This window comes from Lampris incognitus, chromosome 10 (genome assembly GCF_029633865.1).
Source record: "Lampris incognitus isolate fLamInc1 chromosome 10, fLamInc1.hap2, whole genome shotgun sequence".
NCBI lineage: Eukaryota > Metazoa > Chordata > Actinopteri > Lampriformes > Lampridae > Lampris > Lampris incognitus.
The window spans coordinates 17,460,320-17,604,498 of NC_079220.1; the positions used below are offsets into that span (position 1 = coordinate 17,460,320).

The following is a 144,179-nucleotide window of genomic DNA, read 5'->3' on the forward strand; positions in this document are numbered from 1 at the left end:
TTATCCGCACTGCAGTGCCGAGCGAGAAGGGATGATGTCAACCTCGTCCATCCCAGACCAGGAACTAACTCACCGTTGTTAGACGGTAGATACATACAACCCCCCGTCCTTTGACATCCACTAAACGGACGCAGCGAAGACATGCTACGTGTGCGTGTGTGGCTGAATCGTTATGGGAAATACCATAAATGTTGGTATTCATAGCAAAGTCCAGCATCCTGCCTGCTGTGATACTGTGTGCGTGTGGCAACGTCCAACACGATGTTAACCGTCTGAATCACCGTGCAACTTCACGTCCTACTCACCAGGTGACTTTGGTCGGGGATGGGCGACAGAAACGGCTGGCTGGTTTAGTGGTGGGGGGGCTTTTCTACCTCCCTATCATTCCGTTGTCCCCGTTGGGATTTTGTCGCTACGCTTTAAAACAACTCTTCGGCGGACCAATCGGGTTCTAGTCGAAAATCTGGGTTACTCGACGCTCCCATTAAAAGTTAAAACGAAAGAAAGAAAGAAAAGAAATGCTAACAAGATGCGATGCTCCGGCTGTGTCCGCTCTCCCCGCACCGCTGATGGATCTCAGGGCTCGGCGGACCGCTTCCTGTCCGTCTGAGCTCTCGTACCGGCTCCTGCCTGTTCCGCCGGCTCTCCGTACCAGATCAAGCCGGTATTCACACCCTGCGGGTGGGAGGAGTGTGTGTGTGTGTGTGTGTGTGTGTGTGTGTGTGTGTGTGTGTGTGTGTGTGTGTGTGTGTGTGCGTGTGTGTGTGTGTGTGTGTTGGGGGGGAGGGAGGCTGGGGGCGGTGGTCCACATCCGTGTCTCGGTTCCGTGTCTGTTTTCTCTATTTTTTTACTCCACCATCCTTTACCTCAGGACAACGTTACAACGTATTTACGTGCATCTGAGAGTTAATACTACACAAGCAAGGATCTAGAGGGCGCTAAGGAAGAAAAAAGAAGCAAGTGTTGGACGGGATGAAACTGGTTTATTCCGGTCTGCGTTAGTTAGTTAACAGGTGATGATTAGCGAGTAGCAGTATGGTTTCATGCCATGAAAGAGCACCACAGACAGGATGTTCGCTTTGAGAATGTTGATGGGGAAGTATAGAGAAGGCCAGAAAGAGTTACATTGTGTCTCTGTGGATTTAGAGAAAGCATACGACAGGGTGCCGAGAGAGGAGGTGTGGTATTGTATGAGGAAGTCGGGAGTTGCAGAGAAGCATGTAGGAGTGGTGCAGGATATGTATGAGGGAAGTGTGACAATGGTGAGGTGTGCGGCTGGAATGACAGATGGGTTCAAGGTGGAGGTGGGATTACATCAAGGATCGGCTCTGAGCCCTTTCTTGTTTGTAATGGTGATGGACAGGTTGACGGACGAGATCAAGCAGGAGTCTCCGTGGACTATGGTGTTCGCAGATTACAATGTGATCTGTAGTGAGAGTAGGGAGCAGGTTGAGGAGAGCCTGGAGAGGTGGAGGTATGCACTGGAGAGAAGAGGAATGAAAGTCAGTAGGAGCAAGACGGAATACCTATGCGTGAATGAGAGAGAGGACAGGGGACTGGTGAGGATGCAAGGAGTAGAGGTAACGAAGGTGGATGAGTTTAAATACTTGGGGTCAGCTGTACAACGTAACGGCGAGTGCGGAAGAGAGGTGAAGAAGAGAGTGCAGGCAGGGTGGAGTGGGTGGAGAAGAGTGTCAGGAGTGATTTGCGACAGAAGGGTACCAGCAAGAGTTAAAGGGAATGTTTACAAGACGGTTGTGATACCAGCTATGTTATATGGTTTGGAGACAGTGGCACTGATGAAAAGACAGGAGGCGGAGCTGGAGGTGGCAGAGTTGAAGATTAAAAGATTTTCATTGGGAGTGATGAAGAAGGACAGGATTAGGAACGAGTATATTAGAGGGACCGCTCAGGTTGGACGGTTTGGAGACAAAGCAAGAGAGGTAAGATTGAGATGGCTTGGACATGTGTGGAGGAGAGATACTGGGTATATTGGGAGAAGGATGCTGAATATGGAGCTGCCAGGGAAGAGGAAAAGAGGAGGGCGAAAGAGGAGGTTTATGGATGTGGTGAGGGAGGACATGCAGGTGGCTGGTGTGACAGAGGAAGGTGCAGAGGACAGGAAGAGATGGAAACGGATGATCCGCTGGGCGTCCCCCAACGGAAGCAGCCGAAAGTAGTAGTAGATGGAAGAAAGATTCTTAAGTCCCAAAATATCACGTTCACTTATTTTTTAGTAAAATGCTTTTATGTTTTCTTTTGTGTTAGAACCTGAATGCTTTTATTGAGATTTTAGTGAATTTGAACTTCTTGAAGCATGAAATACATGTGTAGCTTCTGCACATTGAGCTCAGAGCTCATTGGCTTAATGGAGGACTGCAGGGATTTAGGGGGCATAAATCTGTTTGATCACAAATGTAATAATATGCACATCAGGAGAACACTTACATCAGACGGAAGCTGTGTTCCTAAAGCACTCTGTATTTGGAAGCTACCTTTCGCAGTGTCTGTCAGTGAAAATATACAGTCTGAGTCTAACAAGTTCTTCATACTCAATAAAGTCAAAGAAATTCCCTTGAAGATACTACATAAACATTACCCATGTAACACATTTTTATTCAAATTTGTTCATTCTGTAACACAGAAGAAGAAACTCTTACATTTATTCTTTAATTGTCCTTATTCCTGTAAGCTATGGACAGATATTGCATTCTCATTTTTGCTACATTTAACAAACTGCTTAGTATAAAGGAGGTGTGGTCTTGTTCCTTGATTGCAATACTGGCTCGTCTCCTGTAGATAACGCTCTCAACATTACGTGTTTGTTTGGTAAATTGCACGTTCACAAATCCAAGGTGATGGGCCCCAAGCCCAATATTCGCTTATTTTACATCGATCTAATATTGGTTTTCAAGTCCCTTACCCAAATAACTTCTAACATAAAGGCAATGAAAACATCTCTCGTCTTGGAAAAAATATTAAGCACATTAGATAAACGAACAGCGTAGTTTTACTCCGTGGCTCTTATCATCATCGTCTGATCATCAGCCTCATAAGTTTATTTTTGTATCAACTTTTCCTTGTTTATTTATCAATTTTATTCCTTTTATTTTCAGTTTTGCATTGTATTATATTTAGACAATAATTATTATTTTTTATGTTTTGACTCTCCCCTGTACTGCAGTTCTGACATTGTATTGTTGCAATATATAAAACAATTGTACATGATAAAAAAAGAAATATATTCCACAAAAAAATACTTCCGGATCGTTAGCGATCGCACTGCGCATGTGCAGAAGCACACACACACACACACACATACACACACGCACACGCACGCACACACACACACACACCCACACACTCACACACACACCGTCACCCCGGACGCACCCGGGACACACAGGAAGGCTCCAGCAAGGCTGGATCGGGGCAGCAGGTCGTCGGGGAGCGCGGCCGGAAACGACGCTCAGCGTGCGCTTACAGGCAGAGCGAGAGCCTCGGAACGGACGTTCAGTATCGCGAGAGCGGCTTTCAGCGCGCGTGTCCCCGCTAGTGCGCCCCTGTGATGGAGGGGCAAAGACAGCAAATAGACGAAGATGACCCTGTTATCGACGACAGAGCACATGTAGAATTTGAATAAAATTAAGTGGTAAAAATGTTTTCTTTGCAAAGTGTTTTCCCACCCCAACACCCGATTTATTAAAAATAAAACCCGTAACTTTGTGTTCCCTAGCGTTGACAGAGCAATTTGAATGGGATGGCTATCAACCCAGCCATCATTAAGGGGTATTATTTAGTAAATTAATGCAAGTCACTCAGATACAATAGGATAAGACGGTGTTGGAGTCACAGGTTACTTGACATTTGGCGAAACTATCAGTTTAGGCTGTTACATTATTAAGCAAAAAATAAAAAAAATCAGCAAGCCAATCATGTAATAAGTGGTCGATAATGTAAAAACTATCATTGTTAAAACATCTTTTAAAGTATTGGATTCACGATTCTATTATTGGCTTTTTATTGTTTTGCCATTCTTCATTGTATTTGATTGTATTGCATCATCTGCAAGTATTACATTATCAGCTTTAACACACATGATTTGTTTGTTCATTTTATTCATTACTGCTAAATAATTCAGGTCCTTACCTGTCGAGCGTGCAACTCTTCAGGGCTGCTGTAACGAAGTGGCGGACACTCGGTAGGAGTAAACGGCTCTCCTTATCTCCAGGGTGCAGGCTGATCTAATGGGCTGTCTGTGAGACTATAAAATGGGGTCATAAGGTCTTGAAAATTACAAGAATGAAAACTGTACTGCATGTTGGCCGTCAGTCAAGCCAGCTGTGTCATGGAGTTTTGACCAATTGGAGGAGCTGGAATGCCTCTCCAAGTCCAACGAGCCCCTCTGCATAGCAAATACTCTCAACTGCTTGTACTGTGATCCATGATACAGCTTTATTTTGCCCTTTTTTAAGTCAGTGCTGAATGAAGTCTAGGGACAACTCACTTAGGCTGCTCGAGCTGTTTGGACAGTCTAATTAGTCAAGGAGCAATAGATTGATAGACACGCCATGATAAAAATGTAAGTCCTCAAGGAGCGTTATGATGGATATATCAGACCTCAACCTTTTTGAGACCAGTCGAGTAAAGTTGAGCCTCTCCAGCGCAGGCTGGGCACTATTTGCTGGTGATGAGTGAATGGCTCCATTTCTATATTGATTGAACTATGGGGGTGTCCTGCTGGTTCAGTGGGTTGACTACACGATGTATAGGTTTAGGCCTGATTGCAGTACCCTGGGTTCACATCTGACCCCTGGACCTATGCTGCATGTCGCCCCCTCCTCTCTTCACCTTGTTTTTCCCATCTATCTCTGCTGTCCTGTCAGATAAAATCTTAAAAAGGCCAAAAATATTTTGGAATACTATTAAGACCTTGGCAAAGATGTCAAAAATGTCTAGTCTCATCTAAACCTGCACTTCTGCTGTCAACAAAATAGTGCGGCTCTGGCTTATCAACATGGCACCTAGTCCCTGCAGGGGACTTGCATTTCAAAAGCTATGGATTTCTGGAGAGAGCAAAGTCATTCAGGGACACCCAAATATATCCACTCAAATATGTGCCTGTGGCTGCTGTTCCCATACAGTCAAGTGAATGGTGAGAATGAAACAGAAGCAGAATCTACGATCCTTTAACAGATGATGATCAAAACCCCAATAACATCTCTTTTTTTGGACCTTTGAGGCTTGCTGTAACTGATCTTTTAATTACTTAGATAACCTATCAGCATTGATACAGACAGACAGACAGACATACAGACAGACAGCACTAACAATTGTCAACAGGACTGTCAATGCTGGTTCTTTGGCACCCAACAGATCCATTATTAATGACATTGGCTGCTGTGTTTATCCTGCTAGCAAAAAAGAAGTGCACATAGATTAAAGTTGAAAGTATGCGTGTCAAGTCAAGTCAGTTTTATTTGTATAGCCCAATATCACAAATTACAAATTTGCCTCAAGGGGCTTTACAGCAACACAACATTCTGTCCTTAGACCCCCGCATCGGATAAGGAACAACTCCCTAAAAAAAAAAAAAAGTGAAAAAAAAAAGAAAGAAAGAAAAATAGGAAGAAACCTCAGGGAGAGCAACAGAGGAGGGATCTCTCTCCCAAGATGGACAGCGTGCAATGGATGTTGTGTTTACACAATTTACACAATACAACATTGAAAGAGGGTAACAGAATTATAATGAAATTTATAAAATGTATGAAGAATATGATGAGGAGGATGCCAAGCCGTGTCCAGACGCCACCGGAACAGCCCAGGACCCAAACCATGTGACCAGCAGCATCATGTTAAAAAAAAAAAATTATATATATATATATATATATATATATATATATATATATATATATATGTGTGTGTGTGTGTGTGCGTGTGGATTTATAAGATATATAAAAAGAAAATGTGATGAGGGGAATGCCAAGCAGTGTCCAGGTGGCGATCACAGTCACCACAGAGACCTGGGAGGAGGACCGACCGCACGTGCACACAAGGGGTACACATGACACCATTCACATACAGAAAAAGAGAAAGTAGAAGACATCATTCAGAGAGAGAAAAGACATGTGAGACAAGAGAACAGTTTGCAATAGTCATTAGTCATAATCAATTAGTCATAAACTTGTCTATAAGTTTATACTGGATACTTCAGGCTTCATCTCCACATTGGCGCCATGAGAATTCAATGGGTTTTGAGGGTTAACACACATTTAATCTGTTTATGTGATGGGCTAACAGCCATTTAGTGATATTAACAAGGGGTAATTTATTAGCTATTCATAGCTATTTTTATTTTAACCTTTAATAATAATAATAATGAATTAAATTTATATAGTGCTTTATCTATATAAATGGAATCCACGTGTTGTAGTCCATGGGCCAGAGCCCAAAATTTCCTATTTCGGTACAATCAAGGTGGCAAAACTTACTTATAATTTTTGAAAGGATCCATGTCTGTAGATGATATTTTGGTATGATAACCATTCCTGAGTGGCAGCTGTATCACAGTTATCAGCTCATGAAGTTAACCACCCCCTAAAGTAAATTGCATTTTAGACGCTGGTGCATATCCTGGTTTAGCCTCATGGTCAGGACATTTTTCAATGTTCTATAATATTGTCTTTGGTATCATTTTAAAGGGGACCTTCTTAGCTTTCATTCAAGCCCTGTTGTGGATATTTCTCACAAATATAGAGGTCACTTGAGCTCTTCAACCCGTCAATAACACACATCTTTCTGCAATGTTCCCCTAAACTATATACTTTCTTTTAGCCCTGTGGCATCTAGGAATATCAGGGACACAAAACACAAAAACTGGAATACTCACAGGACTGTAAAGATTCAGGAAATGTATCATATACCCATACTATTTCATTGTGTGAGGTGATTGTGAACCTTAAATTAGAAGGGCATTATTACTAAGAAACTAACTAGACCAAAGCCAGTTAGTCCATGGGTCAGACCAGATATCGATATCACCCAAGGTGACACAACTTCACTGGTGCCATTTTATTTGGTACACTAACAGAAGTAAAATAATACATGATAACCTTTCCAAATGAGCAGCTATTTCATTTTTCTTTCAGGAAACCTGTTTCTGTGCCTCTCACGATTGTGTATTTGCCCAGATTTTTACAAATATAGCATTTCAACACCCCTGGTACTGATTAGCCTAGCTTAAACTCTGGGACAGTTCTTAGTTGGCCAACAACCAAGGATAACCAGTACTGTGTACTTCCATTCATTGTGCTAAGCTAGGCTAACGTGCAGCCAGATAGCTTTCTACTAAACACATATAGGGGAAACTGGTATCTATCTTCTTGTCTCACTCTGGAGAAGATTGTAAGCTAATTTCCCATAATGTTAGCATGTTCTTTTGATGTATATGTTAATATGATTAGTTAAAGTGGCTACGAGGAACTTTCATCTTGTGTTGATTTTAGCGGCCTCATGTGGACAAAATACAGCTGTTGCATAGCAACTAGGTAATGTATCTATTTGTGGCTATGTAAGATAAATAATGGTAATATGACGCTGGTGAAGCAAAGTAAACTTTGTTTTAGTAGTGTTCATACACCTAAGTTACATGTATTTGTTTGTATGTGGCAGGTGAAAACTGACTGAATATGGCCACTGGTGAACAAGCAAGTTTTTACCCAATACCAAAGCGCCCACGGGTGGAGTGCATTATCCACTGTTCTGATGATACAGATAAGCTGGTTTCACTACAAAGTGTCGACTCATGGAGAACTCTGCTCAGGGCAGCTCAGATACGAAATCATGCACCAGTTTTGAAACTGGCAAAAGACATTCCTGAGGGACAGATTCCAGCAATCTACTATCACAGAAAGTGTCGCAGTATCTTCACTATGAAGCAAATTCTTGATGGCCTCCTTGCAAAAGAAAAGAAAAGTTGTGTCTCTGCTGAAGAGAAAATCTAAGAGAGTAGCTCGACATGCTCCAAGTACATCTAGGACTTATGATGCAGAGTGCATATTTTGTCAGAAAAACAGCAAATATTCCAAGAGACAGAATACGAGAGAAGTACTGGTGCAGTGTCGAGAACTGCGAGCTGATGCAAAGATCAGGAGTGCAGCCACAAAGAAAAGGGACAGCAGAATCCTTGCCATTGTGAGTAGAGACCTTGTAGCAGCTGAAGGGCACTACCACAGGTCATGCTATAGACTTTACACCAAAGAAGAGGTTTCCAAAGGAGAGGTTGCCAGCAATGAAGATGATGATGCTGCAGCCCAGTATGAAGCTGCTGTGAATGAGGCATACAATGAGCTGTTCCTCTTCATCAGGATGGAGCTTTTTGGCAATCCTCACGTGATGACAATGACTGATCTCTCTTCTAGACTGGTAGCTTCAATGAACTCCCAAGGCATTGCCCAAGTCAAGGAATCAACCAAGAAGCACATAAGGCGAAACCTGGAGAGTGAGTTTGCTGGAGCCTTGCAGATATTCCCTGATGAGAAAGGAAAATTCCTCCTCTATCCCGATAACTTGTCCATGAGGGAACTTGCCAAAGAAAATCAGTCTCTCAAAAGGGAGCTGCAGACCCTGAAAAGTGTCAGTGCACAAGATGTTATAGCCAAAGCAGCCATCAAATTGAGAGCAGACATTAAAAGTCAAGATGTTCCTCAAACCTGGCCGCCTGAAGTAAAACCAGAAGCAGAATGTCCTACCGTTCCAGAGTCGCTCATTATCTTCCTGTACTCTCTACTCACAGGCTCAAATGATCCTGATCATGCATCCCAGAGAGTGCAGTGCCTTCTGCAGTCATTTGGCCATGACATAGTATATGCAGTGACATGTGGAAATACCAAGCCTTCCAAGCACATTGTTCTGCCATTCAGTGTCAAATCGTTGACAGGAAATGTAGAGTTGATAAACATCCTCAACCGACTTGGTCACAGTGTGTCCTATTCACAGATGGAAGAGATCAACACTGCCCTGTGTCTCCAGAAACTCTCATCATCAGGGAGTGGCATTGCCCTTCCAGCTAACATCCATCCTGGCATATTCACAACTTAACCCTGGGACAATATCGACCGTCTTGAAGAAACTGTCAGTGGTGAGGGAACATCTCACAGAGTCAATGGGATTGCTGTGCAAGCAAAGCCAGTCAACCCACTTCCTGTCCAACCCATGCCCACTGTTCCCAAAACAAAAAAGAGAAGCATTGATGGACCCCCACCAATGTTACCAACTTACAATGCTGGACAACGGGTAGGGCCACCACAAAGCAAAAAGTCAGATGCCGATACTGCAGCCAATACTAAGCTTGCCAGAGAGAAAAACCTTCTTTGGGTCCTAGCACGCATGTCACAACAAGAAGAACAGTCAGTCAGCAGCTGGACAGGCTTCAACATCCTGACTCGAGGAGAGATGACGGTCATCCCCGACAATATAGGCTATCTGCCTACCATCAATGCTCCAGCGACACAAATGTCTACTGTCAACGAGGTGCTTAACCAGTCACTGAGCATCATGCAGTGCTTAGGCCTGAGGAAGATTGTCTGTGTCTTTGACCAAGCCCTGTATGCGAAGGCTGTCGAGATCACATGGAAACACCATGACAAGTTCCATGATATCATCGTTAGGCTTGGGGTATTCCACACCATCTGCACACTGCTGGCAATAATAGGAAAGCTTTTCCAAGATGCTGGACTCAAAGACCTCTGCATTGAGTCTGGCATGATTGCAGAAGGCTCAATTGCTGGTGTTATGGATGGCCGCAAGTACAACAGGGCAGTGCGACTACACAAGCTCCTGTATGAGGCTCTCATGCGACTGACCTTGAATGGTTTCCTGTCCTGGTTGGAAGAAACTCACAGGAATGACATGGTTCACCCGAATGAGACACTGAAGACCATTGACAGCCTTGGGAAAGAAGTCTCACAACATGCTTTGAAGGAGGTCCTCAAGAACAGCTCTTGTACACGCATCATGGATCTATTTGAAGTCTACCGTGAGTTCCTTAGAGGTGGAAACGGCAGCCTCTCGAACTTCTGGATGTCCTATTTGGACATGGTTGAAATCTTGTTGGGGCTCATCCGAGCATCCAGAGAGGGAGACTGGATGCTACACTTGGCTAGCATTCGAGCAATGATCCCATGGTGCTTTGCTTATGACAGGATGAATTATGCACGCTACCTCCCCTACTACTACGCCCAGATGTCTGAGCTGCCCATCACACACCCAGATGTGTACACAGAATTCATGGAAGGAGGCTTCTCAGTCCAACTGGGCTCCACCAATCCCTTTGGCCGAATCCCTGTTGACCAAGCTATAGAAGAAACGGTGAACAAAGACACCCAAACAGCTGGAGGGACAAAGGGATTCAGCTTGAAGCCAGGAGCTGTGACCAAATATTATCTCACAGCTGAGTATAGAAGCATGTACCTCAGACAGCTGAGAGACCTGACAGGTCAAGGCAGGTGCAAATGGTCTCATCCAGATCTACAGAGTCCAAGGATCAAGAGAGATGAAGCAGATGTCCAGTCTGTCATGGACCTTATGGAGAATAACTGGCTCAATCCTATGTCCCCTGATGAGATTGATTTGGTTAGCCTCTCCACTGGCAACATGGCTCCACCTGATGTGACCATAGATCTCTTGAGAGCTCTTGAGAAAGGAGAAGAGGCCTACCAAGCATTCCAGCAAACAAGGTTAGATGCAGACCCACCACCTGTGAAATTCCACGACAAGATGACCAAGCAAAGTCTGAAAACATTCTCCAATGTCAGCACAAAACAAGCTCATGGGAAGAAAGCACAGGATGTGGTTCTGAAGGCAGATAGAAACCTTTTCAGTCACATGATCCTGGTGGCTGAAAGCAGGAAGGTGAATCTGAAGGATGTCCTTGCCTACCCATTGGGCCCACTACCATGGGCACTGGCAAATGCTGATGGGTCCTTACGAAAAACAAACAAGGCTGCACTTGCCAGAGAGCTTGAAAAGAATGTATCTCCTGCAGAAGACATCCCAATCCCATCTACTTCCATCATTGATGGGATGAGCCTGGTCCAAAAAATGAATGGCAACAACAAAACCTTTGCACAGGTGGCAGAGTCAGCCTTGACCCAGGTCCTCCATGAGGGAGCACAGAGTGGGAGGATTGATGTTGTTTTTGATGTCTATCACCAGACTTCGATCAAAGATGCTGAACGACTGAACCGGGGTGGAGACATCACTCACCAGTACAAGAATCTTGCAGGGGGACACGAAGTCCAGCAGTGGAGAAAATTTCTGTGCAGTTCCTCCAACAAGACCAGTCTCATCAAGTTTCTGGTGGAAGAGTGGAAACTCCCACGATACAGAGCTATGCTGCATGGCAAGGTGTTGTACATGACCTGTGAGGAAACCTGCTACAAGTTGACAGAAGATGGGTGTGAGGAAGCAGCAGAACTGCACTCCACACATGAAGAAGCTGACACCCGTCTGCTCCTGCATGCATTGCATGCAGCAAATGCGGGCTCAAAGTCAGTTATCATCACAGCTGAGGACACTGATGTCATGGTGCTTTGTCTTGGCTTCCAGAAGGACATCACCTGTCCCATCTACCAGAAGTGTGGGACTCAGAACCGCACACGGTTTGTCGACATCACCAAACTGGCAAGTTCACTTGGAGACAGCATCTGTGACAGCCTAATTGGCTTACATGCCTTCACAGGCTGTGACACTGTCAGTGCATTCGCTGGTCGAGGGAAGCTGAATGCCCTGAAGATAGTGAGAAAGCACACTTCCTGCCAAGAGACTTTTAGTCAACTGGGACAGACATGGAATGTGAGTGATGAGCTGTTCCAGAAAATTGAGCAGTTCACCTGTCGGATGTATGTTGCTAATAGCAGCACTGCTGAGGTGAACAAACTGCGTTACCAGCTCTTCTGCACCAAAAGGGGAGAGGTTGAGTCCAGCCAGCTGCCACCATGTAGAGACTGTCTCTTTATGCATGTTCAACGAGCCAACTATCAGGCAGCAATATGGAAGTGCTGTCTGCAGGCTAACCCTGTGGTGCCAAGCCCTACTGAGTATGGATGGACAGACGATGAAGGCAAGCTGGCCATTTACTGGATGCGCTCCCCACCTGCACCAGATGTGGTCTTGGAAATGCTAACATGCAAGTGTGTGCATTCATGCAAAATGCCAAGCTGCATGTGCCTGTCAAATGGACTTCCATGCACAGACATGTGCAGGTTACAGACCTGCAGTAACCAAAAACAGCAGGATGGTCCAGAACTGGACTTTGAACTTGGGGAGTCAGATAATGAGAGAAACGAGCAGTTTGATGAATGACAGTGTGATGATTCTGATGGTATTACTGTGGTAGTAGTCTATTGATGCACAGGATGTTGATTCTGGACTTGGTTACCCAGAGCTTGATAACAATAATGTAACCATATTCACATATACCCATTACCCTACCCATTACCATTACATATACCCACTAATGATATGGGATTACATGTATCATTGACTAAGTATATGTAAATGTCAGTGTTGTTTAAAATATTAAAATAGTTCATTACCTCACTATGGTATTCCTTTTTATCATGTATTTTGATTGTGTATTTAAACAAATGTATAGAGACCAGTTTGTGACCTAACTGGCTTTGGTCTAGTTCTCATTTAAGGCTCACAATCACCTCACACAATGAAATAGTATGGGTATTTTATACATTTCCTGAATCTTTACAGTCCTGTGAGTATTCCAGTTTTTGTGTTTTGTGTCCCTGATATTCCTAGATGCCACAGGGCTAAAAGAAAGTATATAGTTTAGGGGAAAATTGCAGAAAGATGTGTGTTATTGACGGGTTGAAGAGCTCAAGTGACCTCTATATTTGTGAGAAATATCCACAACAGGGCTTGAATGAAAGCTAAGAAGGTCCCCTTTAAAATGATACCAAAGACAATATTATAGAACATTGAAAAATGTCCTGACCATGAGGCTAAACCAGGATATGCACCAGCGTCTAAAATGCAATTTACTTTAGGGGGTGGTTAACTTCATGAGCTGAAAACTGTGATACAGCTGCCACTCAGGAATGGTTATCATACCAAAATATCATCTACAGACATGGATCCTTTCAAAAATTATAAGTAAGTTTTGCCACCTTGAGTGTACGCCCGTACACTCAAGGTGCAAGATATATCTTGGCCCATGGACTATTGGTGAAAATATACAACATAGTCCAGTTTTCTCACTAGGGACCTTCTTTTTTGTGAGAATTTATACTGATGCACGTGGATTAGGAAAATTCATGTCACTTTTAGAAAAAAACATATAATGCCATAATGATAACTTTTTTTTTATCTTCCTATGGCCCCCAATTAGGTTGGTACTGGCCCAACAGCCTATTCCAGCAATGAATTTGTATTTCTATTCTAAGTACAGCAGCAGTGGCATGACAGTTTGTGCAGAGCCCCAATTTAAACAAACTTTTTAGCAAATCTGTAGGCCTTAACTTTGCTTGACTTTTTGAGAATGAAATACGCTGCAGTTTTTAATGCTGCCATTTTAGTTTAAACATAGTTATGATGTTGTTTTCCTTGGGTTCGAGTGTGGTTTATACTACGGTAGTTGAGTTTTTAGTCTTCTGGTCAGTTTGACTGATAGTGTGACAATTATTTACTTAGAATAGAGTATTAAATATTTTCTAAAATGATCCGCTATGTTGATGATATGATATATCTTGACATTTTAACTGACCTTTGAGCTGGGTTGCTCACCAAGACCTATAGACCTGGTTCACTTTTCATCATGTTGTACATCGACTGTTGTTGTCACAATGATGTAACTTCAGTCCAAAGTCCAAGGGCTTGTAATAAAGATATGTTGTACTCCTTGCAAAAAGTATTTGCTTCATGGGCTGCTTAGTGTAAAGCATGCCATTTAAATGTATAGGCATGAGTATGAATAATGCAGTTGCCCTGTGGTTTCAGTAGTTATAAGGAGTTTCTGTGTGAGCATGGAGCTCTTTTCTCTCTGTTACGTCTGTGAAGTGTTCATATTTTGGGCGGCACAGTGGCACAGTGGTTAGCACTGTCACCTCACAGCAAGAAGGTCCTGGGTTCGAAGTCCGGGGTTGTCCAACCTTGGGGTCATCCCAGGTCGTCCTCTGTGTGGAGTTTGCATGTTCTCCCCATGTCTGTGGTGGGTTTTCTCCGGGTGCTTTGGTTTTCCCCCACCATCAAAAAGACGCAGAGCGTAATTTCCCGGGGATCATTAAAGTATATCAAAATCAAAAATAGAAAAAAAATATTATTACTGTATTACTGAGATAGATACCAGGTATTAAGTATATTCCTCCAACAGCTCCCAGAGAAGCTTGTAGTCAAAATATTACATCATTGCTGTTCAACAATAAAGCTATAAATGATGGGTAATAGAAGGCTAACTGGGGTTAATGTGACGTAGTAAAAGTCAGATGTCTGAATATTATCTTTTCTAAGACGCCCAGGTTACATAAGAAGCAAATCTGTGTCATAGACCTGGTATAGCTTCTACATGCTACAGCCTCCTGGAGGTTTGTTGTCCCAGTGCTTCAGACCCTGTGATAAAATGGCAGTTTGCACAAGAGAGAAACAAGGTTGCTAATCTCCTAATGGGCGGATAAAATCCTGGGAAGCGTTGCTCTTAAGGTACCAGGTGTGGACCCCTCAGATTGACCCTGAGGGCCGAGCGGTTCTGCAGTTAACCCATCAGGAAATTGGCTCTATTCCGATTCTGTCTCGTTCATCCACATCTCTCTGTGGCATGCAAAGCACCATTAAAAACCGAAGAAGTTATTTTCAGCTATTGGTTTGTCCGTGTGCCTTATATGCTGTGAAAATGTCATTCTTGGGCCATTTTATTTTTTCCATACAGCCCTTTTGATGTTGCAATATAACAGTTTTGGTTCCAAATGGGAAACCTTGTGATGAAACAGACTTCTTGGTTAGCTTCAGATTAATAGTTATACACCTCGCATAACAGAAGTACACAGAGATCATAAATGAACTGCAAATCTCTCTGAAAGGTTATGCAATTCGCACTAGCCTGACAGCTGAGCTGCAGGTACCATGATCAAGAAGCTGGTCCAAAGTTCAACCAATGGCAAGTTCCCCTTTTCTTTAGCAAGGATATCTATTATTTTTCGATAACTCCCTCACAATTAATCCCAATGTCTTTTTCATGACTGAAATGCAAATAGCTTTAGGGTTGGTGAGAACTGAAGCCTGAGTAGAAACCTTGCTGTACTTCCCAGAGACTCTTTTTCTTGAATACACCAAGGTTCTCCTGAGATACCATCATGGTTTCACTGTTGTAATAATAAACTGACAGCAGTACCGGGTGCAGAGTGCTGTTGGAAAACTCTATTCAGCCCCAGCGGAGTCAACGCCTCTGTAGAATAACTGAAATTCACTGATCCATTCATTTTTCTTTAGGGAAATATTTTCTCTAGTTCTTTAGAAATAACATAACAAAACAATTTGACTCATAGAATTTACATCATTTTTTCCTTCAGAGATATTTTTTTCCCTATGGTTTCTCAGAAAAACAGACTGAATGTTTCTGTGAGAGAAACTCTACAGGATACTATGTAAGTGTTTTTGGGGCAGTTAAACTTGTATCACGACCCTGAGGTCGTATGAACATTTTTTTAATGTACTTGTGAATGCTTAAATCTCCTGTGCATGTGTTTGTGGTTCTCTTTCACAGCATTCCTTTCGACGTGTTACTATGGGATACCAGCCCCGATTGGCTGGTAGTCATGACGTCTGCGTCAGGGCCCTGCGCGTCATATCCCCCCTTTCTCGCCTCTTCTCGCTTCAGAAGCGGGCTACTGTAAACTACTAATAAGACACGTTAGCCCTAGCTATCTAACGGGTCTGACCCTTTAGCCGAGCGGTTAGCGACGTCGCCTTGTGGTGCAGTATATCCCGTATCGAATCCCGCACCGGGCAAGAAAATAACCGGTTACACTACTAAAAAAAAAACAAAAAAACAAAAAAAAAAACTCTTCTCTCATCTGTTATCTAAACTGACTACTGTCCTCAGACCGGAGCCAACACCTCCGTCGCTGGACGCTAGCCGCTGAGATACCGGTATGACTGCCTTCACCATAGGTTGTTTTTTTTTACGCTGGCCTGTCCCCAAACAGCGGAGTATTACTGCTTCTACAAGCTAGCTAGCACGTTAACTTTGCTACTCCGAGCAAGCTAACTCGCGGTCACCTCACCGGTTGCCCACCGTTGGAGCTAGCTAACGAGATTATCGCTCCAGACAATCATTTTAAATGGATACGGCTGCCAAGCTGCTTCCCACCTTTAAGCAAGGTGATTCCGCCCACCTGTGCACCTGCGGAAACAAAACGTCTAGCAAAGACACACACCATGTTGTTGTGTTGCTAAGGGACCACTCGAAGACACGTCTGTTAGCATATGCTTCTTTACTTGAACAGCTCACGTCACACTCCTCCCCTCTTACAGTCACTTACATCCTATCTTGTCCTCTAGCTCCGCCTACTGTCCTCCAACAGCATCAACTCAAGACATCACACAGGTCTGCTCCGCGTGTCTCGGACCCGGTCGCTGCTCCACCCCCTCTGCCGATTCTCCTCCACCGATATGCGTAGAGTCGCCAGCCGCTTCTTTTCACCTGACAGTGAGGAGTCTCACCAGGGGGACAGGCCCCCCGACCGATCAGAGGAGGCGCTGGTGCAGCGACCAGGACATATACCCACATCCGGCTTCCCACCCGCTGTAGGGACGCCCGACCAAGCTGGAGGTTAACACGGGGATTCGAACCGACGATCCCCGTGTTGTGTTGGTAGGCAGCGGAATAGACCGCTACGCTACCCGGACGCCTCACACGTGGCTTCTGATAACAGTTTGATTCTCTTCTGTTATCAGGCTTTTACAAAGAATTTGATTCTGTTGAATCTGAGTGTCTTTGCAAAACAATTGGCTTTAGTGACAGCATGTGCCAATGGGAATTGTTCTGTCAAACTGAAAGTTCCTGTCCCCCCCACCCCCAAAGATTCCATTTGCATTGCAGGGTTTGACAAGATTGCCCTGTTTCTGAATTCTTGCAAAGCTAGCTCCAAAATGTGGCTATTGCAGCTGGCTTGGGTTTACTAGCAGGACTGCTATCTAGCCATTAATGCAAGTGCTATACAGGGCGATTCTGTAGCAGATTCAGTAATGTCTGCAAGTCCAGTGCCAGGTGATGCAACACTGCGTCTTTGACAGTCTACACCCAGTGGTTGGTTTTAGTGAAGGCCCGCCTCTGTACGTTTTCAGTAAATGCATGGGTTGTGTGTGCTGTGTGTTGGAGAGCTTGCGTCACAGGGTGGCACCATTATCTTCACTTACCAGCAAACATAATGGTACCACTGTTACATGTTTGTATGAGAAGCCTTTGGCCTTGAATGGAAACTTTTTATTTACTGCAGCTGTATGCTACACATTTCTTAAGTCATTTCGCTCAATGTGTAGTTATTGTGATGATAATATGACAAACATATTATTTTGTGATTTAATGTTTTCTAATTACTGCTACACCTGGTGTCTTAGAGAACAGTTTGTATGGAGCTGAAATTGACATATCTTACAGGCACAACGCATTATGGGCATTTGTGTCACTCTGGTAACATCGGCTGCATATTGAAAAATTCTTGCAATTTTTTTTTTTTGTGTCCAGATGAACTGATTCAACTTTCTGTGATTTCCTTACCCGGATTATTGAGCATACATAAAGACATCTTGCAAATGTAGTATGCATTTGAACAAATCTCATGTATACAGAATCAGTGTACTACCCAGGGTAAATGCACTACATGCCCATGCCTCAGCATCATTAGTGTCAGTATGTTGTTTCAAACACAGCCTGGCTCTGAAATTTGTGCGTCAGCACCACGATGCTGCAGGACTGTCTGTTTTATAGAGGCTGTTGGGATCTGAGAATAGAGAACTGGGCTGTAATGCAGCCCCCATTTCAATGAGACTCTACCTTTTAAAACTGAAACTGCATGAACCGTCTCAAATCCAGAGTACAAAAATTGTGTGCTTAAGATGAGTTGTTTTTGAGAATAAACCTTTTCCCAGTTTTAACCTAACTGGTAGGACTAGTAAAGACTTTGTGCACTGGAGGAGAAAATGTATCTCGTATCATCCTGAACTACGAGGACATCTGAAGACAATCCCCTGACCTGTGTGTCTCTCTCTACGCATAGCTTCATTTTACAGTTTTGTTTTGTTGAGATTGTAGCATATAGATTATTGACTATTGCAAACCTTTCTCTCTCTCTCTCTCTCTCTCTCTCTCTCTCTCTCTCTCTCTCTCTCTCTCTCTCTCTCTCTCTCTCTCTCTGAATGATGCCTTCTCCTTTCTCTTTTTCTGTGTGTGAATGGTGTGATGTGAGTCTCCCCTGTGTGCACGTGCAGTCGGTCCTCCTCCCAGGTCTCCATGGTGATGGTGGTTGCCACCTGGACACTGCTTGGCATCCCTCTCGTCACATTTTCTTTTGATATATCTTATGAATGCATATAATTTTGTTATGCTGTTTTAATGTTATATTCCTCTCTCACTATGATATGGGACTATTTTTTGTTTTCGTTTTTACATGGTGATGCTGGTCATGTGGCTCCGGTCCTGTGTTGTTCCGGTGGCGTCTGGACACTGCTTGGCATCCTCATCAACATATCCTTCATATATTTTATAATTATGTTATCCTCTTTCAATGTTGTATTCTGTAAATTGTGTAAACACAACATCCATTGCACGTTGTGCATCTTGGGAGAGAGATCCCTCCTCTGCTGCTCTCCCTGAGGTTTCTTCCTATTTTATCTCCCTGTTAAAGTTTTTTTAGGGAGTTGTTCCTTATGCGATGCGAGGGTCTAAGGACAGGGTGTTGTTTTGCTGTAAAGCCCCTTGAGGCAAATTTGTAATTCGTGATATTGGGCTACACAAGTAAAACTGACTCGACTTGACGTAACACTTCATAATCCACGGACAGGGAGTTTCACACAGATCGACAGTTTGGTGACAGCCGCAAGAAAAGACACAAACAAACAGCAGGAAAAGAGATACTCTTTTATTTCTTTGAGATTTATTAAAGTCTATCTGTACTGTACTTTTATTCAAACTCGTTTTTTTGGCAGCGTTACAGCAGGTGCTCAAATCAAACCACCCCCTTCAGGGGTTCCCAGCAGCTGTGCTGACGTGGGTTAACAGCTTGTGCTTGCAGTCAAAGTGGGCCAGGCCATCGCAGGTGGGGTTACATGACATACAGTGAGCGTGTATTTAGAGAGAGAAAAACCTCCCCCTCGTCTTCTCACTCACATCTGAGAAACGTTCCTTCAGAGAACCACCCGACTCCCTCACACATAACCAAACGCATAGCACACACATGTTTAGCCCTACACTTGTGCACACACAAACACAATAGAAATGGTTTAAAATACAATCAGACTAAGACTGCCTAACTTCAAGGGAGCCTTATAAAAAAAAAGAAGAAGGGGGGTCTTTAAAAATGGAAGCTTTTCACTTTTGGCATGCTAGTCCCACAAAACATACTTCACAAATGGCACATAGTCCACCTTTCTCAGCTTGGCAGGCATCACAGGTAGCGATAAGGAGATTGTGCATTAAAGCTAGAGTCACAATGAATGTGTAAGATCTCTAAGGTGTGTTATGTACAAACAGACATCTTAGAAGTGAGAAAGGTCCCTGGTCCCTAAACAGACGTGTCCTACTTCCACTCTCCCATGTGCAAAGAGGAACCTTGGATGCCATCAGTCTATCAATAATAAATACAGTGATAGACGTTTTATGATGAGCATGTCTGGTGGGTGTAGGATGGTGTGTGTGTGTGTGTGTTAAACAGTTAAAAGGGTAGTAAACCTTCCTTCAAATTTTTTTGGAGCTGAAAACATGTTGGCATGGGCTTTTTGGGGGGGGGTTCCCCATTTTTCTCCCCACTCGTACTTGGCCAATTACCCCACTCTTCATAGCCGTCCCGGTCGCTGCTCCACCCCCTCTTCTGATCCGGGGAGGGCTGCACACTACCACATGCCTTCTCCGACACATGTGGGGTCGCCAGCCGCTCCTTTTCACCTGACAATTGTTGTTTCGCCAGGGCTACGTAGCACGTGGGAGGATTACACTATTCTCCCCTGTTCCCCCTCCCCCATGAACAGGCGCCCCGACCGACCAGACGAGGCGCTAGTGCAACGACCAGGACACATACCAACATGTCCGGCTTCCCACCCGCAGACACGGCCAGTTATGTCTGTAGGGACGCCCGACCAAGCCGGAGGTAACACGGGGATTCGAACCGACGATCCCCGTGTTGGTAGGCAACGGAATAGACCGCTACGCCACCCGGACGCCCTGGCATAGGCTTTTGGTGATAAATCTGATCACCCTCATGATACATTCGGGAAAAAAACCAAAACAAAAAACCAAAACGAGGCATCACATGACCTTTCGCGGGAGAAAGTCCTTGCTTTTTCTTACGTCTGCAGCAAAACGCACCTTCCGAATAGCTGCGTAATACGGTGGCTTCAAAGACGCACAGGCACCTCAATTGAAAATGTGAAAACCAAAAAAGCTATAACGGCTTTCGATATTTTTAAAAAAGCACATTTTATTTGAACTCTGAGAGGACTTAAAACGAGTGGACTTTGGACTCCCCTTGTCTGTACAAATTTGTTTTTCTTGGGTTTTCTGTTTTTTTCGACAATTGTATGGTGGCGATACACAATCGAGGGTAGATTCACCAGGGGCCGCTGCTCCTTTAAGGCAGACGTTCAGAGTGCTGACGTAGGCACTGCTTAGAGTTTCCGGGGTGGAGCCATGTTTGCAGCAGCCTAGCGGTTAGCTGGTTGCTACGAGAGATTGTGCTGTATCGGTGTCGTTTTGTGGGGCGAGTAAACGTAATTAACTCGACTCGATCTCTCCGTCTCCTCATTCATGCACTCCCACAGTATACCTGTTTGTTGTAAATAAAAGTTTTTGAAGAAAAAAGAAGCCCCATGGGTCGTAGACAGCAGGTGAAGTCCAGCGCGTTGGACCGATGAAGAATGAGGCGAGCAGAAAGGCGACGCGCTAATGTTAGCTAGCTAAACTCTCCGGGTGGACATGAGAGGAGCTGGGGCGAGATGTCCTGCTACAACACTGACACCTTCAGTCTGACCCACACCTCCATCACTGCCCTTCACATCTACACACGCTTCCCATCCTTTTTTAAATGTGAGTAGGCAGACAGGCTAAGAACAAGTACTTACTCCTTAAACATTTGCTTTTACCCCACCAGGAAATTGTGTTGGACAGAAAACTGGGTTGTCTAGTTGTACTTGAGTCAACTAGGAATTTTGTGCTTGATTAATTTTGTGATCTTAAAAGAATTCCCGGGTTGCTGTCAGGAATTAGAGGCAAATATAAACTGTAAAATGCAAATAAACCTGTGGTACTGGACAAGATAGAAATGCCACACACTTAATCCATATAATATCTGTTTCTATGGCACATTTACAAGTTCGTTTAATAAAGCCCATGTGTACATGCAATGTTGCAAATGTACAGATTCATAGCTGCTGTTGGTATGCCCAGGGCAAACATTAATTATGATTTTAAAACAGTTTATGGAACAAAATAATCAACTGCTCATCTGTAATCTGATAGATATGATCAAGGGATTTTTCATAGTTGTAAATAGATATAAGAAATATATCATTTGGGATTCTCAATTTAAGTTACACATTTGTTGTTGTTGTTGTTTTTTTTTGGTGGTGGTTCAAGCACTTTGATGTGAAGCACTTTGGGTGTCTAGAAAAGCGCTATATAAATGTCATGATTATTATTATTATCATTATTATTATTTAATTGAGTGATAACACCGATATCCATATCTGACAATTTAGCGTGGGCACTGGGGTTCAGAGATATCCAAAATGGGATTAAAATGGTGATGTTCACAATAAGTGTCAATAGAGAGTGTTTCGTTCTACAGTGAACTAGGAGGAAACTACTCACAATGATCCACACTGAAATTACTGCATACCTGAACAATAAGTGTAATTGGAGGAAAAAGACAAAATAACTGTGAAATAGCCAACCATGTTTAAAAACTTGCTAGTACCAGCTTGCACCAAAAAGCTCTACATAGAGAGTTGGAGTTAGTCTGTCTTTTTTGTGAGTTTGTGTTTTAAATTACAGAGACTAAATTGAAAAAGAGAGTAGAAAATATTCTTGCATACACATGTAGAAAAAAAATCCCTCTCACTTCTATTCTACCTGTAAGAAACAGGCATTTTGACTTTATCCAGTTGATTTAAGGCATACATGTCAAAGAATTGGTAAATACAACCTTAACTGGAGGTTAATGACAAAGTGGTGCCTCCTTCATCCGTATACCAGCCAAGATCTTTTGACAAGATGACCCCTTTCTGTACACCCGTTAGATAGAAGTTGCATTTCAAAGCAGGTGCCATCTGACAGTACCCTCCCCCTTATGTGTTAGTAACCTTAGTAACCGCATCCCCCTTGGCTTTGTGTCAACACTGCTCCTCCTCAGAAGACGGTGCACTTTTTGCCCCTCTTTTTGACAGGCGGAGGACACAGGACCGCACGGATAGCTTCATCGAAGACCGTCTTCAGTCCACGCTGGGTTAAAGCAGAACATTCAAGGTACTTCACTGCACCTGATGAGGTCACAAGGCCGTGAAGACAGGGAGAGACGTAGAGGTACAGATAAGAACAACGTGGTGTTCTGGTTGTTTTAACGATCTTAAGCATTCTGGGTCATGGTAAAAATAATTAGCTCGCTAAAATCATCACGAACCTAAAATGATGTGCAAAAAAGCACCACAAACTTTTGCAGAGGTAGGTTAACACTGAGTTTATTGCCAGCTTATACAGGCTCTGGCTTCACTATGTGAACGGACCACACTCACTGTTGTGCACTAAGGGGCTAGGGAACCCTACTTCATGGTACACTGAGTTTAAATTAAGTGCTCTGTTTGCATCGTGTTGGTCATATTGCATGCTCATTGTGTGTGCATTATGTTAAGAGAAAGAAACCTTAGTTGGACAGGAGGAATTGGAATAGTTTAGCAATCCTAATACAGCCTTCACATAATATGGATAAGCCAAATATTATTAGTGTGCTAACTGAAAGCTAGCTCAAGCTGTGTCCATTATTTTTCCCTTAATTTTTATTATTGCCCCAGAAACATTTGGCTTTTACTGTAGTCCCACATAACATAGACATGGAAATGTTCGGCTACTTAAAGTCCAGACATATTAAAGTACATTTTTTGTTACATCAGTATAAGTCTGTCGTGTGTATGGGCTTTTTGTCTGAATTTGGAGCAAAAAAAAAAAAGCTGGCCCCAAAGACAAAAGTGCCAAATATCGGCACATCTGCCGGTAGATGCTGAACGTGGAATCCATCAGTGTAGGTGTATTCCTCACCCACCCAACATTTTGCTTATAATATTGAGCATGCATACTACAGCAAACTTTTTCTTGTTTGGGGATTTTCCCCCCTTTTTCTCCCCAATTGTACCCGGCCAGATATCCCACTCCTCCGAGCCGTCCCGGTCACTGCTCCACCCCCTCTGCCGATCCGGGGGGGCTGCAGACTACCACATGCCTCCTCCGATAGATATGGAGTCACCAGCCACTTCTTTTCACCTGACAGTGAGGGGTTTCGCCAGGGGGACGTAGCACATGGGAGGATCACGCTATTCCCCCCAGTTCCCCCTCCTCCCTGAACGGGCGCCCCGACCGACCAGAGGAGGCGCTAGTGCAGCGTCCAGGAGGACACATACCCACATCTGGCTTCCCACCCACAGACGTGGCCAATTCTGTTTGTAGAGACGCCCAACCAAGCCGGAGGTAACACGGGTATTCGATCCGGTGATCCCCATGTTGGTAGGCCACGGAATAGACCGCTATGTTACCGGAACGCTTACTATAGCAAACTTAATGACTCCTTTTGAGAGTTTTCCTTTGGCAGAGCCAGAGCAAATGGTTAAACAGAGTCACAGCTACATACTGTTGTTAACCATCCAGCTCTATCTTCTGCAAAGCTCCACTGTTTCAGACCGAGGGTACAATAGTACGTGACATAAAAGACAACCCTACCTATCTCCCTGGCCATGGCCAGGCCCTGTGGGTAGGTGATGGGGGAGAGCTTCTTGTCTCTCAGCCTCTCAATGGTGTCTTTGTCATCCCGCAGGTCCAACTTTGTGCCCACCAGAATGATGGGTGTATTTGGGCAGTGGTGGCGTACCTCGGGGTACCACTGTGGAGGTCAGAGGCAAGCGAGTGCATGTTAGGAAACTGGATATTACAGCCACAAATGTAGACCATAGTCCATACATTATTATGAATAACATTTGGTAGCTGAAAGTTCAATTAGGCACAATTATTGTTTGGGCCTTTTTTTTGGAAAGGCGGTGGCCCTCATTACTCATGCTAAAGGCGTAGGACTCAATATTTGGCTCTCGTTTTTTGGTGACTGTGCTGCGAATCAGACCTTGGCTCGGACGTTCTCAAATGACGCTGGGCTCACTAGTGAAAAGCATATCAGGAAAACGTCCTGTGGAGGGAAGGCAGAGAGAGAATCAGTCATTGAGAGACGAAAAGTTGACTGAGAAACGAGTATTGAGAGAGCTAGTAAGACTAGGAGGGACTATCATCAGGAAAAGGTGTGAAGCGAGAGGAAGCACAGATGTACAGCGTTATGCTAAAATCAGAGGTCTGCATACACTGCACGTTGCACTGTCAGCTCAGCCACACTGACATAACTGAATCTAGTGCAGTAAATGTTAACACATTTACCGCAAACCTAATTATTTGTTTTCGTTTTTGTAAAATGGTCTTATAATTCATTTCTGCTTAGCAGTGACTTTGACAACACAGTTGACCCTGTTAGAAACTGTGGCGAGGAAAGATAACAAGCAAATACATGCAGGAAAACAGGAAACTGGCCAGTATTGAAAACTATGGGGGATGGATGTCTGACACACTATGATACTTTAGCATCCTGAAGTACTCCGATGGAGACCCTCGGAGTCAAACAATAGAAGACTTGGATTGGGATCTTTATAGATCATCATCGCCCTGTAAACACCGAGCAAGGCTGTGGGTGGTATTGCTGACACTAAATCCACGAAGTCAGCCATATATAATGTTAATACAGAGCACACACATCAAGATGGAAATTCCTAAAGATGGAAGGAGAAAAATCCATGGTCAGAGGAAAGTACCAAACACGTTTTTCCACAGAACAAAGTCTTAAGTATCCATGTTGAAGTGAGAAAACCGACCCTGGCACCCTGCACTGTGTGAAATTCCAGTTTCTGAGTGGTGCTTCAACTGAGCTGGATTGTTGTAAAGACAAGTTGAGGTGAGTTACGTCAGTTAACCAGTAGTGTGTTACAGCGTCAGCTCCAACAACTTGGGATTCAATTATCTAACGTCAACAAGGCCGCTTCTCGTGATAATTTGGCTGTTATTACTACAACTACATACTATGATAGTATAAATAATCATTTAACTAATGCACAGCATATGATGTAAGAACCCTTGTGCCATTCTCCAGGGTGAGCAGTTACACAGAAGACCCGATGTTTTCAAAGCACGTCTTCTGTCAGTGGCGACCATAGTTAGCATCACTCATCTAAAAGGCTGTGCCTGCATGTGCTGGCAAGTCAGTATGTAAGTCAGTTTTCTCTTTCTTGTCTTCTTTCTACCCTTTTGGTGAGAGAAGGAGGCCTGAGGCGTAGGTGAGACCTACATGCAAGTCTACTTTTACTTGCATCAATTAACATGATTTGTCTGGCCCCTGAGGCTATAGGAGATGGGTAAATTAGTTGGATTAGTACTATATGCTAATGTGTGTGTGTGTGTGTGTGTGTGTGTGTGTGTGTGTGTGTGTGTGTGTGTGTGTGTGTTACCGTCTGAGGGTACGAGAGAGGCCTGAGTCTGTCATAGTCCTCTTGACCCGCTGTATCCCAGAGGCCCAAGTTGACCGGTTTACCATCCACCATCACATTGGCTGAATAGTTGTCAAAGCTGAGAAGGGACATGGAGACATGACTGAGTAACATGGAGTCATCATACACCTCACATTATATATATGTAGAGTAAAATTACATAAAGCAGTAGTAGTTCATATGTGCTCTTGCACTACTCACACGGTGGGGATATACTCTCCAGGGAAGGCATTGGTGGTGTAGCTGATGAGTAGACATGTCTTACCCACGGCACTGGAAAATAGGGAGGATATTAACAAAAATACATGAGGCATACACAGTGCATGAGCTGTTATGTAGTGCACTTATTGTCTCTGTGGAGAAACTGAATTTAGAGTTCATCTCAACATTATACAGGCTGGTTAAATGAATTAGGTAAAAGTTGAGTCCACTACAATCTGGGACAATCACAATTAATTTTAGCCACTGCATATTAGGGGTGGGACAAAATATCCATACTGGAATATATCGTAATACTCCCTCTTGAGATGTGTTATGGAGAAACTGGTGCCAAATATCGATATTTGTATTAAACATTTTTTTTCAGCGATAATTTTCCCCCAACTTTATTGATAACAGTCAAACTCAAACAACAGTAGCTCATACAGAAGTTTAAAGAACAAAAAGAGGAAACAAAGGGGGCATAGCGTGGTGGTCTATTCCGCTGCCTACCAACACGGAGATTGCCGGTTCGAATCCCCGTGTTGCCTCCGGCTTGATCGGGCATCCCTACAGACTCAATTGGCCATGTCTGCGGGTGGGAAGCCGGATGTGGGTATGTGTCCTGGTCGCCGCACTAGCGCCTCCTCTGGTGGGTCGGGGCATCTGTTCAGGGGGGAGGTGGGACTGAGGGGAATAGCGTGTTCCCCCCCACGCGCTACGTCCCCCTGGCGAAACTCCTCACTGTCAGGTGAAAAGGAGCGGCTGGTGACTCCACATGTATCGGAGGAGGCATGTGGTAGTCTGCAGCCCTCCCCGGATTGGCAGAGGGGTTGGAGCAGTGACCGGGACGGCTCGGAAGAGTGGGGGTAATTGGCTCGATACAATTGAAGAGAAAAAAAGGGGGGGGGATCCCCCCCCAAAAAAGGAAAGAAATTGGCAGGGAGTTTTATTTTACATTAGAATGATGGCACATGTGGAGAAGCTGCAGTGTGTATGTGTGTGCGCGTGTGTTAGAGAGGCACTAAGCTAAGACTCTATGCACTTTGTTGTACATTGTTTCATCTCATTTGTCAAACTCTGTGAAGCTTACACCACAGCGCAGTGAATAAATACATAATTCCTGCTTTTTGCCTCTTTGGGGGTATCTTTTCTTCTTCAGTGGCACAGATGTCGTGATGTATCGTGGATGATTGTCTTGCAATGTATTGAGTATCGCAGAATCACTATCGTGATACCATTGTTATCATGGACAATGTATCGTGATAGTATCGTATCGCGAGTTACTCTGTGATCCCACCCCTGCAAATATATTTCACACAACTATGACAAAGATTTGATTTCAAGTTAGTAGTTTTGGAAGCGACAACTCTTTGACATTTCATGATGTTCCTCTGTTTCACACAACGCTACAGCGAGTGAGGGGGGCTGTACGCTGGGTTGAAATGAATATTTGATCCATGTTTCATTTTCCGTATTACAAATAAAGAGTAACCACCCAGGGTCTGTGGTTTCATTTACAATAAATGTTTTACATGTTATGGTGTCAAAACACACACACACACACACACACACACACACACACAACTTATTCCCTCTAGACTTATTGCGGGATGACACAAGTTGTCTGTTCCTCTTTCCCTGCATGCACACCAAGACGGCTGCAAACATGCACCGACAGCTCTAACAGACTGAGGCCACACTGCATCCCAGACTATACACACACACACACACACACACACACACACACACACACACACACACACAAGAACAAGATGGAGTGGAAGAAGGAGGAAGGAGGTCCTGACAAATTGTGGAGTACAGATATAAACACAGCACACGGAGGGAAACAAGGAAGAGTGTGTAGGGCTGATAGTGGAGGGTGAAGCTATGTATTGTTTAAAAAACGAAGGATAATAGAAAGAAAGAAAAACTCCAGAGAGGAGCAGAATTCGGGGAGAGCACGTTTTGTGTGTGTGTGTGTGTGTGTGTGTGTGTGTGTGTATGAGAGTGAGTCAGACAGCTACACTGAGTGTTACAGATGTGTATGAACAATGGGGGGGGGGGCGTAGAGCGAGAGTTAACCAAGAGAAATACCCTTATAAAGAAGGTTTTCTTTATCTGTGATGAGGCGCTTTGCATTCAGGGGGAAACGTGTCTGGGTTGCCTCTGTGAGGTTGCTAATCACAAACAAGAAAGTCAAACCCAGCAGCCGTGAAGTGAGGTCTCCGCCTACTGTAACACATTTCCTTAGATATCTTCGCTCTGCTATACATTTACCAAAAAATAAATAAATAAACAAACCAACTGCCTATGCATCACCGCTATGTATTTCTGTGGCAAGCCAACAGACCCATTATATCATTTGAAGAAGAGCATTTCGGAAAGCTGCGTTTAGCTGCGAACCCATCTGTAGCATGTCTATGTGTTCAGTAAGCATCATAGACTGCTGCACCTTCAGGAGTCTAAGATGCTTCTTTCAACGCATTTGTACCTCGCTTCATAAAAACGATCTTAACGCCTAAAGGTGGAAAGTGTGTGTGGGGGGGGGCATGATCTTTCAGTTCTGAAAGAACATGGACTAGACTACCACCCACTACCCAAATTTCTTTAAAAAAAAAAAAGCTACAAAAATTACCAGTAAACCAACACCAACCCGACTTGGATCGGGTGTTCACATAGTTCAGCATTCCAGTGAAGCAGCAAGAGGTGGCCAGTGGGCCTGTTTAAAATTCATGGCACGCTTGAGCCAAAGGGTTGGAGGACTCCAGCGTGCTGAATGCAGACCCACATTCACCCTCTCGCCCATGCCCCTTTCTACATTTGCACTCTCAGACGCAAATTCACACATGGCAAAAAAAAAAAGAAGGAGAAGAAGGAAAAAAAAGCATTTTCACTTGCACAAACGCTGATATCTTACCCGTCGCCCACGACAACGCATTTGATGGCCTGCATCGGAAGGGAGGGGTGCTATCCAAAGCCGTGTCTTGTCTCTAAGATGCCACCTGCGCCCGCACTTCTGTAGCGGTAATAATAATAACAACGGCGGCTGGTGCGGCTGCGGCGCTGGACGAGCCGACTGCCGACCGCGGTCGAGCACTTCCGGAGAACGCCGAAGGCATTTAAAGGGCGCGCCGCCGCACGGCGCTCAAGCCGGTGTCGCACCCAAATCTGCGACCGTCGAAAACGAGTGGCCGTAAGGTTTATCACGTATTCATTTTAAGGTAGACGCCAAACATTAAACACTAGTACTTGTTTTTAAAGACTAGCCGCTGTTGTGAAGTTATTAGTTGTTAAAAAAAGAAAGAAAGATACTATTAGAGGTGTGTCCACCACTTTTTAAGCAAGTTACAAGTAAATAAAATAAACAACCAGTGGTTATTGAATCGTAAGAAAAAGTGACAGGTCATAATGCTTATTCTGGCATACCCAGTATCTATTTTTTAGCAATTAATTGTTATGAAATAGTGATGAGTGATGGTCAGAATAGTGACTCGTACTAGTGTACTGGTGTTTAAATTTTAGTGACTTAAGATGATTAGATAATGAAATGGGTTGCCATATCATGCTAGTCACTTTATGGCTTTCTAGGGGGGGGACGACCCTCGACTAAACCACACCAAACCCTTAACCTAAAGTTAACCACACCCAGATAGCATCCGGATGTGGGCCACTTCAGGCAATGATGCAGCACTGATGGCCTTCTTCTGGCCCTGACAAATTGGATGTGAGCCTGAAGTGGCCCACATGTATAATAGCAAATATGACCCAAATATGCCAAATCAAATGTGGGCCTTTTTTGGCAAAGAGGCGGTGCTCTTGGCAACATGTCATGTGGATACGACCCTGAAGTGGCCCGTGTGGTAAATGGTGAATATGGCCCAAATATCACAAAACATATATGGGCCACCTTTGGCAAATACGTGGCCCGTGCGGGATTGCTATGGCTTGGTTTTGGCCCAGATCTGGCAAACAGGAGTGGGCCACCCAAGGGCCATCATTCCGAGCGGTATGTGGGCCGGATGAAAGTGCCGGTGAGGGATGGGTCCGGGCCACAGCAATTTTGCTATCTGGGCACCAAACTCAACCTGAAGATATCCACGCAAAACCAAATACTAAACTTTACCAGCCACCAAACTCTCTTGGACCTAACTTAACAATCATGATTGCAATTTTGACGGCCACAGATTTTGGTAAAACACTGATAATTTAATTATGAGTATAATAATCATAATAATGGTTGACAATTGAATAATTCCAGGAAGATAATTTAATTACCAAAAAACATTGCGGAACTATCAATAGAATCAATTTAATATTGTAGTTTCAGAAATTAATGTTCCCCAAACGGCTTACTCTATCCTTTCTTACCACTTTAATTCCACTCTTCCTCATTCATATTGCTTTTAGTTTCATTACCAGATCAGATTTTTTTTTTTAACCACTGGCCCAATTACCACATCCTCCATCCACCGTCATTGGCTGGGTATTTTAGTTGTTCTTGATGCCATATGTCTGTTCATATTTACCCATCTCTGCCCTCCGCCAGTCACCACAATCTAACACTGACATATCATACCTTAAAGTTTTGAACTGTGTAATATATCTCCTGGTCAACGCTGGACAGGTGCTGCTTTGTTTTGTTGTTTTTGGTTCATGTTGAAACACTAAAAAACATGCGTTTGAATGAAAACATAATGTGTTACTTGTCATAGAATTGTTCAGCCATCAAATTGAATTAGGTGATAAACGAGATCAGTGATTCTCCGAGGGAGGAAGTACCAAAATGAAAACTAGCATCAGGGGTGGTGGTGATCCAAAAAGACACTCTTCTCATTGACCCCCAGTCCAACTCAACATGCTCTAACATCTAAGTGTGCATGATTATTTTTTTTTGCCTTCAGCTTATTCCAGATGCTTCTGTGTGTCTATGCTTGCATATAGACACACACCCTTGCACTCTCAAACACACCCCCTTTCTTATCCCTTCCCTATTACCTCACCCACTGCTTAACACCCAGACTAACTGCACGGCACCATTTGAGTCAACAGTCCAGGATCTGCAAACAAAGTTTTGCTGTCACCACCTTGACCGCCACAGCCACCCCGACCACACACACAAGGAAAAAGTGTATTTTTCCAGTACCAAAGGTAAGTTCTGCCACCACCCTTGGTGTCTTGCTTTGTGTCAATCATACCTCGTCATTTGTGTCAGGCTAGGACTGGTCAAGGACGGGCTTTTTTTCTGCTCTAGTCCATACAGTCACCTTAACTGCCAAATTCCCAAACCGGTCCGGTCTGTCTGGCTGAGGGGGCCTCTTGTCGGACCGTGTTGTGAAGTGAAAAGTAGCTCTCACGTTTTGCCAGGTAAGAGCAATCCAGTATGCCGTTGTTGAAACGACGTGACACAATGTGAAAAAATATACACTGTGCTGCATGCTGCTGTAAAAATCATTAATCCTCAACTTTCCGGTGATCAAAACTTCAAAACGTATTCTAGATCCAACTTCCTCTGGGCCAGATGATAGCAATATAAAATGACCCCAGGAACATATCTTGGTACTTAAAAACCAAGACATAGCGTAATTAGTCACAAGGTTATCTGTAGAAACAATGAGAACACCTCTGTCAACTAAAAGTTAACAATTAAAGCATGTGTGCACAGCCTGCATAACCTGCAACAAGTCTGATACCGGTCCACCCTGTACACCATGACTCACTGAGCCCACATAGACATATAATGTCACGGGAAGACGGGGAAAAAAAGAATGAAGACTATATTATGGCATGATTGTGAAAATCAGCAACGTGTGCAATTAATTTATGAAGTTAACTCAGTCGATAAAGAGAAACTAAACTGCAGGAATTTGCAACACTTCAGCTACAAAACAAGGGACTGGCCTTACAGCAGCTTCAATAATCAACAATCTCTTTCTCTCTCTCTCATTTTCTCTCTCTCTCTCTTCATATTCCTGGACCTGCAGCGGCAGATTTCCAAACAATCCCTGACAAGGCATTCCTCTGCCTGCGACATTCCTGAGCCTTCTTCACCTTTGCTGAGACATGTCTTTGTACAGCTTTGGCCTGGAGCCACTGTCCTGCCATGCCTGGAACAAAGACAGGACGCGTACGTCGAATAGCAAACCAGTCTCACCGCATTTCCTCATGGAGAGACACAAAATTGATACACATACATATTTATACACTGTTCTCCATACAAATTCTGTATTTTGTTACGCCTGCTAAGTCTATGGTGATATCAATTGCAAAGATATTACACACACACACACACACACACACACACACACACACACACACACACACACACACAGATATTTGAACCCCGCGTTACCCTCCATAACATGTGGGTTTTACATTAGACTGGCCCACCCTTACTGTGTACCCTGAGGATGCATTGTTTTCCATTCTTTAACTACATTGCAGGCATCTGGAGAACTGCAGTTAATCTGAATATCAATCAATACAGGAAACCGACGCATAGAAGTACAGCATATGCATTAAACAGTACTCAGGACGTGTGTTGCTACTTAATAGTACTTGTAGAGTGGATGTAAGGAACCGTCTAGACCAGTATATTATCATTACATATCTCTGTCAAGACTAAATGCTGTTCATACAATGTGCCTTCCAATACCATGACCGCATGCATGTTTTGCATGAGTGGTCCCACTGATGACTAATCCGCATTATTGGTGCATGCCATTTAGCTGCATGGGATCACTGCAACTACATAATTCAATGACGGTGCTTTGTATTCCTTCTTATTGTGTTCCTAACATTTTCTTCCCGTGATACATTATTAAATGAACCAGTTGTTCATCATCATATCATGCCACATATTGTTATATGAAGTACAAAATGTAAATATAGGTTATTGTAACAACCAACCTTATGATGTTGTGATGATGTAGGGATTTCTACACGAACTTTGTGGCTTTACAGAGATTGCAGTAAGCCCCAACAACAGTGTGGTGAACATCTATGAGAAGAAGGGCAAGGAGTGGACGAAAATCCATGAACTCACCGAGCACAGCGGACGGATCACAGGTAATGCTTGTCATCCATCCATCGATCCATCCATTATCCGAACTGCTTATTCTGCTCTCAGGGCCGCGGGGATGCTGGAGCCTATCCCAGCAGTCATTGGGCAGCAGGCGGGGAGACACCCTGGACAGGCCGCCAGGACATCCCAGGGCCGACACACACATTCACACCTAGGGACAATTTTAGTACGGCCGATTCACCTGACCTACATGTCTTTGGACTGTGGGAGGAAACTGGAGCACCCGGAGGAAATCCACACAGACACGGTGGGAACACAGAGAATGACCCGGGATGACCCCCAAGGTTGGACTACTCTGGGGCTCGAACCCAGGACCTTCTTGCTGTGAGGCGACCACGCTAACCACTGCACCACCAGGCCGCCCCTAGCTACCAAAATCGACAAAAAAATTACCAAAAATGACAAAAACATTTTCCATTTTGACTGTCTTTTTAAGAGACTTGTAGGAAATGAGGAAAAGTTAGCAGCTTTGGTGGACAGCCTCACTTACTTTGCAGTGAAAATTGATTTGCTTGGACAAATGTTATCCCTCTAGACTACAGCTGGAGACAGACCGAACCCATTTAGGGTCGCTAAGTTGTGATGAGAACAATGCACTATGTGATATGTGGCTAAATGATCAACATATCCACAGGCATTGACTGGGCCCCGGAGTCCAACCGCATCGTGACATGTGCCTCTGACCGTAATGCCTACGTGTGGACCCTGAAGGACGGCGTGTGGAAACCCACCCTGGTCCTGGTTCGGATTAACAGAGCGGCCACGTGCGTGAAGTGGTCTCCCCTGGAGAACAAGTTTGCTCTCGGCAGTGGCGCCCGCCTCATCTCCGTTTGCTACTTTGAGGAGGAGAATAACTGGTGGGCAATATGAAGAATATATACAATCAAATCAGCTCCAATTGTATCTTGTGTATATGACAAACAGACAAAAGAGTGAATGTACATACCCTATTTCTCAAATTCTGTCAGCAGGTACTGGTCCTGTACAATTAGATATCCAATTCAAGGGCATTCAGGTGGCATGGCAGTCTATTCCGTTGCCTACCAACATGGGGATCGTCGATTCGAGTCCCCGTGTTGCGTCCGACTTGGTCAGGCGTCCCTACAGACACAATTGGTCGTGTCTGTGGGTGGGAAGCCGGATGTGGGCATGTGTCCTGGTTGCTGCACTAGCGCGTCCTCTGGTCGATCAGGGCGCCTGTTCAGGGGGGACTGGGGGGAATAGCGTGATCCTCCCATGCACTACATCCCCCTGGTGAAACTCCTCACTGTCAGGTGAAAAGAAGCGGCTGGTGACTCCACATGTATCGGGGAAGGCATGTGGTAGTCTGCAGCCCTCCCCGGATCAGCAGAGGGGGTGGAGCAGTGACCAGGACAGCTTGGAAGAGTGGGGTAATTGGCCGGATACAATTGAGGAGAAAAAGGAGGAAACTTCCACACACAAAAAAAAGATATCCAATTCAAGTTGTGAAAATGAGGAGTCTTAAATCATCGCAAATCCTTTTTACTTGGAAATTAATTTAATTCCACCCGCTATATTGATCCTCAGAACATACAAGACTCTCCTGTTACATGCTCACCTTCAGTACATCCATGTACATATTTACCTATGTGTTCGACTGACAACAGAGAATAGCTTTCTAGGGATTTCTAGTGACTTTTGCCATTTTTTTCCCCCTTTCTTTCAGGTGGCTGAGTAAGCACATCAAGAAGGCGATTCGCTCCACGGTGCTGAGTCTGGACTGGCACCCCAACAACATCCTGCTGGCAGCTGGCTCTGCAGACTTCCACTGCAGGTCAGACGACCATCATAGCTTTATTGTGGATCCTCTCAGGGTGTCCAAATGTGGATTTCAGGAGGCAAAATGTGTTACCCTGGGTCTAAGTACTGTATCTACCTATGTGTACAGTACATGACAGTAGATACAGTACATGACAGTCGATACAGTACATACATGTGTATCTACTCACTGTGTGAATCCAAAGCCCTCAGCGACTGGAACAGTGCTTTCGGGCTGTCGCGATAAACCTGACTTGCTGTGACTCGACAACCCATGCACTGCGTAAAACCACAGTAATTTCTACACTTTCTGTATTTCGCCAAGATTGAACCTGACGAGAAATTGTTAGGTTTGTCCCCCCCCCCCCCACACACACACACACCTCTCTCTCTCTCGCTAATCTGAATACATTCTGGCAATATGGCTCCATGTATGTATTGTATAAGATGTTATGGAAGTTGTTATCAGCGACTGGAACAGTGCTTTCGGGCTGTCGCGATAAACCTGACTTGCTGTGACTCGACAACCCATGCGCTGCGTAAAACCACAGTAATTTCTACACTTTCTGTATTTCGCCAGATTGAACCTGACTATAAATTGTTAGGTTTGTTCACCATTCATCCCCCCCCCCCACACACACACACACACCTCTCTCTCTCTCTCGCTAATCTGAATACATTCTGGCAATATGGCTCCATGTATGTATTGTATAAGATGTTATGGAAGTTGTTATCACAGCTGAGTTGTTTTTTGTTAAAAGCGAGTATTGAGCAGATAATTGCAGGAGTCTGAGTCTCACTGTGAGCTAGCTATCTGGTGGTGTTGTTGGGTCTTACTCAACCAAAAATCACCAAGGGAAGGTGCCCGCTTGATAACCCCAATGATCTTACACTCAGCCCTGTAATGTGTGGTGGATGCTTCCTGTGAGGTGGTTCATATCAGGGCATGAGTCAATGCTTTTGTAAGAGTTTTTGCTCTGGCCTTATAAGACAAGGAGAGTTACATCATATTCTGTGTCTCAGCAAACTGCTTCCCATCCAAAATCTCAACCTCAAGTCTACTTATGTTACCAAAATTTTATTTTCACCTGGAACATCTTCATCCTTTTTTCTTTTTGCTATATCTGAACAATTACACAATTCATCAAAATATCAATCAAAATAATCTGTGACTGATTTCTTCACCATATCTCCTGTGTTGTGCACAGCAGCAACAGCACCAGTCATTTTACAATACTCGAATCCACCACATAATTCATCCCAGCACAGCCCGACTGATAAATCTCCACCATCTTGCTCACACAGGATATTCTCTGCCTACATCAAGGACATCGAGGACAAACCTGGCCCTACAGCGTGGGGGGCGAAGATGCCTTTTGGGGAGGTTCTGCTGGAGCATAAAGACTGTGGAGGCTGGGTGCATAGTGTGTCCTTCTCCCCCAGTGGAGATCAGCTGGCCTGGGTGGCCCACAACAGCAGTATTACTGTGGCCGATGCCACCCAGGGGAAAGCGTGAGTACCTCAGCCACACCACGCAAACTTATTTCAAGTCAGGCAGACTCAGAAACCAGCTGGCCATATGCACAGACTTGTTAAGCACTGTATTATTCAAGCATCTTAGCTACTATATCATATAAACTACAGTTAATGCACACTCATTAGCATAAATAAGCATATTCATAGCCACTAAAATTATTTTTTTCATCAGCTTTACTGGGGTCCTTATGAAACACTTGTGACATGGCAGTGAGACAATGTGTAAAATGAAGTACTAAAAAGAAATTCATCCAATGTACTTCATGCCTCAGCATTGTAAGCTAGTCCGGCTCTTCTGCAAAAGCGCCGGTAAACTAATGATGGTGAGCTTTTGCCTGCTTATAAACTACCTACATTGTTGGCTTACTTGGTTCAGAGAAAAGGCTGAAGTCTTTGGACTCCATCCCTGTAGGCTGTCTCGTCTCCTCCTGAGATAAGTCCAACCACAGTCATGTCATCCGTGAACTTGATGATGCTGTTAGTGGGGGCACAGCCATGAGTGTAAAGGGCATAGAAAATGGGACTCAACACACAGCCCTGTGGGGAGCCGGTGCTGAGTGTAAGGCTGCAGGAGACAGTCTGGGGGTGGTTGGTCAGAAAGTCCTTGATCCAGTGGCAGGTGGGTAGGGAAAGTCCTAAGTCAGTAAATTTGGTGACCAGTCTGCCCAGGATGACGGCGTGAAAGGCAGAGCTAAAGTCTGTGAAGAGCAGCCTCACATCGCTCCCCTGGTGTTGAAGGTGGGTCAGTGCAGTGTGACGAGCAGTGACAATGGCATCCTCTGTAGGATGGATATTCACTCTGTAGGCAAACTGGTGTGGGTGGAAGGTGGGAGGCAGGCAGCACCAGCCTGTCCAAAACACTTCATGATGACTGGTGTGTGTGACTGGACGGTAGTTGTTGAGGCCACTGATGACAGTCTTTTCCAGCCTCTTTTTTCTTCTATTCTTCTAGCCTCATTTTCTGAGGTGGGGGGGGTTATTTCCTTTGACGTTCTAGTGATGAAAGTGTTTTGTAATTAAATACTGAATTAAAATACATCTACAATAGTGAAACACAAGACATGAATAGCTGGTTGCGCTGAAACTGTGAACCCAAGTCCAATGAAGAGGATAGGAGGCGTATGAAGTAGTCGGAGACACATAGTGATGATGCATTTAACAAAGGGGCATCCCCCCCGCCTTTTTCTCCCCAACTGTACTTGGCCAATTACCCTATTTTTCTAAACCGTCCCATTCGCTGCTCCACCCCCTCAGCCGATCCTGGGAGGGCTGCAGACTACCATGTCTCCTCTGATACATGTGGGGTCGCCAGCCGCTTCTTTTCACCTGACACTGAGGAGTTTCGCCAGGGGAACGTAGCACATGAGAGGATCACGCTATTCCCCCCAGTTCCCCCTCCCCCCTGAACAGGTGCCCCGAATGACCAGAGGAGGCGCTAGTGCGATGACTAGGAAACATACCCACATCTGGTTTTCCACCCGCAGACACGGCCAATTATGTCTGTAGGGACGCCCGACCAAGCCAGAGGTAACACGGGGATTCGAATCGGTGAGCCCTGTGTTGGTAGGCAATGGAATAGACCGTTACGCTACCCAGTCACCCAACAAAGGGGCATTTAAAGAACAGTTTCACAGCTACATTTTGTGTTCCTTGAAATCAAAAATGTCACTTGTTGGCAGATGTTTTATTTCCAAATTCTGGCTTGATACATAACTGACTTTCTCTCTTCTCTGTCACCAATTACGTATTTGTTGCATGCATCCGAAAGGAATCTGAAACGTGATGTACAGATTTAAACCTATTTATTATAAGTGCCACACAGCTTTTATGACACTCTTATCGACTGCAGTTCATCTAGATGCTATAGTTGTTATAGGACCACTCCTATTTCACTAGATTATTTACTATTGGATCTGGTCAACCCAGAATCCCTCTCTGCACCAGATCATTTTTAGGACACGGAGAATCTCTTTCATTATGTTTTCTATACACTTACAGTTAGTCGCATGGTGTCTTTGACCTCTGACCTTGTGCTTTTAGAGTAACCCAGCTGACGACAGACTATCTGCCTCTACTGAGCGTGCTCTATGTGACGCCCACCGAGATTGTGGCCGCGGTGAGTAGCGGATGGGGGCTTTTTAATCTGAGCACAGAAACAAGCTTTATTATTTAGACAGCAATAATTAGGACAGATGATCATATCTAACAATAAAGTTTTTACATTACACTAATGTGTTCTGAGATAAAAAGTGGTGGTTCAACTAAGGATTACTATACCGGTGACATCCCCTTCTGTTTCAGGTCATTTATCATCCTTTTTTATTTGTGCCAGTTTTCAGTCTTCTTGCCATCTATGTAATGCAATAACCAGAGCTGCAAATAGACACTTGTTGAAGGGCAGATCCACGTTGGACTGGACTCAGTTAGTTATAGCCACCACCCAGTTAAGATGATAACCAGCGATCATCTTGAGGCTCATCTGAATTGTGTTTAATTTGTGTTTAATTGTGTTTACCTGTAGTAGTGAATGAAAAGTACAGGTATACTTTAACTGAACTCGTTATAGTTATAAGTTATAACCAAGTTTTTATGACAAACACCTCAAGAATATATCTTAAGCACTTTGTCTCCCGTGGCAAATACAGGGATACATACCTTGATGTGACCCTTGCCGTCGTACTTCTTAATCCTTTCTCTCTCAGGGGCATGACTGCTGCCCATACCAGTTTACCTATAAGGACCCAGACTGTGTGGAGTTTGTGAAGAAGCTTAACATCCCCAAACAGACCTCCAAGGGTAGCATGTCAGCCATGCAGCACTTCCGCAACCTGGACAAAAAGGCTACTGAGGAGGACAGCAATGAACTAGTCACCTTGCACCAGAACAGCATCACGTAAGAGTCTCTCCTGCCCGATACTGTACACTGTAGCCTAGCATAAGATGGGTGGGTGGATGGATGGATGGATTTCAACATAATGGCTACTGGTGATGTCTCTGCACAATATGTTACAGTTGATAGCTGTTTTGCTAGGGTGCATAACTTCCTTCTACAATCTCTTCAGACTCACACACACACACACACTCACACACTCACACACTCCACGTCTCCCTATACTTGTGGGGACCCCCTCATTGACTACATTCATTCCCTAGCCCTTAACCCTAACCTTAACCATCATAACTACATGCCTAACCTTAACACTTACCCTAACCTTAATCTAATCCTAATTCTAACCTTAACCATTACCCTAACCTTAACCTAATCCTTATTCTAACCTTAACCATAAACCTAAATCCTAACCCTAAAATAGACACTTCTCCTCATGGGGACCCATAAAATGTCCTCACAAGGTAGGTCGTTTCAGGTTTGTTTTTTTTCAGGATAACGGGGACCAAATGTCCCCTTTAGGATAGAAAAACCTGGCACACACGCACACGCACACGCACACCTTTACTATATACACTAGTTGACTGCTGGTTCTCTGTTCTGCCAGATATGTTAATTAAATTCAGCAGCTGTGTCATGTCTGGATTAGTCAGCTGGAACACCTGACAGTACAGGTCAGGAGTGGGCAACATGATCCAGAAAGGGCCGGTGTGGGTGCAGGTCTTTGTTCCAACCAAGCAGTTACACACCTGAGTGCACAAATCAAGGTCCTGAGCAAAGACTATTGGTTGACTAATAGAATCAGGTGCGTAACTGCTTGGCTGGAACAAAGACCTGCACCCACACCGGCCCTTTCTGGATCATGTTGCCCACCCCTGGAGGTGAATGTAATCAGCACCATGGCAGAACAGTAAACCACTGGTATAGACAACTGGCTGTAGCTCACGGCAGTGTGCTTTGTCTGTATGTGGCCGGTGATCTCCACAGGCAGCTGCGTGTTGTGTCTCGAGGTAAAGACGTAGTGGAGAAGTACAGCAGTGTGGGTCTGGATGGAGCCATGGTGGTGTGGGATTTTAAGGTACAATGTCTTTACTCTTCTCCTGGACATAAAATCCATTTTTGGCGACTTGTGTGTTGTGACTTTTCAGTGTTTCGTGAATGATTTGGTTATATCCCCGTTCAGTTTGAATAAGCGCCATGTTTGATGCCTTAACCTCTGTTTGACTGGCATTGGTGGTGGTTCAAGTCAGCAATTTTCACTGCAAATCACATCCTTCAGATAAAGAACGATAACAGCCTGCACACTGCAATAAATAAATAAATAAAATAAAATAAATCTTTTCACCAGTCAATAAAATAGATGCCATTGAGAAAGATGACGAAGTTTAAACTAGGTGGATGCATAAAGACATTATCTACTGTCTCCTGCCATTGTGCAACTGTCTGTGTTGGATTGGAGCCCAGCTTCGCTATGCTGCATGCTCCTGTTTCTGTTGCCTTAAATTCTTATTTTTATTGCAATTGTTTTTTTTTCTTGGGGGGCTATGAAATAATTTGTGTTACTTTTCCTATTTTGCAGATTTGACACAGCATACGTTGTCACTACTTGGGACAGATGTGTGGACCAGAAAGCTATGTGTCTTATATTGTTAGTATCAACCAGTCATTCCCTGTCATGCCATCTACGATCAATCGCTGTGTAACATAACAACTGACATGTTGTTGTCGTTGTTGTTTTTCCCAATGGAGATACAGTGCAAAGATGCTTTGTGAAGTAATCAGTATTTTTCTATTCCGGCAAATAAAAACTCTGTGCCCGGGACCTCTTGGGAAAGGACTTAGTGCCAATTACCAGTGATGGCAGGATGGACATGTTAAATGAAATGCGCATGTTGGAAGTATTGCACCGCATGAATTAAACATTGAATGAAAACTAAATATAGTGAGAGCAATACTTTTTACATTTTTGCGTGTAACTATTGGCTTTTGATGGCTGCTAACTTGTCATATTATAACAGTAGTAAAGGAAACCAGTTTTAAGGTCTATCAACTAATTAACCTCTCTTAATTCTCTATCATTATTGTTATTATTATTATCAAGAATATATTTTTTTTGTTTTTCTCTGTGCCTTTTTGCAAAAGTGTGGTCCCTCAATCCAAAAAAATAATTAAAAAAAAGTAATGTTAGCCATTTTGATAATGTTATTAAAACCTCATCCAATCTGCAGCAAGAATAAATAAAACGTGCTGGACTGAACAGGGTTTGCCTTATGCATCAGGATATTATGAATTCCAAATACGCTCTGCAAACACAACTCTTATACCATGCAATAAAAAACTAGTTCTGCCATATGGTATTAGTTAATTCACCCCATAACACTAAAGTCGCCCCTTCCCTTAGCAGGTCAGCTAATGTGAAGAATGCACTTGTGAAAAACACGCTCCATCTTGCAGTCAAATTGTCTATAGTACAACTGTGTATGAATGCAGAAATTGCCAAAGAATAGCTGCAAGAAGACCTGCTTACACATTTGGACACAAGCTGGTATGAAAAGGACTCATGGATTCATAACTGAAACCAGAAAATTAGATGGACACTACGAAAAACACACTCGTAAAATACAACATTTACGCTCATAAAATACAACACAACATTCTCTAATGGCATCTCACTCCTTATTAACCCATCACTTTTGTAACCCATGTACTTGTTTGTGCTGTTATTATGCATTTGTGTCTTAGCTAATGGGATTATTGGCTGGCTTTGCACTCGTTACTGCAGCTCCCATTATGTGGACTTCAGGGATGTTTACGCCGCTCAAGAGTTTACATAGACTGTTTTCAGATTGCGGCATCCCTCCAGGTTGCTTGCTTTAGTTTAGGGCAATCATGCTCAACCAAGTTTCACTTTTATTTGTCATAAATGAAAGCAAGTTAAGCAAACAAGCATAATGAAACGCTTGTTTTGGCCGGCTCAACACACAAAGTAAAAGTACTTTGGATGGGCAGCATGCTACAGTAGAGAATGACTGTACAATAGTAAGGTGGCATATGCGATGGTATTGTAAACCGTAAATACCATGTGCCTTAATGCACATAGCTGAGCTGTGCACATTGCAACCATGTGCAACGTGTAGGTAGGTTTTCTCTCCAACCCAACAGTGCACCAGCTCATTCTAGTGATTAACCAACCATTAACCACACAGAGAACTAGATAGGTAAATCAGCTGGTGTGGTGTTGAGCTAGAATTAAAACTTGCATTCCCATGGCTCTCCATGGCACCTGATCAAGTACCATTGGTTTGGGTTTTTTTGCTCAAGTCTTAGTGAATTTATGGCAGCACTGTATGTAGATATATATATGTAAACGTGGACTTTCGTGTGTGTGTGAGAGAGAGAGAGAGAGAGAGAGAGAGAGAGAGAGAGAGAGAGAGAGCCCTGTGATGGCCTGGCGGCCTGTCCAGGGTGTCTCCCTTCCTGCTGCCTCATGACTGCTAGGATGGGCTCCAACATCCCGGTGACCCTGACAGCAGGATAAGCGGTTTGGATAATGGATATATATATATATATATACTACCGTTCAAAAGTTTGGGATCACATTGAAATGTCCATATTTTTGAAGGAAAAGCACTGTACTTTTCAATGAAGATAACTTTAAACTAGTCTTAACTTTAAAGAAATACACTCTATACATTGCTAATGTGGTAAATGACTATTCTAGCTGCAAATGTCTGGTTTTTGGTGCAATATCTACATAGGTGTATAGAGGCCCATTTCAAGCAACTATCACTCCAGTGTTCTAATGGTACAATGTGTTTGCTCATTGGCTCAGAAGGCTAATTGATGATTAGAAAACCCTTGTGCAATCATGTTCACACATCTGAAAACAGTTTAGCTCGTTACAGAAGCTACAAAACTGACCTTCCTTTGAGCAGATTGAGTTTCTGGAGCATCACATTTGTGGGGTCAATTAAACGCTCAAAATGGCCAGAAAAAGATAACTTTCATCTGAAACTCGACAGTCTATTCTTGTTCTTAGAAATGAAGGCTATTCCATGCGAGAAATTGCTAAGAAATTGAAGATTTCCTACACCGGTGTGTACTACTCCCTTCAGAGGACAGCACAAACAGGCTCTAACCAGAGTAGAAAAAGAAGTGGGAGGCCGCGTTGCACAACTGAGCAAGAAGATAAGTACATTAGAGTCTCTAGTTTGAGAAACAGACGCCTCACAGGTCCCCAACTGGCATCTTCATTAAATAGTACCCGCAAAACACCAGTGTCAACATCTACAGTGAAGAGGCGGCTGCGGGATTCTGGGCTTCAGGGCAGAGTGGCAAAGAAAAAGCCATATCTGAGACTGACCAATAAAAGAAAAAGATTAAGATGGGCAAAAGAACACAGACATTGGACAGAGGAAGACTGGAAAAAAGTGTTGTGGATGGATGAATCCAAGTTTGAGGTGTTTGGATCACAAAGAAGAACGTTTGTGAGACGCAGAACAAATGAAAAGATGCTGGAAGAATGCCTGACGCCATCTGTTAAGCATGGTGGAGGTAATGTGATGGTCTGGGGTTGCTTTGGTGCTGGTAAGGTGGGAGATTTGTACAGGGTAAAAGGGATTCTGAATAAGGAAGGCTATCACTCCATTTTGCAACGCCATGCCATACCCAGTGGACAGCGCTTGATTGGAGCCAATTTCATCCTACAACAGGACAATGACCCTAAACACACCTCCAAATTGTGCAAGAACTATTTAGAGCAGAAGCAGGCAGCTGGTATTCTATCGGTAATGGAGTGGCCAGCGCAGTCACCAGATCTGAACTCCATTGAGCTGTTGTGGGAGCAGCTTGACCGTATGGTATGCAAGAAGTGCCCATCCAACCAATCCAACTTGTGGGAGCTGCTTCTGGAAGCGTGGGGTGCAATTTCTCCAGATTACCTCAACAAATTAACAGCTAGAATGCCAAAGGTCTGCAATGCTGTAATTGCTGCAAATGGAGGATTCTTTGACGAAAGCAAAGTTTGATGTAAAAAAAATCTTATTTCAAATACAAATCATTATTTCTAACCTTGTCAATGTCTTGACTCTATTTTCTATTCATTTCACAACATATGGTGGTGAATAAGTGTGACTTTTCATGGAAAACACAAAATTGTTTGGGTGATCCCAAACTTTTGAACGGTAGTGTATATATATATATATATATATATATATATATATATATATATATATATATATATATATAGCGTTTTTTTTCCAAACCCGTCAATGGTGTTATAAGTGCTCAACTATTGAGTGGAATATCAACACAGATACAGGAAAAAAGTTTTAATACACTGCAGTACAGGCCTGTTTCGTGCGTCACGCACTCATCAGCTAGCAGCTGATGAGTGTACTGCAATGTATTAAAAAAAATCCTGTATCTGTGTTGATATATATATATATATTAATGTTTATATATATGTGTGTGTGTTTTATATATTTTTTTAATGTATATATATATATATATATATATAACACATTTGTGCCACAGCTATTGGTTGATTTTGCTTTCAAAATGACTTTTGAAATATCTTAGTTTGGCTCCTTGTCCATAAAACATTTGGGGGACACCTTCAGCCAGTGTTGTAGTCGAGTCACTAAACATCGAGTCCGAGTCGAGTCTCGAGTCCCCAGTGTTCGAGTCCAAGTCCAAGTCCGAGTCACCAAAGAAAAGTCGAGTCGAGTCCGAGTCGAGTCCCCATTACCTGAGTCCGAGTCGAGTCCCTATTACCCTAGTCCGAGTCCGAGTCATCAAGGTTGAGTCTGAGTCGAGTTCCAAGATGGCTCCGGTGATCCACTCGGGCACAGTCAAAGATCTGACATACAAATAAAAAAGGTCTACATTAAACAAAAATGACACAGCTGTCACCATTTCAAAGGGAGTTTAATTACTTTGTAACACGATAGCCAAACAAATGCACACCCACACACTCGCACACATGCACGCGCAAGCATGCGCGCACACACACATTTTTAGAACAGTCTGAATTTCTTTGACATTCTGAACATTGGATGTGCTTCAAAACACCTTGATAGCTGTGAATAGCATGATATTAGCAAATGGTGGAAACAGTATACAGAAGTAAGTTCCACAGCATACAATACATTCATAAAAACTAGTCAAAAGACATTGTCTCTCAGGAATAGTTAGGAACAAAAGGCTGGTGGCACTAGTTTTAAGCATACATGTTGCATTTCAAAAACATAAGATCTGACAGCATGGAACTACTCAACCTTGCACGGTGAGGCCTCATCAAAATGCCTCCATGACTAAATACCCTTTCAATGGGTGCACTGGAGGCAGGGATAGAGAATACCTGTGTGGCAATCTGATAGAGGGTAGGGAATTTGGATTTGTTTTGCTGCCAAAACCTGAGGCACGGGACTGAGTCAGAGTCCTGCTCAGCGATCAAGTTGAGGTATGCAGTCAACTGAGCCTGGCCAGACGGCTTCTTCTCGGCGGAGGAGGGAGTCCTCCTATAGTGGGAGAACATTCTCAACTGCTTCTCAGGAGGAGACTCTGAAAGTTCACCTTCCCCTGGTCCTGCTTGTCACCCTCTGCCTTTATATACTCTAAAATGAGAGGGGGGCATGGGGGACTCATTACAAATATGTTATTGACTAGGCCTACATGACAAATGACATGTCTATGTGCTTTATTGTAACACCTTCAATGATATAAACATCACAACAATCAAATAGTTAATCACTTAACTAACATTAATCAAAACATTTCTCACCTTTGATCTCAGTCTTCAGCACATCTTTGATGTCACTGTCCAGCTGCACATCATGTTCTAGCCACTGGAAGCCAAATGCTGGGTCCAACACAGATGCTATGACGTAGGCATTGGTGAAAGGAAATTTGGTGGGGCCTCTTCCTTCAGCTGGCTCACATCCTGGTATCTTGACTGCACTGAAAACCTCTGCAAACCTTGTTTTCAAGGAGCTCTCCAGAGCTCTCACCAGAGGCCCACAGTATCTGGCTTTTCCTCTTATTTCCTGCAGGTGACAGCGCAGAGTGAGGACACAGGGCACAATCACACTGACGGTGACAGTAGTCTCACCCTGAGTTAGGTTGGTTGCCTCTAAGAACGGATCAAGAACTTCGATCAGTTCTTTAAACTGAGCATACTCTCGCGGGGATAAGATAAGGCTTTTGTGCCCCTCTGATTCCAACACACTGGACAGCTTTTGCATGTCTAAATGCAAATAGCCTTCACCTGCTTCAGAGTGGAATTCCATCGTGTGGCATTCGCTGTTGGAATTGTTGCATCACCAAAACACGCTTCAAAGCAGTCTTTAAACAAGGTGCCACTGTGGAGGAGGTTGGCTGCACGGGATAGCTTTGCTAGGGTGCTTGACAGCCCACTGGTGTCTTTCAGACCATCTTTTATGACCAACTGCAGTGAATGTGTGAAGCATGATAGTCTCTGCATCTTACAGTTCTCAGCCGAAGTGTCATTGACTGTCTGTTGATCTTCTGGCATCAGGTCTTGCCATATTTCCTCATCCTCCTCAAATGTGCTGGGATCATGAGCTTCAGCATCACAAGGATCCTCTAGGGGAAAGCTGGCCTGGAAAGCTTTTCTCATGTTGGATGCATTGTCAGTTATGACAAAGTTGATCTTGTCCTTAATCAGGTATTCTTCAGCACAGCATTCAAACATCATTGCAATCTTCTCTCCTGAGTGTTTCCCATGCACTCTTTTGCAGGAAAGAAGATATGACTGAAGGCTGAGTTTCTGTTTTTTTTATCCATTGCCACTGTGTGTGCTGTCACTCCAAGGAATGACTGCATCTTTCGATCACTCCAAATGTCTGTGGTAACAGCAACACTCGATGCTTCTGCCAGCTGGTTCTTTATCTGTTCTTTCTTGACTTCCACCATTCCTGGAATGGTCACAGAGGAAATTGTGGATCTTGCTATGGGCCGGTACTGAGGGTCCAGGACATGCAGGAAGTGCTTGAAGTCCTCGTTGTCAATGATGGAGAGTGGCAAGCAGCACTTAATGATTAGATCTTTTACAAGGGCATCACTTATAGCCTTCTGACGTGGATGTTTGAGGTCGTACATCCTTTGCTGTCCATCATTTAAAAATTATGTGATAGTCTTCTGACCTGGAGCAGCTGGCATCACATCTGAAGCAGTGGAGGCACGGTATTCTTGGAACCTAGGGGAAGATAGGATACACACTTTAGCTTGCTGATGCCAAACTGTTTCAAGTAATCTTTCTTACAGCAGAAACTGTGTAACGTTATAGCTATAACAATATGCAATAACAATACAAATGTTACACATTATACACATAGTTGTTTGAACCATAACCAGTTAAGTTACATATTTAGTTATCTATATAACTAACATTACCATATTAGTAGATTAACTAATGTAAGCTAGCTGGATAAATGAAAAGTATGAGAAAAGATACATAATTTATGAGATTAACAGGACAGGGATTAATTAGCAAAACCCAGTCATTTAATTATTGATTTAAGTATGTTACATGCTACCTAGCTGAGCTTTAACTCTCTATCCTCCATGAGTCTGTATGTTTATTCTGTATGGGTCAGGGAGGGTGTGATTTTGTTAGAAGATAGAGCCAGTTCATAGTACTGTTCAAAAGCTACGTCGCGCATGTCTATTTTTAGAATTTGGCACACCCAATGCTGCATATATGCAAAGAAAAATATCCCCATATTTACAGTAGCCTATGCGGTGTCACGAATCACGATACGGTTCGGTAGTTTTCGGTACATCGGGGGGGGGGGGGATGCCACATCCGTCAAATCTTGTACCGTCTCCAGCTCTCAAGAAAACCAGTGGCGGCATCCACATTAGCTTTCTTCAATTAGTCCATTTAGCGAGTAATAGCCTACAATTATTTTTATTTGCATTGTAAAGTTGTGCACATTTTATCAACATTATTTGTGGATGCATATAGGCTAGACTTCTTCCTTCTCCGCACTTGGAGAATATTCATGGCGGAGACCTGCAATGTGCGGATTTGTTATTGCTAGTTAAGATAAATGCTAACATGGTAGTTCAGAGTGGTGTGTTTTTTCCGTTAAGTATATGCTACTTGGTAATTAGCTAAATGATAAATAGGAAAAATCCGTTTTAATCTCCCTATAACACAAAGACGCTGCGTGTTACTTACCAATTCATTAGTGAGATGGATGGCACGCTCGTACCGAAAGCGAACCGTACTGTGACTTTTCTGTGCAATGCTGCATTAGCATGCTAACAGTAACGTTACTTAACTTACCTACACAATTTCACTTGGTTCTAGTGATATGATATACCCGCTACACGACCCGACCCAACATCTTGGACCAGTGGTTGAGTTTCTTCAGAGGCTATTGTTACCGTAGCTAGATAGCTAGCTAGCTAACGTTAACTGATCACCAACCATATCATCAACTGACTGCATATCACTTACTTTTCTGGGTGCATCCTTGACAGATGTCTGTTGAAGTTTGAGGTTGTCCCGGTCTTCTCCTCAATAGTTCGTTTACATATCGAGCATCTAGCAGTGATCTTGCTGGAATTTGTTGTAAAATCTGTGTAAGCAAAGCGCACAATTCGGGGCGTCTCTTTAGGCATCTTGGCGCTACTGAACATGACGGTATGCACGCCACGTGAATCCGCATGTAGGTGGAACACACGTGCCTGCCCTTACACGAAATTGAATAATGTTACAGTATTAATATAGCTATCAATATATTTTAATAGGGCCTATTATTTTAAAAAAATCTAACAAAAACAGTCTTTATCAATTAAAAAGTCAGAGTCCGGGTCTCCAACTTCCGAGTCCGAATGCAGTAAATTCGCGAGTCCGAGTCCAAGTCCGAGTCATCAGTGCTCAAGTCCAAGTCGAGTCACGAGTCATGAAAATCAGGACTCGAGTCGGACTCGAGTCCGAGTCCTGGACTCGAGTACTACAACACTGCCTTCAGCATATATTTACCGGCAGTACTTCACTTGCCAAGTACTTTTCCACAACATCTTTCTCTATCTGTATTGTTGTTGAGTTTTATTGTTTCCCGTTTTTACTGTAAAGCACGTTGAGCTGCATTTTATGTATGAAAGGTGCTATACAAATAAAGCTCATCTCGCCCCAGTAGTTCCTTGACCTGGAACAAACTTGAGTTCATGTGTTTTTCAGTAACGTTACACTATTTAATGCAGCTTTAAATTGAAATTAACTACTTGTGCCTTTCTTACAACTAGGGTATACCTAAAAAATGTCACTTTAAAAGACCTCACAAAAGGACATCAGCGTAGGTTGGCAGTGCTTCCAATCAGCGCATTTAGTCTTTCAAACGGAGTGGTCTCCATTACATGAATCCCATGTTTGTATTTGGTCAAAGTCCTCCGACAAGCAGAGCATATTAACGTTACTCTGCGCTCCATCGACCCGTGACATGCACACCTCTTTTCTACCCTCCGCAGAAGAGACGTGTCAGTGCTGTTATCGCGTATTCAAATGTGTGCGTGTGCTGAAACCTTCAGTGGAGCGTTAAGCCGCCTCACACCTCTCTGGGACCCGGGCACCGTGGAGAGTCGGTCTACTTGTGAGACGGGGATGAGAAAGCTAAAACCGCATTACAAAACACTTCCTCGATGAACGGCGGTCCTCGGCGGCCCGCTCCGTGCCGGGAGCCAATCAAAACAAAGTAATCTATGCTCGACCAATCAGAACCGAGGTAGGCGTCAACTTTTATTTTCGCCATCCAATCAAACGGAAGACTCGGGTGACGCATCGCTGTCAGCTGTTTTTGTTTTGCTTTTTTTCTTTCCTCTCTGCCAGGTCGGATCCTCCTCAGACCTTCGGCGAAGTAAAATACGGCGCAAAAAGTCGCAATCTGGTCGCTTTACGTCGGAGCACACCGCACCAACCGAAGAGTGTCGTGTTTCTTCTTTCTGAGGCGATAGTCCAGAATTCGCCCCCGACTGGATCCGTCCTTCGCCAACATCGAGCAAAAAGGGAGACCCGATCCCAGGCCTCTGATCCAGGGCGGAGGGAGGAGAGGAGGTCACTGGGAGTCGGGATGGAGACCGCAGAGGGAGACGGCTGCGCCGCCGGACCGGGGACCGGCTGCGCCTCCTTCAACCAAGACTCCACGTAAGCGAGCTCGGACTCCCGGCACTCTGCCAGACTGCACTGTTGGGAGCCTTCATCTAAAACCAGCTCTCTCGACGTTAACAGGGTCGTAGCCACGGGGAGGGTGGGGATGTGGGTTGTGGTGTCGGGTGGGTCGTATGACCGAAAACGTAAGGTCCAAAAAACAACAACAACAAAAAAAAAAAATCCACCTAAAGTGTAATCAGTGAAGCGGTGCCAGCAGCTGCCTTAGGGACAAAACAAGCTCTGAGTCAGCACCGTATGATGATGGTGATGATGATGATGGTGATGTTTTAAATCCTGAAATCTCAATTATTTGGCAATACTTCCACTAAACTACAAGTTTTTATATACTCTAAACGGTAAAATATAGTATATAGGAATTATATATATATATATATATATATATATATATATGCTATAACTAGAGTAATCATTTGGTCACCTCATTGTGTGGTTATTGCGCTTCTCTTACTAGTTGTCTCCTCTGTGCACTATTTATTGCATGTTTACCCTGAAAGGTTGATGTTAGATCCAACAGGGTGTTGGATCTGGTATCAACCATCCTGAAAGTGAGATCCCTCCTCTGATGCTCTTCCTGTGCTTTCTCTCATTTCTTTCCGGACAAGTTTTTGTCAGTGACTGTTTTTCCTCCTCCAAATTGAAGGTTTAAGGACAGGGGAGTGCCGTGCATTCATTTTAAAGCCCTTAAGGGAATAAATTGTGATTTAGGGCTAAACAAATAAATCTGACTTGACAGTCATGTATTCATAGCCGTAGTATGTCAAAGACGAGCTCGCATGAGGGATCCTGTGAATAAAAAGGTCTACTTTTTTGGGGAGGGGAACCCACCGCTTTATAAATCCGCTGATTACAGCCAAAATAGAAATATGCATCGCATGATGGAGTCTGAGTGGTCGTTTTGGACTTAAGGTTGACTACTACAATGGATGTCATCCATGGGACAAGTTAGACAAGTTGATAGACTGAGAGTGAATGTTCAGCAATGTCTCTGGGTGTTAATCAGTGTTCACCTAACACCCCCCCCCCTCACACACACACACAGCACAACACAACAGTGGCTTCAAAAGTCGTGCTTGAGATGTAACTTTCTCTAATTGTACTTGAGACTGGTTTCCACAGACTGGTTTCAGTTTGCTTAAAGCCCATTCTAGTAAGTCAGCTGTTTGCATGACAAACAGGAATTATGTCTATTCTTATCTTCCAACTCACTGGGGTAAAGACAGCTTTAAGGACAACACAAGCATGCAGCTTTATTTATATTGGCTCCTGCATTTAATTATCCACGAAACTGCTGCTCTCTTATTTCATCAGTGAGGATGATGAGATGTGAGGATAAGGTGACGAGGATAGCTTCGTATAGCTTTACAGAAATCATTTCTGCAGCAAGCTTAATGAAAATCCTTGCATTTTTGCAGGTCGGGGCTTGTATAGAAACAAGATTGGACACAGACATACTGAGGCGCTTAACCTTATGGTGTGGATGGGAGGCAGTGGAAACAGATGTGGGTTTAAGAGAAGGGCTGTACAGAAACTCACTGAGTTTATGCAGGTTTTTTTTTTTGCATTACAGCATTTGTTATTCTCTTTTGAGTCGGAATGTAATTGTTTGGACTGAAACAACCACACCGGGGTTGCTGGGCTTGTTTGACAAAAAAAAAAAAGAACAGTAATATTTGCTCATGAGTCTCGAGGACTATGGTGGGGGAGTAAATGCCAAAAAAACAAGGCCAAGTTAGGCCAATAAATCTAGCTAAGAGCCTCACACACAATCAGGCCACCTTCTCCGTCAACTCAAAACAGACACAGTTAAAACACGAAACGCTGGATGAATTGAAGTGGCTCAGTTAAATCAGAATCAGAATACTTTCAGAATAATCAGAAAAAAATCAGAATAATCTGAAAACTTCATGAATATCTTCTGACTCGGTTTGTGTCTCACATAGGTACTGTTCAGAACGTAGCAAAATCCTGCAAACACAATCCCAGCGTCCTCCTCTACTACTGCAAAAATGAGAGAAAAACTGACCTTGTTTATTTACCAGATATCGTGGCTATTTATTGGCACTTTAAACTGGATTGAATTCGTTTCAACGGCAACACGTGAAAAAATGTGCTGTGGGCTATTTTGCACAACAGACAAGACTTAGTGTTTGCAAGCTGTGATAAAAGGACCAGTGCCTGTGGTGTGTGAGTGTTGCCTCACACCCTGTGACAGACATGCTGTGCTGCTGCATGGTGGGGTCACCGCCCCCCCCCCACAAACCCCCTGGTCCACCCAGCTGCTCCTGGGGAGGGGGGGGGCTACAATCTAACACCATAGACAAGCTTGGATATAATGGCTCTTCTTGAGCTTTTTTTTTTTGTTTTGTTTTATTTGGGTTTTTTTTCTCCCTTTCCCCCCCCAATTGTATCCGGCCAATTACCACAGTCTTCTGGGCCATCCCAGCCGCTGCTCCACCCCCTCTGCCGATCCGGGGAGGGCTGCGGACTACCACATGCCTCCTCCGATACTTGTGGAGTCGCCAGCCGCTTCTTTTCACCTGACGGTGAGGAGTTTCACCAGGAAGATGTAGCGCGTGGGAGGATCACGCTATTCCCCCCAATTCCCCCTCCCCCCTGAGCAGGCGCCTCGACTGACCAGAGGAGGCGCTAGTGCAGCGACCAGGACACATACCCACATCCGGCTTGCCACCCGCAGACTCGGCCAATTGTGTCTGTAGGGACGCCCGACCAAGCCAGAGGTAACACGGGGATTCGAACTGCCGATCCCCGTGTTGGTAGGCAACGGAATAGACCACTATGCTATCCGGACGCCCTCTTCTTGAGCTCTTAACACTTGTGATGATATTATTAAATAGCTTAAATCACTTGTTGAAACTCTGGTTTCCTGAGCGCCATACCTCAAACATCAATTATAAAATCTGAATTTAAAAACAGGCGGTAAGAAGAAGTTTCCAAGTTCTGAGACATCCGGTGTCTACTCAGTCAAACCGCCAAACCTTGCTTTTGATAGTTATCAAAAACAAAAAAAACAAACTTCCTTCTCCGATATCTTATCAGAAAGATCCAGTTTGTTGTTGCGTGATGTTCTTTGACTTCTCTGTTGTCGGCCTGTGCTGTTTGTGAAACTGGTTTTGTGGTACACTCGGTGGTCTAGATGTCTGGTTTATCCTGCTGGCAGGCCACACCTTGTGAGGCTGCTTATCGCACACAGTGGTGACCTGCATGGGGGCATCCTTGGACACTGTCCTATTGCCCTCACTGTTTACTGAGCTGTGTCATCTTCAGATCTTTGACGACCTCATGACAGCGGGTTGTATAAGTGAAGACAAGGAGGTAAAGTACAAGGGTCTAGTGGAAACCTTTAGTGACATGTGCAGATGAAACCCCTTGCTGCTTAATGTGTCAGAGATCAGGGTGGTGGTGGTCTTCACCTGACTGACTTCAGACGGTATTTGACGCCCCCTTAGACCAGTCACTATTGGTGGGTTTACACCCGGACAATGAATCTGACTGGACTGTAAACACTGAGGTGTTTTCACTGGACATCTCCGGGTAGGATGTATTTCATCAGTGGCAGCACGGTGGCCAAGTGGTTAGCGCTGTCGCCTCACAGCAAGAAGGTCCTGGGTTCGAACCCCGGGGTCGTCCAACCTTGGGGGTCATCCCAGGTCGTCCTCTGTGTGGCGTTTGCATGTTCTCCCCGTGTCTGCGGTGGGTTTCCTCCGGGTGCTCCGGTTTCCCCCACCATCAAAAAGACATGCATGTTAGGGTTTATACTCCTGTCTCTCTGTGTGTCTGAGGCAATGGAAAGAAGAACTGGAGTTGGTCCGCAGGCGCTGCACGGTGGCTGCCCACTGCTCCTAGCTACACGGCTAGGATGGGTTAAATGCAGAGAAAGAATTTCCCCATGGAGATTAATAAAGTAGTAAAAAAAAAACACTGTTCTGACGTATGATGCAAAATATTACAGACATTTTACGCCTAGTGATGTGTTATATTTCATACTATTGTGCGTTCACCTTATGAGTGATGTCACTGGGCAAACTAATCAGGAAAGAGTCAGCCACTGGTCTCCATCTGAACTCACCAGAGACAGCGGTGGAGGACAGGGTGAGCGCCAAGCCACTGGCCATCATGGTTAAAAGTCTCCCAGCCTCTCCATCACATGCTGGTGCAACAACACAGTCCCATCAGAAAGAGGCTAAAACCACCCAGGTGTACCACAGGGTGGGTCAGTAAGTGTTTTGGTCCTATAGCCGTCAGACTTCCCATTCATAATGTATCGTTCAGTACACTACTCATACACTTCTTTTTTAGATTCCTTTTCAAAGTGACCGATGTTTCTTTTTTAATCCCTTACTCTTAATTTCTTTTCCTGTGCTTTTTACTAGTTGTCATCCATAAATGCATGGGGTGGATAATACCAAATGCACTCCATACTAGTCATAATATATACATGTTATGTACAAGGGAGGATAAGCCCCCTACTCTAGACGAGTGAATTGTGTTTATCTACTTTTTATCCCGTTAATTTGGTTGTCTTTTGCACTGTTCAAGTGCATTGATGCTGCACAATGTCATTTCCCTGCTGGTATCTATATTAAATTAAGAAAAGTTACTTAAAATAAAGTTCTTACCTTTTTTTTATCTAATCAAAAACAAAGTAAGACATAATCAAATTTTAAACTAAAAGAGGCTCCGTCACAGTAAATACAAATAAATGACAGGATTAGCAGTTTGGATAATGGATGGATGGATGGATGGATGTCCTTGTTGTTCTTATTGAGAGCCAAATGATGAGATGGATGTTCTTTGACAGCTGGCTGTTTTAAAGTTTTAACTTTGACTCATTAAAATGTGCATTCTTTTGTGTGTGTTGCAGGTCATTGGCCGTGGGGACAAAAACTGGCTACAGGTTGTTCTCTCTGACCCTGGTGGACAAACTGGACTGCATCCATGAGAGTGGTCAGTATGTTTAGCACAGCAACACCCGCTCATCTTTTTGCCTTTGTGAGGAAGAAAGAGTCACTCATCGTCGGCAAGTTTCAGCGGTATAACTAGTTAAAGAGTGAATTTATTTTTGTAAATAAAATTAAAGTTTATTGGAAAAAGTAATTGAGTCATGCAGAAATTGTCCTCTTCTTGTTTGTAGCTGCTCAAAACCACATATCAGTCACTGTAAACCCAAGGTCCACATTGTTTGCTAGCATAACTATTTTTCCTATCAGATTCGTCCAAATGGAGCCGTTCTGTTGTGTATGACCCAGATTCATCTTCTTAAATCCGTTCCAGCTGTGTTCACACATGAGCAGCCGGTTGCTCAACGGAGATTCGAGTTTCCCTCCTGCTGAGCCAAATAGTGCTTTTCCTGACAGTCGACACTTAGACACTCAAAATAGAGGGAACCAGGAAGTTGGCGTCTTTATGTCACAACAAGAGTTACTGCATTACTTATGGTTCTTAGTAGTTAAGAGCTCCAAAATGACTAGTTTGCTATCATGAAACCATTTTAGAGTTTTGGCGACACCCTCCGATGCCATATTGAGGAGAGATATACACAGCTATGTGTGTGGGTTTTTTTTGTCTGGTGTCTCTGTCTAGGCGGCAGTGTCAGAGGGAATTCATTGGTAACGTTTTATAACTGGTCAGTTTATACACGAGGTGAGTTGGGGTGGGATTGGCAGATAAAGGTTGACAATGAGATGACGCCATCAATCGATAAATAGTGATGCTGGTTTTGCTGCAGTGGTGTAATGCATGACATAAACTGGTTTATTTAAACCTGAAGCAGGTTTGGACAAATGTCTGTCTGTGGTACTCCATGCATACGCATAGAAACTGATTCCTGGGGGCGTCCCGGTAGCGTAGTGGTCTATTCCGTTGCCTACCAACACGGGGATGGCTGGTTTGAATCCCCGTGTTACCTCAAGCTTGGTCAGGTGTCCTTACAGAAACAACTGGCCATGTCGGCGGGTGTGAAGCCAGATGTGGGTATGTGTCCCAGTTGCTGCACTAGCGCCTCCTGTGGTCAGTCAGAGCACCTGTTCAGGGGGGCGGGAGACTGGGGGGAATAGCGTGATCCTCCCACGCGCTACGTCCCCCTGGCGAAACTCCTCACTGTCAGGTGAAAAGAAGCGGCTGGCGACTCCACATGTATCAGAGGAGGCATGTGGCAGTCTGCAGCCCTCACTGGATCGGCAGAGGGGGTGGAGCAGTGACTGGGATGGCTCAGAAGAGTGGGGTAATTGGCTGGATACAATTGGGGAGCAAAAGGGGGGGGGATCAAAAAAAAAGACAAAGAAACTGATTCCTTTTAGGGCACAAGCACTTTATTTTTGTCTTAACATAAAATACAGTGATGCATTTTGTCAAAATAGCACTGCTGACAGCCTATTTGTCTATGTTGTCTGCAAAGTCCTGTGTTTTTGCTCCCCTTGACCATCTTGTGGCTCATGGCCAGTGTTGCTCTCTGTCGGGTACCCTGCTTTTCCCCCAGCAGAGACCCCTGACGTGTACATCATAGAGCGACTCTTCTCCAGCAGCCTGGTGGTGGTAGTGAGCATGGCCACGCCACGCCGCATGAACGTCTACCATTTCAAGAAGGGCACAGAGATCTGCAACTACAGCTACTCCAATGACATCGTGGCTGTCAGACTTAATAGACAGGTGAGAGAACTCGCTTTTGTCATCCAAACTGCTAGCACAAAACCCAGCTGTTAGGGTATCTGCTGGTCCATCTTGTGGAGGAGACCATTCCCAACAGGGGTTAGGAAGACCAGCTGTTTGATGATGGTGTCCTCATGTGTTAATGGGTGTGGGGGCTCTACAGCATCCCCAAGACATTTCTGTAGTTGCTTTAAACCATGATTTGTAAATTTCATAAGAAAAGCCCATAATTTTTGGACTCAATCACCACTGAGCCCAAAATTAAAACACAGTGACCTTGGTCACTAGATCATGGACAGTGATCTAAATTTTAAGAGCCACATCAATCATCTCACAAGATCAGCCTTCTACCATCTTAAAACATTTCAAAACTAAGGGGCTTTCTATCAATATCGGACTGTGAGAAATTAATCCATGCTTTTATAACAAGTAGACTAGACTACTGCAATGGACTATTCACTGGCCTCCCAAAATCAGTTGTGCACCAACTACAATTAATTCAAGATGCGGCAGCACGTGTTCTCACCAGAACTAAAAAGTATGAGCACATTACACCTGTTGTTAGATCTCTGCATTGTTTATGGCACTTTTGTTGTGGTTACACCGCCCCGAGCTGCCTCCCCGGCACGTTCAAGCCACTCCCCCAGCTCGGACGTGCCGGAAACATCCGAGCGCTCGGCTCGCGCTCTGAGGAGACGAGCGCTGCACTGCACCAGGTGTTTGCCATCATCCATCAGGCACACCTGCGGCAATCAGGCAGCCCTCTACAAGAAGTCTCCCAGAACACCACTCCGTGCTTCGACGTACTGAACCCTGCGACTCTCCCTCCGCGACTTCCACGGCTCCCCGCGTCTCCCTCGTCCCCAGCGACCTTCACGTTTTTCCTCGGACCTCTCCTGCGATCTCCCCCCTTGTCCCTCTACCTGGACCCCTCCTTTCGGACTCGACTTCCTTGGACAACCCCTCTTGGATCACGGACTGGACTTTCTTGCCAGGTGCACGCACATTATTTCAACACCTCCTGGTCATTTACATACCGCACCACACATAGGCTAAAAACACTCACACATAGTTATACACGCAAACCACGGGACACCACACATAGTTTATTCACACATCCCACTAACAGAACGTTTTTTGCACCATACATTCCCCTCCCACAATAAAACCACCTTTTGGATTTTGAAGTCATTCTATGTCTGTCTGTCTTGGGTTTTGCCACACGGGTCGGGTTCTGGTGCGCGAGCATAACAGAACGTCGAAGCCATTATGGACCCAGGCAAACCCAAGGAGCAGACAGTCCCTGTGATGCCCCAGAGCCCCGTCCCCCTAGAGGCAGTAGTAAGAAGTCACAGCTGCCGACTTGCCTCTCTCCACTCAGAGCTTACTACTGCCTTCACCCGTGTCACCGGAGAGATCAGCGATCTTCAGTCCGGCTCCCAGGCCGCGACGAGCGCGTTAGACGCCCTCTCCGCGCAGATCGCTGCACTCTCAACAGCGGTCTCCAGGATGAGTGACCACCCTGCTCTGGCCTCGGTCTCTGCCCCCAGCTCGGCCTTCGGTTTCCCCGTTCCTGGTCCCGACGTTCCCCCTCCTCCGAGTCAACCCCCACTGGAGCCCCGGTGCGAGCCTAACCTTCCCTGCCCCAAGGCCTTCGGTGGGGAGTTCGAGCTGTGCAGGGGTTTCCTTGGTCAGTGTGAGCTCCTGTTCAAACACCAGCCAGCCAGATATAGGACAGGAGAGACCAAGGTAGCCCTTGTCATGTCCCTCCTCACCGGCAAAGCCCTCAGCTGGGCCATAGTGGCGGTTGGCCATACCGAGCGGCTCGCCTCGGACTATGGTGCCTTCCGCCGCGAGTTCAATCTGGTGTTCGACCACCCAGCTGACGGGCAGGACACTGCCGGCCGCCTCCATTCCATCCAGCAGGGAGCCAGGTCGGTGGCAGATTATTCCTTGGAGGTGAGGATACTCGTGGCAGATAGTGGGTGGGATGACACTGCGCTCAAGAGCGCGTACAGGAGGGGGCTGAGCGAGCCTATCAAAGATCTCATCGTTCGGGACCGCCCTGCCTCCTTCAACAAGCTCGTCACCCTCGCCCTCCTGATGGACGAACGGCTGCGGGAGCGGCGCCAGGAACGCACCCCACGCACTGTCCCCTCCCATTGACCAACCCCCGTCCGTTCTACCGGTGCCTTCCCTGGGTCAGCGTCCCGTGGGCTCTCTCCACCCTCACACTCCCCCTCGCAACCCTGGGTGGCTTCTGGATCCAGGCCGGAGGAGGAGCCCATGCAGTTGGGTCGGTCACGGCTCCCGCTGGAGGTTAGGGAGCAGAGGATGCGTTACCACCTCTGCCTCTACTGCGGGAGGTCGGGCCACTACATCCAGGCCTGCCCGACTCGCCCAAAAAGACCTGGCTCACTAGCGAGGGGTGTCCTAGTGAGCCTGACGACCCTTCCTTAGCCCCAGCCCAAGAAGGAGCACAACCAGCTTTTCCCGGTCACTCTCACCTGGGGTAACGACTCACTGTCTATTGGTGCACTCCTGGATTCGGGGGCGGACGAGTGTTTGATGGACATCTCGCTGGCCCGGCAGGCCGGCATTCCACTCGTCCCCCTAGACACACCCCTCATAGCCCAAGCCCTAGATGGTCGTTCACTTTGTAAGATCACACACAGCACTGCTTCCCTCACTCTTTCGGGTAATCACGTGGAAGCTATCCGTTTTTTGGTTTTGCACGCCCCCACAGCGCCCCTGGTGTTAGGAAGACCGTGGTTGGAACGGCACGATCCCTACATCTCTTGGTCTACTGGGCGGATTTTGGGTTGGAGCGTTGCGTGTCATGCCAACTGCCTTCGCTCCGCCCACTCCCCGCCCAGCGGCCTCAGACCCGTGCCTCCTCCCACGGATCTCACTGGTGTTCCTCCCATTTATCACGATTTAGCCCCTGTATTTAGTAAGGACAGTGCACTTTCCCTCCCTCCTCACCGTCCCTATGATTGTGCCATAGATCTTTCCCGGGGCCGTCCTTCCCACCGGTCGGTTGTATAACCTCTCCGTCCCGGAGAAGGAGGCTATGCGCAAATATATCACAGAGTCCCTGGCCTCAGGAATCATAAGGCCCTCGTCTTCCCCGGTGGCAACGGGCTTCTTTTTTGTGGCAAAGAAGGAGGGCAGCCTGAGGCCTTGCATAGATTATCGAATGTTAAATGACATCACGGTGAAAAATAAATATCCACTCCCCCTTATGAGTTCCACGTTCGAGCCACTCACTCACGCCATGGTGTTCACCAAGCTAGACCTGCGCAGCGCGTACCACCTGGTGCGCATCCGGGAAGGGGATGAATGGAAGACGGCCTTCAACACCCACCTAGGGCATTTCGAGTACCTCGTTATGCCCTTCGGCCTCACCAACGCCCCGGCCGTCTTCCAGGCGTTGGTCAATGACCTGCTCCGGGACATGCTGAACACGTTCGCGGTGGTGTACCTGGATGACATCCTCGTGTTCTCCAGGACTGAGGAGGAACACCACCAGCCTGTCCGCCTGGTCCTCCAACGGCTGGTGGAGAACAGACTCTTCATGAAAGCCGAGAAGTGCGTGTTCCACTCCGCCTCCATGGAGTTCCTTGGCCACATCGTGGAGAAGGGGCTCGTCCGCACCGACCCCAGGAAGACCCGAGCGGTGGAGGAGTGGGCACGGCCCACTAACAGGACGCAACTCCAGCGCTTCCTGGGGTTTGCAAACTTCTACCGGCGCTTCATCAGGGGGTTCAGCCATGTGGCCGCCCCCCTCACTGCACTCACCTCCACCCTCCGCCCCTTCTCCTGGACCTCGGAGGCAGAGGCCGACTTCTCGGCCCTGAAGAGGCTGTTCACAACGGCTCCGGTGCTCGCTCACCTGGACCCGTCCAGGCAGTTCATCGTGGAGGTGGACGCATCGGACACGGGCATCGGAGCCATCCTCTCCCAGCGGTCGGAGGAGGACCAGAAGATCCACCCGTGCGCCTTCTTCTCCCGGCGTTTCAGTCCTGCGGAGAAGAACTATGACATCGGCAACAGGGAGTTGCTGGCCGTCCACGCCGCCCTAGAGGAGTGGAGACACTGGCTGGAGGGAGCAGGGCAGCCGTTCATCGTATGGTACGATCACAAGAACCTGACCTACGTGCAGACGGCGAAGAGGCTCAACCCCAGGCAGGCGCACTGGGCTCTCTTCTTCAGCCGGTTCGACTTCACCCTCACCTACCGCCCGGGCACCAAGAATGTCAGGGCAGACGCCCTCTCCCGTCTGTTTCCCGAGGGGTCCCCTGACGCCCCAGACACCATCCATCCCCCGGCCCGGGTGGTGGGTGCCGTCACCTGGGCCATCGAATCGGTGGTGAGAAGGGCCCAGGCAATGGACCCCGGAACCGGCTATTTGTGCCTCCCTCTGTCCGGCCCCAGGTGCTAGAGTGGGGCCACTCCAGCCGTTTTGCCTGCCACCCCGGTGTCCACCGAACGGCGGCCTTCATCTGCAGGGGTTTCTGGTGGCCCACCATGGAGGCAGACACCAGACAGTTCGTGGCTGCCTGCACCACCTACGCCCGCAGCAAGGCTCTCCATCGCCCTCCAGCAGGTCTCCTGCGCCCCCTTCCTGTCCCCGGCCGACCTTGGTCCCACATTGCCTTGGACTTTGTAACTGGCCTCCCCGTGTCCCAAGGCAATGACACCATTCTGACCATTGTCGACTGGTTTTCCAAGGCCATCCACTTTGTTGCCCTCACCAAACTCCCCTCTGCAGCCGAGACGGCAGACCTTCTCGTCTCTCACGTCGTCAGACCCCATGGGATTCCCCTGGACATTGTCTCTGACCGTGGTCCCCAGTTCACTTCTAAGGTGTGGCAGGCGTTCTGTAAGGGGATTGGGGCCACGGTCAGCCTCTCCCCCGGGTATCACCCCCAGACCAATGGGCAGGCAGAGCAGGCCAATCAAGCCCTGGAGGCGGCTTTGCGTTGCGTTACCACCAGCAACCCCGCCTCCTGGAGCAAGTACCTGCCCTGGGTGGAGTACTCGCTCAACTCCATGGAGAGTTCGGCTACCGGTTTGTCCCCCTTCGAGTGTGCCCTTGGCTATCAACCCCCTCTGTTCCCCCATCAGGAGTTGGAGGTGGTGGTCCCGTCCACGAGGGCCCATCTCCGCCGATGTCGGCGCGTTTGGAAGACCGCCCGGGCCGCTATGTTGCAAGCTACAGAGCGGGCCCGGCGCAGCGCCAACCGGCGGAGAGTGCCGGCCCCAGCTTATCGACCTGGCCAGAGGGTATGGCTCCTGGCCCGGGACCTGCCCCTCCCTACCCTCAACCGGAAGCTGGCTCCCCGCTACGTCGGTCCCTACACCATTGACCGCATCATCAACCCATCGGCGGTGCGTCTCCATCTCCCCACCTCACTCAAGATCCATCCCGTCTTCCATGTCTCGCGCCTCAAACCGGTAGCCTCCAGCCCCCTGTCTCCCCCTGTCCAAGCTCCTCCACCCCCCAGGGTCCTCGACGGTGGTGACATGGTCTGGGATGTCGACCGGCCGCTCGCCGTACGCCGCCGGGGGCGTGGGTACCAATACCTGGTGGACTGGGTTGGCTATGAGCCCGAGGACCGCAGCTGGGTTCCCCGGTCCTACCTGGCCGACCCCGCACTCCTGGAGGAGTTCTATCGGGCCAACGCCATCGGACGGCCGCCCGGTGTCTCCCGTAGGAGTGGGGGGTCCTGTTGTGGTTACACTGCCTCGAGCTGCCTCCCCGGCACGTTCAAGCCACTCCCCCAGCTCGGACGTGCCGGAAACATCCGAGCGCTCGGCTCGCGCTCTGAGGAGACGAGCGCTGCACTGCACCAGGTGTTTGCCATCATCCATCAGGCACACCTGCGGCAATCAGGCAGCCCTCTACAAGAAGTCTCCCAGAACACCACTCCGTGCTTCGACGTACTGAACCCTGCGACTCTCCCTCCGCGACTTCCACGGCTCCCCGCGTCTCCCTAGTCCCCAGCGACCTTCACGTTTTTCCCCGGACCTCTCCTGCGATCTTCCCCCTTGTCCCTCTACCTGGACCCCTCCTTTCAGACTCGACTTCCCGGATCTCGGACCCGGACTTCCTCGGACAACCCCTCTTGGATCACGGACTGGACTTTCTTGCCAGGTGCACGCACATTATTTCAACACCTCCTGGTCATTTACGTACCGCAGCACACATAGGCTAAAAACACTCACACATAGTTATACACGCAAACCACGGGACACCACACATAGTTTATTCACACATCCCACTAACAGAACGTTTTTTGCACCATACATTCCCCTCCCACAATAAAACCACCTTTGTGGATTTTGAAGTCATCCTGTGTCTGTCTGTCTTGGGTTTCGCCACACAGGTCGGGTTCTGGTGCGCGAGCATAACACTTTTACTTAGTTATTTCACTAACCCAGTTTTAAACTTGTTTGTACTTTTCTAGAATTTGCCTGTACTTTTATTCATTTATTTTTTGTAGGGGGGGGATTTTATTGATTTTATTGTGTGAAGCACTTTGTGTTACATTTGTTTGTATGAAAAGTGCTATACAAATAAAATCTGAATGATTGGTCACAGGTGGTCTGTAGGATGAACATAGAATATACAGGATATCTGTATTATATCATGCACTCGTCTTCATAGCACAGCGCGAGTATAATGTTTGCTCCTAAATCTCCATGTGTGTGGTGCATTTTATCTCTTTGAGAAGATGTGGAGTTAAGTCAATACATAATGAATAGCTCTCATTGTTGACGCATGGAGATGATCCTGGATGCGCTGCGGTTTTGCTTTGGGAAGCAGCTGTGACTGTTTTAAGAGGTGTAATTATATCTTATTCCTCTCTTAAAAAGAAACAGGAACTTATAAGAGAAGCTTAGGTGTCTTTGTTTGACAGAACACCTAAAATTTGATGGTAAGGGGAAATAAGTGATTTTTTTTTCTTTTGAAACAGTTTGGTTGCTTTTGTGCTTTATTGGAAAACAGCCCTTATTCTATTTTCTAAACAAGAAGCCAAACAATTGTTGCTTTTGGGTTTGTCTAGCAAAATACATCAGTATTAACAGGGAATGATGACGGGGAGCTTTGCAGGACCAATTAATTTGGAACAGTTGAAATTTGGTTTTGGCATTCACCAACAAATATTAGGATATCACCGATTTGGTTTTATGTTGAGTCTAGCTCCCAATCCAGACAGCGTTACATTTTCCATGCGTCACTGACACGGTCTGGCTTTAGATCAGCATATCGATGCTAACCTGATGTCTCCTGCAGAGGCTTGTAGTGTGCCTGGAAGAGTCCATTTACATCCACAACATCAAAGACATGAAGCTGCTGAAGACGCTGCTCAACACACCATCCAACCCCTCAGGTAACTCGTAGCGTGTGCAGGAGACAGGGATTACGGCAGCACCAGGTTTACACAGCCGCCTTCTCTGGCTCGATAACCAAACCATTCTAGCTTAAAACTGATACTGGAATGTGTAATTTTTTTTAGATGGATAACATGATAGGGGGCGGCATGGTGGCGCAGTGGTTAGCACAGTCGCCTCACAGCAAGAAGGTCCTGGGTTCGAGCCCCGGGGTAGTCCAACCTTGGTGGGTCGTCCCAGGTCGTCCTCTGTGTGGAGTTTGCATGTTCTCCCCGTGTCTGCGTAGGTTTCCTCCGGGGGCTCTGGTTTCCTCCCACAGTCCAAACACATGTAGGTCAGGTGAATCGGCTGTACTAAATTGTCCCTAGGTATGAATGTATGTGTCCGTGTGCATGTCGGCCCTGTGATGGCCTGGCGGCCTGTCCAGGGTGTCTCCCTGCCTGCCGCCCAATGACTGCTGGAATAGGCTCCAGCATCCCTGCGACCCTGAGAGCAGGATAAGCGGTTCAGATAATGGATGGATGGAACATGACAGGGAATGGCTTTCATTCGATTTTAACCTTAAAACACAATTTGTACACTGATACCTTTTAGTCAGTTAGTACTATAATATATTGTTACTCTACGAATATATAAACCAACATTCCTGATGCCAGACACATGTTTCTTTTGTCTTATACTGTTTTTCTCATTCGTTATTGCCTCTTTCAGGTCTATGTGCCCTTTCAATTAATCATTCCAACTCCTACCTGGCATACCCCGGCAGTGCCACGATTGGAGAGATTGTGGTGTACGACTCCAATAAGCTGGTAGGACCGCTGGTCATCAGCATCATTTCATCAACATGTGGTCATGACAGCAGCAGTTCTGTGAAACCCTCTGCATCATTATGTTGGAAAACACTGCTGAAATGGCAGGAGACATTGAAAAATTTTAAAATTCATAAGTCGGGATTTTGAAATTTGGATTTCATTCACACAAGATGGAAGGCAAAATGCACAGTTAAAGTGTAGGAAAACGCATTGAGAGAATTATTTACTTGATTTATGGACGGCATAGAAATTGCAAAAAGTCAAAATAATTACTTTCGTGAATCAGTTTTTCCTCTCTGCTAAACCACGTTCTGTAATTTGCAGGTCCTACACAGTACAGTTCTTTTCTTTTCCTTTCTCTCTTGCTGAACAAGGCTGATGAGTTTTTTTCTCTAGTATTTGTGCAGTGGGTAAGACATGACGCTCTGTTTGACTGTTCTCCAATGTACAACAGTACAGTGCAGTTCTTATGTGTCCTCTCTGATAACAATAGTATTAACAGCAAAGGTCGTGGGTTATTATTAATTCAGGACCAACGACATTTTCATTGTCAATGATTTCTGCCAGCTACTGACTCGGGTATGGTCATATTAATCCTGTCCCATCTGTTGTTTCATGTAGTTACTGACTTATATACAGTCCAGTGTTGTTATTATAAGGGTCAGTATTGTGGTCAAGTTCTCCTGGATCGCCACCTTGCCGTGGTGGAGAAGCTTGCGTGTACCAATGATTCCAAGAGCTATGCTGTCCGGAGCTTGGCTCCTGGTAGGGTCACCAAGGCGGACAGGTCAAGGGGGAGGTTCCAGACGAAGCGCGATCCAACAGAGACTTCAACGGCGGAACTGGCAGAAGATGTCTCCAGGTCACAACGGCAGTGAAAGCAGATGAAGGCTGCAACAGAGAGGTGGTCCCCAATCGTCTTGGTTCTCCGTGCCATTGGACTCTGGCCACCCCCTGCCAAGGACCGTGTGGTGGCCACGTAAAAAGCTGTCACTTGCAGGCGTCCTCCTATTATGCGGCTCCAGGATCAGCCTCTACGCCTACCTGAAGACCCAGAGGGACCCAGAGGAACCCAGAGGGAGGACAGTCATACTCGACCCCAAGTGACCTCCAATGATGATGATGATGATGATGATTGTGACCAAGCAAGCAGCATTACTGTTGTTTTTTTACAATGCGGGGCCACCTAAAGAGAGGTTTACCTGTTTTTTGTGGCGTTAACTACCACTTCATGACAGAATTTTCAAAGCATAATGAAAATATTTGGTGTGGTTTGTGAATTATCTGATTATTTCATTATTGATTTAAGAATTTATTTTACCATCCAGATGACGGAGTCTGCCAGTGTACATATGCAAACTAAAGTACTTGCTGACTGTCCACGGTGGTTATAATGGCATCCAGAGAGGATTCGAGTCCACATGTAGAATGTTTGGACCTTCATTCAGGAAGTTGTTTGAGGAAAATGTGTGTTGGATGAAACTGGCATTGAAGTGAACTAGGTCAAAGTTTTAGCGTAGGAAGAAGGCGGTGAACTGGGGACAATGCAAGCCATAGTTACCCAGAAACCCTTTCTGTGCAATGCAGTGCAGAAATGTTCATGTGCACCACAGAATCAGGCTGCTATGACCTTCAGAAAGTCAGGGACGGGTTTACTGAACAAGACGCAGTGTATTCCTTAAACCTCAATATTTGCTGTCGCACCCTTTTCCCAGGTAAAGTGAGGCGTTTAACCATGGGTGATCATTTAAGACCACACCTGTTTTCTCTTTTTTGTTAACCTTGTTTCAGGTATTTGTCTGTAAAAGATGTTTTGTGTGTAGCTTTGAGTGTTACCTAGGTCTGGTAATTATTTCACATTTACATGGCTAACCTGTCAAATACTCACATATTTACTCAATCTGCTCACCATTTTATTTGGGAAGTAGTTGAACTAAATAATGGAATAAAATAAGATTTTTTATAATGTAGTTTGTAGTAGAATTAAATGGTGGAAGTTGAAGAAGGGAGCCGTGGTTAGCGCGGTCGCCTCACAGCAAGAAGGTCCTGGGTTCGAACCCCAGGGTTGTCCAACCTTGGGGGTCATCCCAGGTTGTCCTCTGTGTGGAGTTTGTTTGTTCTCCCCGTGTCTGCGGGGGTTTCTTTAGGTACTCCGGTTTCCTCCCACAGTCCAAAGACATGTAGGTCAGGTGAATCAGCCGTACTAAATTGTCCCTTGGTGTGAATATGTATATGTGTGTGTGTGGGCCCTGTGATGGCCTGGCAGCCTGTCCAGGGTGTCTCCCCACCTGCTGCCATGTGACTGCTGTGATAGGCTCCAGCATCCCCGCAACCCTGCGAGCAGGATAAGCGGTATGGATAATAGATGGTTTGTAGTACACTGCTCAAAAAAATAAAGGGAACACATAAGCAATGCAATGTAGCTCCAAGTCAATCACACTTTTGAGATATCAACCTGTCCAGTTAGGAAGCAACACTGATTTGTGAATCAATTTCACCTGTTGGTAAATTGTCTAATTTCCACCTGGTGGAAATTAGACAATTTGCAAGACAACCCCTATAAAAGGAATGGATTTGCAGGTGGTGGCCACAGACCATTTGCCTGTCCTCATCTTTTCTGGCTGATCTTTGGTTAGTTTTTCATTTTGCTAGTGCCCTCACCATTAGAGGTGGCATAAGGCGGTATCTGCAACCTACAGAAGTTGCTCAGGTAGTGCAGGCATCCAGGATGGCACATCAATGCGTGCTGTGGCAAGAAGATTTGATGTGTCTCCCAGCACAGTGTCCAGAGCATGGAGGAGGTACCAGGAGACAGGCCAGTACACCAGGAGACGTGGAGGGGACCGCAGGAGGACAACAACCCCGCAGCAGGACCGCTATCTGGTCCTTTGTGCAAGGAGGAACAGGAGGAGCACTGCCGGAGCCCTACAAAACGACCTTCAACAGGCCACTAATGTGCAGGTTTCTGCTCAAACAGTGAGAAACAGAATGCATAAGGATGGTATGAGGGCCCGACGTCCACAATTGGGGCCTGTGCTCACAGCCCAACACCGTGCAGCCCGATTGACCTTTGCCAGAGAACATCTTGGTTGGCAGATTCGCCATTGGCGCCCTGTGCTCTTCACAGATGAGAGCAGGTTCACACTGAACACATGTGACAGACGTGAGAGAGTCTGGAGACGCTGTGGAGAACGTTCTGCTGCCTGCAACATCCTCCAGCATGACCGGTTTGGCGGTGGGTCAGTGATGGTCTGGGGAGGCATATCCTTGGAGGGCCGCACAGACCTCTACGTGCTAGCCAGAGGTACCATGACTGCCATTAGGTACTGGGATGAGATCCTCAGACCCATTGTCAGACCATATGCTGGTGCAGTGGGCCCTGGGTTCCTGCTCATGCATGACAATGCTCGTCCTCATGTGGCCAGAGTGTGTCAGCAGTTCCTGTATGTCGAGGGCATTGATGCCCTGATCCAGGTCTGGGAGGAGATCCCTCAGGAGACCATCCGTCGTCTCATCAGGAGCATGCCCAGACGTTGTAGGGAGTGCATACAGGCACGTGGAGGCCACACACACTACTGAGCCTCATTTTGAATCGTCTTGAAGAATTTCCACAGAAGTTGGATCAGCCTATGTTCTCATTTTCCACTTTGATTTTGAGTATGATTCTTAATCCAGACCTTAATGGGCTAATGATTTTGATTTCCATTGATCATTCTTAGGTTATTTTGCTCTAAACACATTCCTCTGTCTAACAAATAAAGATTTTCAGCTGAAATATTTCATTCATCAAGGTCTATATTGTGTTTTTAGGTGTTCCCTTTATTTTTTTGAGCAGTGTATATAGCATAACCTCAGAAGTGATACTGTGGAATTTCCCAAATAGATTCCCAAGGGTTTTATGTCAAATCCCTTTTGGTGAATTTTCACTGTTTCCTCATTTTGGCCACAAGATGGAACAGTGAATCTGATGTCCATGACACACAAAAGACGAAGAGGAGAAACCAGATCTAAACTGCTTGCCAGCTGTGATAATGAACAGTCTGACAATGGGGTTTGTATCCGGTTTACACCCGGTATAAGCCTTCTTGTTTTCTGCGCTGTCTGTACGGTAGTTGGATTATACTTTTTGCCCTTGGTGTGCATTGAAAATGTGCGGGTGGGAAAGTGGAAAGGCTGTGTGACGTCGTTGAAAACTCATGTCATTTGGGTTCGATGTTTTTGTGTCGACAGTCGTAGGCAACAGAAAGACAAGTAATTTTTCCACTGTATATTTAAGTGTATGTGAATGTTATTACAGAGACTAATGCACTGGGACAGGTGTGGTTTTTGAGTTGGGTGAGTCTGGGTAGACATTAACCACAGACAGCGAGGATGACGTTTTTCCCCTCTGGGTGGCACCTTTTCACTAGTACAAGCACACAGTCCAGATTGCATTGGATCAGCCAGGCAAGTGGAGCGAACTGCCTACCTTGTTTGCACAGGCATGACTCCCAATGAAAGCGTCCACTGTCGTAATCTGTGAAGCTAGTCGTTAATGTTGCAACGGCCAAAAATACAGTTTCTCTGTGGTTAGGGGTCTCCAGCTTTAGTCTCTATTCAAGCAAGGGGCAATGTGACCATACTTGTTTATGTCAAGTTGCAAAATATAGACTTGATTCATTCAAGGGCCATATCTGTAGCCTCTGATAATGCTGGTTCCCAGGTGCAGTCTCTACTGCACCGATAGTGTGGCTATTTGAGACTCGGTGCTTGTTTGTATCGAGGCCCCATCTACAGCAGAGACAGAAAGGCGATAGCCAACACGGCAAATCATCCCAGTAATCATACAAGTATCATCAGCTAAAGGACCATGTGGCTTTTGCATCACAGGCACCAGCAGCACAAACCATTAATTTAATTAATTAATTAGGGCAGCACGATGGCACCGTGGTTAGCGGGGTCGCCTGACAGCAAAAAGGTCCTGGGTTTGAGTTCTGGAGTAGTCCAACCTTTGGGGTCGTCCCGCTTTGTCCTCTGTGTGGAGTTTGCATGTTCTCCCCGTGTCTGTGTGGGTTTCCTCCAGGGCCTCCGGTTTCCCCCCACAGTCCAAAGACATGTAGGTCAGGTGACTCGGCCATACTAAATTGTCCCCAGTTGTGTGTTTGTGTGTGTGTGTGTGTGTGTGTGTGTGTCAGCCCTGTGTGATGGACTGGCGGCCTGTCCAGGATGTCTCCCCACCTGCCGCCCAATGGCTGCTGGGATAGGCTCCAGCATTCCCGCGACCCTGAGAGCAGGATAAGCAGTTTGGATAATGGGTGGATGGATTAATTAATTAATAAAGTTTCCTTTATTAATCCCCTTGGGGAAATTCAGTTACTGCAAATTAACCCATCCTAGCTGTGATCTGTGTAGCTAGGAGCAGTGGACTGCTGCTTTCATGCTGTGCCTGGGGACCAACTCCAGTTCTTTTCCCACTGCCTTGCTTAGGGGCACAGAGAGGAGTATAAACCCTAACATGCATATTTCTTTTGATGGTGGGGGAAACCGGAGCACCCGGAGAAAACCCACTACAGACACAGGGAGAACATGCAAACTCCACAGAGGATGACCTGGGATGACCCCCAAGGTTGGACAACCCCAGGGTTCGAACCCCGGACCTTCTTGCTGTGAGGCGACAACGCTAACCACTGGGCCACTGTGCCGCCCAAGAACATGAAGGGACACTAAAGTTAGCACAAACAGGACATGTCATGCCATGATATCACAGAGGCCACAACAACTTAGGAGGGCTACAGTATGTCTGCTCTGCTAAAATTATCATGTGTAAATCATTTTCAGATATCAATTTATAGATGTTTACACATGTTATCACCAGCGGTAAATGGGGTCATATAGATAAACCGATTGGTGAATGTAATGTGCTGGGGGAGACCTTATTTGTGAGGAGGTCTTTTTGGTCGTAGTGTTTTCTCCTGTCATGCATCAACCAAGTCAAACTCCTCTTTTTGTCATATATGTTTTTCTGTTTCTCCTGTGCTTCTTCTGCTTCCCTCCTCTTTCTCCGTCCTCCTCCTCTCCCTCCGTTGTCTCAGAGTACGGTGACCATGATCCCAGCTCACGACAGTCCGCTGGCAGCCATCTCCTTCAACGCTTTGGGCACCCAGCTCGCCAGCGCCTCCCAGAAGGTGTGAAAGACCAAGTGACATTTTTATGATAACTTCCTTCTTCGCTCCATATTGAGGTCTCTCCTCATCTCCTGAGAAGGCTCCTCCTCCTCCATGTCACTGCAGGAACACAGAAAATCTGCTGTATAATACCCAGCACTTGTAAACCAGTGGCAAAGACGGCACCTGCTCCTCTTCTGTAATCTCTCTCTGACTTTTTGTCTCTTTCTAGGGTACTGTTATACGAGTTTTTTCCATTCCTGATGGTTTGCGCCTGTTTGAGTTCCGCCGCGGAATGAAAAGGTGGAGTTCAAATCCGTAATATAAAACCTATTAGCTTTGGGATATCTGTTGTCCAGTAACTAACCACAGGTAGATGCAAAAGCAGGTCCAAATGTGGTAAGATATTCCTAACGCTGTATGATCTCAACCGAATAGTGATTTGAAATCAAGGAATTAAATTAATCTGAGGGTTTTCAGCACTGCTCTGTACTTTGCAGATGTACAGGCAAATTGGTGGTTACATTCATTACATGCGTAAGGGTGAGAGATGTTTAATATGAGAGATGTTTGGTAGTGGTTTAGTGGCTCAGTTGACTCATGAGTTTTTCAGACTGCTACCAATGACAGGAAACAATTATCCTTGTTTTTGTCTTTCTTTTCTCTTGTGTGTGCATGTGTGTGTGCAGGTATGTCAGCATCAGCTCTTTGTCATTCAGCTCTGACGGCGAGTTCCTCTGTGCTTCCAGCAACACAGAGACAGTGCACATCTTTAAACTGGAGCAACTGGGACCAAGGTACATACATATGCAAACACACCACATGGCCAAGACTGTGCTCAAACCAGGGGATGCACGCAAAATGCACGACACAATGCTAACAGGATAAACGAAGGTGTACTGAATATAACATCCATGTTCTCACGCTCACGTCCCTGCACTGCATAAAGCAGATATGTACGTAAGGTGTGTGTACACATACAGTCTAAGCTGACTGTTTTGACCCTCGTGCAGCGACGAAGACGAGGCTTCTACATGGACGTCCTATGTGGGGAAGATGTTTTCAGCAGCCAGCAGCTACCTCCCTGCCCAGGTATCCGGCATGATGAGTCAGGACCGTGCCTTCGCCACTGCACACCTCTTAACATCTGGGCAGAGGAACATCTGCACCCTCGCCGTGTGAGTCGCCGGGTCGTTTCGGTTTTGGAGTAACATGCATCGCAAATTTGCACTCCAGTGATATCACGTGGTGTGAGATTGTGCATAGTGAGCTCATGTGTGGCTTATTTCTCATTCCTTTTTACAATCTTGCAGAAGCACGTAGCATTGTGGAAAGCGCTAGATATGTGCCTGTAAGGCTACATTTTAGGTTGTATTTAAAGTGAAAAAGAGGAAGGTACTTATTTCTTCATCTGAAAATATTGAAAGGCTGAAGTAGGTGCCTTGATTGTTTCAAAAAGGCTAAAATGGGACCAAATCAATCTTTTAGGATCCAGAAGATCCCGCGGCTGCTGGTGGCCTCGGCTGATGGGCAGCTATTTCTCTACAACGTTGACCCACAGGAGGGAGGCGAGTGTGTGCTGGCTTACAAACACAGGTGAGGACTCGCTGGATCGAATCCAGGTCAGACGGGTACGATCGATGGAACAGGGGGAAAGGTTTCACCTAATCCTGTCAGGCAGATATGTGACAGTCTTTTCCCTGAGAAGTTTCAGTTTTATTCCTACTATTAGGGTTAGGGTAACCCTAACCCTACCTCACCGTCCTCTGAACACTTTAACCCTGATGGACATATAATCCTCTTTCACCGTGAAGAGAAATTCAGCGCTCTATCGAGTGGGTTCTCTTTAATTCAAACACACGCTCGCGCTCTTCTCATCTTCCTTTAGGCTTTTTGGTACTGATGAGGACATTGGGCAAAAGGACGAGTCTGAGGGGTCAGAGGTCGCAGTGTCTCCACAACAAGCTTGTCCATCCTACGCTGCGACTGTTGCGATACCAGCCACCGGACCCGTCACTGCAACTCTAACAGGTTCGAAGTCACCTTAACTCAAGTTTGTCATCGGGGTCGGGTGGGGCATGTCTGTGCCAACTGAATCAATTTGGATAGCGGATTTTCTTAAATAACTCGACTCTTTTGCTGTAAAACAGCTCTCAGCGTACCCAGAGCTGATTTACAATAAGTGGATTATCGTGTAGTTTAGTTTTGCATTTGTCATCATTTAAGATGAATATGAGGCTATGTTATTGCTGTTAACTGTGCGTACAAGTAATCAAACATGGAGAATAACTGTGCTTTTGTAGGTGTGCATAGGAGTGCCGCCTCTTTCTGCGGCATGCCGTTTTAACATTTAATCACTCAAGCTTACAAATCATAGTTACATATTTTTTATGCAAAGATACCTTACAATTACTGTAGATATGAGATATCTAAAATTCCACTGGGAGTGGTCCTTTAAGAGTTTGAGACCGCTTAAGTGTCGTTTGTGACAAGTCTGTCATTCATCCTTACTTTTCAAAATGGCTTTGTTGACGTACAGTACACAATTACAGCTTGTCATCGTCAACATATTCATCATGTAACGTAGACGAGGCATAATTCTAATCGAGGTACATCTAGTTTCTCTTTAGATGCCCCTTAAAAAAGAATAACTACTCTGATGTAAATTAGAATGATGACTAATCACAACTGAGCTACAGGGGCGTCCAGGTAGCGTAGTGGTCTATTCCGTTGCCTACCAACACGGGGACCACCGGTTTGAATCCCTGTGTTACCTCCGGCTCGGTCTGGCGTCCCTACAGACACAATTGGCAGTGTCTGCAGGTGGGAAGCCTGATGTGGGTATGTGTCCTGGTTGCTGCACTAGCGCCTCCTCTGGTCAGTTGGGGTGCCTGTTCAGGGGGGAGGGGGAACTTGGGGGGGGGGGGGTAGCGTGATCCTCCCACGTGCTACGTCCCCCTGGTGAAACTCCTCACTGTCAGGTGAAAAGAAGCGGCTGGCAACTCTACATGTATCGGAGGAGGCATGTGGTAGCAGCCTTCCCCGGATCGGCGGGGGGGGCAGCGACCAGGACAGCTGAGAAGAGTGGGGTAATTGGCTGGATGCAATTGGGGAGCAAAAGGGGGAAAAATCCACACAAAAAAATCCCAAAACAAAACAGCTGAGGGACAGAACTCGACAAATACATTATGGCATCACAATTACTGATACCTCACACAAGTATTTTCATAATGCATATTTGTCTTTTTTAAAGAACGGCTAGTTAAAAGTGGGCAATTAATTTGTCAGTGGCTTGTGTTGGGTGTATAAGTGATTAAACAGACTGTCCTTCTCCTTCAATCATTTCTAACCAGGCTACTCTGAGGATGGCGGGGCAAAGAAAGGCGAAGTCATCCCAGAGTATGAGTTTGCTGCTGGACCTGTCTGTCTGGATGACGAGAATGAGTTTCCCCCTGTGAGCATCTCCTAGGTGTCAGTGAATATGTCTCTTCATCTGTCTTGTCTCACAACCATCCACCTCAAAAAAAAAAACAAACAAAAAAAACAAACTAACTCAGTGCAGAAATGCTAAACAGATTGATTTTAGCTTCAGTTCATGAAGGGTATAAATATTGGGTATAAATATTACCAACCACATTAAATCAAAATTTGGGGCTTCATAGTTAAAAAAAACAGCAACATGATGTATTTATCCTAAGTGGGCAAAATGTCAGCAATAACAGATTCTTTCTAAAAGCAGATGTGATTGCTCTAAAGGAGCCATTATTGCCCTTTGCCACTTCCACGTCCTCATGTCAGTACCCCACCAAACTAGTCTTGACATTGATAAAAACAATAAGAATCCAACTGTGAAATTAAAAACATGTATCAGCTTGTGAACATGGGTATTACCTTGTTTCATCTGGAATGCATGTTTAAATGAAACTTAATGAATCAAACTAGTGATTGGTAAAGCAACAAAACTGCTTTACAAAGTCATGTTTTCAGTCAGACAGGAAGTCAGCATCGTGTAGAGTTGTAGTTTTTAGAGCCAAACTAGTTTTTACTTTGGGATTTTGGGGAGTTCTTTAGCCTGACGTTAAAGTTCAGGAACTGGTCTTCTCTAGAAGTTAAGAACATGCATGTCTACATTTGCCAGTAATAGCATCAGGCTCATACATTCATGTCCTAAATGTCGCGCTCCACCCCATGGTACCATCACACCTTTGTATGCATTTTATTAACTGTGTGTACTTCAACAGGGGTATGTGCTGCTAAGATTAATTTATTAATGCTGCTCCCTTGCAGAATCACAGAAAAGGAATCACACCTCTGTATCAGAATACTTTATTCATCCCCGAGGGGAAATTGGGTTCTATTACAGACACTCAAGCTCTAGTAAGAAAAAACTAAAAACTAACAAGATACAAGATAACAAGAAAATAGAAACAAGAAAAACAGAAACAAATAGAAATAAAAGATAAAATAAGAACTAGAAATAAGAACAAAATATATCAACAGGCATGGTGGACCTAACACCCTATCTCTACTGCACTACCACAGCACAAAACAAACAGCACAAACAAAACCCGACAGGGTAAAACAAGTCGACAGGCCAGTCCACTGACCATTAACTCTGAGTGTCTGACATTCTAAGGTTGGAGTTGTAAAGTTTGATGGCCACAGGCAGGAATGACTCCCTGTGGCGCTCTGTGGTGCTTTTGGGCAGAATGAGTCTATTACTAGCAGTACTCCTTTGCCCAACCAGCACGTCATGGAGTGGGTGGGAGACATTGTCCATGATGGCACATAACTTCAACAGTGTCCTCCTCTCAGAAACTGCCACCAGAGAATCCCGTTCCACCCCCACAACGTCACCGGCCTTGTGGATCAGTTTATTGAGCCTGTTTGCATCCGCTACCCTCAACCTGCTGCCCCAACACACAACAGCAAACAGGAGAGCACTGGCCACCAAAGACTCATACCACATCCTGAGCATTGTCTGGCAGATTTTGAAGGCCCTCAGCCTCCTCAAAAAGTAGAGACGGCTCTGTCCCTTCTTGTAGAGGGCATCGGTGTTCCTAGTCCAGTCCAGTTTATTGTCTATATACACCCCCAGGTACTTGCAGTATTCCACAGTGTCCACACTGACCCCCTGGATGGAGACAGGGGTCACTGGTGTCATGTCCCTCCTCAGATTGTTCTGCTCACACCATGTGATAAAGTTTCCCACCATAGCCCTGTATTCAGCTTCCTCGCCCTTACTGATGCATCCGACTATAGCAGAGTCATCAGAGAACCTCTGAGGATGGCAGGACTCTGTGTGGTAGTTGAAGTCCATGGTGTAGAGGGTAAAAAGGAAGGGAGACAGGACTGTCCCCTGCGGAGCCCCAGTGTTGCTGACCACTCTGTCTGACACACAGTGTTGCAAGCGCACATACTGTGGTCTACCAGTAAGGTAGTCAACAATCCAAGACACAAGGGGATCATCTACCTGCGTTGCTGTCAGCAGTATAACAGGATAACAGCATAACAAGATTATAACAGTATAATAACAGGATGATAACAGGATAATAACAGTACAACAGTATAATAACACTTTAACAGGATAATAAAAGGATAACAGGATAATAAGAGTATAGCAAGATTATAAAAGTATAACAGCATAATAACGGTATGATAATAATAATAATAATAATAACAATAGTGCATTTTATTTATGTCGCGCTTTTCATCATGCTCAAAGACGCTTTACATAAATTAGAATAAACTCAAAAGCAACACACCAAAAACATGCAACACAACATTAATCAGACATGAAAGCAAGTCTGAAGAGGTGAGTTCTGCTCAATGACTTGAATGTGGGCAGTTTGCAGCAGTCTCTGATGTGCTTGGGGAGGGAGTTCCAAGAAGATGGGGCAGCAGGTCGAGTGCTCGGTATTTAGTCTGCGTCAGATTAGGGGTGGATAAGGGGGGGGGGGGCACGAGAAGGCAATGGAGAAGAGGTGTGTCTTGAGATGGGCTTGGAAGAGTGGGAGGGATTCTGAGTCTCTAATGATTTGGGAGAGTGAGTTCCAGAGCCTGGGAGCTGCCCTGGAGAAGGCTCAGTCACCAAAGCCGCAGAGGTTGGACCTGGGGGTGGAGAGAAGGGAGGCTGAAGTGGATCTGAGGGACCGAGAGGGCTGGTAGGGGGAGAGGAGGTCGGTGAGGTATGGGGGAGCCCGTTGATGAAGGGCTTTGTAAGTCAACAATATAACAGTATAAAAGGATAGTAACAGAACAACAGTATAACAGGATAGTAACAATATAAAATTATAATAACAGCATAGTAACAGAATAACAGTATAACTGGATAATACCCATGTAACAGGATAGTAACAATGTAACAGGATAAAAACAGCATAACAGGATAATAACAGTATAACAGGATAATAAATGTGGAACAGTATAACAGTGTAACAGTATAATAACGTTATAATAGGATAACAGTATAACAGGATAATGACAGTGTAACAGTACAATGATTTAGAGTTAAGAGACAGTCATCACACAAAGACTAACTGGCCTTGAGATAATACTCACTCTCTGGTTTGATTTATTTGGCCCAGTCAACAATTTAATGGATAACTATTTCAAGGGCAGTAAATACTAAGTGTGTGTGGGACTTAACAGTGATGTAATCACATGATGAGACAAACAGTACATTGTGAAAGCATATTCAACAAAAGCAGCAGGACGATAGTGTGATATATTTAATTTAGCATAATTACCTTTATTCATTTCATCAAAACTGTTCAATATAACTTCTGGACAAACATTAAAGTGGTAAACAGATGGTCTACATAAAATTGACTATGCAATTAAATTATATAATGGATAAATTGAAATAATTATATAAACAAGTTAACTTGCCCTGGAACCACAGGAAATGAGTATAAATGCTTTTGTACTGAAACCGAAATCCTGCTGTAGTCCATCATTTTTAGCATTCACAGTTGACAGAACTCTTTCTCAGATTCAGATACCAGAATCAACCCTCATCCAAAGTTAAACTTCAAAGTGACATTTTTTTGTTCTTAAATTTTGAAGCAATTTGGGGGATAATCTAAGAAACTAAACACAAACAGACCCAGATAACTGACAGCCTTATGATATCATACATAAACAATAATGAAAGAACAGATTGGATTGTTAAAGACTTAAATAAGATGCAAAATTGGGTTATATTATATCAACCTCATACAAAATGTTTAAACTGACCTACATCAACTGTACTCTTATGCCATCCAACTAATGTCATTATCATATTCACTGAATTACACGAAGATTAATTGAGGTGGAAATACATATACAGCCAACCTATGTGAGCTATTGTATAAGATATGATCAACGACTTAGTTTCAGTTGTCCAACTTGGTGATAAAGCATTTTAGTCTGCCTTCAAACATAAAATTGCAACACAGACATTAGCATCTACCCATGTTAGCCAGGCTACAGACTCACACATCAGCATTTCACTATGTGATTTTGCTTTTATATATGTATGTATGTGTGTATATAAATATATATATATATACACACACACACACACACACACACACACACACACACACACACACACACACACACACACACAGGGATATTAGTAAGCCATATTTAAAGATGCACATAAGCAGGTTATCCAAAATGAATCAATCTTATTTATTCATAAAGAATATTTTTTTCAAGTGCAAGGACAAATGAGGACATGAAAAGGACAAAGTATTTTTGGAACAGCTGGTAAGGCACATAACACACATATACATGCAGATAGGTTTCGAGGTGGTTTTTAACATGTTAATGATTTATTGTCAGGAATACTTTGTGTACTTTGAAACTATGAGAAAAACTTTTTAAGGTTCATAGAGAAATATATTTATCATTGTATAGAGTTTGCTGTTTACTGCAAATCCAAAAAAAAAAAACTAACTGGTCATTCCTGTGTTTTGGTAGATTAATATCTGCAGCAACACGACTTGAGATGGGCTGCAGAGACTCGTGAATCATAGAAGACCCACCGGACAAACAGACAGGTGAAGAGCAAGAGATGACATTTCATGCCCACCGTGAAAGAGACAACAGACAAGCAGCAGTGTACGAGCCGGAACAAAAAAAAAAAGGAAAAAAGGAAAAACTGAACCATCTTTCAGGGAGGAAAAGGAAAAAAAAACCTGATTATATCAAAGATAAGTAGGGGAATATTCAAGCTTTAGATGTCACTTGCTCATTTGTAAGCGATGATATTGTTCCCTAATGAGTTACTGTATGGGGATGTTTTATAGAAGTATGAGGTGATTGCCTGGCCAGAAATATAACCACAGTTTTATACGGCTGCATTTACTTGACAGATGTTCCATTAAGTTGCACTATTGTGCCAACATCATATTTTTATTATGTTCAATAACATCAATGGTAGCTGAACCCCAAAATAAATCTTATCTTTTTGATTTTTTAATCCTTTGTATTTCCCGGTATTGATACCTATTAATTATTGACACGTATACCCACATAAATTTCAGCATGTATGTATTTATGTATTTATGTGCCTATTATCTTTTCTAAAGCATAGTGTTTCCAAAATTGCACAATACTGAAAAAGAAAAAAAATGGACTGGAGTGGAATTAAATTTATTCGATGCAAAAAAAAAGTCTCATTGTTCAGTACTTTAAACAAAACATATGGATTTAAAACTATATATTGTGTCTTGAGATAAAAAAAAATGTTGACTTCAACGTAAAATAACTGTAAGGTAAAAATCCATTAGTAATAACTGGTTTGACATCTCCACGTGGGTTCATGTTGTCCTTCCCTTGCAGATTTGGGGGCAAAGGATTATCGACTAAAGTCTAACACTCTTGTCTTTCCTGACAAGTACAATATCAGTGAAGGTAAAAAGCCTCAGGAGAGACTGTTCCAACAGATGACGCTATTTCTCTTGCTCTGCATATTGCTTTAGTACACCTTGAAAAGAAAAATACCTATGTCAGAATGTTGATTGATTACAGTTCTGCTTTTAATACAACTTTACCATCCAAAATGGTGTTGAAACTCAGAGGTCTTGGTCTGGTCAACTCTATCTGTAATTGGCTAATTAATTTCCTGACAGGCAGGCCCCAGACTGTGAGTGTAACGTTTCACTGGGAAAGTAGAAGGCAAGAACTCAAACGCACGACTCACGTACAGGAAGGTTAAAGTAACTGTTTAATAGTCAAAGGCAGGCAGGGGTCGGTACACAAGGAAATCAGTTTGAACAAGCAACCAGATAGACAAGGGGTGGGCAGACAGGCAAAACAGATTCAAAACTCAAGTTTTCAGTCCAAACAGGCGATCAGATCCAACGAGGGGCAGGCAAGAGAAACAAAGTCCAGAAACAGACAAAAGACTTCAAACATGGGTAGACATGAAGAACATGGGCTACTCAACGCTGGATAGTTTAGCTGCACATACAAGAGACAAGACAATCTGGCAGGGGAACAGGAAAACCAGGGGAGTATATGAGCTGGGGAGCTAATGAGGGAATGGGGAACAGGTGTAGGATAAAGGGGTTGACTGAGGACAAAACCAGGAACTGACTAAGACAAGACAGGTGAACTTAAAAATAAAAAAAGAAAGACAGACAATGATTGAGGTAATGGGCTGACTGCTGAAACTATGGGAGACAATGACTGCCGAAAATGACTGCAGCTATGGGAGAAAATGCCTGAGAACATGACAGACTGAAGACATCGTAACAGGGAAAATGAGTGACTGAACTGACCTGAGAGACATCGTAGCAGGAACATCCCCCCCCCCCCCCGATTCCAGATGTTCCAACAAACCGATCAGGAACTCCGAGTAGGGGTGGATGGAGGGGATCTGGAGGAGGGATTCAGGGGCAAGTGGACTGGGAGCTGATGAATGGGCCTGAGGACTGGACTAATGGACGCAACCAATCTGGAGGGCAACCAGGATGCAGGACTGAAGGGTGGAGCAGCTCTGGTGGATGGGCAGGAGGTTGACCAGATGTGCAGGGCCATAGACATGAGACAAAGGAAGCTGGGCCACTGGAGACACAGGAAACTGGGCCACTGGAGACAGTTTGCTGGGCAACTGGTGGTACTTCAGACTCTGGAAGGGTGTCAGCAGATGCGGCCGATGGCTGGAGGTTCAGCTGGTCGTTGGCAAAGACCACCGACTGTTGGAGATCTGGCAGGGTGTCAGCGAAAACGGCCGATTGCCGGGGGTCAGGCAGGGCATTGGCAGGTGCAGCCGATGACTCGGGACCAGGCTGGGCATCAGCAAGGGGAGCCAGCAGCTCAGGAACAGGCTGGGTGTCGGCAAGGGCAGCCAACAACTGGGCAACACCAAAGACAGCCGATGACTCAGGTACAGGAATACGCTGGGCATTGGCAAAGGCAGCCGATAACTCCGATGCAGGAACAGGCTGGGCGTCGGCAGCAGTGGCCAACGACTCAAGTGCAGCAACAGGTTGGGCTGCCGATGGCTCAGGAGCAGGAATTGGCTGGGCATCAGCAGAGGTGCCAACAGCTCAGGAGGAGGAACAGGCTGGGTGTCAGCACAGGTGCTGAGCAGTGGAGACTGCCTACGGCCTAGGCAACCACACTTTCTCCTGGAGACAGGCTGGACCTCAGTAGTGGTGCTGAGCAGCGGTGACTCTGTAGTGCTGGTTAGCGGAGACTCTGTAGTACTGGGCGGTGGAGACTCTGTGGTGCTGGGCAACGGAGATTCTTGAGGCCAGACTGAGGATGTCAGCGAGCTGGCCATATGCTGAGCTGGTGATGTGCTGGAGACAGGAGGCAGGTCTGGCAGTACTCGGTCTGGGTCTGATGTGGAGGGTCGGATGTGGAAGAATCAAGAGAGGAGGTTGAGCAGGACTGCGAATAATTGTCGGGTATGTCTTGGAAGACATCGTACTCGGGAACAAAGTGGCTAATCCACGGCCTCTCTCTGAACCACTGCAACAGAGTGAAAACCTTCACATGGTGCTGGTTACGCTGAAGTGGGTTGGAAGTGATGAGCAGAGCTGATGCACTTCCAAACTCTGCTACTCTATCTGGGTAGCTGAACAACTCCTTGGTGCTGGGCTGCAAGGACACTGGAGGCCAGGGCTGTGGTGGTTCTGGAGGCTGGCAGGTGCTGATAGGATGGACTCTGGAACACACTGGTCTGGTTTCTGCATGGCCAGTTGAACCCTTGGGTTTCCCGCCATGAAGCCTGGGAGTCTGGCTGATGCTATGGGGACCACCCAGGGCCAGGTAGGTTCCCCAGAATGGGTTTAGGACTGGAATTGGCTCTGAACAGGCAGGTTGCATCCTGCCACAAAGGCTGGGAGTTTGGCTGATGCTATGAGGACCTCTCAGGGTCAGGCAGGTTCCCAGGAATGGGTTTGGGAATGGAACCGGCATGGGAAACAGACTGCAGTGCCTCCGCTATGGGCCCAAATGGCTGGAAATAGCGTGAAAGGGCTCTGGTATGCACCAGCAGCCTATTCAGATAGCAATCCAAGTAGGCTGGGTTCACATGTGGCCAGATTGTACTGTTTGTTTCCCTGAGAAATCTAACAGAGAGAATAGGTAAAACATACTCATCTACATTAGTTCTTAGGACCAGCATGCCCCAGGGCTACTGTGTCAGTCCCCTATTATAAAGTCTGTTTACGCACGACTGTGTTGCCAAATATGACAATAATAGGATTCGCAGATGACGCCAGTGATTGGACTAATAAGCGACAGTGATGAGAGGGCCTATAGGAGGGAGGCGTAAGATGGAACCATATGGTTCCATGATAACAACCCCTCTCTAAATGTCAATGAGACAAAAGCAATAGTTGACTTTAGAAAGATCAAAGAAACTCGCATTCCTTTTCCATCAATGTGTCATCTGTTGAAATTGTTGACAGTTTTAGATTTCTTGGTTTACACATCCCAGACACGCTCACACAGTCTCTCAACACCAATTGCATCCTCAAGAAAGCACAGCAGAGACTATTTTCTGAGGTGTCTCAAGAGTTTTGGTGTGAGTGCCAAAACTCTTGTGAACATTTTCACAGTACCATTGAGAGTGTCTTGACAGGCTGTATCACAATGTAGTTTAGTAGTCTGAGTACTCAGGACTGCATACTGCTTCAAAGGACAGTACAGACGGCAGCAAAAATCATTGGTATAGGACTACCATAACTTCATAATATTTACACCACTCGCTGCAAAAGAAAAGCCCAAAACATCATTAAGGACACCAGCCACCCCACTCATGTTCTGTTCTCACTCCTTCCATCTAAAAAAAAAAACCACCGGAGCATCAAATCACAAACCACCTGTCTCAGTAATAGTTCCTTTCCAAAGGCAGTCAGGTTGCTAAACAGCTGATGCACCCGTTTGCACCTTACATTGTTGCATTATCATGTACCTTTCTATATTGTGTATATTTTGTATGAATTCATGTGTACATAGTCTATGTAGGCCTGTAGTGTTGTTTTTTTTTGTTTTTTTTGAGGGGGGATGGTGTGTCCTTGTGTCAAGGCAGAGAGAGCCAAAGCACAAGAATTTAATTATATTCCAATACACATGACAATAAAGTTGAAATGGAACTTGAACTTAATAACACAATGTCCTCCTACGAGTTCTTTATAATTTTCAGCCAGTTGTTAATTGACAGCAGCTTGCCATTCTAGGCTCCCTACGCTCCATTGAAAGCCTTTAAATACTGAAGTGGCACCTCTGTGTCAGATTTTGACCCAGTGTGGTGAATGTGACTGGCAGCAGGGAGAGAGGGGTGTGTAAGTAGATGTGGGTGGATTAAAGAAAGAGAGGGGTAGGGAATTTGTATAGCCATCAGTTAACTATTCAAATTGTTGTGGCAATATAATAATAATAGAGGGCAGCATGGTGGCCGAGCGGTTAGCACTGTTGCCTCAGAGCAAGAAGGTCCGTCCTGGGTTCGAACCCCAGGCCGTCCCAGGTCCTTTCTGTGTGGAGTTTGCATGTTCTCCCCGTGTCTGTGTGGGTTTCCTCCAGGTGCTCCAGTTTCCTCCCACCGTCAAAAAGACATACATGTTAGGGTTAATACTCCTTTCTGTGCCCCTGACCAAGGCAATGCAAAGAAGAACTGGAGTTGGTCCCCAACTGCTCCTATACATTAGGATGGGTTAAATGCAGAGAACAACTTTTGTTGTAACCTGTACAATGACAAAAATAAAGTGGCTTTCTTTCTTCTTCTTCTAATAATAATAACAATAACAATAATAATAACAATTAATTAATAATAATGATTAGTTGTATTTAAAGTAGTAGTGATGACACTGTAGACATGCATGTTACTATAGATGAATTAGAGCCTCCAAATTGCCCATAGGTGTGAATGGCGTGTGTGTGACTGTGTGTGGGCCCAGCAATAGACTGGAAACTTGTCCAGGTCATCTCTCTGCCTTCCGCCAAATACATACTGGGATGGACTCTCAGCCCTTCACACCCCTGAATTGGATTAAGTGGATATAGATAATGGATGAAAGGATAGATGGATGGGGTTGGATGGGTGCAATTTGACTTGTGTGCCCTTGTGTATACCTGGTTTCAATCCAAAGTACAGTCTGCTAAAATATTGATGAGCCAAAGCATTGTGACCACTCACAGGTGAACCAAATAACGTTGATCATCTACAAACAAGGAACCATGTCAAAGTCTGGGTTAATTAGATGGTAAGTAAGCAATCAGATCTCTTAGTCAAAATGTTGGATGCAGGTGAATTGGGTAGGAGTAAAGACCTGAGCAGCTTCAACAAGGGCCAAATTGTTATGGCCAGATGACAGGGTCAGAGCATCTCGGAAATGGCAAGGCTTGTGGGTTTCTCCTGGTCAGCAGTGGTGAGTACCCACAAACAGTGGTCCAAGGTGAGACAAACTACAAACCAGCGACAGGGTGTTGCACGCCCAAGGTTCGTCGATGTGTGAGGGCAATGATGGCGATCCCGTCTGGTCCAAACCGATAGAAGGTCTACTGTGGTACAAGTCACAAAAACAGTTAATGATGTTTACGAGAAGAATGTGTCACAACACACAGTGCATCGCACTCTGCTGCGTATGGGGCTGTGTAGCCACAGACTGGTCAGAGTGCCCGTGATGTCCCCTGTCCACCGCCAAAAGCACCTACAATCGGCACGCCAGCGTTGGAACTGGACCTTGGAGCAGTGGAAAAAGGTCGCCTGGTCTGATGAGTCCAGTTTTGTTTTAGATTACGTGGATGGCCGTGTATTTGTGCACCGTTTATCTGGGGAAGTAATGGCATCAGGATGCACTGTGGGAAGATGACAAACCGGTGGAGGGAGTATGATGCTCTGGGCAATGTTCTGCTGGGAAACCCTGGGTCTGGCCACTTGTGGATGTCAATTTGATAGATGCCACCTACCTAAACATCATCGCAGAACAGGTACACCCCTTCATGGCAATAGTATTCCCTCATGGCAGTGGCCTCATTCAGCTGGATAATGTTCCCTGCCACACTGTGCACATTGTTTAGGGATGGTTTGAGGAACATGATGACATGTTTAAAGTGTTGCCCTGGCCTCCAAATTCTCCTGCTCTCAATCTGATTGAGCATCTGCTGGATGTGCTGGACTGACAAGTCCGATCCACAGCGGCTCCCCCTCACAACTTACAGGACTTGAAGGATCTGCTGCTAATGATTTGGTGCCAGATACCACAGGACACCTGCAGGGGTCTTGTAGAGTTCATGCCTCGGTGACTTGGCAGCACACGGAGGACCAACGGCATATTAGTCAGGTTATCATAATGTTCTGGTTCATAAGTATAAACATTCCAGTGATCCATAAAAGGTGTGAGGTGTAAGCAGGGAAAGAACATGGATGAATACACAGCATATTTCCATCAAAGTGCAAAGCAATCCTCTTATTGAGTCCAAAAAAAGTAAGAAATTGGGAAATTTACAATCTGTAAACTTCAGCCGTGTGTCCACCAGACACCTGTATAAAGTGCTATCTGTATTTTTGTGTTGTTTTTTACAGAGAGGTCGCACTTTGTGCGCTCACAACCTAATGCAGGGACCCGGGCTCTTTTTGGAGTCAAGTGTAGTGAGTGCCCTGCCTCTTTCCAAAGCTGAAAACATACAGTCTTATTGTACACCAGAATCAGAGACAATTTATTGTCATCTCAGTCATGTACTTTCATACACAAAAGAGACAAAATTTCGTTTCTTCCAGCCCACAGCAGTGCAACACAAAAGGCAAAAAACACATCCAAAAGAAAATGACACCACTAAAAAACATACACAAACGGAGAGAAGCAAAAAAAGCAAACAAAACCAAACACACACACACACAAACAGTCAACAAAACAGTCTATATAGTAAATTTGCAACACGCTCCAAAAATGTCACTGTCCAGAGAACAAACGCCAGCTAGGATGACTGCTGGAACACTTGTCTGCATGGGCTAGCAGTTAGCCTACCAGTCAGACCGCCCTCAGTGTTTCCTCTTCGGGCGCACGTCCAGGTGGGGGCCATGGTCCCTGGGCCCACCCCTGATGCAGCAGACCAGGCTCCCTCTGCCGATCCAACGCCTGCTCTCCCAGCCAGACACCTCCCCCATACTACACACGACGGCACAAACGCAGATGCAGACAAAAACACTGCACAGTTGATGCCAGGCGAAGCTGCCGCCAGACCGCCCTCGGTCTGCATGGGCTAGCAGCTAGGTTAGCCTGCCCTGGATCCCCACTTCCATGTCCTGTCAGACCGCCCTCGGTGTTTCCTCTTCGGTCACAGCTCCAGGCAGGGCCGTGGTCCCTCGGCCCACAGGACGCTGCAGACCAAGCTCTCCCAGCCATCAAACGAAATCAATGATCACAGACATAATTCTTCACACGATGACGCAAACTCAGAAGCAGACGTAGACATGAATAAAGACACTGCATAGTCGGAACTGGGGGAGGCCGCCGCAAATGTGAGTTCGCGCCGCCATTTTCCCATGTGTTATAAAAAGCTGCCAGAACTGCCAAAAGGTACAGAGGCGAGAACATCGGCCTACAATTTAGGCCATTGACACTCGGATTGAATTCGATGCTGAGAATACAACTTATGGAATTGAATTTGTGTTGTTGCTGTTTTTGTTTTGTTTTTGTTTTTTGTTTTTTTGGCGTGTTCAGGTAAAACAACTGTAGTGACTTTGGTCTTCCAGCTTTGTTTTGCACAATCTTTACCCGAAAGTATGTATCCTACTTTCATAGGCAAACCTCTCTTTTCTACGCTATCTCTTTAAGTTGACACCAAAGAATAAATCTTATTGTAATTTGGCTCACCACACGGTCCTAGCCGGCACTAATGTTAGCCTTCCCTACTGACCGTTCGCTGTCTGTCACCCGACAATTATTCCCTTTCCATGACTTCCGAAGGCCGTATAATGAACACTCACAGACTGTTATAAAGCCTTAATTCTCAGTTTTGTAAACTATTTTCTCTCCTGTAGTGTAATAATAGACTGTAACTGTCAACAAAAGAAATTTGGATCTCTCTCTCTCTCTCTCAATTTGTATGTATTTACAGAAAACTGTCTGTCCTATGCACTACTACGTGTTACTTTCAAGGTGCCGGCGCCGCAGGTGAAATAATGTTTTCCCTTAATGCAATATGGTTTCTTTCTCATATATCGGAGTCGGCTTATTTTGTGAGACACTTTCACTTGTATTGTTGGAGTTTTTGTTCACGTTGTCTAGTCTTGGAAAATGCCAGACGTTTCACATTTGTATGTCGGACCATGTTTCTCTCTTCTTTCTCTCCTCTCTTGTCCCTCTGAGTACAGCAGAATACCATTTACATGACATGTTGAAGCGTCGACATGTTTTAGCAAAAGGTCAATTTGTTTTCATTCTCAGATTAATACCAATCTGGGTGTCCGGGTAGCATAGCGGTCTATTCCATTGCCTACCAACACGGGGATTGCCGGTTCGAATCCCTGTGTTGCCTCCGGCTTGGTCGGGCGTCCCTACAGACACAATTAGCCGTGTCTGCTGGTGGGAAGCCGGATGTGGGTATGTGTCCTGGTCGCTGTACAAGTACCTCCTCTGGTTGGTTGGTGTGCCTGTTGGGGGGGGAGGGGGAACTGGGGGGAATAGTGTGATCCTCCCACATGCTACGTCCCCCTGGTGAAACTCCTCACTGTCAGGTGAAAAGAAGCGGCTGGCGACTCCACATGTATCAGAGGAGGCATGTGGTAGTCTGCAGCCCTCTCCGGATCGACAGAGGGGGTGGAGCAGTGACCAGGACAGCTCGGAAGAGTGGGTTAATTGGCCGGATACAATTGGGGAGAAAAAGGGGGAACCCCCCCCCAAAAAAGACAACACAACACAACATAATGAACATATGAGTTGTTTGCCTTTGCATACCACTACTTCAGTCTATGCTCATCATCAAACTGCATACTAAATATTGGCTAATGACAGCTGTTTACGAGTTCTCCAAATTGCTTTTTCTGTGACTTATGCAGTCAAAAAATTTTCATTTAATTTTTTTTCACCAGCTGTTAAATCTAATTTTTATGTCATTAGCCTACATCTAATTTTTCCGTGTACCCCAATTTCATAACTGAGAACTCCAAATGGCTGATGTCTTAAGGAGACTATTACTTGAAATAAACTGCAATTACAACCTCTAACAAATAAACTAAACAGCAAAAAGAGACACCTGAATTTTCTTGTTCTGAGGTAAGTGTAAAATGTCCCAAATGTATCCCAAAAATCTCATTTAGCCATTTCAAGTGTAAAAATAAGTCATTGTTGTGGCGGCGACAGTTGAGAGGACGTTGCCCTCAGTGACCTTGTCTGAGTGACTCGTAGCTATTTTCTTCAGCAGATATCACATTTACTTGTCACCAACACTATGATATAGGTTGACTGGTATTGTATCCTTCCAGGGCTCCTGATGTGGACAGCAACTGGTTTCCAATTTTTTTTCTCCTTACAGTTTCTTCCTACTAAATATAGTTTACTTGTGTGTGTGTGTGTGTGTGTGTGTGTGTGTGTGTGTGTGTGTGTGTGTGTGTGTGTGTGTGTGTGTGTGTGTGTGTGTGTGTGTAGGTGAGGTGCAACACTTGTCTTACAAGTACTCTATGATGAAGTGATGGGGATGTTATTTCAAGGCTAGGTGCTTCTTAGTCTGGAAAAGTGCAAAGCTGGAGAATTCATAAAACCAAACGTAAGCAAGGGCTTTTAGCTCAGTCTTCAATGCACCAACGAGTGATTCATGATAGACCGAACATCTCTTTCTCAAAATGATGTGCCATGCGATTTGGTCTCATATAGGTTGAAATTATGACTGAGGTTGAGATAACTATCTGCTTGACATACCAGCAGGTTCATGGCTTAAACAATATAATTTTAGAAAACAATGTCCTTGTTCAGACAGTATGAGAAGACTACATCATCAAAACCATGCAGGAAGAAAATGCAGACCTGAATGCACACAGTGTGAGGGGCTTTTTGTTGAACTGTTTTATTACAAACTGCCCAATACAAGAATCAAAATCAGAAAGACTTTTATTACCATGTGCAATACATGCGCTGGTATTTTTACTTGGCAATGTTGGCGCAATTAAGAATGCAAGAAAAGTAAACGTATCCAGATGAATGGATTCAACTTTCTTTGAAGAAACCTACAGTCTTCAAGTCAAATCAATTTTATTTGTATAACCCGGTATAAAATAAAATAAAATAAAAAGTTATATATGTAAACTTTGTTAAAAGAAACACTCAATGATAGGGATGGTGCTCAACAAATAAGGAGCAAAATAATCCAGTGAGTCAAGTGAATTCTTTGTGAGACAGTACAAGCCTGTTTCATGCCATAAGCAATCACCAGCTATCAATAACGCTACATGGGAAAGGACATACCATTTACTGCCTCGGCATGCACATCACGCACAACATCCAATGTATATATAATTATTACATTTATATAGCACTTTTCTAGACACCCAAAGCGCTTCACATTGAAGGGGGTAACTCACTTCATCCACCACCAATGTGTAGCACCCACCTGGGTGATACACGGCAGCCATTTTGCACCAGAAAGATCACCACACATCAGCTTGAGGTGGAGAGGGAAGAATCGCTGAGCCAATTACCCTACTCTTTGCGATAAGTACCATGGGATCTTTAATGACCACAGTGAGTCAGGACCTCGGGTTAACCTCCCATCCAAAGGACGGCGTCTCCTAAGGCACAGTGTCCCCGTGATTGCACTGGGGCATTGGGATTTGATTTGGTTTTTTTTGTTTGTTTTTTTTGGCCCACTAATACCACTTCCAGCAGCAACTCAGTTTTCCCAGGAGGTTTCCCACCCAAGTACTAGCCAAGCCCATACCGACTTAGCTTCCATGTACCCTGTTGGCATATATATATATATATATATATATATACACACACACACATACATACATACATACACACACACATAAAACAAATCTAAAAAATATAAATAGTAGAAGTACAATTTTATAAACAAATCACAACATATACATGTTTGTGGGGGAGTGGTTGGCAGTGGGGGACAGGGGACCTGTTGACTAGTCTGAGTGCAACAGGGAAGAAACTGTTCTTGTGATGTGAGGTTTTGCTCCTGATGGACCTTGGCCTCTTGCCAGGGGGCCAGTCTCAAAAAGGTGGTGCCCAGGGAGGGGTTAGCAACAATCTTTCCTGCCTACCCCAAGGTCCTGGAAGCATACAGGTCTTGAAGAGATGGGAGGCAGCAGCAGATCACCTTCTCTGCTAAGCAATGAATGCACTGCAGCCTGCCCTTGTCCTTGGCGGTGGTAACAGTGTACCAGAGGGTGATGGACTCAATGATGGAGGTGTAGAAATTCACCATCATTATCTGTGGCAGGTCGAATTTCTTCAGTTGCCGCATGAAGTACATCCTCTGCTGGGCTTTATTGCTGAGGGAGTTGATGTTTAGTTCCCACTTGAGTTCCTGAGAGATGGAAATGGAATGACTCTACAGTGGTAACTGGGCTGGGCTTCTCCTGAAGTCCACCGCCATCTCCACTGTCTTTAGGGATTTTGCTCCAGGTGGCTCTGGCTGCATCAGGAAGCCAGGTGATCCACCTCCCATCTGTATGTAGACTCATCACCCTCAGAGATGAGTCCGATGATGGTGGTGTCATCTGCAAACTTCAGGAGCTTTACAGATTGATGTCTGGAGGTGCAGCCATTGGTTGTAGAGTAAGAAGAGCAGCAGGGGCAGGACACAGCCTTGGAGGGGGGGGCACCGGTGCTGATGGACTGAGGGTCCGAGACATGCTTCCCAATCTTCACGTGCTGACTCCTGTTGGTCAGTAGCACAAGGACAATACAAGCCCAAGGACAATAAATGTTCACATTTCAGGGCAGTTCATGCTATTTTAAGTACCACTTTAGAGAGCATCACCTTCAATAGAGCCTGAGTGATATGCTGACCTTGTGCTTGTCTAGTTATTGTTTCAATGACTCATCTATATGTGTCCGAATTACTGGTAAGATGAAATTGTTCTGATTGTCAGTTATCAACCACATCTTGTAGCTTTAAATCTCATTCTCTTGCCTTTCAATCAATCAACCAACCAATCAATCAATCAATCAATCAATCAACCAACCAATCAATCAATCAATCAATCAATCAAGTTGCATTTTATATAGCCTTTGATGCTAGCATGATAGTACCTTCGTTCACAAAACAAACATCCACTGTGGAATTGCAATACAGAATGTCTTGGAAGGGGCCACTGACAAAAACAGAACTTGTAATCCTTTTGAGTTAATGCTCGGTTTCTCAGCCAGATCTTGATATACCTTCAGCAATTTGAGGCTTGGCTATTCAGTAGGGTCACTGACACCTTGACAGGATTGAAGAGAATAGAGGTCAGAGAGATTAAATCCCTCTGTAATAGCTTGTTTTCTATATCAACTTGCGATGCCCTGAAACAATGTGTTATAATAGTTTGATGAAGTTTCTTCATTCACCATATATCAAGTTTATAAAATATAGCTACTCAGCATCAACAGGGATTCCCCACCATTGCAAGATGTATTTTCTATAAACAGTTAGGGTGATGTGTGAAATGTTTATGAATAAAGAGGTCTATATCAAGCTCATTTACAGCTTAATTGCCACAAAAATCAAAACTGTTGATCAAGGCTTAGAGACTGATGGTTGGCAAAGACTGTCTGAGAGTGAAAGGGGTTGACAGATCTAGCCCAAATGGATCAGACCGACTTTAGACCAACTGTATATATCAAACGTGTGTGGTGTTTTCAGCTGGACTTTTGCAGAGATCCAATAGCCAATAACTGGCGTAACCGATGTCAATCGAGATTTGCAGTGAGGTAATGTGGAAGGAAAGAGGAGAATTTAACAAACAACACAAAATCATGACTCTTAAAAAAGGCACTACACACATTAATACCAAGCATTTACTCATAATTGCTTCTTATTATGAATATTTTTTCCCATTCACTATATTTCCTCAAGTTGGACTGCTTGCCTCGTTTCCACCAGTGTTAGGTTGGATCATGAGAAAGCTTATGAGACTCAGAGGACCTGCCATAAGCCAAATCAGCAGGACAGTCTTGGTTATAATCTGATGTAAGTGATAACTGTGAAATCTGTTGTCACGTTTGTGATGCTCCTCAATTTTACCCATTTTAATCAAAGAGCAAATCTTGCCCTGCCTGCTACAGCAATATATTTCTTTGTCTGGTTTGTTTTTGGTTTTTTTTTAAACTTATCTTATTTTCAACTTCAGAATTCCCATTAAAACAGCTTGATTGACATTATGACACTTGCAAACGATCAGCTTGAGAAAGAGGGTGTCGAGGGAAAAACACATGATCAGCAATAAATGGTCATGTGTGGCCATAAAGACTGTAAAAGCTGTAAACACATAATATATCAAACCTTAGGAGAATGGTTGATAACTGCTGAAGATGAACGATAATGTCCTTATAAGAGGTCTGTAAATTGGAATTAATTGCTTGTTAAAAACTTCTTATTCCATTAAATTTGGCTTTCAATTATCTGAAAGTAACTCAAAACAAACTGAAAGTTGAAATTAACTGGATTACATGAATAATGTAACACGTTTTAGTATTCAAGTTAATTATATTGTAACGTGCATGGATAAAAAGACACATTGGCCGCCGGCTGATGGGTCTGACCCTTTAGTCGAGCGATTAGCGATGTCTCCCGCGATACGGGTTCGCGTCCCGGTCGCGGCAGTTCCTGTGGTTGCCCCCCCACCACCACCACCACCCGAATTCGCCACAATATTAAAGTACAAGAAGTCCCCAGGTTACGAATGCCGATTTACAGACGCCCGTACTTACGAACCAACCTCTGTAAAGCCTATTATTTAAAAATGTCTCCTCGCCTGCCGCCCAATGACTGCTGGGATAGCCTCCAGCATCCCCGTGACCCTGAGAGCAGGATAAGCGGCTTGGATAATGGATGGATGGACATATACACAATGGTTCGTACTAACCAATGGATGGACTACTTTACGCGACGCTCAGAACACTGCGCGTTTTAGGCGGTTCGTCGGCCCGAAGGAGAGTAATGTAGTGATATAACGCCATGTATATACACTGGAACTACACTAGGTGTTATGTACTACCCAGACTGTTATTATGGTTACACCACTACCATGTATGGTTATTACGTCTGCCTACTGAGTGTAACCAGGTTAAAATTAATGTTTTTATTTTATTTTGTTTGAGTATGAAATATCACCAAATCCTGTCTGTGTGCTGTTATTTGTGTTTACTACATTTTATTTTATGTCATTATTTACTTTTATGTATGTTTTACAACGACCGTCATATACGTGTACTGTCGCTTTAAGAGAGAGGTCTTGTGGGTACACGGAAGAGGGAACGCGGGAGAGGCCATTTTTTGTTTTGTGGGGGGAGTGTCAAGCAGCGACCGAGCCGAGCCACGCGTGTTTCTTACCGTAGCACAGTTTTTGCTGATTGAGGAGAACGTAACCTTGAGTATCCCTGTAAGAAGATACTGCAAGCTGTGGGATAAAATATTTGTTTATCCTTTCTTACATCGGAGTCCCGTGGACGGTTTCTCCTTCTAACGCACACGAGTGAAGTCCGGGCAGTGGTTGAGCTTCAACCCCCACGTCCGTAAGAAAATAAAATAAATGGCAAGGTGGGCCAAATAGAGTCCTGTGTGTCCCCCCTCCTTCCTTGATCATGATGATGATGATGATGATGATGAGAGACTGAGGGCCCCCCTAACAACACCTGGGGCCCCACTCAACTAGAACACAACGCAGAACTAACGATGAGAGTGACGGGCGTGCAGCAGGCTGACCAGCATAGGACACCATAGGACTGCCCCCGTTACATTGGTGCCGTGACCCTCCTGGATCCTGAGAGCGACATCAGTTGCTCGCCGCGGGATGCTGCTGTCGTCATCAAGCCCCAGACGTCCTCAGGTATTTCTATAGACTGTACACTCATGTTACAGTGGACTGGAGTTGAGCTGTGTGGACACTGGACAGTCATAGTTGTGGTTACCATGGACTGGGCTTGTGAACAGGACATTTGTATATATTGAAGGAAGAAAAACACACGAAAAAAAAAAAGGAAAAAAGTTAATGTTGATGTGATTGAAGGACTCATGTGAATAATCTATTGATGTAAACTACTAGATATGTGCATATGTGATTAATCTATTGGTGAATTTTTTTATTGTGTGTGATTGTTTCAATCTCTTAGTGATTTCTAGATTCAATTATTTAAATTAATTGAGCTTTTCTCTTTTTTATTTTATTTTTTATTTTATCTGAGTGTTAGAGGTAGGAACATGGCAGAGGGTGGTTCGTACGTAGGTGGGGGTAACATTGCTGATCAGGATCTTTTGGATCGCCAGTGTGCTATGGAGAGGGGGTACCAGTTAGATGTGGGTCGGGGTTTACGGCTAGGTGTAGGTAGGAGTTTCGGGCAGCTCTTAGAGGGTGGGGAACCAGACACCAAAGCACCAGGACCTAGAGACCCAACCACATTTGGCACTCCTCAGTTCACCTCTACACGCTACGTAGAACGGGCCAGGCCAGGTATCAGCGAAGGGGCTGTGCTAGGTAACAGCGAGCAGCCAGTGGGTGAGTTAGCCACGCTCATTACTCAGTTAGCAGAGAAGATAGGAGAGTCAATCACTGCTAAGCTGCAGGAAAAACAAATGCTTAGAAACACACACACAGACAGTGCTAGGTCTGCTGAACAGCGTTCGGAGACAGTGCCTAGTGTTAGAGTAGTAATGCAGACAGACACTAGGGAGCCTACTATTTTCAGGGGCGATAGCTCTGATAAGTTTACAGTTCATGAGTGGGAGAGCCTTATGACTTTGTATTTGAGGAAGCGAGCCATTCCAGTTAGTGAGAAGTCACATGAGATTCTAGCTAAGCTTATGGGGAAAGCAGGGGACGTGGTGAGGATAAAGCTGCGCAACACATCTGTCGACCACATAGCGAACCCCCACATTATTTTTGGTGTACTGAAGCAACACTTTAGTGACCTCACATACTCGAGCATGCCCCTGGCGGACTTTTACAGTACGCTGCCCAAGCCAGGTGAGGACGCTATGGAGTATTGGATTAGGCTTAATAAGACAGTGGAGGTGGCTGACGAATGCTTGAAGTGGCAGGGCCGTAGTATTGAAGAGCCAAGCCACGAGGTAAGCATGATGTTTATCAAACACTGTCCAGATCAGTCTCTTGCTAATGTTTTTAAGTTCAAGTCTGCAGGGAAATGGTCTGCTAGCGAGATCCAGGAGAGGCTTGATGAGCACATGCTGGAGAGGAAGTCCCGTGTTGCTGCAGGTGGACAACGTGAAGCAGGCGCGGTAGAGCGTAGGTTCCATTCACAGGTTCATGTCCCTGTAGTCGACATGGCTCCCGACTTGAACACGACCGTGCCGGTGGTGCCATCTCCCGTCCCGGCTCATGCGTCATCTCCTACACCATTTTCTGCAAGGTCTCCTACACCGTCTCCCGCACCGTCTCCCGCACCTGTCTCTGGCGGTGATGACTATATGAGGAGTTTGGTGAGCTTGCTAGACCGTTTGGTCACAATGCAGACTCAGGTTCCAGTTAGCGCTGCAGTCCGGACACCGACGATGACTCAACCGCCAGCTAACGCCGCAAGGCGGGTGCCAGACGCACCACAGAGGTTGTGCAGGGTTTGTAAGTCTCCGGATCACTCCACATTTTCCCACTGCAGCTGGGAGAACCGATGTATAAACTTTTGGTCTTCTGGTCATTGGAAGAGGGACTGTCCTCACCCTCAGCCGCCCAACCAGCTCCGTTCTCAGCCTGGTGGAAGAGCTGGTCGTCAGTCTCGTCCGTTAAACTACTAAACCCACACCTAGAGAGGGATGGTGTGGGTAATGTAGATGTATCCCTCACTGATGTCTCTGACCTGGCTCACTTGTATGAAGACAAGTGTGCCAAAGCACCTCAGAGTCCGCGTATGGTCATTCAGGCGACACAGAGGATTCAGGCTTTCAGTGACTTGTTCTATGCTCCTGTTCTTGTCAACCAGAGTGTGCAGCTTAATGGCATGTTGGATACTGGCTCTATGTCATGCAGTATCAGTGAAAATGCAGTAGAGAAGCTCCGCTCTGGGGGTGTTTTACCTGAGAAGCAGCAGCCTGAAGAGAACATTGTCTTGATTGGCTGCGGTGGTCTGGAGACTAGGCCTGATGGTTTTTATGACCTCAACATGCAGCTTTATGGTGTTTCCTTTGTCATACCCACTCTGGTCGTGCCCAGTCAGCATGATGATCTGATAGTCGGCACAAACGTCATTATACATGTGGCCCATGTACTCAAGAGTGGTACTGAGTACTGGGACATCGCGTCCAGACAGGAACATCCATCTAGTCCTGACGTTGAACAGTTCTTGTCCATGTTCACGAATGTAGAGCGCTGGAGGGGTGGTGCAGTTCCTGAGAAGATAGGTACTGTTAAGCTCACCCAGGCCGTGACACTCTTACCGAGGCACGAGCACTTAGTCTGGGGCAGACTTCCTGCTAAGGTGCCTATGTCAGCTGGAAGCACTGTTGTTGTGGAGCCGACAGACTCCAAGGCCATGCCACGCGGTGTCCTCGTAGGTCGACTTGTCACACCGCTCTGGGGTGATAGGTGGGTACCCATGACTGTTGTCAATCCATCTGACAAAGCCATCACGCTGAAAAGGAACTGCAAGTTGGCTGATGTGTTTCCATGCTTGGCGATTGAGGACTTCAATGTTTTCCAGGGACTGCAATCAGTTGCGGGGAGGCATGAGTCCAACGCCACAGGTAGTGCCTGTCCCCCTGTCCAGCCGGCTAGGAGTTTGTCAGAGCTCGGACTCAGTGACATTGACCTCAGCTCCTGTCAGGTTAGTGAGGCATGCAAGTCCCAACTCACTCAGCTGCTCACCGAGTACCATGACATCTTCTCCAGGGACTCTCTAGACTGTGGCGAGGTCACAGGATACACACATCGCATCCATCTGGTGGATGAGCGCCCCTTTCGCTTGCCCTACAGGAGGGTTCCCCCAGCCCACTATCAGAAGTTGAGACAGGTTCTCACTGATATGGAGGAGAAAGGGATTATCCGGAAGTCCTCGAGCGCATACGCTTCACCGCTGGTTATGGTGTGGAAGAAGGATGGCGGGCTTCGGATCTGCACTGATTTCAGATGGCTGAATGCTCGGACCTTGAAAGACGCTCATCCCTTGCCACACCAGTCGGACTGTCTTGCCGTGCTGGGTGGTAAGTGCCTCTTTAGTACGATGGACCTCACCTCTGGCTTCTTCAACATCCCAATGCATGAAGATGACAAGAAGTACACTGCTTTCACGACTCCCCTTGGGTTGCCTGAATACAATCGCATGCCGCAGGGCCTTTGTAATAGCCCTGCAGCCTTCATGAGAATGATGATTGGGATCTTTGGGGATCTGAACTTCACGAAGCTTTTGTGCTATCTTGATGATCTTCTTGTCTTCGCGCCGTCAGAGGTTGAGGCTCTGTCGAGGCTCCGCACTGTGTTTCAGAGGTTGAGGGAGAACAACTTGAAACTGGCTCCGAAAAAGTGTCATCTGCTGCAGAAGCGGGTGCGGTTTTTGGGCCACGTGGTTGATGGCGGAGGTGTGTCTGTCGATCCCTCCAAAGTAGAGGTCATCTCCAACATGACAGTGCAGGATCTCATGGAAGGTGATGGGTGCACGCCTTCTGTTCGTAGGATCAAATCTTTCCTTGGTATGGTATTTTACTACCAGCATTTCCTCCCGAACTGCTCCTCCGTGGCTAAGCCCCTGTTCGCCCTTACGGCTGGACAAAAGAGGAGGGGGAGGTCGGCTAAGGATAAGAAGCCCCATGGCAGCTTCCGTAAGCTTACCTCCGCAGACTGGACGGCGGAATGTGGGGAAGCATTTGATCTATTGAAGACGATGTTACTGGAGTGTGTGGTGCTTGCCCATCCAGACTTTGAGGTGCCTTTCATTTTGTCGGTCGATGCGTCTTTGGACGGACTCAGCGCGGTGCTGTCTCAAGTGCCCCGAGGAGAGTCCAAGGCCAGACCTGTTGGTTTTGCAAGCAAGTCCCTCAGTGCCTCACAGCGGAAGTATCCAGCTCATAGACTGGAGTTCATGGCGCTGAAGTGGAGTGTTTGTGAAAAGTTCAGCCACTGGCTGAAGGGTCAAAGCTTTACCGTATGGACAGATAATAATCCGCTGACTTATCTCCTAACGAAGCCGAAGCTTGACGCGTGTGAGATCCGCTGGGTGTCTGAGTTGGCGTCTTACACCTTCGATCTCAAACACCTGCCAGGGAAGAAAAACGTGGTGGCGGATGCCTTGAGTCGCGACCCTTTTTCCAAGCCCGTCAGTCAGAGGCTACTTAGGGAGCCCTACCCGGCCCTTGTTCAGGAAGCCGACGGGGTTGAGGGGGACTCTGTGCAGGATGTTTTCAGACTCAGCTGCCAGTCCCAATCAGTGAGTAGTGCGCGATCTGGGTTTGCTTGTGATGCAGCTGAGGTCAGGGCTTTTTGTCAAGCCAAATGTGACTGGCCTGATGCATCAGTATTCAGAGCACTCAGTTTGGTCCAACACGTTCAGCATCTGTCGGGTGGTCAGGATACACTGCCGATGTTATCCACCGAGGAGCTCAGGTTGAGTCAGGAGCAGGACCCCTGCATCTCCAAGGTGTTGCCCTTTGTCGCTGTTCGGAAGCGGCCATCGAGGCGTGAGAGGCATGATGCTGACCAGAAGGTCCTCAGGCTGTTGAAACAGTAGAAGTTGGAAGTCAATGATGGTGTCTTGTACAGGGTGACAAAGGACCCATTGTCCAAGCAGAGGAGGTCTCAGTATGTTTTGCCTCTGAGCCTGAGAGACAAGGCACTGTCTGGCATCCACGATCACGCTGGTTTTCAGGGCCAGGACCGTACTCTCTCTCTTGCAAGGCAGCGTTTTTATTGGCCTGACATGGAGAGGGATATCAGAACATATTTCAGATGCTGTCGGAGATGTGTGTTTGGGAAGACCCCAGAGCCAGCCTCTTGCGCGCCCCTGGAGAGCATTAAAACCTCCGCACCGATGCAGCTTGTGTGTATGGATTTCTGGTCCACTGAGGACAGTAAGCAGCGGTCAGTCGATGTCTTAGTGGTTACTGACCACTTCACTAAGCTTGCTCACGCGTTCCCTTGCACCAATCAGACAGCGAAGCAGGTCGCCAAGAAACTCTGGGATCATGTATTCTGTGTTTACAGGTTTCCGGAGAGAATACATTCTGACCAGGGCACAAACTTTGAGAGCAACCTGATTGCAGAGCTTCTCAAGTTGGCGGGTGTAGCGAAGTCCCACACAACGGCCTACCATCCTATGGGTAATGGCGGGACAGAGCGGTTTAATCGCACGATGGGGAATATGCTCCGTTCCCTTCCGCTTCAGCAGAAGCAACAGTGGCCTCAGCAGATCCATTCTCTCACGCTCGCGTACAATGCCACTGTTCACGAGACCACGGGTTACGCGCCTTTCTTCCTGATGTATGGGCGTGTCCCAAGACTGCCGGTGGATGTTATGTTCAGGCAGGTTTTGCATGACCCTCACATTGTTGACTATGACTCTTATGCTCAGTCTCTGCTTTCCTGTCTAAGGAGTGCAATGGAGATCGCTCAGAAGCACTCCACGGCTGAGCAGCAGCATCAGGCGCGACAGTACAACAGACACGCCAAGGGCACTGTCCTGTCTGTCGGGGATCGTGTTTTGGTTGCGAACCAGAGTGAGCGAGGGAAGAGAAAGTTGGCTGACAAATGGGAGAACGGAGTGTACACGGTTGTCGGTGTCAACCCCAATATCCACGTCTACAAGATTCAGGATGCAGAGGGGCACACCAGGGTGGTGCACAGGAACCGTTTGTTGGAGGTCAACTTCTTGCCCCTTCCTGAGTTAGATCAGGGTGAGGAGTCCAGTACAACCAGTCAGTTTCTTGACTGCGCAGAGTCCGATAAGAAGGACAGTGCAGATGGCCTGACGGTCTCAGGGGATGCAATGGGGCTTGCAGTCTCATCACTTGGAGACTCGCCTAGATCTGAGTGGGCAGAAGCGGAAGAGTTCATTCCGTCTAGTCTAGTAGTCAGTCCTGTGGGGGCCACTGCTCAGACTCCACCCAACACACACGCACCACACAACACACATGCACCACACATAGAGGCATCACACTCACTCGATACAGATGTTGCAGCTCGCACTGTCTCACGCACACAAGTAGAGAGCGATGGTCGGGTTAGGACACGCACAGGGAGGATGGTGAGGTCAGTGAACAGGTTAATAGAATCTATGGCTCAGATGCCATTTCTACGGAGTGTGAGGGATTGAACTTTGATGGAGGTTGGAGTCATTCAGACTAGTTTAATCTGAGTTATTAGGTGTCTATCAGACAGGGTTGTTTTGGGCCAAGTGCATGGTGTGGCGTATCAGGCGTCACATTGATCTAAGGGAATACTGAGACTTGATCAACCTCATTATTTTCTGAACCTCGTAACCGAGGTAGCTCCTAAGTTGACTGGAGGACTAGGTCCTTCTTTTCACTTGTGCCATAAGTCAGTGATGGGCTTTTCCTTTCCTCTTTCTCTTTTTATCCTGCTGTCAGGATGTTGGTGAATTTCAGGGGGGGTGAATGTAACCAGGTTAAAATTAATGTTTTTATTTTATTTTGTTTGAGTATGAAATATCACCAAATCCTGTCTGTGTGCTGTTATTTGTGTTTACTACATTTTATTTTATGTCATTATTTACTTTTATGTATGTTTTATAACGACCGTCATATACTTGTACTGTCGCTTTAAGAGAGAGGTCTTGTGGGTACACGGAAGAGGGAACGCGGGAGAGGCCATTTTTTGTTTTGTGGGGGGAGTGTCAAGCAGCGACCGAGCCGAGCTACGCGTGTTTCTTACCGTAGCACAGTTTTTGCTGATTGAGGAGAACGTAACCTTGAGTATCCCTGTAAGAAGATACTGCAAGCTGTAGGATAAAATATTTGTTTTATCCTTTCTTACATCGGAGTCCCGTGGACGGTTTCTCCTTCTAACGCACACGAGTGAAGTCCGGGCAGTGGTTGAGCTTCAACCCCCACGTCCGTAATAAAATAAATGGCAAGGTGGGCCAAATAGAGTCCTGTGTGTCCCCCCTCCTTCCTTGATGATGATGATGATGATGATGATGATGATGATGATGAGAGACTGAGGGCCCCCCTAACAACACCTGGGGCCCCACTCAACTAGAACACAACGCAGAACTAACGATGAGAGTGACGGGCGTGCAGCAGGCTGACCAGCATAGAACACCATAGGACTGCCCCCGTTACATGAGCCACGATTAAACCTGAGTTCTATAACCCGGTGTGGTCATTGATCCTCGACCAATACTACCCCAAGTATTACTTCATGGTGGCAGCGGTAAAGTACTCTCTATGAAGAATGAAGATAGACTGATAAAATTGTCCGTGGATGGCGTGGCCGGGACGTCGAGGATTTAGGACACGTTTCTCTATTGCTCCTGAGTTAGTGACCAAATTTATATATTTAATCTCGCTAAATCGTGCATGTCTTTGGTGGTCAAGCGTCTAAAGAGTCCTTTAAACGATTCACACTATATTTGAGGACTTTGAAGGTGAAATGACATCTAATCGACCGAAAACGGAGTCTGCAAGAGCAGGCCGCAATAAGCCTGCGCCCTCCCCTGAATCTGATCCGCTCCCAACATCGGGTGCTACAGCTAGTGCTGACAGCATGACAGTACTGACCGCGGAAATGCTACAATCCATGATGGGCTCCCTCAAAACCGATATTTTCAGTAAGATTGACACTTCAGCTACCACTCTCAGATCAGAGATGATACTGGTCAAAGACGAGCTTAAAAGATCTATCGAGAGGATCCAGAATAAACTCGACGCACATGGAGTCGTTTTATCGGAGCTGGAGCGCAGTGCTACAGATCACAGCACTCGGATTACCGAGCTAGAGGCGAACGTCGGCTCACTAACAACTAGGGTGACATACCTGGACAACAGATGCGAGGACCTGGAAGGTAGAATGCGGAGGAACAACATCCGTCTTCTGGGAATACCGGAGGGAGTGGAGGGCCCGCGACCGACAGAATTCGTAGCCGGGCTGCTTCAGGAGCTGCTCGGCCTGGATGAGAAGCCGCTGCTAGACCGGGCCCATCGCACCCTGCGGAGCCGACCCCGGGAGGGTGAACCTCCGCGACCATTTGTCATCAGGGTGCATTTCTTTCACGTCCGGAACGACATGCTGAAGAGATCTGGAGATGCGTCTCCTCTCCTCTACAAGGGCAGAAGAGTCTCGATATTTCCGGACTACACCACGGCTGTGGCCAAGAAGCAGGCTAGCTTCGGAGATGTGAAGCGCCAGCTGCGCGCCTGTCCCGGCGTGAAGTATGGTCTCATCTACCCTGCGGTTCTGAGACTGACCCTGCCGGACAGCTCCACACACAGGTTTGAGGACCCGGCTGTTGTGGCCGATTTCATCAAAAACAGGGTGAAAAAAGCTGTCATGCCACCGCCGGGTCTGTAGCTCAAAATATCAGTTGGCTGGTCTGGTTAGCAGGCTAGTTAGCGGGCTAGCTGGTAGGCAGATTAGCTAGTGAAGTTGGTCTTGCAGTGCTCATTGTTGACATTTGAACGCAGCTGTTTTTTTATTTTCAGTACATGTTGGAGAGTGAAGCTAGCCTTGCAGTGCTCATTGTTGACACTTGAATGTAGTGGGTTTTTTATTTTTATTTTCAATACATGTTGATGAGTATACAGCGGACTACTCACATTAAGGTGATATAATGTGGAGATATATTTTATTCCACTTACATTACTGCCTACTATTTGTGTCATTCTCATTTCATTTTGTTTTGATCTGAGCTGCCTGCACTGCCAGTATTTGGTTGTTTACATGGTTGAAGTTCAATTTTGCCACTTTATAGATTTTGTACCTCTCTTAACTGAGTTAGTTTTCCTCGGGTCCTAATGTTATTGGAGACCGACTTATGCACATTTGCTTTATTCTAGTTCAATGGTCACAAATCTCAGGTAGCTAAGAGTAAGCTAGCTAAGTTGGTATGCGTTGCTCTAAAGGTTTTTTGTATTTAGGGGTTTGCTTGCATCTCAGTTGGGGAGATGCTTCGGCAAGAGGGATTTTGTGGGAGGGTTTTTTTCCTTCTGTATTTGTGTTTTGTTTTCTTGTGTTTTGTCACTTGTTTTTGTTTTTTGAATTTGCACTATTGAGGTCAGCCAAAATATTTAATTTGCATTATGCCTTGTCCTTAACATGTCCTCTCTCTCTTAAGACATGACTCAGCCTGACGTAGCTCATCCTGCTGGAGGGAATGGTTTTAATTTTCTCACTTGGAATTGTAGGGGCATTAACAACCCAGTTAAACGCAGTAGGGTTCTCCACCACCTCCATCAGTTGAAAGCTCACATTATCTTCCTCCAAGAAACTCATCTCAAGGTATCACAACACTCAATACTTAGGTGCAGATGGGTGGGTCAGGTGTTCCATTCCTCATTTCAGAGTAGGTCAAGAGGGGTGGCTATCTTACTTCACAAATCAGTACCTTTTACATGTTCTAATGTGATAGCTGATCCCAATGGTAGATATGTAATTGTCAGTGGTAGGTTATTCGATACGAAGGTGGTTCTTGTTAATGTTTATGGTCCTAATTGGGACAATGGTGATTTTTTCAAATCGGTTTTCTCCACACTCCCTGATATGTCCTCCCATATGCTGATCATAGGCGGTGACTTTAACTGCTGGTTGGACTCACAGTTGGATCGATCCTCCACTAAATCTACTACTTTATCAACCTCAGCTGGGGTTGTCCGTACCTTTATGTCTGATTTCGCTGTTTCAGACCCTTGGAGAACATTTAATCCATCTGGGGGGGCATACTCTTTTTTCTCTTCGGTACACCACACTTTTACACGCATAGACTACTTCCTTGTAGATGATAGACTTCTCCATTCCATATCTTCGTGCTTATATAATCCAATTGTGGTTTCGGACCATGCCCCTGTCACTATGGGAGTAGTCTTTCAAACAGCTAATAATCAGAGACCGCCTTGGCGGCTTAACACTCAATTACTCAGTAGCGAAAATTTTATTAACTTTGCTTCGGCCCAAATTGACTTTTTTATGGATACAAATAGAACCCCAGGTATCTCTGCGTCTACCCTATGGGAAACTTTGAAAGCTTATCTTAGAGGTGAAATTATTTCCTACACCACATATGAGAACAAACTTAAAAAAGATAAATTGTCCATGCTAACACGCCGCATTGCCCAATTAGATAACGCATATTCCGTTTCACCATCTCCAGATATTTATAAGGAGCGCTTAACTTTGCAAGCAGAATTTGACACTTTGCTAACAGATCAAGTTACTGAGCTGCTTGTCAAGTCTAGGAGCACCTACTGTGAACAGGGAGACAAAGCCAGTAAGTTATTAGCACACAAGTTGCGTCAAGTTTCATCATCACATCAAATTCCCAAAATTCATACATCATCCGGAATATCATTAGACCCTAGCGAGATAAATGATGAGTTCAGAAGTTTCTACCAGTCTCTATATACTTCTGAAAGTGATGCTGATTTATCAGAATTTGATGACTTCTTCCACTCCCTTGATGTACCTTTAGTCAACCAGGATTTGGTTAAAGAATTAGAACAACCAATCACTGTTGAAGAACTGTCTAGAGCTGTCAAATCCCTTCAATCCGGGAGAAGCCCAGGGCCTGACGGTTACTCGACAGAGTTTTATAAAAAGCTTTTCCCCAAAATAGCCCCTATTCTAATTGAAATGTATAATGAAGCATTTGTTAATGGTATTCTTCCACAGACTCTCACTCAAGCGACTATCTGTTTAATTCTTAAAAATAATAAAGACCCTCTTGAATGTGCATTATATCGTCCAATTAGCCTGTTAAATGTTGACTATAAGATTTTAGCCAAACTTCTGGCAACACGCCTGGAAACAGTTCTCCCATCGATTATCTCTCCTGATCAAACAGGATTTATTAGAAATAGACATTCATTCTTCAATCTTAGGTGACTATTTAATATCATGTACAATTCCTCTGACACCAACACCTCGGAGGCCATTATATCCCTGGACGCGGAGAAGGCGTTTGACAGGGTGGAGTGGAAGTACCTTTTCTATACACTAAATAAATTCGGCTTTGGTTCAAAATTCACTACTTGGGTAAGACTTCTGTATGCGTCCCCCCAAGCCTCTGTCAGGACTAATAACACTCAGTCAGGCTGTTTCCCTCTGCAACGGTCAACACGCCAGGGTTGCCCTCTAAGCCCTTTATTGTTTGCTCTCACCATAGAACCCCTTGCAATAGCACTTCGTTCCAACCCTCTTATCAAAGGTATAGTTAGATACGGACATGAGCACAAGGTGTCTTTATATGCAGATGACTTATTGCTATACACATCTAATCTTTCTGTTTCTGTTCCTGCTGCCCTTGCTACTATTACATCCTTTGGTCATTTATCAGGGTATAAACTGAATCTCAGTAAAAGCGAATTGATGCCGCTTAATGTGACCGCGGAAAAATTCCCATTACATACCTTGCCATTCAAAGTTGCTCATAGTTGTTTCACTTATCTTGGTGTACAGGTCACGAGTCGATTTGAAAACCTTTTTCGGGCCAACTTTTCCTCGCTTTTAACCCGCACTAAGGATGATTTTGAACGCTGGTCAGTGATGCACCTCTCTTTAGTAGCGAGAATTAATTCTGTTAAAATGAACACACTCCCTAAATTTTTATATCTCTTTCAGTGCCTACCGATTTTTCTTCCCAACACATTTTTCAAAAAAATAGACGGCCTAATTCTACCTTTCATATGGGGTAAGAAGACTCCTAGGATACGAAAACAGCTCTTGCAGAGACCCAAGTCAGACGGAGGTATGGCGCTACCAGATTTTAGATTTTATTATTGGGCGGCTAATCTTAGGGTCATTCAGTTCTGGTTGCGAGGTGGAGAGATGTCCCCGTCCCCAATTTGGTTAAAGATGGAAGCTGCTTCGTCTGTACTGGCATCATTGTCTTCCCTCGCTCACTCCTCCATTACAGGCCCTTATTCCTCTTTCACCAAGAATGTGTGTGTCAAAACAACATTGAGGATCTGGAATCAATTTAGACGCCATTTTGGGTTTCAGACAACCTCTCTTTCTGCTCCGGTGGCCTCGAACCCTGCTTTTGCCCTATCTATGGTTGATAGTGCTTTCTCAATATGGTCTAGTCTTGGTATAAAAAGGTTTAAAGATCTCTACATTGACAATACATTTAGTACGTTTGAGCAACTAGCAGTTAAATTTGGTCTTCCCAGGCATCATTTTTTTTAGATTTTTACAGATCCGGAGTTACGTCCGCAATTTGGATCCTCATTTCCCCACCCTTCCTGGTGAAACACAGTTTGACACCTTTCTTACCCCGCTTCCCACTCTGAAAGGTACCTTGTCAATAATTTATAGACAAATTTGTTCTTTAAGAATTGCCTCACTTAATGACATTAAATCCTCATGGGAGGAGGAACTGGGGGAGGGAATATCTGATGGGCTGTGGGAGAGGGCACTCGAAAGGGTACATACCTCTTCGGTCTGCGCCCGACATGGTCTCATTCAATGCAAAATCATTCATAGGGCTCATTGGACCAAAGCGAGACTAGCGAAAATTTACAAAGACATAAATCCTAACTGTGTGAGGTGTAACCAGTCTCCTGCTAATCATGTGCACATGTTTTGGTGTTGCTCATCTCTTGATGGTTTTTGGAAAGATATTTTTAGCACACTTTCAGAAGTATGTGACACACAGATCAAGCCAGACCCTTTTATTGCGCTATTTGGGGTGCCCTCGCCCACATTGCAACTGACCAATATTAATAAGGATTTTATTGCCTTTGTTACCCTGTTGGCGAGACGATTGGTTTTGCTTAGTTGGAAAGCCTCTGTACCCCCTTCTCATGCTCTTTGGATTAAGTCTGTTTTAAATTGTATAAAGCTGGAAAAATTAGGCACACACTCAAAGGGTCTCTAAACAAATTCTGGGCAATGTGGACCCCCTTCTTTTCTTATGTTAAGCGACTTCATTTCCCTGTTATTCCAGAGTGATGTGTGTGTGTATATATACACTACCGTTCAAAAGTTTGGGATCACATTGAAATGTCCATATTTTTGAAGGAAAAGCACTGTACTTTTCAATGAAGATAACTTTAAACTAGTCTTAACTTTAAAGAAATACACTCTATACATTGCTAATGTGGTAAATGACTATTCTAGCTGCAAATGTCTGGTTTTTGGTGCAATATCTACATAGGTGTATAGAGGCCCATTTCAAGCAACTATCACTCCAGTGTTCTAATGGTACAATGTGTTTGCTCATTGGCTCAGAAGGCTAACTGATGATTAGAAAACCCTTGTGCAATCATGTTCACACATCTGAAAACAGTTTAGCTCGTTACAGAAGCTACAAAACTGACCTTCCTTTGAGCAGATTGAGTTTCTGGAGCATCACATTTGTGGGGTCAATTAAACGCTCAAAATGGCCAGAAAAAGAGAACTTTCATCTGAAACTCGACAGTCTATTCTTGTTCTTAGAAATGAAGGCTATTCCATGCGAGAAATTGCTAAGAAATTGAAGATTTCCTACACCGGTGTGTACTACTCCCTTCAGAGGACAGCACAAACAGGCTCTAACCAGAGTAGAAAAAGAAGTGGGAGGCCGCGTTGCACAACTGAGCAAGAAGATAAGTACATTAGAGTCTCTAGTTTGAGAAACAGACGCCTCACAGGTCCCCAACTGGCATCTTCATTAAATAGTACCCGCAAAACACCAGTGTCAACATCTACAGTGAAGAGGCGGCTGCGGGATTCTGGGCTTCAGGGCAGAGTAGCAAAGAAAAAGCCATATCTGAGACTGACCAATAAAAGAAAAAGATTAAGATGGGCAAAAGAACACAGACATTGGACAGAGGAAGACTGGAAAAAAGTGTTGTGGACGGATGAATCCAAGTTTGAGGTGTTTGGATCACAAAGAAGAACGTTTGTGAGACGCAGAACAAATGAAAAGATGCTGGAAGAATGCCTGATGCCATCTGTTAAGCATGGTGGAGGTAATGTGATGGTCTGGGGTTGCTTTGGTGCTGGTAAGGTGGGAGATTTGTACAGGGTAAAAGGGATTCTGAATAAGGAAGGCTATCACTCCATTTTGCAACGCCATGCCATACCCAGTGGACAGCGCTTGATTGGAGCCAATTTCATCCTACAACAGGACAATGACCCTAAACACACCTCCAAATTGTGCAAGAACTATTTAGAGCAGAAGCAGGCAGCTGGTATTCTATCGGTAATGGAGTGGCCAGCGCAGTCACCAGATCTGAACCCCATTGAGCTGTTGTGGGAGCAGCTTGACCGTATGGTACGCAAGAAGTGCCCATCCAACCAATCCAACTTGTGGGAGCTGCTTCTGGAAGCGTGGGGTGCAATTTCTCCAGATTACCTCAACAAATTAACAGCTAGAATGCCAAAGGTCTGCAATGCTGTAATTGCTGCAAATGGAGGATTCTTTGACGAAAGCAAAGTTTGATGTAAAAAAAATCTTATTTCAAATACAAATCATTATTTCTAACCTTGTCAATGTCTTGATTCTATTTTCTATTCATTTCACAACATATGGTGGTGAATAAGTGTGACTTTTCATGGCAAACACAAAATTGTTTGGGTGATCCCAAACTTTTGAACGGTAGTGTATATACATATTTTTTCCTTTTTATTGATGTCCTTGTTGGATGGAGGTGGGGGCGTGGCAAGCTCCGGTGATGAAGGAGGCAGGGTGTATGTGTACATGATGTCTGTGAGGGACTGTGCTGGGTTGGCTGGCCTGCGGACAAGTGCATTGGAACATGTGTACTTGTATTTATTTATTTATTTATTTTTTAAATTATTTTTGTTAATTTGTTTTGATTTGATTTGATTTTTTTTCTCCTTTGAGGGTGTGTTTTTATTCCTCATTGTATTCTGGTGTGTTAGTGTATTGTTGGATGTGTTTTGTGTTCATGCTGTACAACTTATGAGGACAATTATTTTGTAAATGTTGATTGTGCGGAAAATTCAATAAACAAAGTTATAAAAAAAAAAAATTGTCCGTGGATAATTTCTGTCATCATTCAAGCAAGAGTGCACCGGAGCTGAGCTAGCCGCAAAGCTAACTAGCTAGCTAGCAACAGGAGACGTCATGGCATCGCATCTACCGATGATGAATTGGTCAGACCCGGACCTGGGTGAGGCAATTTCACTCTATAAACAGAAAATGACTCTATATTTAGAAGATGAAGAAATAAATGGCGCAGCTAAACAAGCTAGGAAAATATGTCGTGGAATCGGAGATGAAGGATTAAAAAGACTGAACGCCAGTGGTCTCACTGATGATGAAAAGAAAAAGCCTGCCAAACTGTGGGACTTCCTTGAAAAACAGCTGAAGTTGAATGTAAATTTCAGAATCCATAGACTGCAACTGATGCAACACAGACAGAAACCAGATGAGAATATTGATGATTTTGTGACCAGAGCCAGAACACTAGCACAGAAATGTCAGTTTTCAGACGAAGAGCTTAACGAGCGTATGATTGAGCTTATTATTGCGAGCACTCCCCATGATGCCCTGAGGAATGATATATACAGCAAACCAAAAGGATATTCCTTAGCAGAGGTTCTGGCCGAGGGACGAAAATATGAAGCCCTGACAGCAGGCAATGAACAGTTAGACAAACTTCGCCTGTCACACAATGAGAGAATCCACGCTGTGGACAGGGACCGCATATGTCGTAACTGTGGGAGAAGCCACAAACCACATCGATGTTCTGCATATGATGATAAATGCAATGCGTGTGGTGCAAAAGGTCACTGGGAGCGGTGCTGCAGGAAGGCCAAACGAGAGCGCCAGGAACACTCCAGCCAGAGCAGGAGCGAGGGAAGTAAGTCCCACACCACAAGACAAACAGCACAAGCGCAAAACCTATATAGACAAAAAGCAACAGAGCAGGACTCGCATACATGCTGTAGAGAGTAGCAGTGAAACAGACAGTGAGAACAAAAGTACTTACCAGAAACAGTTCCACTCCATAACTATCAGTGAAAAGTGCATGCATAGCATAGACAGCAAGCCGGCCAGAGAGGAGGTGTACACAGTCCTGAAGGTGACACCACCTGACCTACCTGGTCATGGATACACACTACGTCTGAAGATGGACACAGGTGCGTCAGGCAACACACTCCCATTGCGTACCTTCAAGCAGATGAACGGTGAAAATGCATGCACCCAGAAACGACTGAAAAAAACCAACAGGAGGCTATCTGCATACGGTGGTCACGCCATCCCCTGCCTAGGCACCATTGACATTCCATGCCAGTACAAAGAATCCAAATGGATCAATGCAAAGTTCTATGTTGTAGACGTACCAGGGCCAGCCATAGTTGGGCTGCCAACATGTGAACTGTTAAACCTAGTGACTGTCAATGTAGATGCAGTGACCGAGAAAGGACATGCAAACCAGAAAAAAGTCAACACAAGACAGACAAAACCCAAAATGACCATATCTAACAGTGCAGACCTAAAGAGAGCATACCCAGACCAGTTTGACAAAATTGGCAACTTCAGTGGAAAGGCCAAGCTCTTCCTGAAAAAGGATGCTGAACCATTCATAGACCCACCACGTAAGTGCAGCATTCACATCAAAGACAAACTGAAAGATGAACTGAATAACCTAGTCGAACAAGATGTGTTAAGAAAAGTAGAACAGCACACAGACTGGTGCTCGAGTCTGGCATACAGCACAAAGAAAGACGGTTCCCTTCGCATATGCTTAGACCGCCAAAAGCTTAATGCCAGCCTTAGGAGATGCCCACACAAGATTCCTACTGTGGAGGAACTGAACCCGAAGTTTGCAAATGCAAAAATATTCAGCAAACTTGACGCAAAAGCTGGATATTGGTCAATACACCTAGAGGAAGAGTCACAACTGCTAACCACATTCCGAACTCCATTTGGTAGATACTGCTGGAAACGTTTGCCATTTGGTCTCAGTGTCTCTCAAGATCTCTTCCAGGCAAAGAAGGACCAAATCCTGGAGGGGCTCGACGGTGTCGTCAGCATAGCCGATGATATCGCAGTCTACGGAGCAAGCGAAGAGGAGCATGACAGGAACCTGACCAACCTGATGGAGAGAGCAGCCAAGACAGGTATTGTGTTCAACAGTGACAAGTGCACAATCAAACAGACAAGCATCTCATTCTTTTGTAACCTGTACACAGACAAAGGTATCAAACCTGACCCAGCCAAATTCAGGGACATCCAGAAAATGCCGACACCCCAGAACAAAGATGAACTGAGCAGATTCTTGGGGATGCTGACCTACCTGTCACCCTACATCCCAAAGTTCGCAGACAAAGCAAACACACTGAGGGTGCTGCTGAAAAGTGACGTGCCTTGGACATGGGACACTGACCACCAAAAGAGCTTTGAGGACCTGAAATCAGTTATCAACGAACATGACTGCCTGAAGTACTATGATCCAAGCACACCTCTGACACTTGAGGTCGATGCATCACAGAAAGGACTGGGCGTGGCATTAGTGCAGAACAAAAGTCCCATAGCTTTTGGCTCAAAGACACTGGACGACTGCCAATCCAGGTACAGCAACATAGAGCGAGAAATGCTGGCCATAGTCTATGGAATGAAGCGATACCATACCTACCTGTATGGGAAGTCATTCATTGTAGTTACAGACCCCAAACCCCTCGTTACCATATGCACAAAGCCACTGCATGCCGCCCCGCCACGGCATCAGCGAATGCTGATAAAAACACAAGGATACAACTACAAGGTCACGTATCGACCAGGAAACCAGATGGTCCTGGCAGACACACTCAGCCGACTACCCAACCCTGAGAACAACAGCAACATCGAGCTGGACGAGCGCATTGACGGAATAGAGGCCGAAGTCGAGGATCCAGAGATGCTCACTGTTGCAATGATAAACTTCTCTCCCGAGAAACAGGACGCACTCCGCACGGAAACCACCAGCGACCCCAGACTCAATGCACTGAAAGAGCTGATCCACCAGAGATGGCCAGACAACATCAAAGCTCTACCAAGACAACTACGTGAGTACTGGTCATTCAGAGATGAGCTCGCAGTTGAAGCAGGAGTCATATTCAAAGGCAGACAGGTGCTCATCCCAGACTCCATGACTGATTCTATACTCGAACAGCTGCATGTAGGACACCAGGGCATCGAAAAGACACGGCGACTGGCGAGAGAAAGTGTCTACTGGATCAGAATGAACGATGACATCGAAAGAGTCTACAGGTCATGTAGCGTATGCGTGGAACATCAGGATGCAAATCCAAAGCAACCTCTCAACCCACACAACACACCGTCAAAACCATGGCAATCCCTAGCTTCTGATCTATTCGAGATCGATGGACATCAGTATTTACTGATTGTGGACAGATATTCTAAGTTCCCTCTAGTGGATGAAATGCCCATGCCCGTGTCCAGCCGGGCAGTTGCACAAAAAATGGAAATGTACATGTCTCTTTTTGGAAGGCCTGACGAGATACTTACAGATAATGGACCCCAGTACACAGGGCACGCGTTCCAGAAATTCACGGCTGACTGGGGAATCAGGCACGTGACAAGCTCACCCCACTATCCAAAAAGCAATGGATTCATTGAGAGGCATGTGCGACACATCAAATCCATTGTGAAGAAAACCATGAGACAAGGAGGTAACATACAAGTTGCCTTACTACAGGTCAGAGCAACACCAATCGACAGTAAACTACCATCACCAGCAGAACTGATCTTCGGAAGGCCAGTCACCACCCTGCTGCCGAGTCGAGGGGACCCAGGCAAGGAGGAAAACCGACTCCACCTGGAGCAGAGAACAGCAAACATGAAGGAACATCATGACCACAGCAGCGGCAGAGAACTACCTCCACTCGGTCCCGGACAGCACGTATCTGTCCTAAACAAGGAAAAAGGGACTTGGTATCCAGCCACCATCGTACAAAAGTGCGATGAGCCAAGGAGCTACATTGTGCAAACATCAAATGGGAACAAACTCAGACGTGGCAGGAGCCACCTGCGGGAAATTCACCACCCCCATGCACTGAGGAGCGCAAGAACCCGCTTCACAGAACCTCAACGGGACACTCATGCAGCTGGAACTTCTTCCAGCCAAACCTGTGAAACACACAAGACAGTACGCACAAGATATGGAAGAGCTGTTTCCAAACCAGCTCACTACAAGGACTATGAGTAGAGACAATCACACACAAAAGGAGGGCTCTGAATATGTTTGTATTTTGATACTGTAAAAGTTGAAAACTAAACAGGGGGGATGTAGTGATATAACGCCATGTATATACACTGGAACTACACTAGGTGTTATGTACTACCCGGACTGTTATTATGGTTACACCACTACCATGTATGGTTATTACGTCTGCCTACTGAGCCACGATTAAACCTGAGTTCTATAACCCGGTGTGGTCATTGATCCTCGACCAATACTACCCCAAGTATTACTTCAAGTAACGCCACGCCGTCGTTGCCACTTTAAATCGGATCGCGTAAACGTTGTTGTGTGCGTTGTGTGTTCTCTTAATATTTTCGTGTGTTTACCCTCTTAATCATGGCTTCAAAGCGTAAATCTGATGCAGGCGACGGCGATGCCTTGAAGAAAAGGAAAATGATCGCGACTGAAACGAAAGTGGAAATAATAAAGCGTCCAGAGAGGGGTAAAACGCCAACAAACATTGGAAAAGTATTAGGCTACAGTCGATCAACGATCGGGACAATTATAAAGGACAAGGAGAGAGTAATGGAGTACAGGCACGTAGCCAGGTAGGTGGTTTTCGTGCCTGAACCCCCCCCCCCCGAAACCCCACGGCCCGTCTGAAATGGCACCAATAATTATTTAGTTATCGTCTTGATTATTTGTCACCACCCCTCTAGCCTACTTATACACTGCATCTATCGTGACTGACAGGCGTTAAACCTGTCAGTTAATTTGTTTCCAAACAGGATGTATCTTATTGGTCTGTTTCGTAAAACAAATAAAATAACACGCTTTTGATTGGCTCAGGGGTCTGACGAGTCAGCTAAGCAACCTGCCACTGGTTATGCTAGCTAAATGGTCGATCTATAGTTTGCTTTTCAAAAGCAATGGAGCCGCCGAAAGCTACCTGTAAATCAGGCAAGAGCAGTAAAGTTAATATTCGTAAAATCAGTGTTTTTTTTGTTTCAACGTGTCCCGACTCAAAAAAAAAAAAAGAAGAACATTACAGATGATCTGGTCACTAACGTTACCGATTTTCCGGAGCAAGTGTTAGCAGACCCACTGCCCTCCTCCTCGGAAACGGAGCCAGAGTTAGCAGACCCGCCGTCCTCCACCTCGGAAACGTTTTCACACGACTTTGTGGATTATATTGGTGGGAAAATATCAGACGAACAGAGAAGAGAAATATACTCACTGGACTGGACGGCCAATATCGGACAAACATTCCCTACAAAACTAGGAGGTAAACTACGTTTCCAACGTCACTGGATTGACCAGTTTAGCTGGCTAGTATACTCAACAAGGTCCGACGGTTGTTTTTGTAAGCACTGTGTTGCGTTTGCAGTCGAGCATGTGGGCAAGGGAGGGCACAGAAAAGCTGGCAAGATAATTAATGTCCACTTCTCAGACTGGAAACATGCTTTAGAGACGTTCAAAGACCATGCACAAAAGGTTCTCAACAATAAAATGGATGCAATTTCACTGAGGCTCGATTCTGAGCGAAAAAAGCGAGTCCAAGAAAACAGAGAAAAAGTCAAAAGCATCATTGCAACGTTGATTTTTTTGCGGTCGCGAAGAACTCGCCCTGAGAGGTGATATTGATTCAGGACCAGTGACATTGAATGAGCCAACTCACAATGACGGACATTTCAGGGCTTTACTCAGGTTTAGGGCTACATCTGGCGACACAGTACTGTTACAACACTTGAGTAAATGTGCAGCAAACGCTAGCTACTGCAGTCCCGATGTACAAAATGAAATAATCAGCATAATTGGAGATGTGATAACAAACAAACTGGTGCAGAAAGTAAACTCCGCGCAGTATTTCGCTGTGTTGGCAGATGAAATGAAAGATGTTTCAGGGCGGGAGCAGCTTTCTGTCTGTGTCAGATACGTGAACCAGCATGACAGCCAATATAGCATCAGAGAGGATTTTTTTGTCCTTTGTTGATATCGAGAAGTTAACCGGGAAGGCAATCGCCAATTCAATCGAAAGTCAGTTGACCAATGCAGGCGTTGATTTACAGTTTTTACGTGGCCAGGGATACAATGGCGCATCTGCCATGAGTGGCCGTTTAAATGGTGCCCAAGCTAAAATCAAAGAGAAGCACAAGCAAGCAGTTTATGTGCACTGTGCCAGCCACAGTTTGAATTTGGTCCTAAACAAGTGCTGCACTGTACAAATGGTGCGAAATTGCCTTGGAATTGTCTCGGAAATCTGCACTTTTTTCCATGATTCGGCTTTGCGGTCTGCCAGTCTGCGACACGAGACGGAGAGTCTTTTACCCGACTGCAAGAAAACGCGACTGACGAAGTTGTGTGAAACGAGATGGGTCGAACGCCACGACGCAATATTTACATTCAACGAGCTTTTAGACCCTGTGCAATCCAGCCTGCAGAAAATCGGTGAAACCTTCACAGGAGACACATCTGTCAAAGCCACTCAGCTCTTTAATTCAATTGACAATGCAGAATTAATGCTGTCCATGAATGTGAGTGAGAAGATGCTTGCAAAAACCTACCACCTGTCCACCTTCCTTCAGAAGGAAAATTGTGACTTGGTGAGTTGCGTTTCAGCTGCTGATGCTGTTATTAAGCAGGTAGATGAGATGAGGGCTAACTCTGAGATGGAGTTCAGGCAGATTTTCCAAAAGACCTCTTCCCAAGCAGCCAAGTATGGGGTTGAATTTCGACCACGAAGAGGCATGGACTGCAATGAGGATCCATTGGAGGCCTGTGAAAATCACTACCGGCAAAAGCTTTTCATAGTCATGCTTGACTTTTATTCATCACAGATGAAGGAACGCTTCAGCAAACACAGAAATGTGATCTCCAACCTCTGCTCCTTACTGCCATCTAAGGTCAGCATGCTGAACGACAGCTCAGCTCAAGCGCTCTCCAACCTGTATCCTGATGAAGTGTCACCGCATCTGGAAGTTGTAAAGTCAGAAATTGACACCTGGCGGGATAAATGGAAAGATGCAACGTATGTTCCACAAAATGCCATTGAGGCATTAAATGCCTGTAACAGTGAGTTGTTTCCAAGCGTCTTCAAGCTTCTCCGCGTTTTGACCACGCTTCCTGTCACCAGTGCCCATGTCGAGAGAAGTTTTTCCCGTCTGGGAAGGATCAAGGACAAAATGCGCAGTACAATGACGGAAAGACGGCTTAATGGACTGACATTGCTCTCGGAGTACAGAGACATTGTGGTGACGCCGGAAGAGGTACTGGACATCTTTTGCAGACAAAAAAGACGATTGGACCTGCTTTTATAAGTTAAGACCCACTTTTATTTATTAATGCATTGATGATTATCTATGGGCCATTAATACGTTGACATTTACCGTACGGTTGGGTATTAGGCTATAGTACAGTGTGGGAATTTTATTTACCGGTAGCTTTCGGCAGTGTTGCCCGACCCCCCCCCCCACCCCCAAAATGTGTTTCTGGCTACGGGCCTGATGGAGTATGTTAAATTCTCTGTCCCAATGAAAGCGACAATTATCACTAAGCAACACAGTGATTTAATTATAGAAATGGAAAGGCTAGAGGGTCCAACTCGGCGTAACATTCCGGTATGCAAGGCATCAATTGGATCGAGAGTGAGTGTTAACCTTTAATTATCTTTTCTTTTCTATCTAAACAGTTTAACAAATGTTTCTTTAATGTTTACATTTATTATTATTACTGCATTATTATATTTATTATGTTTTAGGTCAATATATAGCTACTAAGACAAAAATTTGACTTATTGACGCTAGATGTGAACTGTACATAACTGTTCCTACTTAAATCCAAATTCGACTTACGAACAGACTCAAAAACGGAACTCGTTCGTAATCCAGGGACTTCCTGTATAGTGGTGAATAGCCCCAATATAATTATGCTCTCGTTGTAAATTTGGGGTACCACCTACGACTGTCATAAGTCTGCCATGTGCACTTTCCAGTTATCTACTTAAACAGTTTTAGAACAGTATTAGTGTTTCATACACGACAGATAGGCGACGAGGATGGGATGTTTAAGTTGGAAGTCGCAGAGTTAGCATGTCAAGCAGCTCCAGCGAGGCAGAAGTAAACGACGAACAACCAGGGAGACGTTCGGTGAGTGAAAGGACCGTCGAACAGAAGATGGCATTCGGTAAGCCAGAAGATTTCCACTTCGAGGAAAGTGAGGAAAGTTTTGATAGTTATCGCCAGCGGTTAGAGCAGTACTTCGCAGCAAATGGATTGGACACTCGAGATGAGAAAACCAAAGTGGTATTTCTTACGGTAGTAGGAAAACGGGCACATAGCTTGCTGATGTATTTGTGTGCACCAGATAAGCCATCGGGTAAAACATATGAAGTACTGGTGAGAATGCTAGAAAAGCACTACATCCCGAAAACCAACTTTATTGCCGAGAGATGCAAGTTTCACGGAAGAAACCAAAAGGAAAACGAAACAATAAGTGAGTACATTGCAAGTTTGAGAAAGTTAGCAGCCACATGCAAATTTGGAACATTTTTAGATGAAGCACTGCGTGATAGGTTTGTCTGTGGAGTTAAGAGCAGTGAGCTAAGAGATTGGTTACTCAATGCTGCTCACACAAAAGACTTAACATTACAGCTCGCAGGTGAAATGGCGCTTTCTTTTGAGGTAACAAAAGGCAACAGTGCGCAACAGTTTGCACACAAAGGCTATAAAGCTAATGTGGTAGAAAAGAAGGCTAACCTAAAGCATAGAGAGGCTACGGTAAAGTCTACAGCTAATGGAAAGCCCTGCTATCGCTGCAATGGAAAAGGCCACAGACTGGATGAATGCAGGTTCAAGGACGCAGAGTGTCACCAGTGCAAGAAAAAGGGACACATCGCAAAAGCATGCCGTTCCCCTAAAGAAGGAAGCTATGGCAAGGCATCGAAAGGGACCAGGCATTTGGAATGTTGCCACGCTCTCCAGCACGGGACATGTACAAATTCCAGCGCTAGCAAGCAGCAGGGAAGACTTGGTTGCAATGCTCCCCAGCACGTGGACCAGAGCAACACTCACAGTCTTCGGGCAGATGGAGATCCTATCCAGCCTCAGCTCTGCAGTGCCAGAGACGACTGCTGTGTGCCGACAAAGTGCATGGTGGATGCTGTACAGAACATTGACACTGGTCAGACATTGGACAGTGGAGGGGCCGAATTTTTTGCAATGGACACGGGTAAAGGTGACATTGTGAAACCCTACTATGTGTATGTCAGTGTAAATGGTACAAGGGTGAAAATGGAGGTAGACACTGGCGCAGCCGTGTCAGTGATATCTGAAACTCTACTTAAACGCAGGTTTAAAGATGTGAAACTTAGTCCTGCAAATTGTGTGCTGAAAACCTACAGTGAGGAATCATTGCCATTGATAGGAAAATTCGCAGCAAAGGTGAAATGCAAGGAACGCTCAGAAAAGCTAGAACTACTAGTCGTGAAAGGAAGAGGTCCTGCATTAATGGGCAGAGACTGGATAAGTCAATTAAAGCTAGACTGGTCAAGAGTCAACAGAGTGGCTCCTGATACAGTGGATGATGTGTGTGCCAGACATGCATCAGTGTTCAAACCTGAGCTAGGCAAGTTAAAGGGTATTGAAGCCAGACTACATGTAGTTCCAGATGCAGTGCCCAAGTTCTGTAAGCCTAGAAACGTGCCTTATGCATTAAGAGAAGCCGTAGAGAGAGAACTGGCAAAATTGGAAGCTGAAGGTGTCATCTCACGCATTAATTACAGTGAGTGGGCAGCTCCAATAGTTTGTGTGCCTAAAAAGGCACACAAACTGTTACATGGTTATGAGCTTAAGAGCAAAAAGGATATTAGAAGCCTAGAAAAAAAATGAAGTTTGAATTTACAGGGGAGGAGCTGTGGTGTTCCCAACACAGAATATTAACCAGTGTGGGTTGGTTGGTTTTGAATGTGCACAGACCAATGTGACTGGTGCTGAATGAGGTGGAGGTCAGCTATTGGTTGTTCCTGAAGAGTATATAAGGCAGAATCGCCACCAGGGCGTCCTCTTGGTACTCCGCTCTACTCGGGATAGCTAGGTTGTTACAGCGTAATAATAAATATACTACGTTACTGTCATAAGTCTGCCGTGTGCACTTTCCAGTTATCTACTTAAACAGTTTTAGAACAGTATTAGTGTTTCATACACCACAGTTTCAGCCATGTTTCACATAACTTATTACCGTAAACAATACAGTGGCATAACGACTGGAAACGATTGGTTTCATATGCAAATGCTGTGGCCATTTGCTAGAGTTACAATTCACAGGGGATTGGGGAATAGTTGCAACTATTCCCCAATCCCCTGTGAATAGTACACATTTCTGTTGGAACTCTAGTTAATAGTCAAAGCAATTTGCATATGAAAATGGTCATTCTTTTCAGTCGTTATGCCACTGTATTGTTTACGGTTGAACTGATTCAACATTGTGATTTCAATTTACTGGATTAATGAGCATGCATAAAGACATTTTGACTCATTTCGGTGAGGATTGCCTTAAATTTGTACGTGAGTACGTACGAGCGAACAGTGCGTAAAATTGCAGACTACGGGAACCACCTGAGATTCAGCCTCATGTGCAGACAGAACGGGATTACACCTAAGAGCCTACAAATGCCTCCAGAAGGCACAGAGTCACCTGATGAATGAACGGGTGAGACAAACTAATTTTACCATCGACGGTTTGAAAGCCAAAGACGAGCAGATCCAACGGAGACTCACGTTGCGTCTAGATGAGACCACTTTCAGCATGTGATTGAGTTCACAGAAGGCTCATCTAGCACAATGTGGAAAGTTGAAAACCAGGTTTTAGAAGAAGTTTGACCTATTTGCTACCTGCCAGAGACATCGACAGACAACGGACGGTGCCCTAAACGGACGCCAAACACACGCTGATGATGTGAACAAGTGGGTGAAGAATCTGTCTGACAGAAACTCGCCCAGGTGAAGAAAGATATCTTTGCTACGGGGTTGAATTTTGCTGTCATGCTGAGGCAAATCCCGCTTGTGGAATTGATCACAGCCATGGAATCAGTGTTCCTTAAAAACAACATCACTGCCCCGGGCAGTTTAAACCTGCGTCAGCAATGCCAAGCCGCCACCGTCCAACATCAGCAGAGATGAGAGGAATGCACTCACGACTCTCAGTAAGGACAATAACATCATTATCCTTCCGGCAGACAAAGGTAGATGCACTGTTGTATTAAACCACAAACTATCAAGAGACAATTACTTAGTGACATGAATTCTTATGAGCCCCTGAAACGAGAGCCAGGAAGTGGTTACAAGAAAAAAGTGATAGATTGTGTGAAGCTGTTAGAACAGGACAATGCCATTGACAAAATATTGTACCATAGATTATATCCACCTTCTAACACCACTGAGCAATGGCTTACAGAATCTGAACTGTAAATTCCCATAGCCGTTCTGATGGCCAGGGATCTCGTGACAGTGCTCGAGAGTAAACGAGGTAACTCTACATACAGTGAAGTCTGGGAGAAAGCGTGCTATCTGGCTGCGAGTGTTAAAGTCACTCCATCATTCAATTCAATTCAATTCAATTTTATTGTCATTAAAAACAATGTGCAGGCACATGTTAAAATTGAAATGAGGGCTGTGGCTTCACCAAACAGTGCAAGACAGACACAGACAAACACAGCAAACACAATATAAGATATACACACATGAAGACCAAAAGCTAAAAATAAATTAAAAGAGAGCTGAAGTACAAAATATTTAAAAATATCTACAGACATTCAGTGGGTAGCCAGGTTCAGGTGGGCAACAGCTTGTGGAAAGAAGCTGTTTTTGAGCCTGGAAGTGTGGGCTCTGAGGCTCCTGTAGCGCCTCCCAGAGCGCAGGGGGGGAGAACAGTCCATGGTTGGGGTGGGTGGGATCTCTGCTGATGCTCAGACCCTTTCGAAGGCAGCATTTGTGATAAATGTCTTTTATGGCTGGGAGCTGGGTACCGGTGATATGCTGGGCTGCCTTGACGATCCGCTGCAGAGCTTTCTGGTCTACTGAGGTGCAGTTCCCGTACCACACTGAGATGCAGATGGTCAGGATGCTCTCTATGGTGCAGTGGTAGAAGTTGGTGAGAATTTTGGGGGGTAGACGGGCGCTCCTCAGGAAATGCAGGCTTTGTTGGGCCTTTTTCACAAGGGCCTGGGTGTTTAATGTCCCCGAAAGGTCCTCGCTGATGTGGACTCCAAGGAATTTAAAGCTGGAAACACACTCCACTTCCACCCCATTGATGTGTATGGGGGAGTGGCTGCAGCTTCTAGACCTCCTGAAGTCCACAATCAGCTCCTTTGTCTTCTGCACATTAAGGACAAGATGGTTGGTAGTACACCATGATGTGAGGTGCTCAATCTCGTCTCTGTAGGCCATCTCGTCATTGTTGGTGATACAGCCAATGACTGTGGTGTCATCTGCAAACCTAACTATAGCATTTGAAGGGTGAGTTGGCAGGCAGTTGTGGGTAAAGAGGGAGAAAAGGAGGGGGCTCAGAGCACAGCCTTGAGGGGCACCTGTGCTGAGGGTCAGGGTGGAGGAGGAGTGGTCACCTAACCTAACAGACTGAGGTCTGTTGGTCAGGAAGTCCAGGATCCAGTTACAGAGGGAGGGGTTGAGGCCAAGGGAGAGGAGTTTGGTGGTTAGTTTGGCGGGGATGATAGTGTTGAAGGCAGAGCTGTAATCTATGAACAGCATCCGGATGTATGTGTTGTTAAGTTCAAGGTGGGTCAGAGCAACATGCAGGGCAGTGGCAATGGCATCCTCAGTAGACCTTTTGGGACGGTAGGCGAACTGATGTGGGTCGAATGTGAGGGGGATAATGTTTTTGATGTGAGCCAGAACCAGTCCTTCATCATTGCCTCGCATCACCAAAACACAAACCCAAATGTCTAACACACCACCTGACCATAGAGGTGAGGAACAGTTGGCCGTGCACTGCCACGTCTTGAAGCCCAGTACCTTCTACCCATCAAATTGCCACTGTTGACTGACAGTTTATGGAAGGAGGAGTATAAATGAGGAATGTGGAGCGTTGATGTCCAATGTTGTCACTGCAGATGTGGAGCTTGAACTATGGAGGCAGCACAATAGGCATACACCTGCCATTAGTGACATCTGCCAGGTTCTGAGATTATCTGCAGATTTCTACCCAAACATAAACACTGTCATGAAGATTCTTTTAATGGTACGTGTAGTATCCGCTGGCGATGCTGAGCAATCCTTCAACTGTTTTTGTCACTTGAAGACGTATCTCAGGAATACGGTGACTGACAAATGACTGAGTGGACTTGCACTGATGAACATTCATCATGATATTGGAATTGATGCGGAGGCCATTCTGCAAGAGTTTACTGCAACGGGGAGATGCAGAATGAACTTCAAATAGGTAGGAAAACGATTTAATTTTATTTTCTCATCTGGCTTTTCTGAAATCAGAAGTGTTGCTGTTGCATAGTGTTGTTACTATCTTTATGCCTAACTGTTCTTATGATGATACTGCTTAATGCCAGCTTTTATATCATGTTTCCCTGGGCTACATTGTAGCCTATTATTTAGCTGACTGTTGTTGTTTTTCAGGCCTGTTGGCTGGTCTTTGAATTGTGTGCAGTTGGCTAATCAGAATTTTATGGGTGTGTTGTATCATATGTGTATGTTAGGGCAAAAACACTTGAATCAATCTCTCTCTCTCTTGCTCGCTCACTGAGTAGACTGTGTATGTGTGCGCGTGGGAACCTAGTCAGTAAAGGTAGGCTACAAGTGGGCTGGCGGTTCTTGTAGGGCTGAGCGATATGGACAAAATCAAATATCACGATATTTTTGACCACATACCTTAATATTGATATTTTGATGATATTATAGAGATGACTATTGGTGCTCTAATAAAATATTTACAAAATGACATTTTTGATAAACACTCTATACTATTCTAAATTATTAGTAGATGAACAGAAGTTAACTAACAACTCATTGATTATCATGTGATAAAAATACTATCTTATATGAGATGACTACAGGCTAACATCAATAAAATAAAAATTAAAAATAAAATAACAAAATACATATAACAGAATAAAGTTTTACCAGAGACTTAACCACCTATGTTCACTATAGATATGCACTTCAAACTTTAAATTAATATCTCAGTCATTTTGGGGGATACAATCATAAGAGTTAGATCATTGTTCATGAAATTGTTTGCTGAGTAATATTGGCTGGAGGACTAAATCTTCCACTTCCGGTGTGGGAAGATGGTGGCGCAAATTCACGTTTGCGGTGGCCTCACCCAGTACCGTCCATGCAGTATCTTTGCCCACATCTGCATCTAAGTTTTGTCTTCGTTTGATGGCTGAGAGAGCTGGCACTGGATCAACTGGAAGAACTTGGTCTGCTGCATCCTATGGGCCCAGGGACCACAGCCCTGCCCGGAGCAGTGCCCGAGGAGGTAACACCGAGGGTGGTCTAACAGGACGCGGAAGCGGGGCAGGCTAAGCTAACTGTGAGCCCATGCAGACTGGCAGTTCCGATAACACCAAGGGCGGTCTGGCAGAGGCCTCACCTGGTGTTGACTGTGGTGTTTTTGGTGTCATTGTGTGGCATGCCGGGAGGTGTGTCGAGGGTGTCTGGCTGGGAGAGCTGGCTTTTGATTAGCTGAGGGAGCCTGGTCTGCTGTGTCCAGCGGGCCCAAGGATCACGGCTCCTGCCTGGAGCTGCACCCGAAGAGGAAACACCAAGGGTGGTCTGACAGGACGCAGAAGCGGGGCAGGCTAAGCTAACTGCTAGCCCATGCAGACCGGCAGTTCTGACAATCATCCTAGTTGGTGTTCATTCCCTTGGACAGTGATTTTTTTTTTTTTTTAGTTTGGATATATGTGTTAGTTTGGATATACAAGTTAATTTGAATATATGTGTTAGTTTGGATATATGTGTTAATTTGGACATGTGTGTGTTCTTGTAGTTCTTGTAGTTTTTTGATATGTGTTTTTGTCTTTCTGTTGCACTGCTGTGGGCTGGGGGAAACTACATTTCGTTTCATTTCATGTACACAAATACATGAAATGAAATGACAAATAAAGTGTCCCTGATTCCTGAAATGGTTAAACAGTAAGTTCACATTAACTCAGACATGTACAGACACAAGGAGAGGGACAGTTTATGACTCAAGATAAGTTATCAGCACTTGGCAAAGTACGGAGAGGGGTAAGTGTGTGTGTGTGTGTGTGTGTGTGTGTGTGTGTGTGTGTGTGTGTGTGTGTGTGTGTGTGTGTTTTACAAAGAGAATTGAATTTTAAACCAAGTCTTTATTTAACAGAAAAATTTAGACAAAAAGCAGACTTGAAATCCCTCCGAACATAAACAATACTTGTCGAGGTATAAACAATCAATAAGCATTTTTTACAAGCCCAAAAGAACAATCATTCACCGACAACTCAAAAAATAAAAAACAGGTAAGACCTCTTTTATCCAAGTTCTTTAGAAAAGACCAGCTCATCTTTTATGGTGGAACACAGCAGCCCTTTATAACACCACAAGGTTGTGAATGTGACCAGGTCTTTCATTGCCTTGTAGTAATTGAAGTCTACTTTTATCCTGGCCTTGACCATCCTGCAGAACAACAGTTCAACATGACATTCTATACATTCTTTAATTCTCTTTTTACGGCTCACATAGATAGCCATCTTTGCCTGCCCTGAAATAAAATTTAAGAGTTGACATTTAAATTTTACACGTTGACTATATTTGAAACCAAAAATGAAATTCTGTTTGCAGAAACTTTCCCCAGATGATCTAAATAAGCGGTCTAGTAGCAGGAACAGGGGTGTAAGCCTCACACATTCTGAAAAGCAATGAAACACTGTTTCTCTCTGGGCACAATAGGGACAGTTGTCATTCACATTAGGGTCTAGCACAGAAACAAAAGCATTGGCCGCCACTATGCCATGCAAGACCCTCCACTGCAGATCACCAGCTCTCTTAATTAACGGTGGTTTGTATAAGCCCCTCCAGACTGGCTTCACATTCTCTCCCAATCCCAGCTGGGCCCTCCAGGGTGTATCAGTCCGACCACTCAGTTTATCTTTATTCAAGACCTTTACAAGCATATTATACATGGTCTTACCTTTAAGTACATTCAGCCTTTCATTAAGAGCATTTCCCAAATCCAAAAGTGGCCCCATACAATTTTTCAGATCAGGAACAACCTTTAAAACAGGAAATGGATCCTCAAAATTGGGATGAGTAGAACCACTGCAGTACGATGTCAAAAGCCCCCGTTCTACTGCTGTGAGCTGACCGTTCCACTTAAGTAGTACCCGACTAAGGAGGCGCGTAGATTTCACTCCCAGGTGAGATGCTAGAGTGGCAGCGTTGTCAAGATTGGGCCCAGCCAGCTCCACCACCTGACCCAATGTGACGACCTTTGCCTGGCAGAACAGCTTTGATACCGTGGGTCCAAAGTCGCAGAACGTGTCCATACGCCCGCCATACACCACCGGCTCTTTTAGAAGCCAGCTCAGAGAGTCAGAACAGCCCATTCTCTCCTTCTTAAACATATTCCACACTCTCATGAGCCCACGATAAAATCCAGGCAATCCGTTGAGGTCTGAGTTCTTAATAGCCATTAGGAACAAGGGCAGGTCTATTCCGAGTCCACAACACCGTCGAAGTATTGCACAGGCTGCTGGTCGCCACACTAGATCTCTAGGCCCAGTGAGCAATCTTTGAATGAACTGGAGGCGGAAGGCTGCACCCCTGCTGGCCAGATGGACTAGCCCTTGACCCCCCTCATCTTTAGGAAGGTACAGCACACTCTGAGGAATCCAGTGCAAGTTGTCCCAGAAAAAGTTCACCAGCACAGCCTGAATCTTGGCCAGGAGGTTGGTTGGAGGATCAACGCATGTTAATCGATGCCATAGCGTTGATGACACCAGGTTGTTGATTACTAACATGCGCCCCCTATACGACAGTTGTGGTAGAATCCATTTCCACTTCCTAAGACGCCCTTCAACTTTTTCCAAGACATTCTCCCAATTCTTATTTGAGAAGGTGTCATTCCCCACAAACACTCCCAGATATTTCATCCCTCCCCTTTTCCATGTCAATCCCCCAGGTAACATGAGTTTACTGTTCAGTCCCTCTCCTACCATCAGTGCCTCACTTTTTCCCCAGTTTACCCTAGCCGATGATATCTGACCAAACTTGATAACATTTTTTACTAAGACATCAATATCTCTTTGGTCCTTTACAAAAACAGCTACATCATCGGCATAGGCAGAGAGCTTAAAAGTTGTGCCGCAACCAGCAAAAGCAACTCCAGACAACTCACACCTCAATTTATGCAACAGGGGCTCAATGGCCAGGGAGTACAACATTCCAGACAAAGAACATCCCTGCCTGATTCCCCTTTGAACCTTAAAAGGAGCACTCAAACCACCGTTAATTTTAAGTACACTCTCAATGTCACTGTACAAAACCTTGATCGTAGCTATAAAACCTGGGCTGAGACCGAAAGCTTTCATGGTTTGCCACAAGTGCTGGTGTTCAACCCGGTCAAAAGCCTTTTCCTGATCTATGGAAATAAGACCAGTTTCAACTCCCAATGAACTAGAGATGTCCAAAACGTCCCTAATTAATGCAATGTTGTCAGTGATCAGCCTACCGGGCACACAGTAAGTCTGGTCAACATGGATGACCTCCTTCATCACCTTTCTCAGTCTGTTTGCTAGCACCTTAGAAAAGATCTTGTAATCGGTGCAGAGCAAGGACACTGGCCGCCAGTTCTTAATGTCCTGCAGATCCCCTTTCTTCGGCAAGAGAGTAATGACGGCCCTTCTGCAACTCTGAGGCAATCGCCCCTCAGTTGCACTATTCCTCAGTACAGTCAACAAATCCCCTCCGAGCACCGGCCAAAAAGACTTATAGAAGTCAACAGGTAACCCGTCTATACCAGGTGCCTTGCCACTTTCCAGACTTTGCAGGGCGTCATGGAGTTCTTCAGGGGACAGTTGAGCCTCGAGGTCTGTATTGAGCGCTACCTCAACCCTTTTTAGCCCATGATAGAATGACTCAGCCCCCAGCACATCCTGCCTGAGTTCGCTCTTATAGAGGTCACTGTAGAACCCTGCTGCGTATTTCAGAATTCCAGAAAAATCTGACAGCTGCACACCAGTGTTAGTACGCAGAGAGTGAATGGTTTTTCTCTGCCCATTCTTGCGCTCTAGACTAAAGAAAAAGTGAGAAGGAGCATCCATATGTGTGGCGTTCAGAAAGCGCGAGCGGACCAGTGCCCCCTGTGCTGTAATACCCAGCAGGCTAGCCAAAGCAGACTTTCTGGATTTGAGAGCTTCTACATGGCCTCTGTCTCCTGTGGAATCTGCCAAATTCTGTAGTTCCACCATTTCATCCTCTAGATCTCTCATAGATCTGGCTATGTCTCTGGTGACATTGCGAGTGTACTGCTGGCAAAACTGCTTTATCTGACACTTGCCAATGTCCCACCATTGCTGCACAGAAATAAATTCAGACCTTCGGCTCCTATATTGGCCCCAGAAAAACTTAAAAGCATCTCTAAAGTTGTTATCATTTAGGAGGCCTGTGTTAAAATGCCAGAAAGCACTATTTGTTTTAACACTTCGTATGAAAACCGAGCACTGTACAAGAGAGTGGTCAGAGAAACAAACTGGAAGCATGTTACATTGTTTAAACACATTAAAATGATGTTTAAAACAATAAAACCGATCAAGCCGTGCCATGGATAGTGCGTTATCTTTTAGATGTGTCCATGTATACTGCCTCTGGGTCCCATAAAAAGCTCTCCAAACATCTGTCAGTTCACATGAATTAACCAAGCGTGTGAGCCGACTAAGAGATGCAGGATGTGGTTCCTGATGGTTCCTGTCCAACTTGCAATTCTCTGTACAGTTAAAGTCCCCTCCCAGAAATAAATACTCCTCACTGTCACATTTACTAATAACATCAGATAACACATCCAGAAAAACTACTCTTTCAGGGCCAAGGGTTGGACCATAAACATTTATAAAAACCAGTGTTGCGTTGTCATACTGTGCCCTTACTTTCAGTAGCCGGCCTTCGACTACTTCCTCTACCTCAAGGGAGCATGGCAAAAAATCTCTTGAGAAAAGAATCCCGACCCCACCACTAATATTGGATTTATGACTGAGAATCAATTTTCCAGTCCAATCCCTCTTCCATTCAGTTTCATTATCTGCTGTGCTATGTGTTTCTTGCACAAGCAAGACATCTATTTTCTTCAGCTCAACCAGTTTAAACACAGCAGCTCTTTTCATGTCATCCCTTGCTCCATTCAGATTTAAAGTGCCTAATTGTATATTACACATGAGGAGAGTGGGGCTGAACTGTGCCAGAAACAAGCGTACACTGACCAAAAAGATAACAATACCCAAACGTGGCTTAATCATCATCATGAAGTTGCAGTTTTACCTTCTGTACAAGTTTTTTCAGTCTGAAGACTTCCTGCTCAGTGAATGTGTTCACCTCCAAGTCCCCTGTGTTTTTCATAAAGCATTTAACTGATTCAATAAAAAGCTGCAAGTCTGGAAAATAATTTTCCACCTTGACCGCCCTCAAACCCTTGGTAACCTGCAAAAACTTCCTGATCTTCAGAAAGGCATAGCTGCCTTCTGTGTCCACCTGTGTACGAGGAGAGGAACCTAACTCACACTCACTTTCGTCTGTGTTCTCATCAGACAAAGAGGAGGATGGCTTTTTATCTTTTGAAGCCCTCTTCACTTTTAAATTTTCCTGTCTACCTTCAGTCGGCTTCCTTTTAATTGACTTTTTTGATTTTATTTCATCGTCCAACATAATCTCTGCCTCTTCTTCGAGTACAGACTCTGCCACTCTAACAGCAGTCTGCTGTATTTGCGTCCTCCGACCACCACTCGCATCTGGCCCAGCCAATTTGCTATGATCCCTGGTCTCGCTGTTTTCCTCTTCCGTTACATTCCGTTCAACCTCCCCTACCTGCTCATCCTGGCCATCAGCTGTGACCTGCCCAAGTTCTGTCACCTTCTCAGTGTGCTCAACGGTTTTAATATGCTCAGCCTGTACACCTCCTTCTCCTGCCTGCTCAGTCCATCCATTTTCCTCACGTTCCCCAGCCTCGGTCTTTTTCTGTGTCACCACCTGGTCTGTTTCTCCCACCCCTCGCTCCCCAGCCTTCTGTCTGCCCTGTGCCGACTCGGCCGCGCCGTCTCCAGCCGGAGATGCGCCGCTGGCGGCGGCATCGGTGGACGAAGGCGGCCCTTGAGGCTCAGATCTACCCTCACTCCTTTCGGGACAAGACCTTACTAAATGCCCCTCTGACCCACAGCCAAAACATTTCATCATACCAGAAGTAACAAATACAATATAATCAAAGTCATCAATCCTGAATTTCAGCTTCAGATCCAAATCCTCTGCATTATTTTTCAAAATCATGAAACCTTGCCTCCTATGGGACACAACGTGTTTCAAGTGAGGAGACTGGCAACCGGAGGAGACCATTTTTATGGGGGACACTAGTTGTCCGTATCTTGCAAGCTCCTTCTCAAAAGCTGCATTTCTCATGAACGGGGGAGCATTGGAAATGGTGATTCTCTTGGCAGGGTTAACCAGCGGCAGAACGGGAGTCAACATGTCCCTAATCACCACACCACTTTCCACCACCTGGTTGACCTTATCAATACTGTCAATAAACATAACTACTGCACCGTTCATTCTGGACGCCGATTTGATGCTTCCATAGCCCACATGCTCACCTACCGCGAGGCAGCACTCCTCCACCGAGCATTTGACCACCGGAGCCACTTTAATCGCGTGCCGGCGTGTCAACTTTTCGAACGCCGTTCCTCCACCTCCCACAGCGGCCATATTGCCCCGCCGGGCCGCGATATTATGAACCCTACATAGGCCTCGCCAAAATCCCGTTTCTGGCTTTGTCACGTGTGCGCCACCGTAGCAACGCGAAAATATGTTGTTATGGGGTTAGCGCTCATCAAAGAAACGCTGTACACCCACAATTTAACCTGTCTAAGTTATCCACAATCAACATTAACGTTTTTAACTCAATCTTTGCTTGCTCCACGTTTGAGCATAGGATACTTCACCCCTTATCATGACTACAAACAAAACGAGCTCCTATATTGTAGTAATATGACTTTTACAAGTCTTACACATTAGCGCCACCTTCAGCTCTTGCACATTAGCGCCACCCTCAGGAAGATGACATATTTGACTCTGTCGTGATGTACTACTCAATGTAACCTTTTAGCTGGGGTTCATTCTGATTCTTTGTCTCATCAAGCCTCAAATGCATCACAATTATAATACCAATAACGTATCCAAGGAGCAGAGGCAGACCTTGTAACCTAAAATTGTTAGGTTAGTCAACTTAAGGCTATTCTTTCCCTCACAATCATAATTTCAACCCCATGGTTCACTTTTTAGACGATTCATAAGTTCAAATTGAAGGTAGCTAACGTTAGCTTTGCTTCGCACCGAGTTGATAGTTGATTGTTTCCTTAGCAACGCAGCGGAAATCCGGCGTCCGTTCGCGGAAATCCGGCGTCCGTTCGCGAGATTTGGGACAGGGTACGGGATTTTGGCGAGGGCTATGTAGGGTTCATAATATCGCCGCCGGGCCGGTGGCAGCGTTACCGAAAATAAAACTCCGCTTAAACCTACCACCGAGAAAAACGAACTAAAAACTAAACAACAACAAACCCACAGAAAGCACGTGAAAGGGACCAGACAAAAAAGTCCAAAATTCAGAAACTCACTCACACCGAAACAACACGCTGCTGCTCCGTACACTCACTCGCACTTCCGCTCAGAGAGAGAGAGAGAGAGAGAGAGAGAGAGAGAGGGGGGGGGGGTTTGAAATTTAAATTTGATTAATTCAAGTCATTGGTCTGTCTCCATCATAAGGTGAGGTAAGAGTTTCTGCCTTATTGTGGAGATGAGATTAAATCTTCCTATGATCAAAGGTGAGGATAAGCTGGTAAAGGTCATCGGGTGTTCACATGGCCTGAGGTGAGGCTGATAATATGTCAAAAGCAGGGAGGTTCCTCTGAGGGGCCTCCCGTCTGGTTGATGTCAAATTGAGGGCCGTTTTGCAAACCCAGTTAGTAAATGAAAAGGCTGTTGATTATCTCTGGTGGGGTTCAGAGGGAGGGAGGGAGGGAGGGAGGGAGAGAGAGAGAGAGAGAGAGAGAGAGAGAGAGAGAGAGAGAGAGAGAGAGAGAGAGAGAGAGAGAGAGAGAGAGAGAGACCGACCAAAGTAATGATATTCCAAAAAAGATCCAGATCTCAGGACGTTTTACCTAAATTCTCAATAGGTACAAAACATGTGGAGAACTGCACACACTACACCTATCTAGGACTAAAACTAAGTTCAACTGGACATTTTAATGAAGCAGTTCACGAGATGAGAGGGAAAGCACACCGGGCTTTCTATCCCATAAAAAACAATATAAAAACAGAAATATCGGTTAGACTTTGGTTAAAATCAATTGAGTGTGTTATTGAACCAATTGCACTCTATGGCAGTGAGGTGTGGGGGTCCACTTGCAAAACATGGCTTTACTCAATGGAATAAACACCCCACTGAGACCTTACATGCAGAGTTCTGTAAGATCCCCCTACATGTCCAGAGGAAAGCTACAAACAATGCATGCAGGGCAGAATTAGGCCAATACCCACTAATACTAAAAATACCAAAAAAGAGCAATTAACTTTTGGACACATCTAAAACTAAGTGACCCCCTCTCGTAGCATCCCCAGGCCCTGCAATGCCAAGAGCTGAGGCGTAATAGGAACCCCCTTACCCAACTGGTCCAGAGGCTGAGAGTACAAACCTGCTCTATTAACACACCTCAGGAACAGAACACATCACCAATCAGACCCAATCCAATTACGAAACAGTTAAAACTACACCACTCAATGGCAAACACAAACACAGAGCAAAATACAGTGCTATCTGGCTCTAAATCGACAGTACACCATAGCAGATTATTTGAGCATGGTGACTGACCAACAACTAAAAAGAATCTTGACAAAGTACAGACTGAGTGAGCAGAGCCTTGCTATTGAAAAGGGGAGACGCAGGAAAACCTACTCCCTGCAGAGCAAAGGCTGTGCTGTCACTGCACCTCCAGTGAGCCTGAAACAGAGCTACACTTCCTCACCACATGTGAAAATATAAATATCTTAGAGAAGCACATTTTAAACAATTCCAACTAATAACAAAAGGGTTTCTTAACCTATCAGTCCTACTAGGGGAAGACCCAAAGAGCTCTAAGTTAGCAGCAGTCTATGTTGCTGCCTGCCATAAAGTGAGGGACAGTGAGTGTAAGTTAGCAGCGGTCTATGTTGCTGCCTGCCATAAAGTGAGGGACAGTGAGTGTAAGTTAACAGCAGTCTATGTTGCTGCCTGCCATAAAGTGAGGGACAGTGAGTGTAAGTTAGCAGCAGTCTATGCTGCTGTCTGCTATAAAGTGAGGGACAGTGAGTGGAAGTTAGCAGCAGTCTATGTTGCTGCCTGCCATAAAGTGAGGGACAGTGAGTGTAAGTTAGCAGCAGTCTATGTTGCTGCCTGCCATAAAGTGAGGGACAGTGAGTGGAAGTTAACGGCAGTCTATGTTGCTGCCTGCTATAAAGTGGGGACAGTGAGTGTGAGTTAGCAGCAGTCTATGTTGCTGCCTGCCATAAAGTGAGGGACAGTGAGTGGAAGTTAACAGCAGTCTATGTTGCTGCCTGCCATAAAGTGAGGGACAGTGAGTGGAAGTTCACAGCAGTCTATGTTGCATCCTGCCATAAAGTGAGGACAGTGAGTGGAAGTTCACAGCAGTCTATGTTGCTGCCTGCCATAAAGTGAGGACAGTGAGTGTAAGTTAGCAGCAGTCTATGTTGCATCCTGCCATAAAGTGACGACAGTGAGTGACAGTCACCTGACACGTTGTTGCTGCCATATTCGATGACTATATTCTGTATTTTGTATTTTGTTTCTTTGCTGTAGAGTGTTTCTTTGCTGTAGTGTGTTTCTTTGCTGTAGAGTGTTTCTTTGCTGTTGTGTGTTTCTTTGCTGTAGTGTGTTTCTTTGCTGTTGTGTGTTTCTTTGCTGTAGTGTTTCTTTGCTGTTGTGTGTTTCTTTGCTGTAGTGTGTTTCTTTGCTGTAGTGTGTTTCTTTGCTGTAGAGTGTTTCTTTGCTGTAGTGTGTTTCTTTGCTGTTGTGTGTTTCTTTGCTGTAGTGTGTTTCTTTGCTGTGGCGTGTGTCTTTGCTGTAATGTGTTTCTTTGTTGTTGTGTGTTTCTTTGCTGTAGTGTGTTTCTTTGCTGTGGTGTGTTTCTTTGCTGTTGTGTGTTTCTTTGCTGTAGAGTGTTTCGTTGCTGTAGTGTGTTTCTTTGCTGTAGTGTGTTTCTTTGCTGTGGTGTGTTTCTTTGCTGTTGCCTGTTTCTTTGCTGTGGTGTGTTTCTTTGCTGTAGTATGTTTCTTTGCTGTAGAGTGTTTCTTTGCTGTAGTGTGTTTCTTTGCTGTAGAGTGTTTCTTTGCTGTAGTGTGTTTCTTTGCTGTGGTGTGTTTCTTTGCTGTTGCATGTTTCTTTGCTGTAGTGTGTTTCTTTGCTGTAGTGTGTTTCTTTGCTGTAGAGTGTTTCTTTGCTGTAGTGTGTTTCTTTGCTGTGGCGTGTGCCTTTGCTGTAATGTGTTTCTTTGCTGTGGTGTTTCTTTGCATTAGTGTGTTTCTTTGCTGTGGTGTTTTCCAATTGATGTTTGGCTTTTTCCAATGTTTGGATGCTTGCTTTGGCAATATGTACATCATTACATCATGCCAATAAAGCCATTTGAATTTGAGAGAGAGAGAGAGAGAGAGAGAGAGAGAGAGAGAGAGAGAGAGAGAGAGAGAGAGAGAGAGAGAGAGAGAGAGAGAGAGAGAGAGTCATCGCTATAAAAGAATAGTTCAGGCTAACAGTCAGTCACTTGGGTCACTGTTTGAAAGTTGCTTTTGTGCAGAGTAAAAACACACACACAAACACACAGTCGCATTGATTCAGCCCATGGCGGCGTCAGAAATACATCTAATATGAGTGAGTGGTCTTACAACTGATGAGGTCTCAGCTACTAAAAGAACGGGCGAATGCAGTTAGATAGACAACCACATGACAACCACATACACATGCGTAGACAAGCGCCCACACACAGGCAGCATTTATTACTCACAACTACATTAAAGAGCAGTTGTGTAATGTCGCATGGTGACGAAGCCTCACATCAAAACAGCAGAACAGGACACGCGTTGCAACACCGCTGGCATCCAGATACACACCACGGCCAACAACAACTATAGCCCAACCTGTTATGGGGTTTTTATTTGCCTCAAGACAGGACCTTAAGTCAAACATTACTTGCATTCAAATTCTGACTCTTCACCAGTCACTTTATATAAGACAGCAGAGACGTTGCAGGGGAATCAACATACTTAGTGATGATGGAAGTGTAGCGAGAACATTTCATGAGAAGAAGAAGAAAAGCAAGTGATGTGTGATTTGATCAGTGTGGCAGCCACAGAAAAATTGTTGTCCGAATGTTTTCTCCTTTCTTTATGTTGAACAGTTATTCTGACAAAGCAGCTTAAATTAATCATTTAAAAGCTTTTGCGGTGCGTCCAGGTAGCGTAGCAGTCTATTCCGTTGCCTACCAACATGGGAATTGCAGGTTCGAATCCCCGTGTTACCGCCGACTTCGTCGGGTGTCCCTATAGACACAATTGGCTGTGTCTGTGGGTGGAAAGTCAGATGTGGGTATGTGTCCTGGTCACTGCACTAGCATCTCCTCCGGTTGGTCGGGGCGCCTGTTCGGGGGGGGGGGAGGTTAGCATGATCCTCCCACACACTACATCCCCCTGGTGAAACTCCTCACTGTCAGGTGAAAAGAAGCGGCTGGCGACTCCACACGTATCGGAGGAGGCATGTGGTAGTCTGCAGCCCTCCCCCGATCAGCGGAGGGGGTGGAGCAGAGACCGGGACGGCTCGGAAGAGTGGGGTAATTGGCTGGATACAAGTGGGGAGAAAAGGGGGGCAGAGGGGAAACATTTTTCCTGGAGGCTTCTGTGTTTGCGCAGGCTGAATAAAGGGGCGGGGGCTGGGGTAAGGGAGAGGAGTGCGAAAGAGTGAGATGGGCAAAGCGCGGAGAAGCGCATGCTGCACAGGTGTACCAGTTTGAGGGGGGGGGGGAAGGGTTAAAAAAGGAAAACAGATAGAGAGACAGTTTGTGGATGTGGGGGAATGGTGGAGGGAGGGGGAGAGAGCATGCATGAGGGTGGGATCCCTCTGTATGGCACTGTAACCAACGGCACACGTGGATCACAGAGGAGGGGGGAAGAAAGCTGGAGGTTTACACTGGACGCGGGGAAAAGACACGAAAAAGAAGAGTTTTTTTTTGGTTTTTTTGTCCCTCCACCTATAAGAAGAGAGCGTGGCTTGAGGGGGCTGTCCTTGACAACAGAGCACATGCTCCGAGCCGGACTCAGATGGAGACAAGTGTTGGGCAATCCAGATACTGTTAGTCAGGTGTTTGTGTCTGTATGTATACGTGAGTGTAGTTACTCAAGAGGCTTACTCAACGACTCCATCCTTAAAAGAAAAACCAAGTCTGATACCCACAGACACGTCTTGGCTGCGGAAGAGGTCTACTGGAGCCACCGACACGCATACTCTCGCAGTATGAGGTTAACGCTGGGAGCCAACATCACCGCCGGAGCGAGCGTCTGAGTTGCCTTTTCACAAACACACGCGTGCACTCCGTGCACGCTGCTGTATGGAGGCAGTCACCTTGCAAAGATAGACAGAAAAGAAAGATCGGGAGAAGAAGGGAAAGAGAGAGAGAGGGGAAGAAGAAAACGTGCATCCGAAGAAACAAGGATTCATAAACAGCATTTAAAAAAGGGGGGAGACGCAGAGGGGAGCTTTCCTGGAGAATCCAAAGACAGGGATATTTTTCCAGAGGAGGGAGAGAGTGACAAACTAGAAGAGGGAGGAATGGATGATCTCTGCAGTTTAAGTGGCCTGGACCCTCTCTGGGTAAGTGGATGTGTGTGTGTGTGTGTGTGTGTGTGTGTGTGTGTGTGTGTGTGTGTGTGTGTGTGTGTGTGTGTGTGTGTGTGTGTGTGTGTGTGTGTGTGTGTGTGTGTGTGTGTGTGTGTGTGTGTGTGTGTGTGTGTGTTCACATTTTGCAAAAACAGAAATTCAAATGGCAGAAAAAGGTAAACTTACTGAAGTGGTAGAAGAGTTAAAAGAACACTTAACTGGACACTTAACTCTCCTCAGCTAGTGCTCCAAAGTCTTCACGCTGCTGCACCTTTGTTGCACATCGGTGTCTTCAGACAGTCTTTCATTCGCAGACAGAGTAAGACAGGGCTGTGGTAATTGTGTATGGTAATGACCACGAGATGGGAGACCATGGCACTTTGTGCAGTCCCCTGATCCTGACAATCTGGCAGCAGTTGAAAGCAAGCAAGGGGACAGACCTGGTTTTGTGAGGACTTTTCAGGTCACCGAGTGATACTTAAGAAAGGATTTCAGCTGTGGCCACAGCATTCATAGTGCAACATGATGTGTGTGTGCTTGTGTGTGTTTGTGTGTACCAGGTTTTTCTATCCTAATGGAGCCGCCTACCTTGTGTGGACATTTTATGGGTCCCCGTGAGGAAAAGGGTCTATTTCAGGGTTGGGATTTGGGTTTATGGTTAAGGTTAGAATTGGGATTAGGTTAAGGTAAGGGTAAGGGTAAGGGTTAGGCATGTAGTTACGATGGTTAAGGTTAAGGGCTAAGGAATGAATGTAGTCAATGAGGGTTTCCCACAAGTATGAGGGAGACATTGTGTGTGTGTGGGGGGGGGTCAGATTGACAGGGGGGGGAGATTCTGGGAAGGGAACTGCTTTTTTTGCTGTCTCAGAGCTTCTATATCTGAGTCACCAAAGAATCAGCTTATGATTAACAGACTTGTGACTATTCCCTTCTCAACAATTTAGCAATTTAGCCCTCCTCCCCTTCCTGTCACTTTTCCTCTGTCTGTCACAACAGACACACACACACACCCGTATAATGCACATGCTTAGCCCGTAACTCAGACATTAATGATTAGTCATGCTACGAGGCTGCTGCTGTCCATCTAGCCTCAAATAAACCGAGGGGACCGGCGCCGTCTGAACCTAGTCCAATCATTATCTTCTAATTTGTACATACCACTCTCTCTTGCAAACACACACACACACACACACACACACACACACACACACACACGCACGCACGCACGCACGCACATGCACATAGCTCAACTCAGCTCTTGCTTAACAAGACTCGTTTCATTTTTTGTCCTCTTATCAGTCGTCCATGTGGCCGCCGTCTGTTCCTTTTATTGATCTGGCGATGGGCATGTCTGTCTTTAGCAGTACCCTGTCCAGACAACGCTGGCTAGGATCAGGTCCTGCTGTGTAAGGGCGGTCCCGAGTATACAAAATGTTCGGGGAGACTTTCACACCAGAACGTAAAACCGAGAGTGATTCAGAACAGCGTTTTCCACACAAGAATCCTGAAATGATTTCACAGAAGTTAGTTAATCATCAATAGCTGTGGATGATCGGGCTATTTAGCCGATATATCTGCAGTAAACCTCTAACGCTTGGCTTATGGCGAGTGATTATTTGGGCAATGAGTCAACTTTTCACCGAGCTCGGCAAACACCCTCCGGCAGAGTTGAGCCATTAACCGGCGTTAATGCGTGACTCTCAGAATGACCCATTTTGAATAATTACTACCAACTATAGTCGTAATTATCACTGATAGCTGACGTGGATAGAAGATAGATGAGGTGTTTTTACAATATATACACAGTTTACAGTTGTATTGCTATAGAATCCAGCGGTGGCCCGGGTCAATGACCGTTGCCTGGACTGTTTTTCATAGCAGTCTTGGCAGCTTGGTGCCATCGCTCGTCTCATTATAGACGCCGCATCAAGTGCAGCGGCGCCCCCGTTTAGCACGCTCCCGCCAGAACACTTGCCTTGCCATTGACTCTGTGCTTCCATTGAGGAGCTGTCTTCTGGCGCATCGCTCGGACGGCTTTGCGGAGCGTGACACGTGCCGCTGTTCACACGAGCCGGCGTTGCCGCTACAGCAACACTGTTGTGAGACGGAGGGATGACACCGCGTACTTTCTACAGGCATGTGTAAAGCAATCTTCTCCTCACCCACTGCTGCGCTTGACCGTCCCTTGACCGCATGATGCAGCTTGCTCGGTATTTAAATTGGGTTTTGACCGACGGAGCGAAAAAGTGAACCTTCTAGAAAATGCTCTTTGACCCTACCCACAACTATTCAATTAGTAATTAGTAATTATCCTTCAATCCGAGTGCCACGGTTTTATTATATATATATATATATATATATATATATATATATACGTATATATATACGTATATATATATATATATATATATATATATATATATATATATATATATATATATATATATATATATATATATATATATAAAGATTGCTTGTTTTGTGTTGCTTCATGGAACGATTCGTGTCGTGCTGTTGGACATATTTTTGATTTGTCCCCTGCAAATAATTCAGTGAGGGACATGGTGGATGGGCAAAGGCATGTCTGATCCAGTTCTGCAAATCCATTGCTACCGCTTTCACTTTAAAGCAGTCTGTTGGTCTCAGACTACTGTGTATCGACGGGGGTCTGTGAGCGGGCTCAGACATGGCAGCCAGTTTGCACGGTTAGCCCACTGAAATGTCACATGCATCTACGGCAGGGAGAAAGACGGTCATCGGGTTAAAATTATATTCTGCACTCTGTAGCCTTAGACCATATAGATACCAAGTTAACTCACTGAAGGAGACATAATTACGTCTCTTCCTCCCTCTCTGTCTCTCTCTGTCTCTCTCTGTCTCTCTCTTTGGTAGTCTTGTGGTAAACTGTTTTTCCTGAAAATATGTAAATAAAGGTCTTTTTAAAATTCAAATTCTCTCGCTCTCTCTCTCTCTCTCTGTCTCTCTGTCTGTGCGTGTGTGGCTCTCTCTCCATCTGTGTGCCCCTCTCTTTCAAAATTCAAATTCAAATAGCTTTATTGGCATGAACAAAAAATATGTTGTTGCTAAAGCAGTTTGCAGAAGATTAAAATATTACATCACATTAAATACACATTAAATTCGCATTCACTTTCTCTGTCTCTGTCTCTGTCTGTCTGTCTCTCTCTCTCTGTCAGTCTGTCTCTGTCTTTCTCTGTGTCTGTGTCTGTCTCTGTCTCTTTCTCTCTCTGTCTTGCTCTCTTTCTAATGCGCGCACACACACACACACACACACACACACACACACACACACACACACACACACACACACACACACACTATCTGTTACTTTTTAACACTGTCTTGTCAACAGGAGTCAAAGTTCTATAAATCAAACTCTTTATGTCTCAACCAGTAAAGCGGCGGTACATTAGCTGCAGGTAGGGGAACTCTCTCACCTGTGACTGAACCTCCTTTAGCGCTGATCCTAAACGGTAACGAGTGCCAAGTCCCTTTAGAAAAGGAAAAGGTGATTCATTATACAGGACACTGGTTATGCTCGATATTTATTTCAAAGGCTTGTTTAACTTTATCAGCTTTATCATTCGCTGACTTTACTGGGCCATGTTGTTCTCTGTATGTTGTACCGATGATGTGGTTCATATGTTTTTTGTTTTTTTTACTCTTGTCCTGTTTGTTGTGTGTAGGCGTGAACACACATAAACTAAAAAAAAAAAACACACACACACACACACACACACACACACACACACACACACACACACCAAAACAGGGTGAATTCAGTTCCATCTGTTCGTCGTTACAGGGACTTGTGAGGCTCCTTTCGCCATTAAAAACCGCATTTTGGTCAACATCTGTAAAAGCAGAATGCTGCAGGACTGCAAGAGACCTTTTTCTGGCGTACCTCAACAAGCAGCGGCCCAATTACAGCTTGAGCAATCAGGCGGACAAAGTGGAAATGTTTTTGTGAGGGCCATCAACAAAAACCCTTAAGCGTCCAAAGTCTTATACCCCAACCACATTAGGACCCTGTTTACTCGAGTCCAAAAATGATCCTTTTCGCTTAAAGTATTAATTCTGTGCACAATAAAAAGTCTGCACCCTTACGCGCTGGGCAAAAGAGGATCTCTAAATTAGGTTTGTGGGTTGATAGATGTGATGGAGGTCTCACTACATTTACACAACAGCTATGTGTGGTTTGAGGTTGCGGCCTTGCAAATTTGCACTGTTCATGAAATAACGTACATTTTCAGCTGTCAGCGAACTCGGAGGCTGGCCGATTCACAGATTCAAACATTTTTCGTTTAGCAAAAAATGTAGATGTGGAAGCCGTTGATCGGGAGATTATACATGTAAACCGTGCCATTAAAACTGTTATATTATCTGCCTTCTATCTATCTATCATTTCATTATCCTATGTTAGGTGAGCTGACAGGGCCCCCCCCCTTTTCTCCCCAATTGTATCTGGCCAATTACCACTCTATCGAGCTGTCCCGGTCGCTGTTCCACCCCCTCTGGTGATCCGGGGAGGGCTGCAGACTACCACATGCCTCCTCTGACACATGTGGAGTCGCCAGCCGCTTCTTTTCACCTGACAGTGAGGAGTTTCACCAGGGGGATGTAGCGCATGGGAGGATCATACTATTCCCCCCAGTCTCCCGCTCCCCAAACAGACACCCCGGCCGACCAGAGGAGGCGCTAGTGCAGCAAACAGGACACATACCCACATCCAGCTTCCTAGGTAACACGGGGATTCGAACCGGTGATCCCCATGTTGGTAGGCAATGGAATAGACCGCTACGCCACCCGACCGCCCACTGACAGGTCTTTAATATGAAGTTCCCAGCTTAGAAAGTGTTCGGGCATGGCTATCCAAAAGATATTTCCAGTGTACTGGACCTTCTTCGTGATGTACGTTACGTATGTAATGTACATAAGAGTCATAAAAAGCTTCTTTCTGAATTTAATAATTCGGTCACTTTACATCGCAGAGATATGGGGTTTGGTCTATTCTTCATGAAAACATTTGCTGAGTAACATTAACTGGATTACCAGCTTTGTAAACAGCCAGTTCACATTAATTCAGACATGTATAGAAGGGCTTGTGCTTTTTGTGCGGAATAAACCGCCGTTCTTGCAACCCCTTCATCATGTGGCTGGGAGGTTCGTATCCCAGACTCGACGTAACCGGTCACGGCCTGAGCGTCCACGGGGTAAGGCATTCATTAGGCCACCCTTACCCGAGGGATAGTGGGTGTAGATCGGCGTAGTGTTCGGGGACTCGTCATTCTCCAGCGACCCCTCTGGCCCACCCGGGCGCCTGCAGCCAAGCAACTGAAAGCATTCTCCCTACGCGGCCTGAAGGTGATGCAATCCATGCGAGGCTTCAGCGTGTAAAATAGCGAGAGCAGCCGACACGAGTTTGAAGGAAGCTGGTGTTACGACTATCTCCTTCCTGTGGAAACGTGAGCCAGGGGAGTTATTCGACAAGAGTTCCGGCCATTAGCCATTGGGTTAATCGGGTGGGATAAGGGGAAAAACCAGAAATAAATTTATATATAAGAAAAAGAAACAGCACAGTTCTTGACAAATGCTATGAAAATATTCAGAATGCTTATACAGTTAGAGCCAAACCACCGCTGCGCTGTCCAGTTCTGATCACGACACTGTTCAGCTCACTCCCATTTTCTGTCCAGTCCTTAAGAGGAGCAAGCCTCTTTTTAAAACTGTTAAATCTGGTCCACTGACAGTATTGAAACGCTGAAGGGGTGTTACTTGAGCACAGACTGCGGCATCTTCCATGAGTCTGATTTGAACAAATCCACAGAAGTCGTCACAGCTTATCACAGTATCCACATCCCAACGAGTCCTACATAATCAAGGATGTCAAGGATCGTGTCAAATGCAAGAGGCTTGCTTTCAGGAATAAGGACCAAGTGCAAGTAAGATCAGCACAGAGGGTCTGAACCAGAAACTCAACACAGCAAAAAGACAATACAGGGAAACCATTGAAAAAGGACATCTGTGCAAATAATACAAAAGCAAATAATACAAAAACTGTGGCCCACTAAGAAATCTATTACAAATATGGCCTCACCAGGAAAACACTGCACATAACCGATGTTCGTACTATGACAAATGACTTGAACAACTTCTACATTAGGTTTGACTCACATGATTTCTCTTTAGAATGTGACAGTGTCATTAACAGCTTAACAATTGATGATTGTGTTCTAAGGATAGACGTTAGTCCCAAAGGCGTCACAAGACTATTCAAAAGAACAAACACCAGTAAGGCACCAGGCCCTGGTGGTGTCTC

At 45.3% G+C, this 144,179-nt stretch overlaps 5 protein-coding genes across 8 annotated transcripts in view; 3 read left to right on the forward strand and 2 right to left on the reverse strand.

Moving 5' to 3' along the window:
- Positions 1-627, reverse strand: part of slc16a6b (solute carrier family 16 member 6b) — an 8,517-nt gene extending 7,890 nt beyond the window's left edge. The window contains exon 1 of the mRNA XM_056287955.1: positions 306-627. The gene's annotated coding sequence lies outside the window, so the exon portion shown is untranslated. The remainder of the gene's footprint in view (positions 1-305) is intronic.
- A 20,394-nt stretch (positions 628-21,021) lies between these two features.
- rac3a (Rac family small GTPase 3a) lies at positions 21,022-29,313 on the reverse strand. Its single transcript, XM_056288311.1, has 6 exons — positions 29,177-29,313; positions 26,260-26,331; positions 26,020-26,137; positions 24,597-24,659; positions 24,203-24,362; positions 21,022-22,755 (listed from the first exon to the last, which is right to left on the reverse strand). Exons 1-6 carry the CDS (start codon positions 29,209-29,211, stop codon positions 22,625-22,627), a joined length of 579 nt encoding a protein of 192 aa, XP_056144286.1. The 5' UTR covers positions 29,212-29,313; the 3' UTR covers positions 21,022-22,624.
- A 1,966-nt stretch (positions 29,314-31,279) lies between these two features.
- Positions 31,280-41,489, forward strand: zgc:86896 (uncharacterized protein LOC415190 homolog). 2 transcript variants are annotated; one of them, XM_056288309.1, is made up of 11 exons: positions 31,280-31,407; positions 31,511-31,623; positions 32,241-32,383; positions 33,220-33,324; positions 33,975-34,197; positions 35,028-35,135; positions 36,425-36,631; positions 38,696-38,771; positions 39,358-39,548; positions 40,530-40,620; positions 41,122-41,489. In XM_056288309.1, exons 3-11 carry the CDS (start codon positions 32,320-32,322, stop codon positions 41,125-41,127), a joined length of 1,071 nt encoding a protein of 356 aa, XP_056144284.1. In that variant the 5' UTR covers positions 31,280-31,407; positions 31,511-31,623; positions 32,241-32,319; the 3' UTR covers positions 41,128-41,489. The 2 variants fall into 2 exon arrangements, with proteins under 2 accessions (XP_056144284.1, XP_056144285.1); XM_056288310.1 differs by lacking the exon at positions 31,511-31,623 and having other exon boundaries at positions 31,318-31,407.
- Positions 41,490-50,396: 8,907 nt separating this feature from the next.
- wipi1 (WD repeat domain, phosphoinositide interacting 1) lies at positions 50,397-80,434 on the forward strand. Of its 3 annotated transcripts, none has more exons than XM_056287739.1 (13): positions 50,397-50,715; positions 55,625-55,707; positions 57,239-57,408; positions 64,712-64,808; positions 65,521-65,618; positions 71,693-71,785; positions 71,997-72,067; positions 72,454-72,561; positions 72,778-72,942; positions 73,253-73,360; positions 73,653-73,795; positions 75,118-75,233; positions 79,736-80,434. In XM_056287739.1, the coding sequence occupies exons 1-12, from the start codon at positions 50,642-50,644 to the stop codon at positions 75,231-75,233; spliced, it is 1,326 nt and encodes a 441-aa protein (XP_056143714.1). In that variant the 5' UTR covers positions 50,397-50,641; the 3' UTR covers positions 79,736-80,434. The 3 variants fall into 3 exon arrangements, with proteins under 3 accessions (XP_056143714.1, XP_056143712.1, XP_056143713.1); XM_056287737.1 differs by having other exon boundaries at positions 75,118-75,218; XM_056287738.1 differs by having other exon boundaries at positions 57,242-57,408; positions 75,118-75,218.
- Positions 80,435-137,769: 57,335 nt separating this feature from the next.
- The window catches only part of LOC130120009 (multidrug resistance-associated protein 1-like), a 57,224-nt gene continuing 50,814 nt past the window's right edge, over positions 137,770-144,179 (forward strand). Inside the window, exon 1 of the mRNA XM_056288621.1 lies at positions 137,770-137,836. Within this exon, the coding sequence (XP_056144596.1) occupies positions 137,795-137,836 (42 nt within the window). The 5' untranslated portion in view covers positions 137,770-137,794. The remainder of the gene's footprint in view (positions 137,837-144,179) is intronic.

Excerpts from the sequence above, each read along its gene's own strand:
- rac3a (XM_056288311.1), bottom strand. The coding sequence starts at position 29,211 with ATGCAGGCCATCAAATGCGTTGTCGTGGGCGACGG. Across the intron at positions 26,332-29,176 it reads TGCGTTGTCGTGGGCGACGG|TGCCGTGGGTAAGACATGTC; the intron begins GTAAGATATCAG and ends CCTATTTTCCAG. Across the intron at positions 24,363-24,596 it reads TTGAGAACGTCCGAGCCAAG|TGGTACCCCGAGGTACGCCA; the intron begins GTCTGATTCGCA and ends TGACCTCCACAG.
- zgc:86896 (XM_056288309.1), top strand. The coding sequence starts at position 32,320 with ATGTCTTTGTACAGCTTTGGCCTGGAGCCACTGTCCTGCCATGCCTGG. Across the intron at positions 35,136-36,424 it reads TCTGCAGACTTCCACTGCAG|GATATTCTCTGCCTACATCA; the intron begins GTCAGACGACCA and ends TTGCTCACACAG. Across the intron at positions 38,772-39,357 it reads CCACCGAGATTGTGGCCGCG|GGGCATGACTGCTGCCCATA; the intron begins GTGAGTAGCGGA and ends TTTCTCTCTCAG.
- wipi1 (XM_056287737.1), top strand. The coding sequence starts at position 50,642 with ATGGAGACCGCAGAGGGAGACGGCTGCGCCGCCGGACCGGGGACCGGC. Across the intron at positions 55,708-57,238 it reads GGACTGCATCCATGAGAGTG|CAGAGACCCCTGACGTGTAC; the intron begins GTCAGTATGTTT and ends CTTTTCCCCCAG. Across the intron at positions 57,409-64,711 it reads CTGTCAGACTTAATAGACAG|AGGCTTGTAGTGTGCCTGGA; the intron begins GTGAGAGAACTC and ends TGTCTCCTGCAG.